Source organism: Nyctibius grandis, chromosome 2 (genome assembly GCF_013368605.1).
Source record: "Nyctibius grandis isolate bNycGra1 chromosome 2, bNycGra1.pri, whole genome shotgun sequence".
NCBI classification, from domain to species: domain Eukaryota; kingdom Metazoa; phylum Chordata; class Aves; order Nyctibiiformes; family Nyctibiidae; genus Nyctibius; species Nyctibius grandis.
In genome coordinates, this window is record NC_090659.1 from 95,809,596 (window position 1) to 95,953,774 (window position 144,179).

The following is a 144,179-nucleotide window of genomic DNA, read 5'->3' on the forward strand; positions in this document are numbered from 1 at the left end:
GCGTGAGCCTGTGTGCTCGGTGGGCAGGAAGCCTCTGGGGACCGCTCTCATCCCTGCGCCCATCCTGTCTCCCTCCAGGTGAGGAGCCCGGCTGCTGGGCACCCTGACAGCGGCTGGTGACAGCTCAGTATTACAATGCGCTGTACAGGAACAGCGGCAAAGATGTACGTGTGCCCTGAGTGAAGGCTCCGACGCCAGACAAAATCAAGCAGGTAACGACATTGGTCCGGTGAAAGTAAGGCAAAAGTCAGCTGGTCAGCTGGTAAGAATCATGGCTTATACGTACGCCTTTCTTGGAGGATGAGGTGAGCAATTCCAGCAGGATAGTACCGTATTTGTAAGTGTGCTTGTCAGCGTGTTGAGAGCATATTTGAACACCAAAATTTTTACAGTGCACAAAGAACTGCCCCAAGGAAATGAAGATCTGGGCTCCAATATTTAGAAGTATAATTGTGCTTGGTAATGAAGGGTTAATTCAGCTTCTGCCTTTTGTGAATGTGCATTTCTTTCACTGGGGAGGCCAAGTATTTAGGACCCTCCCACACTGGAAGCAAAATTATGCTCAGCATGCCTAAACATGTTTGTTGCTCACAGGGTTTTAACTTTATTTCCTTGAACGGTAGCAGCAGAGACATTTTGTCTGGGAACCGTGTTAGAAGAACAGGAAAATGACCGGTTCCATCCATTTCACAAATGCAGGTGTATTTGGAGGTCCTGCTGAAAGAAAGTGGTGGTCATTGACTTGTTTTGTTCTCTAGCTCAGAGCTTCATTTACAAAATACAACTGTCTCTCATTAGCCCTGCAAAGTAGATCTACTGGCTGCAAACAAGTATGTTTCAGAAAGGCTCCCTGATACCATCAAATTTGTGGGAGAGAGGGGAACTCTCTCCTGTTGTTACAGCATGTAATACAACACGACTAATCAGTTCTCAGAAAAATAATTCCTCTTCTCTCTGCTAGTAAAAACCACTGGGACTCGCTTCTCCTCTGCCATAAGCTTTGTGGAGGCATTTACACCTGTGAAAACCAATGAAAAAAGTAGCTATTAAATATGCTGGAATGGATTTAGTAACGTCTACATGCAGCTTGCACAGAAGTAAATGATGGTGCAGGACTGGAAAATCAAGGTTTGTTTATTGAAAGCAGTCCTTCCACTCCCAGGGTCAAGCCTGTGGTTTGGAAGACGATACAGACAAGGTCTCAGATGAAAAACAGGTTGTGCTTGTACTTTTGAAATTTCATTATAATGTGTTCTTGTGAGGATTAACATTCGGTAGGAAGTCTTCTGTTTTATACAGTTAATCTGACACTTGCCAAGTCATAGAAGAAATTGTATATGAAAATTAATTTTGTTCCTCGTTGTTCTATTTACTTTGGAGGTCACTTCTCCTTTACGCAATATAAGGAAAACCCACTGGAGCAGAGCTTTGATCTATAGGCAATCACAAACCCCATTAAAACTGACAGGCACGCTGGCTGTGCTTTGTTCAGGAAGGAGCAATTAAGTTCTTTTATGGCGTAAGATAGCTAAAAACTAGAAACCGCTGCCCACGGCAGAGGGCTACATGGCCAAGTGCTAAGATGAGCTAACTCGTATGAGCAAGCACTAATTTGGGGAAAGTCAGAGAGATTTCTCTAGGGACTGTTTGCGAACGCGGCAGCAAGAGCACAGATTGGTTGCAGCTGTGTTTGCCTGCGTGCATGTCCAGGACCGGAAACACCATGCAAGAGCCAGCAGACAGTGGGAGAAGCAATGGTGCATGGCCCTGAGAAAAAGCCAAGGGACAGCTTCTTCTGGGCAAGCATCCTGGCTAGAGCAGCAAACTTGGATTGCTGTACAGCGCTCCCTCCCATTTGCTTCCTCTGCATGCAAGGAAATGGGACGTGGCTGTACATTCCTTGTAAATAAATAGGATTATGCTAAGGAGATAACTGAATTCATCATTGATTTCCATCGTCCCCCACGGAAAAATCTGGCAAAGTGTTAAATATTAGTTAACTGTGTGGGTCGAAGTTCTGTATCTAAAACTACAGAGCTTTTCAGTACTGCTAAAATAGTCATCAGAGACCCTACAGATATCAAGGCAGTCTCTGAAATTCGGACCTCAAAACAGCAGTTGATCACTTCAGTCGCTGACGATCCTGCATGGATTTTTAATCCCTGGTATTTCTACAATGCATATTAAAAGTAGCTTTTATGGAACAATAACAAGAAACTGCTTTCTCTGATCCCTTGTTTGGAGTATTTAATATAGTCCAGATGTATCTGTTGAAAGGAAATGTAGTCAGATACGATATAGTTGTAAAACATTTATATATGAGTAAGGTGGTTGATACACGGAGCTGTTTTGAATAGTTTCTTTATTTGTGTTATCTTATAGTGTCTTCTTATCAAGCTGCTATTGGCATCACAGCTCTTGCAGATTTATTTCTGCATTTAGGTCCCCACAGTGACTACATCGTACATCTCAGGTTGTCTCTCTCCATTTGAGGGTATGCTCACACCAGCACAGCTGAATAAAGCAGCTTGCTTCAAGAAGTCACTGTCCCGATGCTGGAGCATTCTCTGTGTGTGCTCTGACACCTCTGCAATGGGACGTGAAGCCTTAACCTCCTTCAGTGGGAAGTAAAAGGCAGAGTTGCAGCCAAGGATAAGACTGGAAAATGCCCTCAACTCACCTCTTTTCCTTGGTGTTTCACCCCAGGAGACAATTACAATCTGACAGGTCTTTGGTAGCGTGGCTTCAGGGAAGACTTACTGATGGGGAATACAAACCTGGGGGGGGGGGGGAAAAAGCTGCTTTTAACTCCAGCTACATTTATCAATCAGTTTTGTGTTAATACATCTTCTCCTGTACAGCACAGGGGGTGCCTGGGGCCCGGAATGAGCAGCTGGTGTGGCCGAAGGGCAAGGCTGTGTTACTTTTGGCAGCAGTGCCGGCCATAGCTGGCTGGAAGCATTTGTGAGATTATGGCCTGTGGGGCACTTCTGGTTTATGCTGACATGTGTGCAGGCTGCCACCGAAATAGCCCCTCTTGCTGGTTCATCCTGGCGTTGGTGTTTGTTCGGCTGCGGCATCAGCTGGCTGCCAAACTGATCCTGCTGAAAACTTTTTTTTTTTTTTTTAAACTGGATTAGCTTTCAGCTCTGTTGGCAAGCGGATCTAGCCTAACATGTGGCCGCATGAGTGTCGGAGCCAGTGGAGAGGAGGCATCAGGAAAGCATGACTAAGGGAAGAGAAAAGGATGGAATTATCTCTTTTGCCAGTAGCACAGTCTCAGCTTGGCTTAACCCCCCATGAATGTACCTCTCAGGGTAAAATTACCTGTTACAGCTTGAGTCACTTCAATGGCTTGCTTCCACAGAAAGAGGAAAATCTCATTCCTCTTTTCCTCACTCCTCTGATGTTAGACCTGATGATTGTCTAATCTTGCACTGAACTGGTTTAGCTTGTTGAATCAGCAGAAAACTAACCCAGGCAAAGGCAAGGGAATAGCGTTCTGCTGGCTTAGCGGGTTGAATTAGCTCGGTAAAGCATCTGCCGAGGGTGGCAGAGCTGCTACAGGTGAGGAGGGCAGTAGCAGCCAGCTCTGAGGTCGCTAACTAAACCACAACATACAGCTTCAGTCTCAGAAATCTCCTGTCATAATGCTTAATAGAAGAGACACCATCTGGGTTCTCTGTATAGTTTAAAGATGACAACAGGCGCTATCACAGAATCACAAACTGGTTGGGGTTGGAAGGGACCTCTGGACATCATCTAGTCCAACCCCCTGCCAAAGCAGGTTCCCCTAGAGCATGTTGCACAGGGTCACGTCCAGGTGGGTTTTGAATATCTCCAGAGAAGGAGACTCCACAGCCTCCCTGGGCAGCCTGGTCCAGTGCTCTGGCACCCTCAAAGAAGTTTTTCATCATATCCAGATGGAGCTTCCTGTGTTTAAGTTTGTGCCCGTTGCCCCTTGTCCTGTCACTGGGCACCACTGAGAAGAGTCTGGCCCCATCCTCTTGATACCTGCCTCTAAGGTACTTGTAAGTATTGATAAGATCCCCCCTCAGTCTTCTCCAGACTAAACAGACCCAGCTCCCTCAGCCTCTCCTCATAGGAGAGATGCTCCAGTCCTCTATTCATGTTTGTAGCCCTCCGCTGGACTCTCTCCATTAGTTCCTTGTCTTTCTTGAGCTGGGGGACCCAGAACTGGACACAGTACTCCAGGTGTGGCCTCACTAGGGCGGTGTAGAGGGAGAGGGGAACCTCCCTCGAGCTGCTGGCCACACTCTTCCTAATGCACCCCAGGATACCATTGGCCTTCTTGGCCACAAGGGCACATTGTTGGCTCATGGTGAACTTGTTGTCCACCAGAACTCCCAGGTCCTTTCTCCACAGAGCTGCTTTCCAGCAGGTCAACCCCTAACCTGTAGTGGTGTGTGGGGTTATTCCTTCCTAGGTGCAGGACCTTTGTTGAACTTCATGAGGTTCCTCTCCACCCAGCTCTCTAGCCTGTCCAGGTCTCCAGGTTGAATGGCAGCACAGCCTTCTGGTGTATCAGCCACTCCTCCCAGTTTTGTATCATCAACAAAATTGGTGAGGGTACACTCTGTCCCTTTGTCCAGGTCATTGATGAATAAGTTGAACAATACTGGACCCAGTACTGACCCCTGGGGAACACTGCTAGCTACAGGCCTCCAACTAGACTCAGCACCGCTGATCACAACCCTCTGAGCTCTGCCATTCAGCCAGTTCTCAATCCATCTCACTGTCCACTCATCTAACCCACACCTCGTGAGCTTTCCTATGAGGATGTTATGGGAGACAGTGTCAAAAGCCTTGCTGAAGTCAAGATAGACAACATCCACTGCTCTCCCCTCATCTACCCAGGCACTCATGCCATCACAGAAGGCCATCAGATTGGTCAAGCATGATTTCCCCTTGGTGGATCCATGTTGACTACTCCTGATAACCTTCTTTTCCTCCACATGCTTAGAGATGACATCCAGAATGAGCTGTTCCATCACCTTTCCAGGGATGGAGGTAAGGCTGACTGTTCTGTAGTTTCCTGGGTCTTCCTTCTTGTCCTTTCTGAAGATTGGAGTGACATTGGCCTTCCTCCAGTCCTCAGGCACTTCTCCTGTTCTCCATGACCTTTCAGAGTTGTTGGGAGAGTGGCTGGGCAATAGCATCTGCCAGCTCCCTCAGCACTCATGGGTGCATCCCATCAGGGCTCATAGATTTGTGGGTGTCCAGTTTGTCTAAATGACCTCTAACTTGTTCCTCCTCGACCAAGGGAAAGTCTTCCTTTCTCTAGACTTTCTCTCGTACCTCCAGGGTCTGGGATTCCTGAGGGCCAGCCTTAGCAGTAAAGACTGAAGCAAAGGCGGCATTCAGTAACTCCGCCTTCTCTGTATCCTCTGTCACCAGGGCACCCTTCTCATTCAGCAGCAGGCCCACATTTTCCCTAGTTTTCCTTTTGCTACTGAGGTACTTGAAGAAGCCCTTCTTGTTGTCCTTGACATCCCTTGCCAGATTTAATTCCAAGTGGGCCTTAGCCTTCCTCGTCACATCCCTGCATACTCTGATAATGTTCCTATATTCCTCCTAAGTGGCCTGTCCCATTTTCCACATTCTGTAAACTTCCTTCTTCTGTTTGAGCTATCCCTTTGTCTTACAACAAACATGGTGTTCGTCTCATAAAGCTCAAGTTGCCACTATTTTATAATTCCTTCGAAACTCCTACCCCTGTATTTTGAACCCTCCCATGGGTGACATTTATCCTAACACTTCCCTTCAAGCTGAGCCTCTCCTTCGAGACGAGATTTTCCTTGGGTTTGTTTCCTTATTAGATGGGGAAATATTGCCCCAGATCTACTAATGCTCTTTTCCATCAGCCAGAACTTTTCTCTGAAGCTTCAACAAATGGTCTCTGGTGCTGCTTCAGGAAGGCACCCTGTGCTCTCGGATGTGGGAATGCAAGCTCATAAGCAAACTGCTATTGAAAAACCTCTATAAACAACAAAGTGTTTACAAAACACTTATAGAATCATAGAATCGTAGAATCATTTAGGTTGGAAAAGACCCTTAAGATCATCAAGTCCAACTGCTAACCTAACACTGCCAAGTCCACCACTAAACCATGTCCCTAAGCACCACATCTACTTGTCTTTTAAATACCTCCAGGGATGGTGACTCCACCACTTCCCTAGGCAGCCTGTTCCAGTGCTTGACAACCCTTTCGGTGAAGAAATTTTTCCTCATATCCAATCTAAACCTCCCCTGGTGCAACTTGAGGCCATTTATATAGATAGATAGTATAGAAAGATGGACTTATGTGTGTGCAAAATGGTTGTGTGCAACTACATCAATCAGAGAGAAAGCCCAAAGTGTATTTGATCACACTCAGGACAGCCATGGTACACTTAAGTACCAGTGGTGACAGGGCATTGTCTCTACGCACCTAGCACAGAAATCCCGTGCTGTTTTCACCCAGAAGTGAAAGCTTTCACCTTTGGCAGAAATAAGCCCAGGTAAGGAGGATCAAGAACATTTTGAGATGGTCCTATTGAAGAGGAGATATCCCGGGCGAGGAGGCGTCCACTCTTATGCCCATACAGCTCCTTTTTCATTTATAAGGAGACAGAGTAAGACCATCCCAAAGAATTAATGGAGAATAAAATGTACTCTAAAAATATATCAGGAAAAAAGTTATACGAGAAATATATGAACTTATAATGAGTGAGGAATCTAAAATGCCATGTTGTTGTTACTATCTTTAACCATAAAATTAAAGAGAAGATTAGTAGAACCAGGAAATTCTTGATATAAAAATGGCTGTTGGGAAAGCAAAGACAAGGGGTACTGGGAAAACATAAATGCGCAACATTGGGATATCACTTGAACACAATTTGAGTAGCTGAGGAATGGATTAAGCCATCACTTCTCAGAAACTACCTGGAATTACTTGTTTTTAATAAACTGAAAAGAAGTTGCTGGACAATTAAGAAGAAACAAGCAGGCCACTGAAGTGCACCTAAAGGTCTTGGTTGCTTTTGTGCAGCAACGCTACCTTCTGGGACCATATAGTGGATGAAATGCCCAAGTGTGTGAGGACTTTGAACTATAGACCGGTCAGCCTCACCTCCATCCCTGGAAAGGTAATGGAACAACTTGTCCTTGGTGCTGTCTCTAGGCACATCAAGGATAGGGGGATCATTAGGGGCACTCAACATGGCTTCACCAAGGGGAAGTCATGCTCAACCAACTTGATAGCCTTTTATGAGGACGTAACCCGGTGGATAGATGATGGTAAAGCTGTGGATGTGGTCTATCTCGATTTCAGTAAAGCGTTTGACACGGTCTCCCACAGCATCCTCGCAGCTAAACTGAGGAAGTGTGGTCTGGATGATCGGATAGTGAGGTGGATTGTGAACTTGCTGAAGGAAAGAAGCCAGAGAGTGGTGGTCAATGGGACAGAGTCCAGTTGGAGGCCTGTATCTAGTGGAGTCCCTCTAGGGTCAGTACTGGGACTAGTACTATTCAATATATTCATTAATGACTTGGATGAGGGAATAGAGTGCACTGTCAGCAAGTTCGCTGATGACACAAAACTGGGAGGAGTGGCTGATGTGCCGGAAGGCTGCGCAGCCATTCAGAGAGACCTGGACAGGCTGGAGAGTTGGGTGGGGAGAAATTTAATGAAATATAACAAGGGCAAGTGTAGAGTCCTGCATCTGGGCAAGAACAACCCCATGTATAAGTTGGGGACAGACCTGTTGGAGAGCAGCATAGGGGAAAGGGACCTGGGGGTCCTAGTGGACAGCAGGATGACCATGAGCCAGCAGTGTGCCCTTGTGGCCAAGAAGGCCAATGGCATCCTGGGGTGGATTAGAAGGGGTGTGGTCAGCAGGTCAAGAGAGGTTCTCCTCCCCCTCTACTCTGCCCTGGTGAGGCCGCATCTGGAATATTGTGTCCAGTTCTGGGCCCCTCAGTTCAAGAAGGACAGGGAACTGCTAGAGAGAGTCCAGAGCAGAGCCACGAAGATGATTAAGGGAGTGGAACATCTCCCTTATGAGGAGAGGCTGAGGGAGCTGGGTCTCTTTAGCTTGGAGAAGAGGAGACTGAGGGGTGACCTCATTAATGTTTATAAATATGTAAAGGGCAAGTGTCATGAGGATGGAGCCAGGCTCTTCTCAGTGACAACCCTTGACAGGACAAGGGGCAATGGGTGCAAGCTGGAACACAGGAGGTTCCACATAAATATGAGGAAAAACTTCTTTACGGTGAGGGTGACCGAACACTGGAACAGGCTGCCCAGAGAGGTTGTGGAGTCTCCTTCTCTGGAGACATTCAAAACCCGCCTGGACGCGTTCCTGTGTGACATGATCCAGGTAATCCTGCTCCGGCAGGGGGATTGGACTAGATGATCTTTTGAGGTCCCTTCCAATCCCTAACATTCTGTGATTCTGTGATTCTGTGACTGCGAGGAGGATTTTTGAAAATACTTGTCCTTGGTCAAACTGTTCCTATTGAGTCCAGCTGAGAGGGCAGGACAGCTCGGATGGAGGCAGAAAGAGGGAAGGCGAGGAAGAGGAGAGCTCTTCCTCTTCTGGCTGCAGTAAATTGGGGAACCACAGTCTCTGTGTGTTATTGAATGGCTTTTAAAATCCGGATTTCTAAATAACTGGAAGAAAGATGTCAGGTGTGTGAGGGAGCTTTGTTTGACAGAAATACTGTCTAGCCTGTGACATTACTTGTGTGGGTGGGTAGTCCTGAACGTCAATAGTTTCCCCTGTGCTGATGAGTGACTGCAGTGGATGAGTGAAGCGTAGGGGAGTGACAGGGATGCAGGAGGCAGAGTATGTGCGTTTTGGAAGAGCTTTCACAAAGTCTAACACGAAAGTAAGTTCAGTTTGACTTCGATGTGAGAGCTGTTGTGTTGACTGCGAACTAAGAGAAGGACTGCAAAAAAAAGATACAAATAACAAAGGTTCTCCACAGTCTCAGCACTTGCAGCCCCAGTTTGACAGTCCTGTAACTAGAGGGTCCTCCCAGGCGGATGCAGGATCCCTCCTGCTCTGTCTCCCTGGTACTAGTCGGTGTTATTGTGGGAGACCTGCGTAGGTTTGACAGGCCACGTTACTCTCCAACAGATTCACCAGTTGGAAATGGTACAGACAGTGCATTAAAGCAAAAAGGAACGCGTCTCCATCCTTTTACGAAGCACATAAGGATATCTGGCTAAAATGATGGTACTTTTTAAAATAAGCGCTTTCAGGAGGTGGAAGATGCTCAGCGGGATTGCCACCCAGCAGCACTCCTTGTTACGCTGCGCAACACGCGCCTGTGAGCTGCAGTCTGAAGTCTAGTTTAGCAGAGTTGATAAACGACAGAAACCCGTAAATACCTCAGCGGAGGCACAGGCGGCCTGCTTTGGGCTGCAGACCTCGGCCACCGCCTTAGACAAGCGGCATCCACCGCCTGGCTGCGAGGCCGCCCGTCCCGCTCCCCTGGCAGCCTCGGGGGCTTCCCTTGCCGCTCACAGACAAGCGGGGGAGGAAGAGCCGCAGCAGCTCCTGCCCCGGGGCCGGATCGGCGGCCGCCGGCCAAGGTGGGTGGGCGCACCCCGTCCGGGCCGGCAGGCAGCAGCTCCCGGCCCATCGCTTCTGCGGGCCGGGGCCGGGGGCCTGCCCACCGTTCCTGGGCCGAGCGGCGGCGGCGGGGCGCGGCGAGGAGGGGCGTGCGGCCGGCGGATGGCGGCCCTCGGCATCGCCCGCTGCCGCTGACCGCGCCGCCGCGGCTCGCCGAGGTGAGGGGGGGGGGGCGCCGGGCCGAGCCGGGCGGCGGGGGGGCGGGAGTGGGGGCCGGCGGCCTGGGGCGCGGAGGGGGGCGGCGGCTGGGACCAGCGGCGGGCGCGGCGCTCTGTGGGCGGCCGAGACAGCCCGCTCCCTCCGCCTGCCCCCGGCCTCTCCGCGAGCCCCGGCCCGGGATGGTGAGTAGCGGGGGCAGGCGACGGCGCGGGCCGCACCGGGGGTGCCGGCGGCACGAGGGGCGGGCCCGGCTGGGCGAGGGAAGGCCGCGGCATTGTGAGGTGGCGGGGTGCTCCCGCCGCCGTGGGGACGCTGCGGCCGCGGCCGCTGCCGTTGGTTTCGTTCGCAGCCTGCCTCCCGCATAAGCCCCGCTGCCAGTGTATTCTTTGCGGGGCTCAGGGTGACTCGGAGGGCCGCCCTGCCCCGAGCAGCGGTGCCTGACGGAGCGGCTGCGATCCCCGGGGAGGCCATGGCCGGCGGCTGGGGAGCGCGGCCGGGCCTGGCCGGAACGCCATCGTTTAGGTGGGTGTCGGGGATCCCTCCCGGGCAGGAGAGGGCTTGTAATCAGAAGCAGTGCGGGAACTCCTGCCTGGACAGAGGGACGAGGAGGTGAGCGCAGCAGCGCTGGCGCTGCCCCTGCCTCCTGCGCTCGGCGGACTGTCCAAGTGTGCCAATGAAATGGCGCTCCTGGGGCTGTGACAGCGCTGAACCAGAACTGCCCGTTTCTCCAGGCCTTTCTAGCTTTCTGAAGGCTGAACGTGTTGGATCTGGCTGGTACTCCCGGGAAAAAACTTTGGCCACGAAATAACAGGTTTAAAGCATGGCCACTTCCCTCAGTTCTTTTTGGCCGCCTGGATACCTGCTGCACCTGGAGGTCAATCGTTCCATGTTAAAATGTCTAGACTGACTCTCTATTAGGTTGTGGTTCCTCTCGATGGGGTGAGCAGAGTTAAGATCGTTGCTGCTGGAAGGAGGAGCTCCCATCTCCCTTCCTCCTGCCTTATCTGTGCAGGACCCTTTTTTGGACTGATTCAACACACCTGTCTGACAGAAAGCTGGTGAAATTGCTCGTGGGAGGTCCTGACAGGGACCAGGGCCCTTGAGAAGGAAGGGCGATGAGACGTCTCCTGACTAGCTCAACTGCTTGTGAAATGCAGCCTGGCTCGGTCAAGTTTTATTTAGAATATTTGCACGCTGTTGCAGGAAACTTGCAATTCAAGAGCTATCGTTTGAAGTTTGGTGAAATTTTCGTTTTGCTTTCAGCCTGCTGCTGGCTGATAAACCCAACTTCTGTGCTGAGAAGCAGGCTAGATGAATTTCTCTCTGTAGCTTGGGAAAAAGCGACTGTGGTTGTTTTTTGCGTTTCTAGTTTGATTTGTTTTGCTCTTCTTCCTAATGATAAAACTGTGCAAGTTGCTCTTTCTGATGGATGTCATCTGCTGGGTTTGTACCCGGAGAGTTTATGTAGCTCAGGGGAAGGAAGAAACCGCTGTGACTTTTGGTCCGTTCACTACGAATGCGGAATTCTGGGGCCATTGAGACCAGGCTCAGAAGTTACCCAGAGAGGTTCCCAGTGGAGAAGTTCAAATGTTGCCATAGTTCCTCACACAAATACCAAGTTGCTAATACAAAGGGATGTTTCAGTCCCCAGGCAACTTACTCTCTGAAGTTAATGTCCTAAAGAAGACAGAAGTTCAGCTGCCCAACCAGTCATGCAAGTTTTCAGTATTTTTGGTTTGGTGTTACTGGTGGTGTTGTAAGAGGGGAAAAAAAAAAAAGCTCATAGACTTGCCCATTTCGTTTTTTAAAATCCTAAGTTTTAATGATGTCATGTAATGGTTTTGAAATTCAGTTATATTTATAAAGCATAATTATTTAATTGGATAAGTGGGGTTGGAATGCACCAGGACAGTTTTATTTGGATCACAAAACCGTTTTGTATATGTTTTTTGTATTTTTAGGAACAGGAAAGTCTTCGATGTTTGTCCTGCAATTTTGATGGAACGTGTCGTAGTAAGCATTTTCTGCAGTGGTTTGCAGTCCTCACTGTCAGGCGTGCAAAGCTGCTTTTCCAGCTCCCTAACTCAGAAGTAAAATCCTCCCTGGTAAAGGAGATGGACCAGAGCAAATATTTTCTGCACTGTGAATTTCTGTTTACTAAAAGATGGAGAACTGTCTTTTTGGTTTTGTAGTTATTATCCTCTTAACACATGAGCAAAACTGATCTTTGTGCTGCTGCTGTGGCTAAAAGCTGCGAGTACAAGTTGGAAAGAAAGAGCTATTTATAAACAGGAAGACTCAGAAGCATGGGAGCAAAATCATCCTCTTCCTGTCATCCAATTCTTTTAGCAGTAGGAAGAGGACGGAAGAGAAACCTTGGTTGTTCCAGCTTTGAGAGGCGCTTCAAAATTACTTTCTTCTCACAGAAAATGAAGTTTCTGAATGGGATATGTGGTCTTATAGGAAACCTTAGGTGGTAAATGGAGTCATTAGACAGTTTCTCTGGGGCTTTGTCCCTAATTGTAATGGTGGCTGCCTTCTGCCTGATGACCTTAGTCCGGGGGATGAGTAGAAAAGCTGGCAACTTTTTTAAACTCTTCTTACCAAACAAGCGGGGGAAATACCCCTCCTTCTCATCACTGGCGAAGCATGGGAGGTTTGCTTGTACCTCTCCAGAATGGCTCTTTTACTGTGAGGTCTCACTGGGACTGATCGGTCCTCTTGTGAAAGAAACTGGGAATTGTCCCTGCCGTTCTTCCCTGTAGTTATCTTTGCTTTGGTATTGATTTTATTGCTCTTCTTTGTCCTGTGCAGCACGGATGTTCTCTTGCAGCTCTGCTCTTGGCTCCCATGTTTGCCGCTTTGTATCTCTGAGGGGACAGGAACCTTAGTAATAACATCAAAACTAATTAAAAATGACCATTCATATGCCTTGCTGTCACAGGACTACTTTGATGCTCCTTTTTGTGAAACATCTTTTAATTTATAAAAGGGACTTTATTACATATATGTATGAATACATACTGTATAATATGGAAGGAATTTATACAAGGGAAGCATCTTTCTAATTATAGCTCAAAGCTTAAATGTTTGAGAGTTTTGGCTAATACCCATTTTGGTCTTTATTAGCTATTTGTTTTCTTAGAGCATGCTGTAGATTATAAGGTGTCTGCATCTGAAAATTTGGCTTTGGTTAGAGGCACTGCGAGGGTAGTGGGCTGGGTCCCTTCACTGAGACTTTCCAGTACCAAGGAGTACATGATAAATCCTCTTTCTGTAGGTCTTGTCCACAAAAAGAAATTGCTGAGGCATGAATGCTGTGAGAATGGAATTGGAAACAGAGATTGCAAATGAGTAAAAATCATTAACAGTTTTGTTTCATGATGAATTATAAAGCGTTATAGGTAGTTGTTCTTTGAAGTATTTTAACTTTATGCTGAGTAGCTCAATGATAACACATTCGCTTAGTTATTTAAAAATATTGCAGGAGCAAGAGAAAATCTAACTTTTTAAGTGAGCAGCGACTCCTCTTTGTGCAGGTAGAGCAAAAAGCCACATCACATATTCTGTAGCTGAAGAAATTCTGAAGCTGTGCTTTTTCAGTCACCTTTAATATTGCCTTCTTACAGTAGTGGTGTGTCCTGGTTTGGACTAGGACAGACTTTTCAGTAAAGTTTCTTTTAAGTGACTGTATTTTCTGAAGTTGACTACACGGGCTTGTTGCTGTGGAAACCAGGGTCCCTGCTGGGTCTCTTTGTTCCACAAGGAAAAGGACTGTAAAAGTGTCCCACCTGTGGGGAGGAGCAGACAGGACAGGTGACCCAAACCTGACCAATGGGGTATTCCATCCCACCCACGTCATACTCAGTTTAAAGCTGAGGGACCACGAGGGTCGCGCTCTCTTCCCCCATGGCCGACATCCTGGGGGGATCCTGCCCGCGGTCCTGCCTTCACTCCTGAACCCAGTTCCCGCCTGCTGCTGCGTCTGGTTCAGGAGTCCCCAGCGCCTGCCCTGCAGCATCAGTGGTGACATGGTCGTCATCGGGGGGAGCTCAGTAACGGTTTTGTATATAGTTCATTGTTTATTATGCTCTTTCTTTTCATTGTTCTTGTTTATTAAAACTCTTTTATCTTTCCAACCCGTAAGTCTTTCTCCCTTTTCTCTTTTCCTTTCCCCTCTGGGGAAGGAAAGGGTCAATAGAGAGCATCTGTCCTCCACTTAATAGCCTGCCCAGCCCTAAACGGTGACACGGTGCATGAGGTTTGAAACTGTAAGCTTTGGATGAGTTGAGCAAGCAGAGAGTAATCCAATCTTAGCAGGGCATATCGGCTGGGTATCTTTTGTGAAAATCCAGTTTCTGGGTATTGTATCAGTGAGGAAAGATGTAAGTCTTGAACTGTTATTATGTGTACATGAGTTATTTTCATTCAGAGTCCTTGCTGGGTTTGGCAAGCCTTCTTTTCCAGCATTTCTAGCTGAGACTCCCAAAATGGTTCTGCCTGGACACTGACCCGCCCTTGTGCCTGCCATCTGGTGGCCAGATACCACAGCTAACTGGACGGGCTGCAAGAACCCAGCTGAGGCTCTCTCTTAAGGACACTGGGGGAAAAAAGTAGATCCTTTTCTCACTGAGGCGTGTCTCAGATGGAGATCGGTTTTTGCATGGTTTCCGTGGAGGAGAAATAAATTTTATAAATTCTGTTACCATCTTTCTTCTCTTTCCTAGGATATGATGGAGCTCCTCGAGGAAGACCTCACCTGTCCCATTTGCTGTACCCTGTTTGATGATCCTCGTGTCCTGCCCTGTTCACACAATTTCTGCAGAAAGTGTCTGGAAGGAATTCTTGAGGGAAATGTGCGGAATGTGCTTTGGAGGCCATCCCCTTTCAAGTGCCCCACGTGCAGGAAGGAAACTCCCGTTGCTGGAGTCAACAGCTTGCAAGTCAACTATTCCCTGAAAGGTATCGTGGAGAAGTATAACAAAATCAAAGTAACTCCGAAAATGCCTGTGTGCAAAGTGCACAGCGGGCAACCTCTTAACATTTTTTGCCGGACAGACATGCAGCTGATCTGTGGGGTTTGTGCCACCCGTGGTGACCATACAAAGCATGTTTTCTGTTCTATAGAAGAAGCTTATTCCCAGGAGAAGCGAGCTTTTGAAACCCTGTTTCAGGGCTTTGAAACTTGGCGTTGTGGAGATGCCCTCTCACGGCTGGATACCTTAGAAACCAGTAAGAGGAAAGCTCTGCAGATGCTGACCAAAGATTCTGACAAGGTGAAAGAGTTCTTTGAGAAGCTGCAGCACACACTGGAGCAGAAACGAAATGAGATTCTCTCTGACTTTGAGACCATGAAGCTTGCAGTGATGCAGGCCTACGATCCGGAAATCAATAAACTGAACACAATTCTGCAAGAGCAACGGATGGCTTTTAACATCGCAGAGGCCTTCAAAGATGTGTCTGAACCCATTATATTTCTTCAACAGATGCAGGAGTTCAGGGAAAAAATCAAGGTACTCAAAGAAACGCCTTTACCTTGTTCCAGTGTGGATGTCAGCCCTACAATGAAGAGCTTCGATACCAGCCAGTGGAATGCAATAAAACTAGTTGATGTGGACAAACTTTCCTTGCCTCAGGAAAACAACACTCTTAAGTTCAAGATTCCGCGTAGATTTGTAGTGACCTCTCTTATTTTCTTGCTTATTGTTGCTGTCACCAGAATGCCCTTTGTGGAGTCAGTCGTTGACAATCTCCAGTGCTGGAAATCTCATCTCTTTACAATTAGCTTGTCCTATTTGGCAGATACAGTGGAGATAGCAGACCATGCAGTCTTTTACTGGGAACAGATGACAGATGGAGCTTCACTTCTAAGAGAAAAGTGTAAAAACTATACATTAGTTGTACTGGATAATGTTGCGCAGTTTGTGTGCAAATATAAACTGTTGTGAAGCCCCTACTGAAATGTAAGAACTAAGAGGGATCTGGTAAAGAAAACAGAGAACTTCTTAAAATTAATTGGGTTTTTGAGACTTCCAGTGAAACCATTCAAAGATTCAAAATGTTTCCAAAACATACTGTTCACAGTTTGAGCACTGATAAACTGGAAGATTAAATGGATCTTTGAAAAACACATTTCAGTGGTGATCATTTTTCTTACCAAAATATAGGGCCAAACTCTATACTTAGTTTAATATTAATGTAATTGCAGAATAAGATGTGTCCTTCCTAAAAGGTCACAGTTAAACAGGTTTTTTTCTAACTGGGAGGTGGTTTGGAAAGAGGAAGAACAGTTGTGATGGAGAAGAGCACTGTACTGAGAGGCGTGTTGAGGACTGCCCTTCCACTGCAAAATACAGAGTCCATCATTCACGTTCTGGAACCACTTTCTATCTGAGGATGTTACTTCTCACTTGAAAGAGATACATGTATTTTTTTTGTAATTATCTTGTGCATTCAGATTACTGTAGATACTGGTTATTGTTTACATGTTCTATACAAAAATGTATCTTCAGGGCAAGCATAAATTCTAGGGGTAAAGAGAAATCATTTGAGGTTGGTAAGAGAAGAACAAGCTGCAAGGTAATACGTACTTTGCAGACAGTACTTTTTTTGCAGTTCGCTTTTCCAGCATCAAATTGTTGGGGTATCTGAGCTGTCTTGTTAGATCCATGTTTCTCTGAAGCCACACTTTCTTAAAAAGTGGCCTTAATGTAAACAGTTCAGTGCAGTGCAAGGCACGCACGGGGCAGCCACAGGAAGGCAGCTTGCGCTCTAGCCCTGCAGAGGTGGCAGGTAGAGCAGTTTCTCTCTGCTCCTTCTCTGTCTCTCCAGATCGTAATTCCAAAAGCCGTGAAAAATGATGGGATGATTCCTTGGAACAGAGTGTGTAACGTGACAGGAGTATGAATGTTGTTGGTGTTTGGAAGTGCTTTAGCACTGGAACATATCACAGAATCACAGAATGTTAGGGATTGGAAGGGACTCTTCTGCTGTTACTGTATTTTCGTGTACCTTGTTTCAGGAGTGAATTGAATTTTCTGAGTGTATTGACGTGACCGTAGGATAACAGTGATTTAAAGTGAAATGTAAGCTTCAGTTCTCTGAAGTGCCCTTCTTTAAGAGCATAAGATACTGAAATATATTGCTTGAAGTTCATCTAACCTCTTTTTGCAGTGGTCCTATGAATAGCAATATATAGAATGAAAACATTTAGTTGACAGTTCTGGGAAACAAAGGTAATGTGTCCCATACTTTGGGGATATTCATTGGCCTCTCTCAAGGTTTAATAAGTTGTGATGGTTAATTCACTGTCTTCCAGTAGTCCTTGCAAGCTGTTAATTTCAAAAGTAAAACATTAAATTCCAAGAATCAAAGTTTCCAAGCAACCAAACCCTGCAAACAAAACTATTGTACATGATATTTACATCTTTGTTGCCTGGAAATCCTGTCGCTGCTCCACACCTCGCTCCAAACACTTGCTAAAAGCACTGAATGGTTCTTGCAGCTGCAGATGGCTTGCAGTTTGGGAAAGATCAGGTCACAAACACGTAGATCAGAGAGTGACAGTTCTTGAGTGGCTGAGATAGCGATGAGTAATCGAGAGGTGGTCGTTCTGAGCGTGGGAGGTGTGAGATTTGTAACCCGGGCTTCTACCTTGCAGCAGTTCCCCGAGTCCAGGCTGGCACGGATGTTGAACAATGATGACCAGGAATTTAAACTGGTGAATGGAGAGCTTTTTGTGGACAGAGATGGGACTTTGTTTAGTTACATCATGGACTTCTTGAGGACTCTCCAGGTCTCCTTGCCTGCTGATTTCTCGGACTATCAGAGACTGCAGAGAGAAGCAGAATTCTATGAGCTCTACCCTCTGGCTGACCTCCTGAGCCAGGAACACTTGCTGAAGCCGAGGCAGGAGATGTTGGAAGTGCGTTTCTCTCTCCAAGAGATGCAGGCCTTTTTCCGGATCTTTGGTTCCTGCAGTACCACTGTTGAGACACTAGCTGAACAGATCACTGTGTTTACAGGGCAGCAGTCAGGACAGAGCTGGAACAGCCCCTTTCCTTCTCAGAAACCACTTGTTGCACTTCCTTTGGAAAGACCTTCTCATCACGATATGGTTTTTCAGTGTGGTACTGACTACTCTGCTGGTGACCAGTTTGTGGCCAGGTACCCTCCCTAGTGTGAATTCTCATTACGGAAATGTCTTCGTGACTTCTAGTTCATGAAGTACACGCTACGTGCTAGCAAATCTCATTTTAAAGAAACTATCGGACAGCTGTCTGAGAGAAGAGAGATATGTTTCTTTCTTTCTGCTAGTTTAACGTCATCTTTTTCTAGTTCTGAAATACCCAGTTTAATTTCCGTTACGCTGATTTGCCTGTTCTTCAGCTTCCTAAAATACTGTTCTTGGTGCTTGTTTTTGAGTTCTGTTGGGCCTTTCTCTGCCCTTTCCTCCTCGCTCCCTCTCCCAGGCTTTAGAATTTCACGGCATCAGTGACCTTCTAGAAGACTTGAAAAACACAGAGTAAAATGAAGCAAAGGAAACAAAATAAATAAGGAGTGGACTACTGGAGAAGCCTAAAATCTCCACTAGCTCATGGTCCAGAAGACTTTCTTATGGAAAAGAAGGAAAAAAGAATTTCTAAACAGGGTTGAAAACACCAGTAGAGCTAAGATTACAATTCAGGGACTGGAAAGCTCTTGTAGAGCCTTTTACTGGGGGAAGGGAGAAGGGGTAGATTATTAACTATATGCTACACAGTGTGTTTTCTTTGAATTCAGAGCCAGGTTCTGTTTTTATTAAGATTACTGTATACCAGTGATTTTTGTGATAGCAGTATCGTATTCTAATGACAACTTACATTTTTTAAACAAGCTTTTGCTGGATTTCTCTATTGTATGGAGACATGTTCTTACTGTATAAGAAAATGTAATCTAATTTGCCCTCTGTGGCTGTTAGAACATCTGGAATTTTATGGAAATTTCATTGAAATAGTTCCAAAAGGGTTATTCTTTCTGAATATATGAATCAACACAGCAGGCCTTTGATTATTTAAAAAAAAAATCAGTAAAGTTTATCTTTCTTCTAGCTTTCTTTAGCTAAGCAAGTAGAAGAAAAACTACTTTGCATTTGCAAAGCAACATACATTTATGTGCCAAACCTTACTTTTATAATGTTTTACTGATTTTAATGGACTAACAATTGAGAAGGTTATGGCAACAGTACCTGAAGGGGGCCTACAGGAAAGCGGGAGGGGGACTTTTTACAAGGGCAAGTAGTGACAGGATGAGGGGGAACGGTTTTAAACTGAAAGAGGGTAGATTGAGATTAGATATTAGGAAGAAATTCTTTCCTGTGAGGGTGGTGAGACACTGGCACAGGTTGCCCAGAGAAGCTGTGGATGCCCCCTCCCTGGCAGTGTTCAAGGCCAGGTTGGATGGGGCTTTGAGCAACCTGGTCTAGTGGACGGTGTCCCTACCCATGGCAGGGGGGTTGGAACTAGATGGTCTTTAAGGTCCCTTCCAACCCAAACCGTTCTATGAATCTAACTTAAATAGTGGGAAAAATATTCCTGATTATTTCCTTTTTTTCTTCAGACTTGGTAAAATTTTCCTTTGCAGATCAATAGAAAAGCTGATCTTGATTACTGAAACAAGTGAAGTTTGATTATGTTGCCTGCTGAATTTCTGTCGACTTAGTCTTTGTGGTGACATGGACTCTTTCACCTTTTTTTGTGCTTTCCATGAATGTTTGGTGTACTTTCTGTGAACTGTGGGACAGTTTCACCCTGGTCAGCTTATGTATTTTGTAATAGTATTTTTACCTGGCTTCTGTTCCTTGAAATGTCTGGATAGATTCTGAAAGTGTACTTTATATCAAGTAAAATCATTTGAGACGATGTGAAAATGATTTTTATACTTGTTACCACAAGACCTGTTGTACAAGGTAACTTTGCAATAAATGTCACTGTTTGTAGGAGAGATCCTGTGTAAGGAAAAGTGATGCTGTTGGGCTGAATGTGGCTTCACTGTCCTTTCCATCACGTACTCTTACCTGAAGGACAGTTGCAGCACTGTATAAAGCACGCCATTCACCTCTCCTCCATGAAATGAAACGAGATAGAATCATGGAATCGGGATGGAGCCTATGATCACAGTTATTTCTTAAGAAAGTAAGGTTTGGTGTGGGGGTGAAAGAGAAGTGCTTCCTCTCTACCATGTAACTGGACGAGCTGAGAATTGCTGTTCTTATAACAAGGGAAAGAGTTAAATTGTCCTCAAAGGAGGAAAAAAATATCCAGAGCCTGTAAACCTGTGCAAATGTGCTGACTTGCACCACCCGAGGACCTGGTTTGTTTTAAAAAAAATTTGATTCCATCCTTCAAGAAGTAATTGAAGTGTGTTGTAACTGCTTTTTTCTTATTTTAGGTATGTTTCCATAAAGCCTGATAATAGGAAGCTGATTAACGGTACGAATGTGCTAGGCCTGCTGCTTGACACTCTACTCAAAGATGGATTTCGCCTCTTAAGCACCAGGACAGTCTCCAGTGAAGAAAAAATTGAATGCTACAGTTTTGAAAGGATGAAGAGGCCAGCAGGCCTTACCGTCACAGTGCACCAAACCCCGGGGACCTCTGGGGTAGCACAGGCAAAGAGAAGCCAAGTGCAGAAAGGGAAATAAAGCCTTTTCCTTTTTGGAGGTGGAAGAGGGGTGTGTCAGCACTGGTGGCCTTTTTTTGTCGGGTTGTTTGAAACTGCAACTATTGAGGGAAGTAACAAACAAACAACTTTTTTTTTTCCAGTATTTGGAAAAAAAAATTGCTTTCCTGCCTTTTACTGCTCCACCCTCTTCCACTCTAAATAAAAAGAGCCACAGATTCAATATTGGTTTTGTGGACCAGATTCCAGCATTTTCAAGGGTTGTTTTTGTTTTTCTCTGTGGCTAGAATTTATATTAGGACTTGCAAAAAATCAGCCATTCCTTCTTGAAAATGGTTTTTATGTTCTATGCTAATCTGTAAGTAGATTTTAAATTCATGATAATAACATGAAGAAATAACAGTTTGACACAACTGTCGTCCCAACAGTTTGGAGAAGTGGCTGGAGGAGGAATTCAAACCTCCACGTAACGGAAACATCCCAAGTTGTATTGCTGTATGGCTCCAGCCATGATAACGTGGCTTTGTGAAGCCGCCACCAGTGTCCATGAAATAACGTGTTACTGTCTCTTGCAGAATGCTCCTCTGTCCTCTCCTCCCACTCCAAAAGCATTTAGCTGCTCTCCAGTGCTGAGAGTTAAACGAGAAGGTCTTTGTGAACAAAGGGTCAGTTAATTTTTAGAACTTTAACTATAAAAAGAATGAAAATGTGATAAACAGTCCTTCAGATGGAAGAGTTAGTACAATTTTAAACAAAACAGTACAAAGGATTTCTTAACGCTTTTTAAGTGCAAAACATATTTGGGAGGAAGGCTTGGCAGAAGTGGCTTTAGAAGCCTTGGGAACATTAGCCCTGCACAAGGCTTTGTACAGATGCCAAAATTAGCTCACGTATCAGGAGAGGTAAGTTAATGAGACCATGTAAATTAAGAATCTTTTGTCCTCCCTTCAAGGCAGGGAAAGAAGATAGCAATAACTTCAAATAACATTATTTGAATCTGACTTTAGTTGTTGATAAGACACCATCTTTCTGAAGTTACAAACAGCCAAGTAAGACTTGTTTGGGCTTTCTTGGCTGCCTAATTAGATCTGGCTTTTCATTCACTTTAAAATGGGAATTTATTACTTTGCAGCAACTTAAAAATGGGGGTGGGTGGCAGGAATCACCCTTCTGTTTCTTGCCCTTAGGAGTTTCAATGAAATGGATCTTCCCAGACTGCTGGTGCCACTATCGGACATCTCTTTTCTTTTGCCACCGCTGTAGTGCATTTTAGCTTGACAAAACTTGAGAAGTTCAGTGGCAACACTGAGGTCCTCTTTGCTTGTTCTAGAGCTTTCTGGGTTGAGAATAATGTGATCATGGGACTACATCTCCTAAGCTGACTACAGGTTTTATAATGTAGTAAATGCTGAGGAATGTAAGAGTGGATGCTTTCAGTTCAAACAGGATTTTTTGGTCAATAATGTCAATATGTTGATATTCGTCTTGACATAAGACATTTTTTACAGTGAGAACCATCATTCACTGGAACAACCCAGGGATGTGGTGGAGTCCCCATCACTGGAGGTTTTCAAGATCCAATTGGACAGGGTGCTGGATAATCTTACCTGGGCTCCCTTTCCCACGAAAGGTTGGAGCAGATGATCTTTCAAGGTCCCTTCCAGCCTGGGCTGTTCTATGATTCTGTGAAGACTATCTATCTCTGAAGGTCCACGTCAGAAGGCCTATTATCATGGTGGGCTTTGAGGTTAGAGTGCTGATGGCAACATTCAGGTGACACAGCAGATAGATAGGCTGTGTCGGATGACTGTCCCAACACATTGCTGTACTACAAAGACAACGCTACTTGTTTTCTAAGTTCATTTTGAGTCCATGTCCTGACTTCCCAGAAAAGTTCCCATTCCTCAAATTGGGATAAAACTGAAACCAATAATGATGAATATTGAGTGAGTCAGTGACTGTGAATATATTTTCTTTCTTATTTTAGTCACTTTTTCCTCCTTTATAGTTGGATTTCATCCTGTATTTCTCTATTGAAGACTATCAAGGGCTTTATCAGTACAGTCTTGTGGGGCCTGTTGGGATATCCCGACAGGACAGAGGCACCACACTTTTTCCATCCCTCTGTTCTTGCACCATGATGACTTCCTTTCATAGTAATTTATTTCATTTTTGAGCTTTTAAGTAACTTTTTGCCTGCTTCTTTACATACTGGGAAGTTCTCTTATGTCCTTCTTATGTCTTTTGGGGATATGTCATTTGTTTACCACCTGAATTGTCCAGGAATCTGCTACCAGGGAGGAGAGACTCTGACTAGAAACACCTTCCTGTTCTTTGGGTATTGATTTCAATATGACAATTCATGAGGGGTTTTGTTCTTTTAGGAAGTGCAGCCACTGCATTCTTATCGGTTCTACAGTCAGTGCTCATAGGATTGTCTAACTGATTAAAGATAGAAGTTTAAATAAGGCTATTGCAACTGATACTATGCTTAGACTAAAAAAGACTGATCTCTTAGTGCTGGCCTTAGTACTGGGAAGTTTTTCCCTCTACTAAATAATTCCAAACTATTTTACACTTCCCTCAACAGTTGAATCTCATGAAAATGGTAGAAGACACCACCCTAAGATGCAGTATAGGAGGAATTAATAGCCATAGGGCAAAAGAATGATGCTGGAGTAATTGCATCCTGCCCTGCTTCTACAGGCTTGCAAACAGGGGCAGTAACTTCTGTTCTCACTTTGGAGAAACTTTTCTCCACTTTGGGCTATTCCCCCTTTTTACCTATTTTGGTTAGTTTCCAGTTTTCCAGTGCTCAAAAATAACTCCTTTAATCTGAGCTGAGCAAGGCTGATGTGCTTTTGCCTGTCTCTGGAGGGGAAAATTCTAAGGTATATCCAACACACAATCTGGGTGACACTCGGGTTTGATCCACAGCTGAATTCAGTACCAGAAAGCCGCCACAGTGGCTCAGAAGTCCTGTTTGAGATCACAACAAAGCATTCATAACTTTGAATATTTTCTTTAAAAAAATTTGTTCCCAGATTACTGGAAAGTGTTATTGAATATTCATTGGGAAACAAGCTGGGAGCTATCCAAGGCGGGGAGGGAGACTCATTGCCTCTTACTCCTTTCCTCTGATTTGTGCTGAACCTTTGCCAGGCTTTAACTTTACAAGGTTTATTTTTATTGATTTTCAACAATAAACAGTGTGAGTATCTACAATAAAAGATTTACAGCGCATCACGAGGAAATACAACTCCTTACCAAAAGTTATATTGATCTATTCCCAGATGCTACTGAAACAGCGTATAAAAGCCCAAATCAAGTCCAGTGATGGAGAACTTCCTCTCTCTAGTGACAGACGCGTATGACTGTTACGTCTTCAGAAAACAATAAAAGGGAAGGGAGTGACTCTGCTTCTTTGACCCTATCTTCAACAGCCCAGTTAAATCTGTCAACTCAATGTAATCCGCGTAAATAAAGGATTTGGGAACCAAGGGAACTTCTAGTGCGTCTGAAGATTCCCATTCTTTGAAGCTGCCTCTCCTGCTGCAGTCAGGCCATAATTAGTCACAGAAGGCCTTGTTGTGACTAGTAAATGGATGGACCAACAATGATTTGAATAGTCTGGAACCGGCTGGAGATATGCCTGGGGCCCTGAATATTCTCAAATGGGTGGATGGGATGTAAATCACTAGTCATCGCATAAAATACAAATAAATCTGACTTCTATTAAAAAAAAAAAGGAATGTCAGTTTTCTAGACCATCACGTAGTTCCTGCTGAAATAACCCCCTGAAGTGTGGCCTGATGTGTAAATTTTTCCAAGAATCCTTCCTCCATTTCTACTCTGTTTCCATTCTAATGCAGCAGTTCAATAATTGGTGGCTTCTTTCTGGTCAGAAGGATGATGAATGTAGCCCTAAAGGTTGGAAAGAGTAATGTGTGCAAGCCTACTTTAGAGAATGAATTTAGGGCTTTGCTTTCTAAGCAAGTTTCTGCTACATCAGCCAGCTGAGGGCTTGCTGAAACTGTGAAGCATTAAACGTTGCAACATTGTTCCATCCTGATTCTCCATTGGAAAAAAACAGGCAATAGATTGGAAACATCAAGTCTTGGGTTTTACTAGCACTTTGGAGTCAGGAACTCAATTTTCTTCGAATTTCAAAGGCAGTTTGTAGCTTTCATTGAGGGCCTTCTGAAAAGACTGGTCTATGGTTTTTGTTTTTGTTCCCCAGTGATAACTAAACTGAGTAATAAAATAATTGCTGACATACCGTTTTATTTACAGTGCTGTATTCAACAATAAACAGAAGGCATGCTGATCCTTCTGTCCTTTAATCTTTGCATCTTTTTACCACGCCTTCAGCTCACTCCTCAGGCTGGTCACTGGTGGAACAGAGGAAAAGGCTATGTGATAAGGGCAGGCAGAGATCCACAGAAGAAAGCAAACTCACTTCTTTCCCATTACAGAGAGGGAGTGAAAGGATAAAAATCATCTGGAAGGAGTCACTGCCTTTGTGGAACCAAAGAGACACAACTTATTGTATTGAAGGGAGGACAGTTAACAGAGCTGTCAGAAATTTCAACGCCACCAGACAAGGAAAAGCAGAAGATCTTACAGGGGTGAGTGACAGCTGCTAAGGGAACGTGGAAAAGACACAGGATGACTTAGCTGGGAAACTTAGACGTTCATGTGACTAGAGGGATGTTTTGTTTTTTTTCCAGTGTGTTAGGTAAGTGGATCTGCAAAACGTCTTAAGCAATAGTTTGTACACCTGAAGAACAAAATTTCTTTCTTGGAGGTCATTTCTGCATCTGCACTATGAAGTGAAACATCGCAGGATCCAGACATAAGATGGGCTAATCACATTGATAGCTCACATCTGGAAACAGAAGCTCAGCTTTTGGTGGCCAAATAGACAAACTCCGAAGAGCAGAACACCAGCACTGCTTTGGCAGCGCCGGGGTTATAAGCCTCCTGGATAATTACTGGCTACGTCCTGTCGGTGGCCTTTGTTTCAATTCCAGTTGCAGTATGGCGAGCAATAACCCAATTAGTAAGTTCCTAACTTTCCACAAACTGGAAATGCATTTTCTGGAACAGACTGGTTTACATTATGTTTTCCCCATTTGCAAATCGATACTTAAGCCATATAACTTTCCTTTGCTACTTATGATTGTTCAAAACATTATCTTCTGAAGATGGGTCAGTAAACTGTGGATCCCTGGAACACGTTAATGGCTTAATGATTAATGTGGCCATGTCAAGCATGTAAATGAAAAATGGTAACTGCATGGCCCCTGATGTAACTGAGATCCTTCTCCCATCTTTGGTTAGGCTAACGATGTTTTCTGCTGTTATTCAATATGAGTTTGCTTTGACAACTGAAGTGTGATCGTGCAATCCAGAGTTCACTGGTGTTCATACGCAGTCCCAAAATCTCTGTGGATACATGTGGAAAAGGATGGGCAAAAGATCATCTTTTTGCTAGACTCATCTTTCGTTTCAGAGATTCTCTGTGGAACTTTGGCTAGAAAATGTACTAAAAGGCACAGGGACATGTGTGCAACTGCTCCGTTGGCTGTAGCTTCCCTTATAAGCTGCGCTGTGGCAGTCTCTTGTGCTTAGCTTTTGAAAGCCTGACACGTGCTCTCACTGAACTTCTGAGGTAGGCTTTGAGATCGAACAGAAGAGCTGAACATCACGTCAAGTTGTACAAGGCTAATGGAACATCAGTCTGCTATGGTTTTGGTCATCTGTATTCTGTGGAGGGATTCATACTGACTTCTTTTCTACTCCCAGCCCCAAGATACAGCCATGAGTGGAGGATCTAATGACAGTTCTTAGGAGTTCACATCCGGAGCGTTCAGGATATGAAGATGTGGATTTTCGTTCTTCTGAAACAAGCGGTGACAAGCACACAGATCTTCTACTGGAGGCAATGACTCCTGATACAAAGACCACACAGCTCCATCAGGCGGTGTGGAAAACAATGTGGAAATAATTGTTTTGAAAACTCAGAGTAGGGCATTTTAACCTTGTCACGGTTTAAAGCTGGGCTGGCTATTAAACCTGTGGCAGACGCTCTCTGTTAACCCTCCCCCCCCACCCGAAGGGAAAGGGAAAAGGGAGAGAGACTTATGGGTTGGAAAGTTAAAACAGTTTTAATTAACTATAGTAATGAAAAAAAGAGTATAATAAGAATAATAGAAATAATCAAATATACACAAATATATACAAAACCAAGATCAAGAGCTTGGACATCCTCCTCAGGCAAAGTTGCTCCCCCAGCATGGGCAGAGGGGAAAATGCAGTAGCTCCCCATGCCATCACACCTGCAGGCTTTTAACTGGAAAATTGGCAAAGCTGGTACCAATCAGTGGGAGACAGGAGGGCCCGTCCCTCCTGGGCCCCACCTCCAGGAGGCAGTGGGTTAGTGATAAATAGGAAAGTGAGAATGACATGTATGGGATGGAATACCTCGTTGGTCAATCTTGGGTCACCTGCCCTGTCTGCTCCTCCCTGCAGGTGCGACCCCCCTTCGGCTCTTCACTCATAAGCAGTGAGGAATTTAGCAGTGACCTTGGTTTCTTTAAGACTAATTGGCCTGGTTTGGGCCAAACCAGGACAAACCTGGTGATGAAAAACTGCTAGCTGAAAACATTACTCCATATCTGATCTTTCAGATGTATGTATTCACGGCTCTTGAGATCTGGAACAGCCAAAGCAAACACCATACTGGAATTGAATCATTACCACCTTCTCCCCTCCCTTTTTAAAAGATAAAGTGGGATTTCTTTTCCATAGGAAAATAAGTGGTGTTACTAATGATCTAAGATACCCTCATTAAAATGCCCTGGGACAGAATGGGGTCAATGAGTGACTAAAATAGAATACACAAGCCTGTCTCTGTAGCAGCTGGTAGGCACTAACGTGTTATAAAACCACTTCCGTGGTTGAAAGGAAAAGGTGGAACATCCCAAACGTTCCAGATCAAACAGTCAGACACTGCTACATTGACGAAAGAAGCAGGTGAACTGCTGGCACATAAGGAAGTTGGGTTTTTTTCTCTTTAAGTCTTGTGCTGCTTTGATGGAGGGCATGTAGGTCTGTACGGTTGGAAAGCCTGTGCTCTGTGATGCCCCAGCTTGGGAACAAGAAGTTGTCTTTATAAAGAGGTCTCTGGAAAAGCTGTTATTGCTATAAATGTTCTCTACTGCACCATATCTAAATTAGTCCCTAGATGTCTGTGGCAATTCTTACAATTTTAAATTCATATTTGCAAATATTAATTAATAATACCCTATTTAGCTTGTACAGCTTTGTAGTCTGGGACCCTTGTTTTGGGAAGGTAGCTCTTTCTGCAGCAGAGATAAAACTTCATCTTCTTTTTGCTCTAAGCATCTATTTTTGCTGTTATTGGAGGCAGCTTTCCTTACAGAGAAGGCTGTCCTGAGACAATGTTCTAGTGTGACGACATTTAGTAATGGTTTTGGTATTTGGTAAAACTGTCCTGCTGATTGGATCTTTGAAGCCTTTGTACTCATTGGATGCAGGTCACAAGTCAGGAGCTGCCTTGTGGTGAGAAACAGAGAATGAAACATGGACGCTACTCTGATAGCTGGTGACTGAGCAACAACAGGCTTTCTTTGAAGGCTGAAGTTGAAGGTCTGGATGGCATCTCTAGGACCCTTGGTGTTTAAGAAAAGTTAGTGAGAATATAGAGATGCTGAAGGATGCAGGAAGTTCACATCACTATAAGCTACCCTAGTGTGAACCACACCTGACCTCTCTACCTAGTGTAGAACGTTCAGCTAGAGAGAACCCTACAGAAGAACCTTTCAGTCCTCTTCTGGTTCTGACTGAGCACAGGAATATTTTCTATGGAAATAGTCCTACACGATGCTAGAAACTTCTAGAAAATGATATTTCAGTGCCACCAGAGTAAGAATGGTTGAATCGATACCAAAGGCTGGACATCCACAGAGGCTTATAAGGGATGATTCTGAGCCTGACTTGACAGGAGTGCTTGATTGCTGTCTGCTTTCAGCTGAAGGATCCAAAGGTGATCCAACCTTGTCAAAATTAATTTTGGCGTCATTGTTACCAATAATTTCTGCTCTAGCATGATGGCTGCTGAGGGATCCAAGAACTGCAGACCACATACCATGAAATATCCACAGTAATTTCAACTCTGTGTCATCAGACAGCCTGCTGTTCCCAGGTTTGAGCTATGCTTAACTTCAGAACAATTTATGCGGGAGAAAATCAGGATCTGTTTTGCAAATGTTCTGTTCCTTGTCACCCTCTAATCAAGGACTAGCCATGCTAGGAGACTTGCTGACAGCCCAGGGCAAGAAGTGGGAACAGCAAAAGAGTTCTGGTCTTTCTCAGTGGTTCTGCTCAGGCAAACTAGAACCAGAGGCCAGGTGCCTGTATCACTTGTGACATCTTGAGGCAAGATGTTTTGCTTGCTCAGCCTTCTTAGAAGATTCATATGATGCTCATTCAAGCCAAGTAAAATGTACCTTATGTAGATAGTATTTAATGACACCACTACATTGCACAGTAAGTGAATGCTAGGGAGGTCGTGCTCATTCATGGGGTCTTCCTCCTAGGCTGAAGCAGTTTCTCCAACAGAAAAATACCAGAAATGCTACAATTTCTAAAACTAAACCCAATCTTAACAGCTATTTAACTGTTCATATAAGTATAAATTAGTGAATAATAAAAGACTACCTGGTATATCATTAGCTAATGCAAAGCTCTGTTGGTAGCCACTCGGCTAGAACAAGAGGATGGCAGGATTAACACTGCTCTTGCACAGACACACAGCTACTGATTTCACAGGTGCTGCTGAACAATGTTCTCCCGTACAAGAGTATCAGATGCACAGGTACCAATCGCTGCGTGTGGTGCCCATGTACAAACGCACAAACACACACATGGAGAAGAATTCCAAGTATTCTTAAAGATATTTGAATCCAGAAGGTTTTTTCTATGTAGTACCAAGAGGAGGATGAAAGAAATTGGCAAAGAAGCTCAATATAGATTATTTGGTTTTAATATAGGGGGTGACAGAGAAATTCCTATCCCAAGGCCATGCTTTATGGGGAATTAGAGTAGTTTCCCCAGGCCTAGAGGTCTTAAAGGAAGAGCCTGTTGGCAGCCTGAGAAACTCAAACACTATAAATCACCAGGACCAGATGCTATTTTTACAAGAACTCTGAAATAAATGTGAAAAACTAGAGATACAGTTAAGAATTTGTCAATTACTATTAAAAATATCCACTGTTCTGGGCAACCGCTCATAGCTAAAGAGAAAAAGGTGCAGTTTTAGGGGTAACTGACTGAGGATACTTTCATAGCATAAGGTAGTGCCTTTCTCAGGCTACTTACACTTTATGCCTCAACAAGCATAAAATAATGGGATCACAATATTGCAGCTTTGTTCTAAGCTACTAGAATTGCTTGAACAAAATAAAATTTACAGGTACTCAAAGAGCCTTGAGGAAGTTCTAAAGTTTAATCCTAATTTGGAAATGGAGTAAGTAACCACTTCTCAGAGGAAAAACATGGTAATTTTTCTGTTCAGGGTAAGTTATTTGAATCTTCTTCCACCTAGAACAGGCTCTTATCAGTTCCCCTAACTTGGGAGGCAGATTGTAAATCTTCTGTCACAAAAAAAAAAAAAAAAAAGGGCAAAAAGCCTCTTCAAACATTAAAAAAAAGAAAATAATTGACATTAGAGTGAAGGAGGGAAGAGGTGAATCCCCTTGCTAGTTGTTGAAGAGCCATGAAATTCTTTAACGCTGCTAGTTTCTCCCTCCTTTCCTTCTTCACCAGCTTTAGAGAAAGTAGGAGCATAAAGCAGTTTAAAGCCACCTTTACTAGCGCTCTCTTTAGCAATAAAAACCAGAACTTTGGCATAACAGAGGTCTGTGACGCAATTCACAAATATTCAGTTATCTCAGTGTTCATCTACTAGAAACATAAGGTATTCCTTTAGTGAGCTTTAATGGGTACTTTTATTTATTGTATCCTCATTTTACTGTTGCTTCAGGAAACATCTTAGGAAAAGAATATGGAACTTGCAAGGAACTGCACAGTTAGTCCAATAAAAGCAAATTCCACTACCCTTTGAAATCCTACCTGCAGCTTGCTTTCATCTGCTAACGGTAACAGTTATCACTGCCAACAACCTTTGAACAAAACCATTTTGTGACTTCCATTCTTTTTTGCACAAATCCTTGATTTAACAAGAAAGATGGGGAACATCTGTGGGCAACTTCCAACTGGGCACTTTTTCGGAAGCAGGAGATGTGAACTTGAATCCCCTCAGGCTTCTGAAGAACCTGAAACCCAGGTTTTCTCTTGTTTCTGGAGAGAGTCCCCTCACCTTGAGATTGCTTCAGCCAGTTGCAGCTCTTTAGTCTGTCCCTGTCTTTCCCATTCCCCTTTTCAATCACAGCCCGCATTCTTACCCTCTGTTGTTTTTGCCAACTGTTACAAGATACCTGATTACAATCGATCTTTTAATCTGTACCGAAGGGGAAGGGGAGAAATAAAAAGAGGTCTTAAGCACTTTGGCTTTCTCAGCATCATGTTAGTCTTCTGTTCTGCGTTGTAGTAGAAGACTAAATCTCACATCAGTTTCTCTACTACTGTTACAGCTACGGATTTTTAGCCACAAATCAAATTCTTCAAAAGAAGATGAGCTTTTATAACCTAGGCCATACCTGATGCAGGAAAAGATCATCTCTATATTGTTTATCTCAGAGCAGAAGATCCTATGCGTCTGAGATAGAGTTCTTCCTGGAAAGTGTCCTTGGGTCACCTATTTCCACCAAAAATATCACCTTTTAAGCATGGATACGTCATCAGATTCTAGGAAAAAAGTGCTTGCATACATTCATACGGTATCTACAGCACTCCGTCACCACATGGATATACAGTGACCATTACAAGGCAGATTTTAGGTTCAAACACTTTTTTAAAAAAAGTCAAAATACCTAATATAAGTGTCCTTCAATTTTCCATTATTTTAGACACCTATTTCTTTTGAAGAACAAGGTTTTTGGTCTCTTAACGCATGGGAAAACACAAACGGGAAGTAAGCAGCTAGTTGCACTGGTAGCAACTTAAGCCACATACAAAATAAAATATTAAAGCAAAGCAAACATGAATAAAAAAACCCCCAAGCCTCTTGGTAACACTGAGCGTTGTTACATAGCAGAAGCTCTCGTAGACATGCCTGCAAGACAGTCCCAGTCACTAAATAAGGCTCGAGCCTATGTCTAGCTAGTTCACTGCTAGCTTACAAACTTTTGTGTTTTAAAATCTATTACCTGCATTATCGACAGAAGTTTATCTAAATATTTTGCATTAGCCAGGCTGTAAATGTGACAGCAAACTATGCTAGTCTTAAATTTTCATCACAAGGACAAACTACTGTTCTACATTTTCACTGCAGCTCTTTAAAAATAAGCTTCTATAAAGACATGAAGCAACTGAGTGCAGATCCTCTATTTAACCGCACTTTGACATCTCATACACAAGAGGGATAAAACTTGATTCAAAGGCACTTTTTACAAATGCACACAAATTTTTTTTTCACCCCCATTTTCTCTCTTTGTGATACGGGAATGAAAAAAATATCTTGTTGAGTGCAACGAATGGCTGAATTCAAGCACAATGCATTTCTGGAACCTCCACACCACCACAACCAACAGGGGGCTGTCTGGCTACATGATGTTACCGAATTGCCAGTGAAAGCCTTTTTTCTGACTGTACAACCTACCATCCACGCCCGCTTCCTAAAACTGGCTGTCGCACAGGTCATCTAACAGATTTCATACCTCCGAAACAGTAGAGCTCTTTTTCATCTTTGTCTAATACTACTGGAAATGTCTTATTTTTGTCTCTGAAGTTTCATTATAGATGGATAATATAGTTTATATTTTTATTGATATGTCTGAAAATAACAGATACTGCTTATTGGAAAAAGAGGGAGACACTCCCATTGTGTTGATGACAGGAAAGGTGTGTCACAGTTGTTTCCATATGCAAAGAAGCTACATCTATATGAGCATTCTTGTGTTAGTTTCGTATGTAGATACCAGTCTTCTGTAGAAGGAAAGAGGTAAACCAAGACGTTGTTAGCCCCTTTGATACCGATTTAAAGAGCAGACAGGCAAAGTCTGTCTGTAGGAGTAACAAGGAAGGAAGAGTAAGGCCCTGTCTATTCCTTCCATTGGTTTAAGCAATACAAATTAACTTTAATACTGGACTGCCATTCTCGAGAGCAGAGGGAACTGTTCCTTGGTGCCAGAACTGTTGCTCACAGAGCAAGCACATTCAGCTGGCTGAGCTTACCAAAAACTAACCCAAGGTCATTCAGTGAAACCACCACAGAAATATCAGAGCTAGGCTAATATTGAAGGAAACAGGAAGACTCCATCAGTCCCAAACTTGTCTGGCTTGAGAATCACAGGACTGTAGAACCATAGTCATATATTATTGTTGACTGTTCTAGCTGGTCCAATAATATAATCCCTGAAGCTTTCCTTTGCCTTTATTTCAATAAAATACTAAAAATGTATACATTTGAGACTTTATATTCTATAATTTATGCCTTATATAGTTCAAATTTTATAATACTTAAGTTTTTTTTGAGTATTTTATGAGATTCCAAAATGTTTTACTTTCAAAACCAGTTAAAAGCGTAAAAGCTGCTGACAGAAGGTTCCTTTATAGGTAATAAAGCTACATGCTTGCCCTGCAAAAAACATAGGGAAATGTGAAACTTTCTATCCATGGCTGTCTCCTATGGCTATAAACAGCAGAAGAAAACATTATGGATATATTATTCCCATCTCTCAACAGAAGCTAAGTACGTCAGCCTCTATCTACTCAGCACTGTATACTTAAGATGGAAGATTCAGACTGGATAAATGTTGCTACAATTAATTTGTTAATTTCAGAAATTTTGAACATAGGGTTCAAAATTAAGAGAAGAAATATTGGATAAATTTCATTTGATTTATTAACACAGAGCTGTTATAAATGAATCAAATTTGGAAAAAATATTGAGTTGTTGCACCTGAGAGCCATTAAATAACTTCCAACAGAAATAAACTGTTTAATTTAGAGTGAAAAAGTAATATCCCAGTGATATTAGCCCCCTCACAGCAAGATGAGAATCACTCATGCCATTACATTGTCTCCATTTATTCGTATTTCTGTTTATAGTTAAACATTTTCTTCTGATACACACTTACAATTGCCACCTTATAAAGGAGATTCACATACATCTCAGACATAAGTTTTTCTTCAAATACATTTTAAACTTTTTTTGTTTGTTTTAAATGAAGAATTGCTACTTTGCTTCAAGTTAAGCTACAGTAAAATAGTAGCTCACCACTTCAGATATATTTCTGTCAATCATTTCTTGTGACTTCTATGACAGGAGGTGGTGATGAAGAACATAAAAGGAGTCTAAACATTTCAAATTTCAATCATTACTGCTAGTATTGCTACCTGATTAGGAGAGACTTCCCCCAATACTTAACATGATACCATGCCTAAGGGGAAAGCTGAAACATTTTCATATCTCTATACCTGAATATCAAGTAAAGAACAACTCTCACTCAGTGAAGTGTGCCATATGCAGTACCAAGAAAATTGCTTTTGAAATTTGAAGAACAATGGCCTGTAGAAGTCCTAAATACATAGGTGTAAGTCACTTTACACTTTAAAGATGCACTGTTTACCACGGTACATATGAAATTAAGTGTTACAATTTAACTAGTTCATTCTTTCTGCATCACAGATCTTTACAGGTAAATTTATTGTAAAATATGCTGAAGTTCAAACATGAACATTACTTTTAGTGTATAAAAGATCTGGCAGAATATTGAAGGTGTTACTCATGAAACCACATTCCAAAAATGGGACAAACATGTGTTTAATAATAATAGCTATATATGCAAAATGAATCAGTGACAAGATAGGACACAAATCAGAGTATTTTGGAGTTCACAGGACTGGACGAACACTCCGTGACTCAACAACATGGAAACTCTGTTTCTCTGCTTGAGCTGGTAACAAGATAAGTTGATTGCAGATCTGCATAACACTCACCTCTTCCTCTGACATCAGAATTAATAAATGCCATAGAAAACTCCATGAGGAAATGCATTACTGTAGTACAGCTACTAAACAAAAGTTTTTTTTTAAAGAAACAAAAAAACCAACAGCCCTTCGAGATAAGTGTCTATTACCCCTATTTTAAATGTGACAAGGAGGTGTAGAAACTATAGTAGCATGCAACAGTTTGAGGTACCCTGTTTAAGAAGATGGGAGACTGTCAACAGACATAACATTACATAGGAGTTGTCATTTGAATCAAAATACTAAGAAGCTCAGCTGCAAATGTGAACAGCAAGTGTTTCTGTCAGACATGAGGGTCTTAAGTCAGACACCTCTGAAGTGAGGAATGCAAGCACTACGAAAACAATGGTCTGGTAGCTTGTTTAGCATCATATAAGAATAAAAGCAGAAAAACAAACATCACGTCCAATTCTTAGGAATTCTCATTTGACATAACCATGAAGACACGGTCTCCTCTGCTTTAGTCTTTTGTTCCATTGCCTACAGAATTTTCTACCAAATTCTGCAGCACCTATAGCAGCATCAGGCTTCTTGCTTGCACAGCCCACAAACATCTTCCCTGGCTCAGCACCACACCAGGCCAATCCTATCATTAGATTAAATACTCTGTATGATCACGAAGATTGCTTCATAGCACACTAACACAAGGGGGCAAATGAAGATTGCAGAATCTTAAAGCAGGAGTGTCACGGTTTAAAGCTGGGCCGGCTATTAAACCTGCGGCAGATGCTCTCTGTTATTCCCCCCCCCTCCCCCCAGAGGGGAAGGGAAAGGGAAAAGGGAGAGAGACTTACGGGTTGGAAAGTTAAAACAGTTTTAATAAACTATAATAATGAAAAAGAGTATAATAACAATAATAGAAATAATCAAATATATACAAATATATATATAAAACCAAGATTAAGCTCCCCTGAAGTCAGCCACGTCACCACCGGCACTGCAGGGCAGGCTCCGGGAAGGCCCAGCCTGGGCCTAGCGACGGTCGAGAGCTGGATTCAGGAACGCACGGATCGGCATCGGGGGCAGCAGGAAAACAGACGGCGTCCTCCTTGGACACCGGCCATAGCAGAAAGAGAGCGAGACCCTCGTGATCCCCCCGCTTTATACTGAGAATGACGTGTGTGGGATGGAATACCCTCGTTGGTCAATTTTGGGTCACCTGCCCTGTCCGCTCCCCCCTGCAGCTGCGACCCCCCTTCGGCTCTTCACTCGTAAGCAGTGAGGAATTTAGCAGTGACCTTGGTTTCTCTCAAGAACAAGTACAGCAAGAGCCTTTCTGCACAACATCCCTACCGGTGCCTCAGTGATAACTACAAACTTCGAGCGTTATCAGTCCCGGAAGCAGACACTGTCCACAAAAACATGCGGTTAGTTTCAGAAAGTGCAGTTACTTAGAGGAGACTTAGCTGAAAGTAAAAATCACTGAAAGGAAAATCGGCCTGGTTTAGGCCAAACCAGGACAAGGAGTTATCTAACTTCTTAGTGTTTCATTTTGTGATCTTCATGTTCTTTTTACAGTTGAGTTATTAGGTTGCGTTTTGTTTTTTCCCCCCTCAAAAGCATTTTCCCCCTTGAGTTCCAATTCCCATATTAGTTGAAACATTTTATTTACTTCCACAAAGATGACGAGAGAACTGAAGCATCTTTCACATGAAGAAAGGCTGAGAGAGCTGGGACTCCAGCCTGGAGAAGAAAAAGCTTGTGTGTGTGATCTTATCAAAGTTTATAAATGCCAGCTGATGGTGGTAACGGAGAGTAAAGAAGACATAGCCAGGCTCTTCTCAGATGTGTCCAGTGACAGGACAGGAGGCAACAAGCACAAAATGAAATGTAGGAATTATATCCAAACAGGACAGGTTGCACAGTCTTCATCCTTGAAGATACTCAAAAACTGACTGGACACAACCCTAAAAAAAACCTGGTCTGCCTGACCCTGCTTGGACTAGGATGATCTCCAGAGGTCCCTGCCAACCTCAACTACTCTGTTATTTTGGGATTCCTTTTCAGGACCAAAATTCATAAAGAAGCTGATAGCACAAATAAGGTTGCCCTCTTCTGTGTGCAATACGACAAGGGGGATGAAATTGACAGCAATTTCACAGATGACAGCCAAAAGCTGCTACTTAACAGTCAACATTCTTTTTGGATCTGAAGTGCAGAGCACTCTAGTGAACGTTACGAATGATCTGAGGCATGCAAGCCCCTTTCCCCAAGCCTGACTCATTCTCTTTGCCTCAGGCCAGATCCCTTCTGTCAGCCTGCTGCTTCTTCCAATTTCAAGAAACAAACAAAACTCCCAATTTTTTGCCCAACCTGTCCCAATTCTTCCAACTTTCCAGTTTATCAGATCTGTCCTTCCCCTATCAGTTCTCAGCTCCCACCTTTCAACATTAGATTTTCAGACATGCTCTCACTAGTTGTCTTCACTCCTATATAGCTACTAGTCTCAATTTGTTTTCAAGCAGGCCTCTTCTTTTTTTTTTTCCCTTTTATATGAATTAAGCATCTTTTTCCCATACAGTTCCTAAGCCTAACAGAAAATAAGCACCTGAACTGAAAACAGCAAGACTTCCTTCTTTATATCAGGCACAATCCTTAGGACCCCAGAGCTGCAATGCAGAGGGAGTTCCATTCAGCCACGGGCTATGGCACTGCCCATGCAGGTAAACCTCTGGAAAATACAAATGCTAGTATTATTTAAGGCAACTGTGAACCATGTGAGAAATACGACATTCTTTTCAAAGGTTTTAGGAACTGAATAACTTGAGTAGGCCTTCATAAGCACTTAAAGTAATTTTTTTAATCCAGATGGGAACTTTGGTTCCTCAGTTGAGCTCTGGTTCTGCAAATGCTCAAATTATATTTTTATCACGTCACTAAACTGTTACAAGCTGCTAGGGCCACCAAACAACGCAGTCCAACCTTTCCCCTTCTGCTTCTTCCCACTCCCTGCCATCCCCTGCCTTCTGCCAGTTATAGGGGTTTGCATGGTGAACCAGAAGGAAGCAGTCTGTTTCACTATTCACAGGAAGGCCTGCACTGGCACAATGAAGTAGTCAGGAACAAATGGTTTGGCCACTGGACTTTGACAAAGCCATGCAAATAGACTTACTTGTTGCATGCTCTCAAATCTTTCTGATCAGCTCTTTAGATTCATGTCTACTCATAGAAGTCCTGGAGAAAAAGCCTAGATACATTAAAATACTGGATCTACAAGAGTAACAGGGTGGATGTCCCTCTGGAAGCACCACAGTCTGCAGCTTGCTAACAAAAATCAGTGACCTTTAAAGGGAGGGGAATAGTGGGAAAATAATGTCTTTTTCCTACAGAGTCTGGTCTTCCCAAGCATTTCTAAGTTTTCAAATGGCTGAAATGCTTCTGCAGGTCTTTGGTATTAAGCAGTTACAGATAAGCAATTATAACATAGTGCTACTTAAAGAAGGCTCAGTGAGAAAGCTATCCAACTTTGAGCCAGATAGCATATTTTTTCTGAGTAGTCTACCTTATTTTGGCCATATATCTTAAGAGACCTGTAGTAGGTAAATGTACACACAGAAGTGTTTACTTTATGAAAAGCTGTAGGCTATCTAATACTGCATAGCTTTACTATTGAGAACTGCTCAGGACTGAACTAAATTGGAAATTTTAGCTGTTAGCAATTTCACCAGCTCAAATCCATAGCAGAGGCATACAAGAAAAGCGTGATTTTTAGCAGCACATGCACCAGGCTGAAATTCTGTATGGCCAAATAAAGCACATTTATGAATTATAACTACTTGGATTCATATTCATCTACGTCATGTTTGTACATGTGCAACTGCACCAGTAGCAGGCCTGTGAAGCCTGAAGTAAAAACAAATCCCCAGTGCAGATAAGCTTTTTTCCTCCCTTTAAAACATCTATATGATGCATAAACTTGAATCTGTGAGTGCTTATTTGAAGAAGGCATGTGTATTTTAATGGTAAAATATAACACGGCTAATAAAATGAGATTAGCAAGTGATACTGAGTCATGATAGTGAAGAAAATAAAATCTTAAAAGGAAACACGCTTTCAGATCTTGACTGTATCTAAAATTAGTGACATTTACATAACCATTAGTCTACATTTGACTCACCACACAGTTCTTGCATGCAGCTTTTAAAAGGAAAGGGGCCCAAGTAATTCCCATTCTCACTGCAGTGATTCCAATCATCTCAATGAAAGATTCCCCTGCAAGAGAAACATATTAGTGGAAGATGAGAAAAAAATTACTAAATTCACAGTCAGATACACAGTTTAAACTTCTAAGCATAAAATTGTTACCTGTCTATAGATATAGTGATTTAAGAAATGGAAGTTTTTAATAAGTTTTGTTAAAAATTTTGGAAGACACTTTTGCTTTATGTGCTCACTTTGCTAAAAACATGACAAAACATTTCCCAGTTCCATTCATTAAGTGCTGCAAAAATGAACACACAGTTTTAAGAGTTTTAATAAAGAAATACTGACATTTAAAGTAACAACATTTTTTTTGTAATTTTATATACATAAACACACTTACCAAAGCATTGTTAGACAGGTGTAGCTTGAGATGGCTCCTTTAATAAATTCAGCTTTAATGTAAACCAAAGCATTCAAAGTTATATATACATGTCTATCCTATATTTACCATCAGATACTATGAAGTCCTAAATATTGTTTCTGAATAGATGAAAATACAAACAAAAGCCAAGAAAGTGTTAATAAACAATCAAGATATAAATTATAATAACAAAAAGGCATCAGGAAATACACGAAACATCCTTTTTCATGACTCACATGCAGAAGTGGCTAGCCTTACTTCAGCAGCACAGTTAATACTGGAGATATTTACAGTCTTAACGCCAATATTTACGTGCTGCTAAAGTATGACAGACATCAGCATCATAAGATTGACTAATTCGTAAGTGGTATTTATCTTCTGGGTGATGAAATCCTTGTATTTTTGAGGCAGCACAATATGGTCTGCACCTTTTCAAAACCCACAAACCATTATGTGCTGCTACGTTATGCCAAGGTGTCTACCACACTACAGGGAAATAGAAACATACGCTGAAAGCTGAATGCAGAATTTTCCTGTTGAATGTTAGTTTTCATGTACTGACATCAGCTGTATTAATAAACTACAAAATGTTTATAAAAAATTTGTCCATTGCCAAGCTGACTAGTTACAGTGAAGCTCTAGACTTTATTGTCAACTGTGCATAATACCTTAATGGGACACGAACCAGGAACTGGACAATTGTGTGTCTGGTTAGAGGAACTGAAGATTATGCAGATGTTTACCCCAAAACAAAAAGTCTGAGTTATTTTCTAATCTAACTTTTGGTCATCTGGAAACCTCTCCTGTGAAAAAAAAAAACAACAAACAACTACTTTCTTATATAAGAGAATAAGAGCTAATTTCAAAATAAGCTTCTGTCAAGTATTGTATCAGTCCTCAAGCCGTTTGCACCTCTGCAGGTTACCCTTGCCACAACTTTTGGGCAGATAGATTTACAAGTGCTTCTTAATCCATTTGAGGGAAAAAAAAAAATAGATTAAAAAACCCCAGAACAGATTGTTAGCAAGAACAGTAACTTATCTGTTATTAGGAGCAGGAGTTCATCTACCCCCAGCCTAGAATGACCATGCTACCTTACTTGAAGAGGTAGGCAGGAGACTCGCGAGTTCACATCCCTGCCAGGTATCCTTTTCTTCTGCTAAAGTATGCCAGCATTTTAAATGCTTACAGTACTTTTACTGGTTCCCTAGATAACAGGAATTATGCTTTCTTTAACGTTTTTATACCAAATTATTAAGACAAAAGCTACTTACACAGCACGGACCCAAGCACTCCATTCCACTGTAATGAGCCTTCTAGTCAGTTCATGATAAAACAACTTCTGTAAATTAATAGGACTATCTGTAAGCACAAAAAAGTTTGGCAGGCCACAAAGGGGGAGAGTTTGGTGAGTTTTCCTTTTCTCCCTTCCTATTTTTGCTCCTACAATAATACAGCAGGATGATCTCTGCTAGAAGGGTCTGTTGCTACAAATGTGTCAATTAAAGAGAGATTTGCCAGTGTGAGTTTACAGGTAGCTGCAGCAACACTGAGGTTTTTATATAGCTATCTAAGTACAAATGCTATTTTAGGAACTGTATAAAAGAGCCATTTACAGCGTATTTTATACATGCACAACTATATTTACACTTTTTTCCCCCTCTGTTTGTTTTTTTAAATCGGACAGCTAAAATAGGTGAGCTAGATTATATAGGCACAACTTACCCAGGTGAAGTAAAACCTGAATGCAAAGTCAAAATAAACCTAACTGTAAAGGTATGCTGTGACAGTCAGTCTCCCTTCTGAAGAAACTGTGCTAGGCATAATCCAAGAGAGGAAGAGGTAAAGAAAAATCTCCACCATATATATATATGTGGAAGGCAAAGATAAAGACAGCTGCAAGCAAAAATACTAGCCAGCAGTAAGAGGTTTACTTAAACTTCTCTGGGAAAAGAATATAAAAGATGTTCTCCAGCAAGAGAAAATACTGCTTCTCACTTGTAGATTTACCTTAAAAGAGTGAAAGGAAATTATTTAAATAAGACAGATGCAACATTTAGTACCTTTGGAAGTACATTTCTCATTTGTACATTCAGGCCAAGTTCTTCATTTGCAAACTATGTGTGTTTAACTAGATACTGTTGTTTCAATTGCCTAGTCGTTTTCAGCTTCTGGCTTAAGCATGGAGTTTTTTTCTGTTGCATAAGTAAATCCCTCAAAAACTAAACTACACACACCATGAAACAAAGACTTGGCAGAACCATTATGCTATTTTCCACAGTAAGTATATTAGTAAGAGAACTTGCAGGTAATGCCCCCCAACCACCCAAAACATGAACACAAAACCTTGCATGCATTACAGGATTGGTTTTATGGTTTTGGTTGTGTTTTTTGTTGTGGGTTTTTTTTTTGTTGCTGTTTTTTTTTTTAAACTTTACTACCAAAAATGCCCCAAAACAAACAAACAAACAAAAAAAATCAAACACAACACAACTGTATATTTTCTATGATGCTATTAAAAATATATTTTATCTGTAAGGAGAATAAGCAAGTTTTCACATAAAATTGAAGACATTGTATGTGAGAGAAGGGGTTGAAGAACAGGAAAAGGATGAAAGGAGGAAGACTAAGATAAAAAGTGTACTGATAGCCAAGCCAGAAACCTACTGAAATCCAGGACTGTCTGCACAAAGCTTTGTACCTCTTTGTTTTGGTCATAAAGCTAATATAGTCATGCTATCAAGAGTGCTTCTCCTACCTCTATCCTTGTGTCTTAAGATGGGGGTCTGCGAGTGAGAGAGATGGAGAAGACCTCAATAAAAGCTGGGAATTGTGTATGCAGGCAGTTCCATTAGATCCCCCCAAGCCCCTGAAAGCGAGAGCTCTGCTGAGGAAGATGGAAGAAGGAAGGATTCTGAAGACCCAGAACTGAAATTCCACAGAAGCAGGCTCTCTACACATACACAGAAGTCAGGAATGCTGTTAGAAAAAACAATTAAACTGGTTTGTTTTTTGTTTTGGTTTTTTTTTTTTTTTTAATTAAAAAAAAAAAAAAGTTTTGTGTGGTTTTGCAACTAGGGTGTTCCCAATCAAGGAAGGAGCCTTTCCTTGATTCAGTATTTCTTAGCTGATTTATCAAAGACCAAGCCTAATATAAAATACCATGTTCAGTTTTTATTGGTTTATGGTTAAGAGTTTATGACAACACCAAGCCCAATTCAGTCTCTTTCTGACCTCATGAAAACCAGCTACAAGTGAATTTCTGGCTACTATAACTACTTATAAGCTCCTTAAATGCTACTATAACTACTAATAAGCTCCTTAAATTCTATGTAACATATTGTATCCAAAAAGGTACCACTAGCCAGCAATCTGACAGTTCAGTGATTTGGAGTAAAACATATCAAGGCCTTTCTATCAAATACTGTATTGTCTCAGACACCCAAGAACATGACTTAAGATTAAGATTAAACATTTACCTTATGCTTTTTGCTCATACAACAAAAACACTCTCTTAATATTTCTTGGCCAAAACACCTTCCTCATTGCTAGTGTTATACACCATTTGCACACAACCATATTCCATTGCTCGTGTTCCTTACTCCTTAATGCAAAGCAACACAGATCCACTATGACAGCAAGGCTATTGCTTTGCTGTTCATTGTGACCCTTTCCCAACCTTATTTCAGTTTAAAATTTGATATCTGAAGGCGAAAGACACTGAAAGACTCTTAGTGTTCCACAGTCTAAAGCATTACATTATTTGTTCACCAGTGCTACTCTCCCCCATAGCACTGAGATCAGAAAGCACATCTCCACATCTCAGTTTTCCCGGATTAGCTTCTTAGTTTAAACTAGAAATGAGGCAGGGTTTGCACTCAGATGGCACAGTATCAAGTGGGACAGTTTTGGCAAGTGTATCCTGTTCTGTGCATTCCATGAAGAGAGTAACTTACTCACATGGTAGACAGGACATGTTGCAGTGATAGCTTTTTTGACAACTGCTGGTGAATTTGCAAAGCTCTCCTCCCAGAGCTCACAATTCAGTGCCACTAATACACCATTCAATATGAATAAACACACTGACAGTTCAACTCCTGCTGCAAATACATGATTTTTTTTTTTTTTTTTTTTTTACTAAATTCATCTGGACAAAAGACAGAATTAGAGATAATCTCACTTCACTATTAAGGAATCTAAACACTTCTATTCTCAAACATCAGAATTGTAAGATCTAAAAGTGTATGTAGCTGTATCTTGATAACACAGTTTACTTCTCCCCCCGCCCCCACCAGTTTAAACAATAGTAGTTTCACTTTATTTTTGTCATATGCTTACTCAACACTGTAATATTTATACTGCAAACACACTGGAATTTATAACTCTCGCTCATTCTTAAAACTTACACTTAGAAGTATATTCTTTGACTCTTGCCTTCTGGTTGCTTTTGTTAAGGAACCCTCTTTTCCCCCTAATTCTTAGTGTCAGCAGCCTTTAAAGTGACATGCATATATTTTAAAAAAAGAAGAAAAGATTCAACTGAGATATTTCAAAGTATTACTTTAAAGGTATCAGCGTACTTTTGGCTACTATTGCATTATTATTTGGTTCAGGCATAGCCTATGGTATTCAGTTAATTCACTCAACTCAGGTTACTTTGTTGTCATAGAGGAAGAAGAATTAAGAGAATAAACTATACACCTTAATTGCTATTCTCCTGAAGTAACAGTAAGATTTTGAACTCATATTTAAGACTGCAGGTCTAAAAAACAATCTGTCTCTAAACTAGCAATTCTGTGCTAGGGTTGGTGTTTTGTTTGGTTTTTGTTGTGTTGTTGTTTTTTTTTTTTTTTTTCTTTTTTTTTTAATTAAATGACTAATCCAGTAACAAATTAGCCCCACTTCACCTCAAAAAGGAGCAGTCATTCAGGATCGAGCTTATACACACTCCCTGTGTATAACAGATCTTCCTATACCTTCTACCAAGCAGCTGAATATTTCTGAGACTATTATCAATTTGTGTTAAAAAGTCACAATTAATGCTTTGGATAATTTTCTGAACACGAAGATGAGTATTTGAACAGAGATAACTAGCACCGATCTGCAGTTTTGGTTGTAAATTATAGGTAAGGCCAAGCATACAAACCGACAAAAAAGGGGTTGTCTATTTTTCCCGATCGTGTCAACAATTTTCCCCATATAAAATATTAATAATGAAAGTTAAGCAGATAACTGCTGATTACTGAAATCTACTGTTACTAAATTTGGAGAATCTCTGTCGTGTTCAGCCATCTCTCCAAGGATCGTGAACAAACATATTTAGACTAGCTGGAGAACTACTGCATAAGATAAACACAAAATAACAAAGCCAGCTAAAAATAAAAATCAGGAAGTAAAACCGTTAAGAAATTCAGAAGTATAAAAATACCTGGAAATTTGAAAGTGCAGTTATGGTCTATCAGCATCAAATTCAGTTTTACATCCTTTTTACTTCATCTCAGCACTCCGACCACTGCTTATACTAGCTTGACTCACATATTCGTTTGCATGAGGTGCACTTCCCACACCCCCCCCCCCCCCCCCCCCCCCCACCCATTGCAGTCACGAAAACAGACCAAAGTGAAGGCAGTTACTTGGACCTGCAATATTGATGTTTCTATTGGAGCGATGAATAGCAACCAAAATGCAGGGAATTTATGTGGAAGGCAAGAAATTAAAGGCAGTCAGTTCTGACTTGAACAAGTACAGGATGTCCAAACAGTTTTTATAGCTTGCTAGCTAAAAAAGCAGAACTAAGGGAAGCTGATATAGCACACAAATATTATCAATGTATATTTTAGTATATTATCAGTATATTTCAGTATCAACTCTAGCTTAAAAATAAAATTGAATAAGATTAACTCCTCCCACCTCTTTTCCCAGCTTCTAGAGAGTGTTTTGTCAGATGTTGATGCATTAACTAGACTGCTATATGAAATACTTTACAGGGAACTTGTAAAGTCTAACAAGCTCTGGGTTCTAACAGAGCTTGTAAGAGTTGTATTTCAGAAAAGCTTTCCAGATCCCTCTTGATTGCACTGGTATAGCTTGCACATAAGTTTTAAAAATCTGTCTTCCCTGCACCTTTGGCATGCACACAGGAAGAAAACTGTGTGAACACTTTCAATCTGTACCAGCATTCTTTCTGCTTGAAAGGACACATACAAAATTAAGAAAAATGAAGAAGCTGTTTTTTAAGTTCTACGAAGTTTTATATTTCATTATAGTAGTCATTAAAATGTTTCTCCCCCCCCTAATTTTATCACAAAAAAAAATAATACTCAGTCTAGTGGATCTACCAAAAAGAAAGCTAGGTTTGTCTTAAAATACAACTTCAGTTTCTATATTAGTATTTAAAAAAATTCATAACAACTTTTCAGATTAAAAAAACAAAAACAAAAACAAGATACATTTTTTCAAGTTCTCCAATCACATATCCTTAGTTTATTACACTATTACCTTCAGAAAAGATTATCCTATAGTTACAGTTCAAGTTTACAAAACCTGAAATATATAGAATCACTGCCAGTAAAAGAGAAAACGTAACAATCCTTCTCCAAATAACAATATCCATACAATACAAACCAGCTATATAATGGAAAGTTATTAAGATAGGGAAACAGGTTCTCCTCTTAAATATATTAGATCCTTCAAAAATAAAATATTCAAAACATATCAGCTAACTATTAATTTTCTGTCCTTTCCATTAATTTCTATCTTTCTTAATGAATTTTTTTTTAAAGTTAATAAAATTAAATTCTCAGAAGACTTGCTCATTTAGCCCAGGAAGCAGACACAGGCCTAGTGTAAAATCTTGTGCTCTCCTAAGCTCATACCCAGTCTTTTATGAAAGCAAGCCGTGTAGGTATTGCTGTTTAAAATCTTCTAACTCTATAATGTACAGCAAAGCGTTTCTTGTCCTCAACAGTATACTTAATACTCAAGTAGCATTTTGTAGGAACCCTGGTGGTCTGTGCACAGGATCAGTTTCCAAAGTACTGCTGGTAAAGTGGAAAATACATTAGTCAGTGTTAACCAGACTGCCTTCCTAGTTGCTGTCTTACCTGAAATTGGTAAATAATAATAAATCACAGGAGAGTAATACAGTAATCTATTAAAAAAAAAAATTGGCCTGATATGTAACTAATACTACTTGCAGTACACAAAACCACAAATCCTAAATTTTGATTTTGTTACATCTCAGTATTTTATGGAACTATAATGCCTAAAGACAAAAAACAAGTCCATAGCTCAGAATGCAACCCCACTTGTAAAGGGCTAAATTTGCTGCATGTCTGCTTCCAAAGATTTAGGGTCAGAGTTACAATGCTATAAAATAAGGGTCAAAGCACAAAAAGACCAAGGCCACAGAACAAAGAGCTTTTCGTGTCCTGAAAGAAGTTGCTTTTTGTAAGCCTGCCTTCTGGCTCAGACAGTAAATTTGTCTTTTTCTTGACATCATCCCTACATGACTTCTATAAAATGCCAGACAACTGTATGACTTACAAAAGGTGAGACTGGACTGTTAGAAGAAACCAACTCAACTGTTAAGGGAATCCACTAGTTAACAGCAGAGGAACCCCTCCTAGTAATTGCTATAACTTTTCCAATCCTTAGCTCTATTTCTACAACTTCATTATTTAATTAGTCACTTCAGCAGAAGTTTCAAATGTCCTTAACACCTTTGGGGTGCAGATTCCTAGTCATATTATCTCCTTAAGACTATTGTTTATTCAATGGTAGCCGAGGAAATATGCAGGAGCAGCAACTCAGAAGGTTGTTTTAGTCTTCCCCCCACCCCTCTGTGAAATATTCATAGAAGATATACCATCTAACACACAGATGCATATACTCCCTTTCAAAAATGTTTATGGGTTGGTTCCCCGCTTCCCCATCAGTGAGACCCACTACTCACAGAACTGAGCTAATGCAAAATAAAACGGTGCTTTCTAAGGCTGACACAGATTGCTAAGCAGTGAAGTTCATTTTTCCAGCTAGAAAATTAACTTAACTTAGGATACGTTTTTTCAAAACAACAATAGTTTTGATAAAGTTCCTTTCATTTGGCGACTGCAAAAAAAAGGGGGAAAAAAAGATAAGGATGGTGGGTGCCTCTTATGGCTTTATATTAAGCTAGATTTTCAATATTTCACTAACAAGTTTAAAGTAAAACCATGCTGAATTAACTAGAAGTTAATATACTAAGAAAAAGATTTATAATCCAATACCTAAAGCACACTAGTAGTAAAAAAAAAAAAAAAAAAATTGTACCAAGCCCTATCAAACTGTCTAGTAAATATCCACAAACCAGAAAGACATTAATCTCTGAACAATTAGCATTTGACTCTTTTTTTAAAAAAAATAAAAGGCTAGTTGACAGTATGTTCTTTGAAGAAATACCAGTACCGCAAGAAGTCCCTCTCCATCATAACCCAAACCTAGATGAAAGAATTGGAATTATCACTAAGTTGTGCATCTTTTTTAGCAGGTCTAAAGCATGACATTTTGAAAATCGGATCTTCCTTACTCCAAGTAATTATTTTCCCCTTCAAAACAGATGGCTTCTGCCCTCAAAGTTACTATATTTAATTTTTTTTCAGTCCTACTAACTTACTTAGAAGCTGGAACTGGAGATTCAGATATGTGGAATAAGGTTAAAAAAAAATTAAAAACTTACCTTTTGACTGTGGAGGTCTACAATGGTTTTTGAGTTTCAGTGCCAGCAAAACAGAAGTTTCATGTTTTCAAAAGGAAGCAGATTGCTTTTACTCTGCATTAAGCTATAATATGTCCAATTCCTATTTTAAACATTCAATGTAGGATTTAAGAACATTATTTGTTTTTTCCTTCCTAAAAATTTAATACAATCAAAAAATATCTTATAGGAAAAGCCTAGTGTAACATATGAAAAGCCTACTCCAATCATCCTACACTTTCTGAAGGAAATGAGTACTCCTCATCTCTCAAGAAGCACTGGTGCGAGTATACTGATTTTCCTTGTGGTGAATAGCAGCTCACAAGTTAAGGAACTGATGCAAACTGGCAGATTTCCCCTTCTAATTCTGAGTCATATGCGTCATCTTTTTGTCAAAAGCTGGGAAGAAATAGAGTACTCTTCCAGCCTGCCACACGAAACCACCTGCTTAAAGACAGAACAGACCCATCTTGCAATATTGGTCTGCACATTGCTGGTACTTACACATTTGTTCTTGCTTTGTTCAAATAAACAAAATTCTGAAGATGGCCTTAATGTTAACTTAACGACAGACCTTCTCTTTGATTTAGGGCCAAAAATCAAGCTGGTAAAAGGGAAAAAAAAGGAAACGAGTCATGCTGGCATGAAAATGCTTATTCTTAAACTGGTAGTGTCTTACCTGCAAAAGACTAAGGATTCAGTCCCTTAAAAGCTTACATGTATGCTTGGTTTAAGCACTTGAGTATTCAGCTAGATTTGGTATAAATATTCACATTCTCAAAATCAAAAGTTCAGGTGTGTGATTAAGACCTCTCTATCACTGTACATGATTATCAACTAATTCCTCAATACCCTCCCCCCCAACAAAACCAAAAACCTCCTCTAAACCCCAGAGAATCTAACAACTTCAGTGGGTTAAACTCCACATGTTCCATTTTTTTTTGTGCATTTTGCAAATTAAGAAGTGAGAAAACTATTTTCTTCTTTCACAGATTCATCAAGGTCAGTCATTGTTGAAGTATATACTGTGTGATGACACAATCTCTCTTCCAAAGGCTCCAGCGCCGATTAAGGTTGGGCACATCGTTGCCAGCCGATTACATATTTTCAAATTGCACTGGAGATGCTGATCAGACCTGCAGAAAACAGATGTAAATGTTTACTGTAACAACGCATTGTACTGATTTGTGGCACTGCGAGAGTGATAGTAATAAATATTCTTTATAAAAAAAAACAACTTGAAAGCAGTTAAAGCAAGAATAAGTTTTAGACATTTATATTAAGTTGTGTAAAAGAATACAAAGATAATACTACTTGAAAAACTGGTACAGAGTGTTGGAACAATCATGCCATTTTAATCTTAGATTAGGTTTTTTATATATAAGTACACATAAAATATATAATAATATACAATATATCTGTATATAAAATTAGATAGAGAGACAGGTATAAACATACATACACTTATAAAATGCTCCTGTGTTGAAATTTGTACTGTGGCACAAGGATTTACATGGCTGGGTGCATACATTTCAACATAATGAGAGAATTTGCATTGCTAAAATAAGAATTCTTGAGTGCTTTTCAAGAACCATGACATCACCATTTGCATTACAGGTTATTATTTACAAGCATTTGGGATGTTCTGTAAATCTATAATGAACATTGCAACTGTGAAAACTGAAATTTATTACGCAATGCACTGTTATATAAATTGTTTAAACTGTGCACAATCCACATAGATGATCTCTTCTCAGTTAAATATTAAATATAACATCTGATTGCTCATCTTACTTCAACTAATTTTTTTTTTATTTACATTAGATATATTATTATTTTCCTTGATAAAATTATTGACACACAGTGCCTGTCTGATGCCTTATCATGTTTGTGGTGTGGTTTGGTATTTTTAATAAAATGAATTATTTATACTGTCTTGTTTATTTGGATAACTTTGCAGTATTTTGTAAGAAATTTGTAATAATATATTTTACTCACCGTATATTCCATTTTCCTTGATACTTAACAAAAGGCATTTAAGTTTCAGTGCAGTGTTACCTTACCTCCCAAACCCCAGTAACTTTCAGACCAAGGGTTCAATGTAGCACATGAGAGCAAATTAAAAACAAACAAAAACCACCACTGAATAAGTTATGCCCTTCTGACAGTGGCCAGAATGAGTGAGGTAAAACACTGTGGAAGATGTTTCTTAACTTCTAATTCAGCAAAGCATAGGAACTGGCTTAACTTCAATCAGTGGAGCACTCAAGGATATGAAAAGCGAGTTAAATAAATTATTTAGGAGGGTAATCACAAAGACCAGCTTTTGCCTGGGGGAGACCCTGGGAAAGTCTCATAGGCTCCCTCTTTTTCAACACAGGGCCATGGGCACCCATAACTGTTCTGGGGTAAAAACGCTGCTTTGAATTGCCCTCTAGTGTTAGTCTTCATGAATTCCTACCTCACTGACAAAGTCTGTTCAGGTTTTTACATAATGGAAAGTGGGTCAGCAACATAAGTTATATTAGTCAAAAAATAAAAAAAATTGAACAGAATTTCAAATGATCATTTTCAGGTCAGAAGACTGTGAGGTTGACAAATTAAGTATTTACACAGCAAAAATGCAAGAAGAAATCTGTGTATCTAACCAGCAAAACAAAAAATCAAGGACAATAAATTTAAGAGATAACTTATGAACATTCTTGTAGTTTACATTTCTGTTAGTTTTTTTATGCAGTTTCACAAAACTATCAATTTCTGATACAAACACTTAGTATTCACAGCCAAATTCACTGTAATTACAGTGACATAGCTAGGATCAAAACCTTAATGGAAATTGAAGAGTTGCTGGTGTAAAAACAGAACACAGTCTAGCAGTACTAATACCCTGGAAGGAATTATTCTCTCCCTGCTAATTCAAGAGTCTCCTAGTTACACTCTAGACCTGGATGCAAAACAGGCACCATGCAAATGAAGATCCACATTTTAAACCTGGTAATTCCAGAAAGAACAGTGCAAGCATTTTCCTGTGAGTTTATTTCAAACCATATTTTATCTATTTTTGAATTGATTAGAGAGGCCATGAATTTAGGAATTAAAGAAGTATGGAAAACATATTAGTAACACTTGCATATCATACAGGCTATGGATTTCCACATACATAGCATTAAAGATGAGCGTATCACCCTTCATTTAAAAAAATACTCTGGTTATACAGAACTACAATCCCTAACTAATACTCACTCTGCCTGAGAACTGAAACATGTTGTTAGAGTTAGGTGATAAAACAGACGAAGAAAAATACACATTTGACTGCTGCTTGTGTAACTCCTGTGCTTGGCATTAAAAGCATCATTCTCCCTTCTCCTGAGAACGTGGAAAAAAACCTTTTGGTTTTGGGGAGTGTGGGGACAGAGTAACTAGTACACAACCATTCTTTTGGTAAGGAGTTTTTTGCCTGTGCAAGATACTGATGTAAGTGTGACAGTATCAGCAGAGAACTCTGTTCTGCACTAGACTTTTGAATATATATTTTTATTTAGAGACAGACTTTCTCATAAGAGCCATTACGTTTCACAACAGATGGAGCATCCTCCTTTTCTAATTCTTGATCTTGACTAAAATGTAGACTAGCTTGGAACAGGAAGAAACAAAGTGTTTTCAGAATTAGTAAAGTGATAACACACTTAAGACCACAGTATCTACCCATGCCACCAAGACAAAATTTTGCTCCGAAAGAATAAAGAAATTCTAAAGCAAATGTTTGGATTTATCAGATCCACTGGACCCACTGGAAGTCCTGTCTAAATCTGAAAGTGACTTATATTATGCTATATCTATTTTGAAGTGGAAAATTACCAGTTCAAGTTGAGAAGATCATAATCATGTTCATAATTACACCTTTCAAAATGTTAATGTTAACTTTCATATTAATACTTAAATCAATTTCCTTCTGTAGAGAGAGGGGAATGTAAAAAAAAAAATTACACTTCATATCAACTAAGAAGTGGATGGATAAAATAATGAAAATGTTTGGCCTGAAGGCTTAAAAAAACCCCAACAAAACCCACAAAACAAAAAAAAACCCCTAGGACACTCACAGGAAGTAAAAAGCAAGCTCTTAAAATTTAGTGGGTTAATAGAAAGGTGTAAATATTTTAGAGATACTTGCACATTACTAAGATTTTTAAATACTGCACAAACTGAAAAAATAGATATTGCCAGTGTCTTCTTTTGACTAGATTACCTTAGTAGTACATTTTCCTAAAAAGCACTAATTTTTTAATAATATTGCTGTAAAAATTTAGAATAATGTAACAGAAAAAACTTGTTCTCTGAAAAAAAACCTGCCCCCAACAAACTTGGAAAAAATTTACTGTGAATATCCATATATTTAAAATAAATTCAAAATCAACAAAGCTAGAAACAGTAGTTTATTCTAACACATTACTCAGTTAGTAATTGCATCTTCATACATGGCCTTTTTCATGTTAGTGTGCAAACAGCAGTCTAAAACAAGGTGGATTAACGAGCTGTCAATACAGTAGTTGAACATTTAAGAACTCTGATTACATTTCTCATTCCCCCACCCACAGCTTAAACATATGGGTTTACATAAATTTCTACTTAGGTTTTTGTTGAAATAAATAAATAAATATATGAAATAAAAAATAACAATAAATGGACAATACCTTACTTCCATATATTTGTGCCTGATTGATAGGAATAAGCATTTAAATATCCCAATTAGCATGTTTTAACTATTTTTCCCTAAAGAATTTGTATGTAATTTGTTTTTATTTTCCTATTGCCTTGCAAGATCATTTTATCAACAGACAAGGAAAAATGAGGTGTAAGTACACCAGTCTCAAACACTTCCTATATACATGTTTCATTAAATGCCTAATCTAATAATAGAAGTTAATGTCTATTTAAATCTAATAGTATACAAAACTCCATTTTAAAAAATGTTAGGGCTGGATCTAGTTTAAACTAAAAATCCAGAAAATTCAGTTGTTTCAGATTTCAAAACTTAAACCAGCCATGCCTAAGATATCACAGGATTTCAAACAATGGCTGATTTTACATGTGTTGTAATAGCTAGGCATGGGTTGCATTTATAACTACATATCTCTTTCAGGAAAATTATTTAAGTTGCCTTTGAAAAGCAAGAGAAGTCCTTAAATAAAGCATAGATGAGCTGACAAAGTAATCTGCAACAGTTCTCTCAGATGAGCAATAAGCATGCATTGTCAGCTTTCAAACTATGATTCAGTCAACAAGGTCTGTAGAGCCTCAAGTCTATGCCTATAGTACGAACAGTAAAGTGGCCATGAAAAGTTACACATGAGAAGCACTTCAGCAAAGAAGTCTGTACATTTTTATCTTTTCAGCCTCATTACAATTCGATATTGCAAAACAGTTTACAAAGTCAAGCATACAATTTGCAATAGCCACACCAACGATTTTTAAGGGGCCAGCACTGCAGCCTTTATTTCAGGCTCAACTTCCAACAAAATAAATGGTAGTTTTGCTAAATAAGAACTGCAACAGCAGAGGCTGAGTGAGGAAGATAAAACAAACACACCCCACATCTCTCTTGAAAGTTTCACCTACTCTTTGGGTCATGAAACAGCCATGCTGACTACCAAATACAAAACAGTTTTAGAAAAAAAAAGTTATTATGGGCCAAATTTCAGCATAAAAATGTTCTAGAACCAATCAACACTTAGGAAGTAGATTCTAATGATAACTGACAACTGCAGCACTCCTGAAAGATATTAGAGCTTGTAAATGGGCAAGACTCAATTACTGCATTACTGCAAAACTCTCCTCTTTGGACTTTATAAAAATTATTTAGACTTGTCTCAAAGTTAAAAATACTTCAATATCTTTTATTCGTTAAAGGAAATAAAGCCTCCATCTAATGAGAACATGATTCTGCAAATCCTTATCATGGTAGTGAGTCATTAGGACTACTTGTGTATTTAAGTTTGCAGGATTAGGCCCTAAAGTCCCTTTGATTTACATTTGTGAACCAGAAACCATATTTTTTTGGCTGAATAAGAATCTATGAGAAATACTCTGAACTTGTGTCAGACCCAAGGAACACTCCATCAAACTTTCACCTTTTAAATATGTCACAAGGGAGCCTTAGATACCTTTGCCTTGCAATATAACCCTGATTTTCATTAACAAGAAAGTAATTGCTTTTGTACAGGAAAAAAAGAAAAAGAATGAACAAATTCAAAGAAGTGTTCTGTGAAATCCTTATCTTCCTAAGAGAACTAGAGGAAAAAAGAAAAAAAAAAAGCCAGAAAAGCAGTACATTCAGGGCAGAGTTTCTGGACAGACAGTGAAATATTTATTTGGGAGCATATTAGGCATGTTACCCAAATACTGTTACAGCACTAATAAAAATACTTTCACTGTGATTTTTAATCACAGAAAGAAAGAAAAGATTAAAAATTAAAGAATTACCTACTCACTAATCACAAACTGCAAAGCTTATATGAAGTTATGTTTCACTTCCTATACTTTCTGTATTCAAAGTAATGTTTCTCGACTGGTAATTTTCCATAGGAGGTCTTAACTACCCTAAAATCATAGTATTATATGAAAAATATATTCAGAACATGTCTGCCTCAAATACTTCTATAACAGGAGGTGTGTTACTGCTAAAAGCCAGCAATTCTTCAGTTACACTAGCCATTAGTTACAACAATGAGGAAATATGAAATTTACACCTCCCTGGATTTGCTTGGTATAAATTAGCAGTTACTGGGCTAATCTAAAATTTTGGTTTTTAAAAATTCTCTTATTTTATGGTACAATTACTTCCTACAAAAAAAAAATGTGCTCTTGAAGACAGACAGTTTTGATTAAGGATAAAAACTGGATTCCAGCTGAAAGCTGGAATTGCTAAAGTCACGACATGTTCATAAAATTTGTTGTACTGTAATATATTTTGCTGAAGATAAAGTCTTACAGTTTTTACTACTCAATTTAGTATTTAAACAAATTTACTCAATCCAAGAGCAGTTACTATTTTAATTTCAATTGTTTATGTAAATCGTTAGTTAAGATTATTCATATACAAGTAGACAGGTTATCATTACTTTGAATGGATTTCTCAGTTTCAGCCAAATTAGTACTTTTAGTGTAAAGCAGGACTTGCAATATGAGTGTAGCATAGTCCGTATTAATTATTCTTAAATGTTCACTGGTTTACTATATAATATCTATTTACCAACAAACAGATAAAATAAATAAAATTTCTGACTATTCTGGTACAGGTGGAGGGCTCTGAAGACCATTTTTTCTTGTTTTCTGCTTTTTTGCTTGTCAGGTACCTATTTTATTAATGCCTTTAAAAACAAATTTTGCACAGTACCTTGAAATGCACTCAGCTAGCTCTCTATTCTATTCTTTTAACACACCCTCCCAACAAAAAAAAATAAAGATTTTTAAAATAAACACTATATCATCCATACTTTGTTTTTGGATTAGCAACATTTCAGTTGGAGTAATTCCCAAGACAAGAATATGTGAACAATACTATATGGAGAATTTATATAATTCAAATGATCAAGTCTGCTGCAAACTCAGCTTTTTATACATATTTTTGGCCACTTCATTTCCTTCTGAGCACAGCTTGTGTGAATACTTTTACTTAGTTTTTTATAATTTTACAGAAAGAGTGTAAAGAAGAATTATTTTAACAAATAAAAAAATCTTGAACAAACCCAGCAGAACTGGCCTATTTTGAATAAAATGTCTACATTTTTTAAGATAAAGAACATATGTAATAAGAGAAATTTTAATATAATATATACCATGCTCATGCTCCATCAACCTTCCAGAGACAGTTTTTCATCACAGGAGTAAGCCGTTCTCCAAAATCAGCTCTCTATTGAAAGGTCAAAACCTGCAATAAAAATGTCATGTATTATAACATATTTCCAACACCCACAGTTTCATGGTTGATCCCCAAACATAGATGTAGGTCATCGGCTTGACCCTTGCATTGTCTATGTTACAGGAAATCCTAATTTTAAAAATACTTATTTTTTTTTAACCAAACTGACTTGATTAGGAACACCTGTGATATGCTTCTTTATTATCAGAAGCCTCCTGAAACAAATCAGATTAGCATGTTTCTGCTTTTATTCTTCCAGCAGCATTTTAAGATGAAAGTAAGAGAAAGAAAAAAAAAAAGGGGGGGGGGGAGGGGGTGGTGTGTGTGTTGCTCTCCCTCCCCTCCTGCCCCCATCTCTCCCTCCACCAAGCAAACAGGTAAGTAAAAACTACTTAACAGACGTGTGTTTACTACCATCATATTTCCTAAGATACTGTTAAGTATTTAACTTCTGGTGTTTTTCTTTAAGGAGCTTTATTTTTTTTTTGCTTTTGAAGGCAGTACCATTATTGCCTTTATTAAAATGTAGCCTACAAATATTAGCTACTTTAAAACATATAATGGAAATTTTAGTCATATACTACACTGAGAGATGAAATAAAATTTTAAAACTTAAAAAAAAAAAAAAGCCATGAGAGTAATTAGCCATAATCAGGTAAGAACAAAGTATAACTTGACAGAGGTAGTAACTATAGTCAAATATCTACTGGAGGAAACAATGCATTCACAGAGCCAAATTCTTAAATTTATTTTGACTTTATTTTGACTTTTTCACTGTAGATATCATGACAAGATACACCCTATGCCTAATAAATGATGCCTACATCAGGTCACCTGTTTACAAGTATTTCCATAAATTTGTTCTTTATTCCTTAAGTGTATTCCAGAAAATACTAAAACCCCCCTCACAGCTAAGGAACTATAATAAGCACCCTGCTTTAACAAGAAAAAGGAATTTGTCTTTATTTTCATGTATTTCATGTATTCCACACATCTTCTGTTTCACCTTTTTAAAAAAAGTTTCTGTTCTTAAACAAGAAACACAAAAGTTCTTCTGAAAATCCCCCCCCCAATGCTTATATTGAGATTTAACATACTTAAAGATAATATTGAAACTGGACTTACATAAAACCATTTAAAATGAAATAAGGCTTAAGCTTGTATTTCGATGTGTAATTATCTTTTTCTCAGACCAAATCTTCAAGTGAATTTTAGTTCATGCTAAATAAAACAATTAGTTGCAACTAGATTCAATGTTGAAAAGTTTATTAATAATCTATTTATTGTGGATACACTCATTGCAGCGTCTGAAAACAAACTAAATAGTCACGGGGTGGGGGGGGTTCTATTTCTAACAGTGGTTTCCTTTAGACATTAATAACGATCACTGAAAGTCACTGCTATTTTTCAGTTTTGAGCAATATAGCAATATCATCTTCAGTTTTAGAAGACTTCTCAGGGAAACTTTTAACAAAATAAAAGCTAGATGTACATAATTTACATTTTCTACTGTTGTATGTATGTGGTAATAAATGTGTGCGTGTGTGAGGTCATCCTTATACACTAGCAACTGTTCATTACAGAGATATGGAAAAGTGTTCAGAATTATATCAAGTTATAAAACTTGGTATTCTCTGTAAAGAGAACCTGTTTTGTTTTTAATGATACACTAAAATATTATTAGATGCAAATATTAAAGTAAAAAATTGCCAAACTTTAAGTGTTAGCTGCACTAGGGCTCAAGCTCTGCTACCCTGCTCTAATATTCATGCAAGCCTGCTGGAGTTCACACACAACATACGAAGCTAAGATCAAAACTATTCCTCAGCTGTGGTACTATCAACTGTCTAGTGAACAGATATAGCCCAAAGTTTCTTTATTAAAATTGGAGTGTTTTAAAAACTTACAATAAAGGGTTAAAAAAAATAATCAGTGCAGACATTGCCTTACACCCTATTAAACATGGGCAGAAATTTTTATACCTAGCTCATTCTAACCCTTTCTGAAATTGTCCAGTACTCAAAATTAATATATTTTTCAATAGAGAGATTCCTTTTGAAACCTAACTTATCTAACTTGTTATGTATTAACACATCAGTCACCTAAAAATTCTACGTAACTCCTGCCAATAATGCACAAAACAAAAATAAAATTGCGAAGCAACATTTTCACCGAGTAAAAAAAAGTTACTGGAAATCTGTGGCTATACATCTCCACTCTGTCTGATGTCCCCTTCATATTGGTGTGGCATATGAATTTTTTTTCCTATCTTTAAAATACATTACTAGTTCTATTAAAAAAAATACATGGCTGTGAGAAGAGTCACAGAGGACTGTGTACAAGAGAAATTTGGGCACCCTGTTCAAACAAAATTTTCCAAATATTACTGATAATAGAAAATATCACAATTTTGAGATTGGTTTCCAGTGTTAGATGTTAAGTGTTTAGAACTTGTAGTAATATATATATGTAAAAAAAAAAAAAAATTTTTTAAATATGTGGAGAACACTTATTGGTATACATAAAGTTGTTAAAACTAAAAACAACATTATCATAAAAATATTTTTCTGTTTGTACACAAAACCCTACAATTTCATTCCCTATTTCTTTCACAGACAGTCAAAACTAGCCCAAGATGCACTCTACCTTTGACAGTTTGTAATGAATGTAAGTTACTGGAATGACTTGCGATGGGGCCTTTGGGTGTGGGTGGATGACTGTATCTGCAAAATAGAATACTTGCAGCATACTCGTAGAATATAGTGATAAGCTTCTCAGTTCTCCCCGACATATTCAGCAGTTAATTGCTTCCCAATGCAAATAACAAAACCCAGTAAGGTCCCATAAAAGAAATGCTAACTGTTACGTGGCTACTTTTTATGTAAAGAAAGGTCATGTGCTTGTACATATGTAAAAGTGTTACAGAAAAGCGTTGATACACCTGTTAGGATGGCTTTTGACATTCAAGATGGATGAGATGTGCACCTTCCCTACACTGTTCACAGGCAGGGTGTACACAGACAGGTAGAGTGTATGCAGTTCCAGTAGTACTTCACTACAGAATCTGACTTATTAGTCATTAGGATAATTAAGGAAATAAAGACTAGAATTTAGCAGCAAAATTCCTTCCATGACATTACATTTTGGATGGAATAGTGAGAAGTTCAGAATTCCAGAAGCTAAGCAAAAAAACCCCAACCAAGCAGAAAAAGAACCCCATGACACCCTGTTATCGTATGTAACTGTCTGCCTTTAAAATGTTACTACAATAAGCTTCCTATGTAATACTACCCTAATACATGAAAAAATCACATAGATATACAGTCACGCTTTCAAATTACTGCTATTTCTGAAAATTAAACCACTCAGAGTTACTCCAAGCTTCAGCAGATTTATATCTATAAAATGAAAGGGTACCTCTTGGAAACTTTCAGTACAACCTAGCAGGGAAAAAAAAAAAAAAAAAAAGACAACTGAAGCTTATTCAGATGTTTTTCCTAAGAATCAAGATAAAGAATTAGGCTGAAAAGAAACAAATCTAAAAAAAAAAAAAAAAAAAAAAAAAATTAAAAAATACACACACTATGCTACATGGCATACCTAAGCAATATGCTATTAAGAATAGAACTGTACCTTTCACTTATCTACATAATATAAATATATATGTTTAGATCTTTAAGTTCATTTGATATTTCCTCCGAATGTAACTTTTCCAGGGCCAAGTAATCCCAGTTAATGTTTGACATTTTAACTAAGGTGAAAAATGCAAGCAGTTCTACAAGGGTCTATTTAAACTACATGATTTTTTTCCCCCCAAAATCTCAAAATAAGGAGTACATCAAATATAAGAAAGGAAAACCTACTTAACATGCACTATATATTGATATTAGATTGCTTACTGCTTTCCTTTTAGCCACACCCACCTTTATGTAATTGTAAAATATGGGAATGGTGCAGCTGAGAAATAAAAAAGCTGAAAAGAACAGTTGTTTTATGTAGTCAAATATGTGCTAAGCATAGATTTTAATTAAAATGAAAAACAGGTATAAATTGCATGCTATCGAACATGACTGTCAAACAGTGGGAAAAAATGCATATGCACCTGTACAATACTGAATTATAGAATTTTTTTCTCTAAATTAGCTATGAGTCAGGACAGTTATTTCCTTGAAAGTGAAAGTCAGTGTCTGTGAGTGCACTTCCACTGTTGAATAGTGTAAATCTCTTCAAATCCTGATATTTCGAAGTATACACAGCTACAATGGAACAGCTTTGTGCACATTCCCATACTAACTGTTAAAAACGTTTCTGAAAACACTCTGACAGTAATGATGCAAATCTAAAGAAATAAGTGCTAAATTTCAATAGGATCTTACTAGTATCGCAATTTCAGAGATTAAACTGAATTTTCTAGCTATCGGGGCATAAAGGTATAAATGGCAGTGACAAACGAGGCAGCTATTCCCAGGAAAAAAGGACTGAAAAAGTGTAATTTGTGTATTGGATTAAAAGAATCCAAGGAAACTAAGGGTTCGAGGCAGAAAAACCTCCTTGAACTATTGTATCTCTGCGTTACACAGAAAATACCTTGAATCACAATCCAGTTGCCATGCTGGAAACGCTTAAGTTTTGCATTTCACTTTAAGACTGCACGCTCTCAGCCATGTACACAGAAATCTTTTGTACAGCACTTCTGCACCCCAACTCTTCCCTACGTCCCTCCTACGTTCTTCGGTTAACTCGTTATTTTCGGTGGCGAGGGTGCTAAGCGCAAGGCGGCCGGTTCTGGCTTTGAACGCCGCGGAGGGATGTGCGGGGGGGCGGAGGGGGGGAAGGAGCGGGGAGAGGCTGTGACCCGGTCCAACCTCCCAGCCCCAGCACCGCGTCCCCGCAGGCAACCAGGGGGGGCAGCAGCCGGTCCAGTCTCTGCGGAACGGGCGCCTTAACGGGGGCCCGATGCTGCCTTCGCTGCGCATCCTGCGCGCCCGCCCGCTCGACGGCAGCGCCCGAGCGCCCGCCGATCACACGGCATCGGGGAAAATATCCGTACGCCTTCCTGCCTCCGGGAAAAAATGAAAACAACAACCCAACCAAAAAAAAACCAACCCAAAAACGGTCGGGCGGCCGAAAGTGAAGAGGGAAGTAGGAAGAGGAATTAAAAAGTAACGCTAGAAATTGTAGCTGGGAAGGAGCCCGCCGGCCTGCCAGCGCCCGGGTTACCGCGCTGCTCGGGAGCTGCCGGCCCCGCCGCACGGCGCTATCCCCGCCCGCGCGTCCGCCGGCGAACGGCCGCGGCAGAAAGAGATGTCTTTGGCGTGTGTGTGTATGTGCGCAACTCGGAAAGGCGAGCGCCCACGGCAAACCCAGCCCCGAGGGGGTTAAACGGCGTCGTGGAGGAAAAGGCACCGTGTCACATATTATGCGTGTGCGGCGGGGGGGGGGGGGGGGGGGGTGGCGGGGAATCGCTCGGCAGATAGACTGCGAGAGCGATTTCGGCGCCTATCACAATAAGCACGATCGCGTTTATACAGCTACGAGAGACCGAGAGCTGCTGGCCACCGAGAAATGACATAGAAACAGCCACCAAAAAATAGCTAAGCCAATGACAAATAGCGACCCGGGTGACAGAGACAGAATTTTGTAGGCGGAGAAGAGGAGGTGAATGGCCAGCTCTGATCACAGTGTTAGGCTGGGCTATCTATGGGGAGGGTATTTACTCGGTTTTGGGGTGTGTGGGAGGAGAGGAAAAACACCTACAAATAGCTGGCACGATTCAAATGGCCTCGGATTATGTTTTCTCCCCCCTCTAGTTCAGGAAGGAAACTCGCGTTTTAACGCTAAGGGGGGGGGAATAGCCCTGTGCAATACGCGATGAAGAGCACTTTGGTCCTTCGTTAATACCCAAAGGGACAGAGATGATAAATGTGATAGCATGTGGCAGCATAACCGTCACCCAGGTTTCTGCTAAAGGCGGCTCCGATATCGTGACACGGGAAATTAAGCGCTTAAATGGGAGGTGGAGAAAGCGCTTAAACGGAGAAGTTAATCTGCTAACATGGAAAAGAAACAAGCGAAGGAGAAAAGCTAAGGTTGTCCTCTTATTTGGGGGGGCGATGGGGGGGGGAGAGGGGAGGGGGAAGAGAAAGAGCGAAGGGGCATTAATCCGGGTTACGAAAACACGGGGAGAGACGAAGGAGGAGACGGGGGGGGGGGGGGGGGGGGAAGGAGGGGGAGCGAGAAGGGGAGATGTGCATGTAAGTGGGGAAGTCATCCCGGCTGCCGCTGCAGAGCTGGGAAGCGGGAGCGGCCGCGTCCCGAGCGCTGCCCCGAAATTTCCACGGCGGAGAGAGAGGCGGAGGAGAAGGCGGGAGGGAGGGATCCGCGGGGGGATGGGGGTGGTAAGGAGCGGGGGGGGGGCGGGGGGCGATCAGAGGAGAGCCTGTCATGTCATGTCACGGGAGAGCGGGGCGCACACCGGGGCCGCGGCGCGACCCTCCGCTCCGGCTGTCCCGCGCCTCCCGCCCGCCCCGAGCTCCCCCCGCCCGCCTCCGCGCCGCTCTCCCCCGGGGCGGGCCGTCGGGGGTGGGGAGCGGGGCTCCCGGGATCCCCTGCCTGGGCGAGATGCTGCCCGCCGCCACCGCCCCGGGGAAGCGGGGTTACCTGCCGGAGGAGGCAGCCGCTCCCGCCCGCTCCCACCCTCTGAGGCTGAGGGAAACGAGTGACAGATCCGCCCAGAAGCCAGCGGCGAGACCTGCCACCGCCTCCGGGAGCCTCCCGCCCGCTGCCCGCCGGGCTCCTGAGGCGACTTTTCCCGGCGGTGGGCAGCGATAGGGTACAGGTTGCCCCTGTTTCCCGAAGACGGGCTTCCCCCGCCCGCCCAGTTCCCTCTGCCCCAGCCGCGCCCGGTCCCTCTGGCTCTTACCGCCTATGCCGGTGGCGGCACCCGCTCCGAAGCACGGCGGTGGTAGCGGCGGCGAGGGGGAGAGGAAGGGGGGGGAGGGGAAGGCGGAGGGGGGGCGAGGTGACTTTTGGCGGCAGCCGGCGCGGCGGCGGGCGGCCCCGCGAGCCGCGGTTCCCCCGCGGCAGCGATGCGATCGGGCATCACTCGAAAATGGCGCCGAAAGAGCAGGGCTCTTCATTCAAATTCGTTAGAGCCAGCCCCGCTGCCCTGGGGCATGCCGGGAAGGGAGGGGGGCGCGCGCGGGGAGGGCGAGCGCCGCTCGGGCTGAGGCAGCGCTACGGACACGGCGCTCGCTGTCAATGCCGCCCCTCCCCCTCCCACCCCCCCCCGCTCTCAGACAGCGCGCGCTCCACGCCCTCCCCGCTAGCGCGCGCTCCCGCGCTACCAACCCAACCGCCACTGATGGGGAGGGGGGAGGAGGAGGAGGAGGAGGGGGGGGGGGGAGAGAGAAATGTCACCCGGAGTCCCGGCCCGGGGGGGAGAGGTGGCGCGTTAGAGATGTGTGTGTGGGGGAGAGAGAGGGGGAGCGAGACCGCCGCCGGCCCCGCGGACTTGACAAGGTAAAGGCGCCGGGAGCGGGGGGGCGCAGCGCGTTTTGGGAAGGTAGGGAGAGGCACCGGCGGGGGGGGGGGGTGCGCCGGAGGACCTGAGGAAAATAGGAAGAGCGCCTTACACACCCCCCCCACCGCCTCCGAGGACCCCCGCGGCTCCCGCAGCGCTCAGGTTGCAGCTCTGCCCCCGCCCCAGCCGCGCACCCCGCCGAAGCCGGAGGGTTTGAAGCGCTCGGCGCTTGCCCACCCCGCGGGCCCGATCCCGCCCTGGTAGCCGCCGCTCCCCCCTCCCCCTCCCGCCGCCTCACGCGCTCCGCCGCACCGGCTCCGCGGCAGCGGCCCGGCTCCCGCCCGCCGCGGCGGCAGCGGCCCGGCGACCCCCCACCCCCCCCCGCCCCAAAACCACCACCCCGCCCCCGCCCGGGCTTGCGAACTGCCTGTGGCGGAGCGAAGCTGAGCGGTGCTGTGTGGGCGCATCTCGGGGCAGATTGGGCCCGGGAGTGCCGTACACTGGTCATTTGAAAAAAAATAGCTCTCCGAGGAACTTGACGGAGCGAGGTTCAACTCGGAGAGCGCTCCCGCCTCGGCCGCTCGCAAATGCTCAGGGGAAAAACGTCAACTTTCATTTTCACGGCGCGCTCCCCCGCGCCCTGCCCCTCCGCCCTGATCGCAAGGTACCTGATGGCTGGGTCCGCGCTCCTCTCCCCGCTTCACAGACGGGGAAGCCGAGATGGAGGTTGCGAGCTGCGGAGCGGCAGGGAGGGAAGGCGGGCGGCAGTGCTGCCCGAACCTCTGCTCTGCACTTGACTTCTGACTGCTGAAGGGACCTTCCCTGTGAGCTCTGCTCGGGCCGTGCGGACCCCTGCCTTTGCAGAGAGACGCGGCGCATCGCTGCGAGCGGCTCCTCGGGATTTTTTACTTCTGTGTGGTGTGTTGGGGTTTTTTTTTAATGATACACTTTTAAAAGGGGAAAGGCAAGCAGCGAAAAGCAGAGGCCTCGGACCTGCAGGCTCTTGTTCCCATGACTTTGGGGAAGATTTTCAAAAGTACATAACGAGAGTTTGGGAGCTCTGTTCGCACTGACTTTCAGAATCTTCCCTTCACGTCTGCGAGCTAGTCCTCTTAAACTCAGCTGGGCTACTTGCAGACGAACGTTGGCAGGCTCGGGGCCTAATGCTTCTCATGATTCCACTGCTCCCTTCTAGAGCTGCATTGACAAAAATATAAGCAGAACAAGTTTTGAAGGGAGAGGTAATTTCTCTTTTTTTTTGTTGTTTTTTAAACAACTGACAGTTGAAAACAGCAAGCTTTTGGGCTCAAAAAGCTTAGACCATCGTGGCTGCGAAAACTACTCGTGCTCAGAAAATACGTAATTCTGGAGCTCCTTAGTGAAACAGTAGTGCGAGGCAACATGTAAGTAATCACATAGCTAATATTATGCATTTATATTATATTTTCCTCAAATTTGAAGTTTGGTGTTGCTAAAGAAAGATTCCTAATTTTTTAAAACAAGTTCTCAATGAAAATTAGCCAGATGAAAAAACTTAAGTTCGTAAAACCTTTCTGTTAAAAAGGAGGAAATACAAAGGATTTGCAGTGTATTTGCATTTTTGCTCATATTTTATTGAAATTACTGTGAGTGAAATTTTCAAAAAGTGTGCCTTTCAACTGAAAAGAATGACAGTATATATTTTCTAATTTTTTTTCTGAAGGTTATGTGCCTCTGAAAAGAAGACTTTGCAGTAGAAATAGCAAGGAAAACAGCAAAGAAAAATATAAAATTATGATGTTGCTCATAGCACTTGTCTGTACTTAGATTATGCATAGTTTTGCCCTAAAATAATTCTAGTTGTTATTTTTCACCCATTTTTCCAACCCTAATATAAGAATAAGATATAGAAGACAGTATGTCATTCTGTTTAACAGGACATGGTATTCTCTTATATGAATCATGCTATTGTCCTTTCAGGTGTCATTCCTAGGGTTTCATTAAGATTTTTAATGAAAGTGAAATTTTGACATCACAGAATATCTAATACTTGCTCTCAGATTCCATACTTAATGCACATAGGTCCTGATCCTGCACAGACTAAAATGTATGTTAATATGTGTAAGCACACTGAGTAGCTCTTTTCATTATTATGCTCTTGTATTTCAGACTTAAGAAGCTAATAGTGATATTACACAATCATTATTCTCAGTATTACTTAGGACTGCACGAAACATAAATCTAATGTAATAGTCTTGATTTACATCTTCCATTCATATCTCTTAAATAATGCGCAATTATAATAATTTAAGGATTAGAATGGGTAAATATTTAACCGAGTATCAGAACAAGTGAGAGAGGCAATTGTTGTAGTCTAAAAATCCATGTAATACGAGGTGGGTATTGCATTCTCTGTCTGTAGCATCTGGGAGAGGATCATCAGTTTGTTTCCTCAGTGACTAGTATAGCCAAAGAGTTCCAGTAGGGACACAGCTGAGGACAGAAGGGGGAGAAAGGGATTTGAGCCTCACCAAAACTGATGTCTATTCTTTAGATCAAATTTCCATTCCAAACAACTTGGACTCGTTGGAATGGTGGAAGTCTTATCTGGTGTGATAGCAAATATGAGGTTAAGCTGCAGTTTCTATAATGGACTCCCTTCGTCATACAGGAGTGCTCATTACAGTACTCATTACAGCACTACCTGAACACCTTCTAGTAGTGCCTGTCCTCTGTTATAGAATCTTCTCCTCAGAGAGTGTCATTACATTGTCAGAGAATCTCCTCATACAGTAATAAGTGACATAACCAGCATTTGTCATATTGTCTGTTCTCTTGTTGCCAGGGGAAGGAGCATGTGCAGTTGAACGTTTTCAGTTTATTTTATCTGTCTTTTCTTCCATATACCTGTTATGTATTTATGTTAGCGAGGCAAGGTCAAAGTAATGTGTTTTGTTCTTCAAGCAAAATGCAGTTAGGTTTCTGACGGCCCTTAGCTCCTAGGCACATTCATTCCATAGATTTGCACCAGCCCCAAGAAAGTTCTGTCTCTAGAAATGATAGCTTTTTCCCCCTTGTTGCACCAGTTCTCTTATGTCATAAGAGGGAAACTGTTGACAACTGGATCCCGTCTAGAGACCTAGTAGGCATTTCTTTAGGAATCCTGCACTTAGGCCCTGGAGGATCTTAAGACCCTGAATTTATAATTTAAAATCCTAGAAAAAATCAGCATAGAGTGGAAGAGAGGGACTTATAATAACCCACATTGCTGAGATATACTGAATTGCCTAGGTCCAGTACAGAGGTAGCAAAACCAAAGCAAGGTACTTATCTGCTAAAATGGCACAGAAGCTCATAGCTAGTCAGGGATGATTAGAAAGCTGGAGGCTGTCTTCTGACTCAGGCACACATTACTTTACAAATTACCTTGCTACGTGTTTCTAAGATTTATTTTACAGCTATGAGGATTAGAGGAATTTGTTGTAATGAAAACTGGCATTGTGTCATTACTGTGTAACTTTTTAGTTAGATTCTTTGGCTTGCCTGGGTACTTGCGTGTTATTCCATTACCTTCATCTGGTCCAGTTCCTTGGTAAGTTAGACCAGTTGGAGGGCACCAAGATACACCCACATATAGTAATTATAATAAACTTTTGAATAATTGCACATCTATCTATTACTTTGGTATTCTGTGTTTGTATGGCATATGGACATACAGCCAGTAGGAATTCCAAAATTTTTTCTATTTATTTTTCTAAGTTGAACCCTGCCTTGCCCCGATGGCCGCCCAGCCTTCTAGATCCCTGTTATAGATTCATCTAAACATCCCTGTAAATTTGACATCAGTTGAAGTTTAAAGTTTCAGTTTAATAGCGTCGTAACTGTAGTTGGACGTCCTCTTTCATGTATGAGTTTTTTACTTCCTTCTGTAGCCATTCAGTCTCTGATCTACCCTGACAAATACAGGATTTGGAATTCATTACTTTTGCAATTTCAGTCTGCTAGCAATGATAGAGGTTGTAATCTAGAAAGGACTGAAGTGGACAGCATTTATTATTGTACAGTGAAAACAGAGTTCTGAATTTGCCAGTATAGACCTGATCTAAGGATGTTTCTGTAGGCAGTAAAGACTGCAAGAAGTATGTGCTGGCTTAGGACTTGCATCTACTTTATTAGATTTCCTATAAACTTCCAGATGAAAAAACCACTAGCATTTCTTTTTTACTGTACACTACCTCCTGATTTTTCAGTAGCCAACTTTCAACTTAATTTTTTTTCAGCCTCTAAAATGCTCAACGTAGCGTAAAGACTAATGGCATAGTCGAAAGGTTGGATTTACTGTATTTCTTTCAGATCTTATAATATTGACTCTAACGTAGCTATAGGCTTGACTCATAATAATGAACCTATCCCTGAGGATTTAAAAAAAGATTTGTTATTACACTTAGGTCCTGTGGTAAAGTTTTGCTAAAATGGCCTCACTGTAACTTCTAAATGTTTTAATATTTTTGTGGATTTAATGATTGTGAAAAGTGCTGGCTTGGTATCTGTGAAAACTGAAGCCCATTCTTTATTCAGGTATTAATTACAGCAGAGCAGTTGCCAAGTGATCTTCTCCACAGCACCCATGAACTTCAGCCTTGAACTGACGAGGACACATCAAATGGTGAGAAAATAGTGTGGTTGTCGTGACTATTAAGTTATTGAGAGGATGCGCTATTATTTTTTTCTTTCTAGCATTGATTCCGTTATTTAATAGGTATTGGAAGTTAGTTTTTTGTAGGGTAATTGCTGGGACCATAACCTAATTTCTCCCCCTCCTCCAGTATTTCAGCTGTTAATTTCTTAAGCTTTGCTATCTTCTTATCTGTCCTTGACTTTTCAAAAATAATTGTTAGTGATACATTGAATTCATTAGCTAATTTCTTTATTACTTGCTTTAGCCTTAGTCCTGTGCATGTGCTTAACTCTGTGCACGAGTAGTTTTATCAGTAGCACTGCTTAGAGGAGTGAAGTTCAGATATGTGGAATTGTTTGAAAGATTGAAGCTTAAACATTGCAGATACGTATGCCTGCATTTAAATGAAATGCTACTGAAATGAATGTAGGAGTGACGGATCTGGAAGTGCTTTAGCTAGTACTAATTTGTTTGCTTTTGTGCTGTTCAATTTATTTCTTTTAAGACAGCTTGATGCAAGTTGTTCATTTGCTTCTCTAGTTTCCCAATTTCTGTGAAATTTTGAAATCTGAGCTTCAAAACATTTTTAAAATTGTAGTAATACTCATAATTCTCCTAAGAAGAACAAAACATTATTTTATTTAACCATTTTATGAAAATGTGACTGACTCTCCAGAGGAACTAATTCTATCTCTAACTCACTGCCTTAATCAGGTCTTTAATCTTAGAGTTGTGCCCTACCTTCATTAAGTAATAATTCTTATATGTATGGATCTATTAAGCATACGTCTTAAAAACAGGGAGTTTCGTTTTTTCAGCTATAGATAAAAGATGGAATATTGGTAGCAGGGGGTTGTGTGTGTAAGAAAATAGTTGTTGGGTGTTGATATTGGCTTCCTTGTCATTTAGATAGGTGACAGCTTAAAATAATGGTGCACAGAATGATCCATAGTTTAGGAGACAGATCAAAATGATCAGAAGTTCACAGGATGCTGAGAGATGCCCCAGACCTTTTTTGGTATCTCAAAAAGTGGCTCAATTTCTGTTTTCCTTTAGTAACTGTATTGTTACCTATTGTTACCCTACTGGCGGCTTATGATTTCCACATTTTCTCCTGTCTCTATGGTTGTTACCATAATACGGAATACGGGATATTAAACCTCTCCCAGGTATTTACCAAATTGGGTTTGGAAGTGCAAGTGTGTTTAAATAGGCAGGAGAGATGGTGAGCCCTTTATACCAGTAACTGGACTACACCCTGTGTTAAGAATTACTTTAGTGCTGTTATCAACCACTGAACTAATTTAACCTTTGCAAGGGTTATTTATCACTTCGTGTATTAAAAATAAGATTTAGTACTTAAGCCAGAAAGAAGCAGTAGTTTTCAGGGAGAGTGCATTGAGATATAACCCAGAGGTCATTTATTTTTAATACAGGTTCAACAGCCTGTTTCTTTTTTCTTAGCCACTTTATTTTTAGTTTTCTTTTTAAGACCTGATTCTTGAATTAACTTTAAGCACTTAATTATTTACATTCTGCTTCATCAAACAATTAATCTTGTACTTAAGTCACAATACTAGCATGAGTTTGAACCCACGTTAGTCCCTTGCGCCTTGTACTTGACTTTGCCTATCTGATAACCAATAGGCTGGATCCAGCCTAGCACCAAAGCGTGAGTCTGCATGTTAGCAGGGTAAGGAGCTGGGGCTCAAGATTTGAATGCGTGCTTGATACTACAGACATAGTGAATGATTACAAGATGATTTCAATTTATTTTCAAATTTAAGCACTTCTTTAGTTGTTTAGTTGAGCAGAGTTTAGATACTCCATATGCTTAAAATTAAACGGTTCAAGTTAAGTGGCTTAAAGTTTTCCTAAAGCATTTTTGGAATTGATGTAATTCTTTTACTTCAATAGACGAAGAGATAGGCCAATCTCGAGCAGTTTTGAAAAGCCCGTTCCCAATGGATTGCTAAGAAGATAATTTTGTTTCTTTTATTCCATCCCCTTTTTGGTTAAATCACTGGCAGTTCCCTGACTCTTCTTACACCCATTGTTTCCTGCTAACCTTTCCTCTAATGTCCAGTTTTCTATTAACTTTTCCACACTGACTATTCTTTGTCTCTCTTCTTTTTACTGGAGTTTTGGAGAGGTCATTATACTTTTTCAGTTTCTTTCCTTCTTTCATCAGTTCCTGGAATCCAGCAACAAATATAACCCTCTGATTTCAACTATACCATTTTGTTGAGAAACACACAAGTCAAAATTTAGTGCTAGATCAATAGAAAGGGTAAGCAGAGCACTGTGGATGCCATTTATAAAAAAGGGAACTGGGACTTGTGTAATATTAAAAATTATTCCCTAAATTCGGATATCAGGATCTAGATCCAGGCCGTAGGATCAGGATTTTAAGGTGATTCTTTAAAAATCACTATGCTTATTCTAAGAAAAAAAAAAAAACACCAACCAGAAACCCCACAAAATAAAAGTCCAGGTATACTGAATAGATCCATTAGACTTAATGACACCATTCTTTTATTGAGCTATATGTCACTGAACTTGTCTTAAGCTTTAGGAGAAACAGCATGGAATTGGAAGAGCAGCAGGGATCTCCATGAAGGGCAGTCAACTACAGTCTCAGTAAGTTCAAAAAATATATATAAAATTTTATTTCTGTTAAATTTTCACCTTTATGAGGCAACATATATTTAGGGCCCTGTTCACAGTGGCAAAACAAAGCCAGTTTTATTGAAACAGTCTCTACATTCTCTGGATTCATTTATGCTATCACCACGTAAAAATCTGTGTTCTGTTATAGGTGAGTTTGTGGTGTAACTCCTGAATGAAAACAATAAGCGACATAAAATTCACTAGTTATTTTCACAGTGATTATGCTACAGTGTTTTCATGCCCAGTTTCTGAACAAAATAAGATATATAGGATTGTGTTGTCTCCTAATAACTTTTGAATCCACCGCTTAATTTCAGCTGCATTTGATATAGAGATAGAGGTCACAAAGTCAAGTTTCTACAATTTGAGTGAAACTTAGCATCTGGGAGTAGAGAAAGGACTCAAACAGGGCCCCCCGGGGTAGAAAAAGCTGCAGCATGGTCTCAGAAATTTTCTGTTCTGTTTAACCTGTTGACTTGCCAGTCAGCATGCTTGGTTGGTCTGCCAGTCAATGCATGTGTAGCTCAGACCTAGCCACAGTGTGAGCTGTCTCTTGTACTCCTAGAAGTCAGAAGCTGGTGTTTTCTGCAGGAATTTAGGGAAATCTGTTTAGAAGGGAATGGGAACCCAGCCAGGGTAGTGTCAGCCTGGGATTACTGCACAAGTGTGTTGGTGGCACGTACAAGCATGCTGATAGGTAACTAGACTTCGTTACTTCTGCTAGTCATAAAAAAACCCTTGTTTTTACTAGGGCCTTCTAGTCTCACAAACCACTTGTGAATCATTCCATTTTATGGTAGTTTCTATACCTGGATTAGATGCATGTTTTTCCTGTCCATGTCAGAGAAGGAAACTGTTGAGATAGCTTCAGTATTTCATTTCTTTGATTGTTTGGATGCCAGCTCTGAGCTATTCCTTTGGCTGTCAAAATTGTAAAACTGTGTTTTCAGCTCTCCCCAGAAACTGACTGTAATTTAGACTGCAGCTATATGTCCCTGACCCATCCCACAACGTACACTCTTGGAGCAGTGCAGGAAACATGCATTGTATTCCAATTAACTTCCTTTGTGAAGAAAGATGTGGAGCTAGGCACAGGGACAGAAAACAATATTAGGATCTGGCTGCATCAAGTTACCACATTGCATTGCAACTTGGGAAATGCTAAATCTGTAGCTGCATGATTATGGGCACCATGATTGTCCTGAAAGGTATGGTCTGTCCATTCTTCTCGGTCAGTGAGAAATGGGCAGATTATACTTACTAGAGGTACTGGTTCACTGACTTTGCAGGCTCAGGTAGGCAGCACTAACTTGGCAGATGTCTGATACTTTTAAATTTTCTGTGTATTGTTAGACATGGATCAACATATCTTAAAATAATTTTTGAACAGAACTTAGCACTGTTCTTTAGAAACAGTTGAATTTCTCAGAATAACAGAAGCCTAAGAGCCATGCATATGAAAGAAAATTTAAAAGTAGTAACATGAGTAGAAACACTTCCAATTCAATATTGTAAGACAACTGCCTTGAAATTTGTCATAAAGTCTGAAATGTGTGTTTTAAATTTTTTTGTTTGTCCTCCTGCCCATTTGAAAACCATCAACCTGGCAGCAAGGAATGAAAAACTGTGATACTCTTCTCCATTTTCTGCTTATTTTCATGCCCGTTGTTTCATGAAATCAGAGCCAGTTAGAGAACAAATGGTCATGGAAAGAAAAAAGTCTGCATTCCATTTATATGGAACTTTTCGTTCTTCTGTTAGATTCTCAAATCCTTTCATTTGGTCGTAGCTTTTTTAAGAAAAATACCATTGTTTCCCTAATGCTGTCTGTGTTAAATGAATGAAGAAATGTCTTCTGCACGTTTCTAGGATCTAGTGGTTCTTCTTATAACCTTTGTCACCGATATTCTTGCATAGTGTCACCAGTTAAATATTATTCCACGGAACCTATCGCTAACCTGTTTTTAAATGGTTTATAATGTATAAAACCATTGTAACTTACAATATTTTCATTTTAAAGGTCAACATAGATGTGTTTTTAATAAGAACAGTAAGGTCAAATTATGAATGTTAAGTTTTGTGTGAACAGCAAAGTGGTGGTATATTCTTGTTTAACATTATGTTGTGTACTTTCTGTGTTTTAAATGGTGTTCACTAAGAGCTTAAGCTTAGCAAATAATTACTTATAGTTGATTTTTATAAGGGTTTTTTATTTTAAAAAGCTGACCCTTTTTAGTCTAAAAATGACTAATACTAAACTACCTTTTATCATGTATTTTTGAAGACCTTGGATGCTGCTATATGCGGTCAGATACTTTCACGATCATGAAGGCCTCAATAAATTTACAAGCGTATGCTGTGTCTCCAAAATGGGTGTTGTGGGACAGATTTTAAGAAGGCTTGAGCACTAAAAAGTGATTTGCATTATAGACCAAAGAAACTAGTATAATTAATTTCTAGAAAATAATAATTAAAAATTTATATTTCAAATACATATCAGTAAAAGCTCCCATAATGTGCTGTCACTACATGTAAAATCCATAAACAATTTTAAGCCAACATTCTTTAAAGAAGGAGCTAAAAATTCCTATAAATAATATGCAACTTAAAGATGTATGGGACTCCTTTATTATGTCCTAAGTGCTGTAATAAAACAGGCTATCAGTAGGTTTTGCTGCATGTTACTAATTTTATTTTTTTTATCCTGATATTTTTGCAGGTCTGTGGAGGAATAGGTCCTGTTCTCGCTGTTGTTACTCCCACATAGGCGGACTCTGTAACTGATTATGCGTGGGTAGGGCCCTATTGAAATTAAGGAGATTCTGCAATAGTGCAGGGTTCTATTTGTGAAAGTCTGTTGCAAGATCAGGACCCTACTGTGACTCCTTACTGTGAATTCTGTCAGTGTATCATTGATTGTGCTGGAACCTGCCTTTTGGGATAATGTAAGTCCTGCTTTTCCCCCAGATGTACTTTAGACATGAAATAATCATAAAACATTTCTAATTAGAAAATTAATATCATTTACATGCATTCTTTTAATTATGTTTTTTTGGCAGTACCAAATAATATATTCCTCAAAACTTCTTAATGGCACTGAGGCTTTGTGGATAGTTGGTCACATGATGAGAAAATTCAGCTGTAAGTACATTGAAATGATTGAATTTTTCAATAGTTAGTCTTTACTGATGTTGACAAACTAATAATGATAAAAAGGTGAATCAAGAGGTTTGACTTATGTCAATTGACTTCAGTTCTTTTTATAAAATATATACAATATATCCATTAAGGATTTCATTATTCTTGGGTAATTCGCCATGTGAACCTGGAGTCCTCCCGTACTGCTATTAGGTAGAGAGTTTTAATTTGTTTGTTTTCTTTATTTTCAGAATAGTGTGTCTCTGACTTGCTCTGTATTTTCATCCATAAACTTTTTGAAATTTATAGATCTTCAAAAATTGTTTATACCACCAATATTTGTTTAGATACTGCAAACAGATTTACTAACATAATTGTCTTGCTGAGTTGAACATTGAAATGTTAATAAATATAAACTTATACTTGTGTCAATGTAACTTGGTTAAATTAAACTGAACTGAGCTGGCATTATGAGTGAATTTGATCATGCATACTGATTAACTATAGTCTTAGGCAGGAGCTACATATTTTATTGCACCTAAGTACTTTATGCTTAATCAAGAATAGTTACCCATATCATATGTCAGTGGATTCACCCAAAATAACTATAAATATCTATGCTTGGGTTAAGGAGGAAGTTCTTTTCCTGTAGCTATGGGTACTGTCATTGCTATGACTCCTATTTTTATATCCAAATGAGCAAAAACTACATGTAGGTGTTTTCCCTGTATCACAAAAGGGGTATTATAAACTCCATGCCCTTTTTTATGATGCCGTATTTCCTTTCTGGTATTCAAATACAAGAATGTTTTCAATGGTGTCTTAGTATCTGAAAAATGGAAGAACTGGAAATGTTATTGAATTTGTAAATAATTATTAAGGGGCTGTAAAGGTCTAGAGGAGTTGCATGTAAGGACAATTAGAGATTCTTTCCCATGGAGCAAGGACACAGATAATAATTGGTGAGTAAAGATTAAGGAGGACAGGATTATTTTTTTTGCTTGGCACAAGAGCACCATGAAACGAAAGTAATTTGAAGAAAGAGCAAGACCAAAGAAGAAATCATAAACTCAGATCAAAAGCAGACTAGAGAGTCCAGTTTAATAAAAAAACAACAAAAAAAAACCAAACCAAAACAAAACCAAAAAGCAAAAAATGGATGGCAAAAATACGCCTGAAAGGAGAACTAAGCTACAATTAGAGAACTTAGAACTTACTAAGCTAAGATACAATTAGTGCTAAGCAGAAGCCATAATTTCTTGTTCGAACACAGAACTTAATGATTTTGAAATGTATATCTTCAACAGAGCTCAAAACACAATTTCATTGTGTTCGTTACAAGATGGAAATTTTCAAAGTTCTAGTTTAAAAACCTAACAGTGATTATTTTGCGATTTTGCAATATAAAATGAAATTGAGATTTTTCAATATGAAATTAAATCAAGATTTGAGAACATTGGATGTTTCATTTTGCATAAAAAAATCTCGATGAGCATATTTTGTTTTTAAAATGTTTAGACCTAATGGTTTACCGTTTTCACCTTTTAATACTGTTGGCCATATTTATTCTTACTTGCACTAAGTTGGGTAAAAGAAAGAAAAGGAGATGGAGATCAGGTGGTTGCAAAAAAAAACCCAGACATGGCCCTCAAGCTGTGCCTGCCCCGAACCAGATCAAAAGGAGTGCCTCAGAATAGATCTAGTTTCAGAGGAGAAAAGGGAGGAAAGTGGCATCCTAGCGAGTGGGGTATGAGGAATGCCCTGGATGTTTCATATGTATCCAATTTTTTCTCTCATCACCACTGAGAGGCAGATCACCTAGGTGTGACTGCTGCTGCCTCCTGAGATGGCAACTTCCCAGTACTTTGAGGGACATGATAACGTCGGGGCACAGCTCTGTTCTGCCTGTGGTAGTGCTGCTACAAATATTATTTGGAAGAAAAGGAACTCTGAATTGTCTTTTGCTGTAATCTCACTGCTGCTAACCGCCATTGTTGAGCACCTGATCTCATTGTTTCTTTGAGTTAACCCATGCTGTGATGCCGTAAATGACTGAAACTAGGAGAACAGCAAGAAAGTAGTTATCAAGAGAAGGAGCTGATGTTGTGGAATGTAGAGAGTGGGCATTTGCTACACAGCTACACATTGTGTGGGCTTGGGAATACTTCAAGAGCTGGAAATACCAAACTACAGCAACAGAGAGTAAGTTTCCTTTAATGGCAAACCGAGGTGATAGCCCTGGTTCTGTGCTCTAAGAAGGAAGACCAAAGGAACATCCTGAACATTCAGCGTGTTGTTGTAACTTTAAGTTGTGAGATCTTTTCTCTGCTGCTGTTTGCACTTGGCTTGTATCATGACTGTTCTGTCTTCAAACTGGATGTACCATGTTTTTGTTTACATTGAATGAGGCACCGATCATATTATACCATCACAAACATTGTTTTTGTTCAACCCTTGAAAGTCGAAACATGGTAGCATAGGTAGCTGTAATAAGTTAGTAATAAATGTGACATGAAAGAATTTTCTCATTTCACAGTATTTATAGGAAAAACAATGTTTTGTGTGTTTCATATGCCTCCTCCCATCTTCTTTTCCACTCCTAAGCAGATCTAATGCATGAAAATTTTCTTCAGTAATGCCCTCAGTTCTTTATATCCAGTTACAACTATTGGTCTTTTGTTAGTAATTTTTTTCATATTTAGGATGAAGCCCTCACAAAACCTCTCTGCATCCTCTATGAATGACACCATCATGCTGTCGTTTGTTTTAAGTTACCAAATCTAGGCTAAATCTTGAGTTTTGGGAATCTTTTTCCAACCCTTTAAGGATGGTATTTCTTCTCTGTCAGACAATTATGTTTTGCATCCAGGTTATCCATGGATCACGTCTTTATTAGAAAATCTTTTTCTTTTGCCTTGACAAATGCAGTCTTGCCATTCTTATTATCTAGTCAAAGTGCTACTCTACGGTAAATATCAGTTTCCAAACTTGCTCCTTTGGTATTTTCAAATTCTTCCTTCAGTTTAAAGCAATAAAGATAAGTTATCTGTCTTTATTTTCAAGGCCTATCAAGACTCCTTCTACCTTATACCTCTCCTTCAGTATCAAGAGGTTGACTCTGGTTTTGATGAACATATGATGCCAGCTTCCATCATTTGGTCGTTAAATTTTCAGACCACACTGGATATATTCTTCTCATCTGCCTCTCTTGTACTGGTTGACTTCTTCATAAACAGAACTGTTCATTATCTTCCTTTAAATATCTTCTTAAAAGTTTTATGTACTGTGACGCTTAAAACAATCCAACTAGACAACAGTTATATTGCAGGTATATTAATGCCAGCGCTTATCACGGTAGTACTGTGTCATTGCATTTGTACTCTGCCATCTTTTTTTCTGTTGTCTCTTTATGTAGAGTTCAAGCACATCTACTTTTTGTTGTGTGTTTATTCATGCCCCAGCATAATGAGAAGTGGTCCAGGATGAGACCTCCCAAGATTTATGGTAATACAAATAAATAATAATGAATACCCACTGGATACTGCAGTGTAGCTGTTGGATACTGCAGTGTAGCTGTTGGATTCTTCTGTGCCTACTGTCACATCTTACACAGAATCACAGAATCACAGAATGTTAGGGACTGGAAGGGACCTCGAAAGATCATCTAGTCCAATCCCCCTGCCGGAGCAGGATTACCTAGACCATATCACACAGGAACGCGTCCAGGCAGGTTTTGAATGTCTCCAGAGAAGGAGACTCCACAACCTCTCTGGGCAGCCTGTTCCAGTGTTCAGTTACCCTCACCGTAAAGAAGTTTTTCCTCATATTTAAGTGGAACCTCCTGTGTTCCAGCTTGCACCCATTGCCCCTTGTCCTGTCAATGGATGTCACTGAGAAGAGCCTGGCTCCATCCTCATGACACTTGCCCTTTCCATATTTATAAACATTAATGAGGTCACCCCTCAGTCTCCTCTTCTCTAAGCTAAAGAGACCCAACTCCCTCAGCCTCTCCTCATAAGGGAGATGTTCCACCCCCTTAATCATCTTCATGGCTCTGCGCTGGACTCTCTCTAGCAGTTCCCTGTCTTTCTTGAACTGAGGGGCCCAGAACTGGACACAATATTCCAGATGCGGCCTCACCAGGGCAGAGCAGAGTGGGAGAAGAACCTCTCTTGACCTGCTAACCACACCCCTTCTAATCCACCCCAGGATGCCATTGGCCTTCTTGGACACCAGGGCACACTGCTGGGCTCATGGTCATCCTGCTGTCCACTAGGACCCCCAGGTCCCTTTCCCCTATGCTGCTCTCCAACAGGTCTGCCCCCAACTTGTACTGGTACATGGGGTTGTTCTTGCCCAGATGCAGGACTCTACACTTGCCCTTGTTATATTTCATTAAATTTCTCCCCGCCCAACTCTCCAGCCTGTCTAGGTCTCTCTGAATGGCTGCGCAGCCTTACTTAATGCAGAAAGAAGATCTTACTTAATGCAGAAAGAAGATGCTCCAACTAGAGGGCTCACAAACGGGAAGGAAGAAGTGAGCTGCAGCCAACAGATAAAATGCTAGCCCCGGAGGCCTTGTCAAATGTAAAATCCAAGTCAATAGCTACTGGCATTGTGTCCTGAAAGCATCCCTCTCTTCTCTTGTCCACAGCAGTAAGAACAGACTCTCCCTTCTCATAGAAGGAAGTAAATGCAAATATTACAAAGTTCTGCAGTGTGCGCAAAAGGTTAAAGGACTTCTTATGCTTCCATAGCATCCTTCTGATCCTTAGTGCGTTCCCTTCCTGACACAGCATCTCTTGGTACAGAAATTTTGAATAACCACAAGCAGTTTTTCCAACCGTACTGTTGGTCAGTCCTTTTTCAAATGCCATCTGATCTCTGTTGAGAAGGAACCTACACTAGTTTTGATGTGGTATCTTGGTCCATTGCTATCTCGTAGTGCGCTGTTTCCATTGTGCCTTGAAGGTAATGATTCTTCAGAAGAGTGGTAAGCAAGAATTCCCCAGGTATGTCACCCTCTTTCTGGAAGTGGGTCTGCATGCATCCCTTTTCTTTCTTTCAAAGGCACACTGAAATGTCAGTGTTATACAGATACAATAGAATGTTTAGTGCCTAGCAGGTACAGAGATGGTAGATTGGACTATGCAGACAAATGGCACTGTATATACCAAAGAAAATATAGTCAAATAAGTTAAGTTTATCAGAATAAACCACAAAACATAATTACAAATGGTTCTATATCTGAACAGGAGAAGTCTAGCAAGAGCTCTGGACTAGTTGATAGGATGGAGACAGTGACTGTGAAATACTGTGGGAGACTGGAGAGGCTATAAAACCTGAAAGCTTGATCATAACAAGAGTTCTCAGTTATCTATACATAGACTGGATAAACTTAACATTTGGCCATCATGCACAGGCTGTATTTTTAGGTATCATCAAGAACTACCTTTTGAGCAAACCAGCTAGAGAATCCAGAAGAGGGGGGACAGCCCTTGGTTTAGTCTAGATTAGCACACAAGAAGTGACTATAGAAGAGCCATTCAGTAGCGATATCTCGTATCATACTCAAGTTTCTCATAGTCCAGTATTGTTTAAAAAAGAATTGCATACAAATGAAGATACAGTTTAAATAAATATTAAAAGAGACACGAGGACTTTGCTTTCTGATTCTAACCCAGTTGAATAAGAATTGTCCAACACAACTGAACAGAAAAGGAAGCTACTAGAAATAAATAAAAGTTTTTCAAAAAGTGAAATCCAAGCAAGCGAAGCAGAAAAGAGCACAATTCTGGCAAGTTAAATGTAGACCTATTATAAGGCAGAACAAAAAGATTTTGAAACGCAACAGGCTAAAATCCTAAAAGGCAAAATCCATTTTTTTTAAGTGTAAATTTTGCTAGTAGGGAGGTGAGTTCAACAGATAGTTGTGGATAAAGAGAATATTTAAAGACAAAGCCATCGCAGAAAGAAATAAATGAACTCTTTGCATTGGCAAGGTTTATTACAGGGAGATTAGGGACATCCCCACGTAAAAGTTGTTCTTTATAGGGAATATTTCAGATTTGAAATATCGATAAAAGATTTTTTAGCAAATTGATTGAATAAACATTAACCAGTTGCCAGATAGCATGTTGTTCATTCAGTAGTCCTAGAGAAATTCAGAAATGAAATTGGTGAGCCATGAACTGTGTTGTATAATCTATCACTTAAATTAGCCTTGATAACAGAGCAATGGAAAGTAACAAATGTGACACTAGTTTTACAAAGGGCTCTAGGGATCATCATGGACTATTGGACTAATAAGGCTGACTACCATGACAGACAAAATGCCAGTAAATGTGATAAAGAATATAATTAATAGGAACATGGATAGGTGTAATAGGCAGACATCATCTTGGCTTTTGTACAAGGTAGTTTTGTCTTAGAGCTTTGCTTGTTATTTGAAGGAGTCAACAGATACACAGGAAAGGGAGACCCTAAAGTTTTAAGAAAGCTCTATAACCAAAGACTGTTAACAAAATGAAGTATTGTGTTACTTAAAATTCTTTGTGGGTTAGTAAAGGGTTACAAGATAAGGAACAGTATAGCAACTAATGGGCAGTTTCAACAATGCCACCTCACAAAGATTTGTACTGGCAGCTTTACTGGTCCACCTGTTCCTAAATGGTCTGGAGAAGGGCAGTGATAAAGATTGCAGATGGTAAAAGAAAAATATTCAGTTGGAGTCAGACCTAATGTTGACCCTGAAGAGTTGCAGAAGGATTTCACAGCAGGACCTGTGGTGATTCAGGAGCCATGACTGTCACAGAGGCCAGATATTGTTGACCCTGCTGTTTGGCCGTATCTATCAGCAGAGAGAGGCAGTGGCTGTTGGATTACAGCAGCCATCACCCCGTAAACTATGAGCTCAGCAGGCTGTGACCAGTCCTGCCACTCAGGAAGGCAGGGACTTGTAGCTGTTCTTTCTAACCACAGCAGGGGCTGCAAGTTGAAGAGAAGATTCTTCCTCCCTATTTCTCAGAGTTTCAGAGCCCTGATGAGCTTAAAGTATAGGTTGTGATCCTGGAGTTCCTGCCTGTCACAGGGGTGGAATATCACCATTAAAGTGTTAGGTACTATCTTGCTGCTGTGAGAAGCCAGGGCTCTCAAGCCATCTTGCTGGTGTTTGCATGGATTTTTAGCAGCTCCTGCTAATTTCCTAGAATAATTCGGGATGGAGCTGATGCTAGCAAAAAGTGGCAAAATGGTATTTGAAACAGTGTAGTGGCACTGGCATGCTGGTCAATTTTGAGCATTGATGAGAACTGTATGTGATATAGAAAAGGACGACTAAGAGGTATGGCATAGCTCTTCTGCAGGGACAGTAAATGGATCAGGATTCCTCAGTTTGGAAGAATGTTGACTGAGGAGTAGGTAATGTGAGAAAGGTCTCTCAAACCATGAATACATGGAAGTGTTTAATAGGGGACTATAACTCCCTGTTTCTTATAATAGAAGAACAAGGGGCCTTTGGTCACTGTTTTGTTTAATTTAGATGATCTTTAAAATGGCAAAAGGCTGCTTAGCACCAGTTTTATCTGCCATAGTTTTGTGGATACATCTTTTCAAGTGTACAAATCCCAGCTCTTTACTGGTCTTGAAAACTCCACTTGTCCTGAACCAGCTGTGGCCAAAATCCAACTAGTGCCAGAATTACAGCTTTTCTGTAAATAAGTTTGTAGTCCTCATTGATTGATGATAAATTTAAAAACATGAATCAAATGTAAACTGGCCCTGTTTTCCTAAATCTGCAGATATTTTTTATCCTTCTCTTCTGTTTGTTCCTTTAACTGGCAGTAGCAATGTTATGGATGGGCAGATCAGTTTTACTTCTGTTGTTTACAAACCTGTGGGCAATGGAGAATGCCAGTTTGCTGCTACCTCAGAAAGCTAAAGGCAGTAGCAGGCCCTAAAATTAAACCCAGGGGAAATCAGATGAAGCAGCAGAAATGTTTCACACATCAACCAGAAGGTCTGGAGGGAGGGATGGAGTAGAAGACATCATTGTACCTTTGAACAGCTGGAATGGTTTCCAAGCTGTGGTCCAAAAAACCCCTGGTGGACTACAAGGCTATGGTAAGTTGAACAGCTGTTTGGCTAAACCATAGTTAACAGTGTTTTAAATAGTGTTTCCAATTAAAAGTTTGATCAGATGGGTGTGTGGTGGTTTTTGAAAAAAGTTAACGGATGATAACGATCTGTTGTTCCAAAAATATGGGAACCACTGTTCTGGAGTGTATGAAACGGTAGAGAGCACTCCCTACTTTCTCAGCTTTGGCTAGGTTGCATGCCTCTCCACCAGAAGCAACAGCGAGAGGTTCCCAGAAAGGAGCCAGGAAGAGCAGTCTGGTAGCATTAGACTTTCTGTCCCCCCACACCCTCCCCAGTAACAGAATTGTGGAGTTCTTAATCATTGTGTTGCCCTTGAGTATCACTAAAAGTCTTCACTACCCCTATATATATTTTCATATATATATATTCATATATACTCATGAGCAGTAGATTTGATTTTCTGAGAAGCAAGTATAATTTTTCAAGTCTTGGGCCCCCATCAGACAAAGATTAAACTTGTCAGCTCCACTAGATTAAAATATGTATCTGTCTTTGAATTAATACCTGGTTTCTCATTGCCAGAAAACAGAATTTCAATTTTTTCTATTCTGTCATTATAACAGACGTAAACTTTCCTTACAAGTGTTAACATGTCTTATTACAATATCTGTTTATTACTTTTAATAAAATCCCAATTCTATTTGACCAACTTCTTTTAACTTATGTCAGCTCCCTGAATGGTAGTTTTTACATTGTAAAAATCATCTTTGTCCTCATATCAGGTCTGTTATTACTTTTTTTTTTTCCTACTGAAAATTTTCGAGAATCATAAAGTATTTGTATTATCAGTGCTTTTAGTTGCCCTTGACGTAGGTTACTTCCCATTGTCCTGAGTACCATACAAGCACATCCATAGGTAATTTATAGAGATGTCTTTTCCAACATACTGCACATCTTTATGTTAGGAATTATGGTGATGTCGAATCTGAGAAATGCCAAATTACAAGCCTTATTCAAGTGGTACAAATACGTTCATCCTGAAGAAATCAGTTGTCTAATCTAAAGTTACTGTAGTGTATTTTATGAAATGTAAACAAAAGACTGGAAACAAACATTATTGGCAATAGTGTTTTAAAAGGAACTAAAGAAACTTGACAGGCAAGCATGCTCTGTGTAACCTTTGTTCCATATTTCTTACTTGTGTGTTTTGATACATATAGGGAAAATGAGGGGGTTGTGCATGTTTTTATATTATCTTGCTAAATACCTGTTGCTAACTTATACAATTCTGAAGTTATCTTTGCTCAGTTTAAGCTATTAGCTGAATATGAGATTGAGGGGAATCTTTGCCTTGTATCAGAAAGGAACATGTAAGGGAGGAGAGAGTGACTTCTGCTGTAGTGTGGAAAAAGGTTATTTCCTGGTGTCATCTGTGAGTGACAGGAGAGAGGGATTCATGAGTCTAGGCAAGGCGTATGGGTACAGAAGCAGTGATGGGGTGTATGGGTAAGACTGGGGATGAGTGTATGTGAATGAAGAATTTGGAATAGGGATCGGAACAAGGTTTCTGTAAGAGTTGGAGAGATCACAGTTGGATAAATATATTGGGGTCAGTTGGAAGTCACTTTATCACAGAACGTGGCTACAGCTCTCTATCTGAATCTAGATCACTCCATGCTTGCCCTAGCTACGCCCTTCCCTGTGTCTTCTGGAACCCCAGCTTCTTCTCCAGTTCCTGCACATGACCCTTTTAAGTGGAAAACCTACTTTCCTACATACTTCAGGAACAGTTACACCCAAAGGTACAAATGGTCCCACAAATCCCTCCTATCTATAGCTTCTCTTCTGTCTCACTACACTTTCTTCTGCCTCCTGGGGTTCTGTGCTGCAGGTGCAGACAGGCAAATGAATCATAGAATATAATCATAGAATCATTTAGGTTGGAAAAGACCCTTAAGATCATCAAATCCAACCATTAAGCTAACACTGCCAAGTCCACCCCTAAACCACGTCCCTAAGCACCATATCTACACGTCTTTTAAATACCTCCAGGGATGATGACTCCACCACTTCCCTGGGCAGCCTGTTCCAGTGCTTGACAACCCTTTTGGTGAAGAAATTTTTCCTGATATCCAATCTAAACCTCCCCTGGTGCAACTTGAGGCTCTTTCCTCTTGTCCTGTCATTTGTTACTTGGGCAAAGAGACCGACACGTGCCTCGCTACAACCTCCTTCCAGGTACTTGTATACAGCAATAAGGTCTCCCCTCAGCCTCCTTTTCTCCAGGCTAAACAGACCCAGTTCCCTCAGCCGCTCCTCATAAGACTTGTGCTCTAGACCCTTCACCAGCTTCGTTGCCCTTCTTTGGACTCATTCCAGCACCTGAATGTCTTTTTTGTAGTGAGGGGCCCAAAACTGAGGTGTGGCCTCACCAGTGCCAAGTACAAAGGGACTCAAATGACATGCTGTGGAAGTGCTGGGTGCGAAATACCACTTTCCAACGCACAATTTGCATCTTCTCCAAGTGGGACATGTCCCATCATTTGAAATCTGCTGATCATAGATTAATTCCTTTGTTCTTTTTCCCCTCTTCATGTAGTACTCATTAGAATGTGATTTTTTTTTCCCACATGATGAATTATTATTTTTTAGATAGTGTTTTTCTTACTAAACAGCAGAAAAAAATCTCAGATTGCTAAAGCCTGGTCCCTTTGATTTGCATTTTTCTGTGATCTATGACCTTCCTAAAAATAAATAAATTAATTAATCCAGCAGATCATTGCACCAACTGGTGCTAAGTTGAAGCTTACTGACAGGATGGTTGCTCTTCTTAATTATTTTGCAAATCCCTTAAAAGTTGTTCAAAAAGACTAAAGAATCTGTAGAAAGATAGAAAGCCGGTGTCTTAGGGCATCCCCCTAAATGCAAGGGTTTTTTTAAATGCAGGGGTTTTCTTTGGCACAGATCTTTTCATAAATCTTAAACTTTTATTTAAAAGTTTTCCTTCTTAATATATGATTGCATACTTATGTCTATGACTAAACTAGCCAGAAGCATAGTTTCTGTAAAAGTTTCAAATTCAATAATTAATTAATAAGCCTTTCGGCACCTGAGAATACGAATAGGTTAGGTAGCAAGATCACCGCAACAATAATAAAATAAAGCAGACTCTATTTTTTTGTTAGAGTGTGCATTTTAATGGAAAACCGTTTTGGTGTTTCTTTCTTGGGCAGATTTTTATACTGGATATAGAGATCACTCTCTTAGTCAGTCAATGGTGGTCCCTAAAAATTGGCTCTACTCTTCTTGCTTGTCATATGTCATTTTATCTTTAAAGCCTGCAGGAGTTCATGATTACTGAGAGGTAACACCTTGAAGCTTTGGCACTGTCCTCTACAAAGTAACTTATACTGAGCTGACTTTCTGTTATCATGTCAGTGAAACATCAAATGTTGATACTATGTGTGAAACAACAGTTAATATAATGGCTATTAAGTTGCTTGAAAAAAATCTTGTAAAGATGGATTTTGTGTTTAGAAGAGCCGGCATCTAAAAATGTATTTCATGGATACAGGTAATAAATGTTGTTAATGAATTGCTGCGGGAGAAAAAAATATTTACATTTGTGTACAATATGCTAGTCTTAACTAGCTATTTTTATCTCCCTCTAAATATCTTCTCATAAGCTGGTTATAAAGTATTTAAAGACATGAATCATTTCATTTGTTGAAGCATTCAGTGAATCATTTAAAATGGGTACTAAAGGAGAAAAGTAGACGTGCACTTCTCATAACAGCTAAGCATAAAAATAAGGTATCAGACATAATAATATGGTTCCATATCATTAAAAATCGTTGTTATGTTTTGCTGTATAAGCAGAGCTCTTCACAGAATGGTGATCTCATTCTAAGATTACAGTTATCTAAATAGATTTGCATTTCTAAACTTTGTTCTGGTGATTTTATATCTTTGTTGGAAATGAGAGAACTCAAACACTTAAATTTTAAGTCATTGATCTTCAGCCATGCTAAAAGCTTTCAGGACTTGGTATTTCAACCCAGGACTGGATCCACAGCCCTTTTAAATTTTGGAATTTCAGAAATTGTGCAGGTGAGTAGGGAAAAACAAATGTGAAAGGAAGAAACTGAAATGGAGAGGACGAAAGTATTTTCCTTTACAGAGGGAAAGGAAAGATGAAAAACAATGTAATGAGCACAGGAGAAATAATAGGGTGAAAAGGGAGGAGTCAGGTAAGTATTTACACTGAGGTTTTGTATTTAGTGCTCAGACATGTTATGCTTTATGCTTGCATGGAAAACAGATTGAGACTTTAGCTTTCTGACTAACTGCTGTGCTGAGCTGTACTTTAGTCTATGTGCGTTTTTGCTTTAGCACAGTTGCTTCTAAGGAAGGCTTTAAATTGACTTTCAGACCCAACCTGAATCACAAAATGCATTATCCTACTAGAAAATTGTGACTGCCCCATGTTCTGTCTTCCTAAGTTAGCTCTTTGAAACAACACTATTAGACATCAAAAAATCAAAGCCAGTTTTTTATATATATTTCTGTTGTTAATTCTAGTCATTAGCATTTGGGGCAGGGCACAGGCAGGCAATAACACTTAAGAGTGGCAAAATTTGTTTGCAAAACCTAATTGTATTAATGCTGAAACTGAAAAATCGAAACTGCTAATTAATCATTACTCAACAGGACTAGGCAAAGTCAATTAATTCATAACCAAATGTAGCTGTAGAACAATGGATTACTTACATTTGCTTTCATTACAGGTTAGACATCAGTGTGTGGATTTCATCCATAAGCTGTAATAAAATAAAAGAAATTAGGAAACTGGCAAAAAAAGTTTAATTCCTTAATTTGTTCATTTATGTGCTAAATTACTGCATGATTCCCATGAGTATATATGGTATTAGAGCAGAGGAAATGTTTAAGGAAATGATGTACTTTTTACACTGAGCAATTAACTAATATTTAATATAGTGACTGTAACTGGTCTTCATGGATTACCATGCTAAAAACTTGTTTATTTTTAAATACAGAGATGCAGAGCTCCCGTTTTGTTATATTCACTTGGTGGTATGCATAAAACACCTTAACTGTCCACCTGAGCAACACTTTAGTGTAACTGAGCCCTGAGCTGATGGACAGTGGAGTAGCATCTGCTCTAAAACTGCCCCATTGCTGACAGGGGACAGAAAGAGTGAAAATGGGTATAGCAAGGAGAGGCCTTATGGTGCCAATTCACAAATAATTTTTGAGTGGTAACATCTACTTTTTGGAAGGTAGTGTATTAATTTCTGCTGATAGAGAGAGAGAGGTCTGCATAAGAATTACGGTATAAATTGCTGTGCGAGAGGCTTCCCTTTCCTGCGCAGTGTCTGCATCACTGGGCAGCAGTTTTTAAGAGCACCCAGTGAAGGTATGAATATTGAAAAACTGACATAGCTGTACTCTTTATGTTCATTCTAAAAGGAAAATGAAATTAAATGCAGATACAATTTTAGAAGTTCTAAATAAGAGACTTCATGCTGTGTTTTATAATTAGCGCTTACTGTTAGTTGTTTTGCTTTAGTGTTACACTGTTTTGTCTTACACGACTGTAGAATTGTTTAGATCATATAAATTCTTCAGTGCAAAATCACATTTCAGGTGGACCATATTTAGATTTTAAAGATGTCTTTTTGATTGCATTGTAACTGACAACTCTGTGTTGTCCTCAGGTAATAGGCAGTATCAGGATGATTGTATTCTGAAATAGTCATTAATGGAAGACTATTGTATGCGTAGGTCTCCAATGAGGTGTGAATTGCACTGTCCCAGGATTATGTCTCTCAGACTTTCTGTACTAGCGATAAAGTGCAGATTGCGAACTGTCCCTTTGGTGTATATTCCAGCCCCCAGATCAGTGCCCAGGAGGAAAGCTCCCTTTTCCATTCTCTTCTCTGGTTATTTATGGTTTGGTACTGCAGTTCTGTAAGAGCAGAGCCTTGTTTTTGCATCTGGGCTGGCAAGCTGGTGAAGGTGATATAAGAAGGTTGTCCCCATAGACCTGCTCCACACTGAAGCTTGCTACACAGACACTGGGCTATACACCGCATTTAAAACCAGCCCTTCACCCATGACTCTTGTATTTAATCACAGTTCATTTAAAATAACCATTATCATGTAAGTATACATGACCATGACATAGGATTTCAGCATTTTTTCACAACAGTATTTACTTTATTTAGTAACAAATTACTGAAATATCAGCAGTGCCATTTTAAGTATCAGTTAAATGTGATATTTCCTGAATCAGGTCTTAATGTTGGGAATATAGAATCCCAGTGATGTCAAACTTTGATTTTTACATACAGCAGATAAACTTCAAGCCCCAGTAGTACATAATTAGTCCTAATAGAAAAGCAAACTTTCTTTTATTTGGGTCAGACTTCATTTTTGTGCTCAATGTAGTAAACACAAGTAATGTTCAGTAATAAAAAAATATTATGCAGCACAAACCTATTACATGTCCTGGGCAGATCAAAGTCATTAGTAAATTTTCTTTGTTCAGAGTAAAGGAAGTTGAAAACATGCTGTTTCTCATATTATTTTAATGCAAATATAGTTGTCCATAAGTATTCAACTTAAAGATATGCAGCTAGGTTCATAAATACCTAGTGAGCTTCACAAAATCAATTACATTTCAAATATGTGATTCAGAGTCTAACCTTAGGATGGGATGAATCGCCCTCTGGAGGTGCCCGTTTCAGTCTACTGACTTCACAGGAATCCTGCTTTGAACTGACTAGCTCAAACTAAAAGTTAAGTGAGTGGCCTGTCACCTTAAGAGAGGAATAACTGAGCATTTCATACCATACTAGGTCTTTTCTGTAGACCTCTCTCTTTTTAATAATGGCTGCCTTATTCCTCACCTTTTCTGTCAGCGTTCTTATTGTACTGTTTCTAAAATGAATAAGCACAATGTTACTGTTGCTATTTCCTGTGTATTTGTTTTTTCCTGTCCTTTTTGATCTTCTTATCTTATCTTTCCCTGTTTTTTTTTTTTCTGTTTCCTGACCCTTTTTAGCTTTCTGAAGGTTTTCACTCGCTACTTCTCTGACCATTCTACCTTCCATGTTGGGAGTATTGTCCTAACTTCTGATGTGGAAGATTGCTGACCCTTTCCTTTGCTGCTGATACCAGTGTTTTCTGTGAGAGATAGTACTGTAGTGAAGACATAGAAAAAGAAGAATATGGTGCTCATGAATTTTTTGTGGTTTTGACTAGTCAAGAAGTATTGTTCTCCTGCCTTCATATAAAATGTGCTGGTTTTCTAATGTGCATGTAATTTAAAGATGTTTGTAGAAATGTAAAATCAAATGTGAAGAATATAAAATCCATATTAAAGACATTCAAATTTAATAAAATATAGCATCAGTCTTTATTTTAAAAACTGAGTCCTATATGGCTCACTTACAAAAAGTGGGGTAGATTTAAAAAGTTGTGTACTGGTAAAGTCTAACTTATTAAAAGGTGAAATTATTTTCTTTCTCCCTGTGGTAATATTTTCTTGATTTATACCTATTAAAGACCTCTCCTTCTCTTGAGTTCTCTGTCTTCTCCCTTGTTTTGTTCCTTTTGTTAACCTAAGTTTCCTGTTCCTTTCTGCACTGGACTCTCCTAACTCTTTTGGTTCAATACCGATCCATTTTTCTCCCATGTATGCATCCATTTGTCTAAAATACTGCCTTAAGCATGATCATATATATTCAAGAATATATTTACTTATAAACACTGGATGGATCTGCTATTTTAGGACTTCTAGTAAACCACATAAGAAACTGAATTAGTGACAGCATTTTAAGTTTTTTATTACACTTGTGCCTTCATAGGATCAAAGTACCTTGCCTCCTACATCAATGGAATAATAATTATGGACAGAGCTAAACATTCCTGTAAAAAATATGGACTTACGGTACTTGTTCAATATAGAAATGCTAACTTAAAAAGAGCATCTGAATGAAAGCGAACATGCTGCTTTCATAAATGGTATGGCAGAAGTTTTCAGATTTTATTTGCAGATGAAGAGAAATACTAATGGAAAAAGTTCTTTGTATTGATAGTAATATAAGCAGTTAAAGTTGAAAAAAAAAAGAAGACAACTGAAAGATGTACATCCATAAAATCAGGAGAATTTTTGCAAATCATGCTTTGTTATAGCAGAAATATTAAATAAAAGTTGATGTTTTCTGAGGGGTAGATACCTACGTATTTTATTATCTATACTAAATGTTCTTTAGATATTTGAATTCTTTGCATTGCAATAAAAGGAATGCCAAGTACATGATAAAACATAAATAGCGAAGTTCAGAACTTTTTGGTTTAGATGCGTAAAATGTGATTCTGAAGCCTCTTCTGATACTTACTGTAATTTGCAATAACAGTAATAATAGCAGCTTACTAGAAAATGGTTGAAGGTGTGGCTGAGAATGTAATTTGTGGTGCCTAAAAGTTTTTAACTAGTGTAGTTATAAGCAGGACTTTGCATAATTTTGAGCGCATTAAAAAAACACCTTCTTTGCCAGATTCGTTTACTAAGCATGAGGATGACATTACAGACAAGGATTAGAAAGCAGAAGAAATTTGGAATCTCTAAAACAGTTACATTGATGATGAGTTTTTGTGTTGTACAGTAGTAGCAGTAAGGTTTTGTTAGAATGAATCATCTGCAACTAATTTTGTAAAAATGAACCATATGAAAATTATCCATAGAAAAAGAAAGAAAGAATATTAAAAACTATGTAAAACCTGTTAGGATTTTCTGGGGTATACGCTCAAATGGTATAAATTGGCATGCATAAAGTTGTCACCACTGCTTACTGAAGATTTGTCCTTTCTATTAACTATATAATACAATACAGATCCTGAAATAGTCCCTTACTTAATACTTGCATTCATTTTACAGTAGAATATTTATGGAATAAGGTCTTACTCATCATGAGAAATAATACAATACTAACAATGGCATAGTATTGTTAGAAGGAAGTACATAAAACTGACTTGAATTAGCATAGCTTTAGAAAATGGCTTTGGTTTTGAGAGTACTGTATTGATACCACTTGTTAAGTTACAAATCGATTGCTTGTCTAATAGTACTACTAATCTAAAATTTAGAGTTGTAGTTTGAAGGTAAAATTACTTTTATACTGAAGTTTATGTATTTATGATTTGCATTTTTTGGGTGATAATGTCTCAGTTAGAAAAAACCATTTAAAATGTCTATCTTTTCAATATATGAAAAACAGTGAGGAAAGCATAGCTGGAAATACTAACAAAACAGGAAAGATTTTTCAGCAAATGAGTAAGTGTAACCATAGGGAAACACTTGCAAGAGGAGAATAAAGTTGAGTGAATATTGCTACATTGCAATGTGAAAACATACTTCATCTATCATGAAAAATTAGGTCCTTCTGTTCATAAACACAGCTTAGGTACATGTGGTCTTGAGAGGTGCAGTACCACTGCAAATTCCGCGAAATGTTCTTTGATCGCATTACAGACAAGTCTGGCTAAGACATAAATAGAATATAACTATCTGTTGCAATATAAGGAAGATAAGGTGAGGGAAGCATAATTTATAAGACAACCACCCTGAATTGCAGATCCTGCAATTCACATGGCTGGCAGATACAGAAATAATTTCACAAATGAAAATGGAAGATGCAAAATCCATGAAGACTGTGTTGCAGGTTTGTCTCATTTGACTTTCTCTAGGATTATGAGGATGTCTACGATTATGATATATATACACACATATTAAATATATGTATATTATACATACATATTTTGCTATGTATATGAAAGTAAATGTGTGAAAATCTGTAAAAGAGGAATTTGATTTACATGCAAGAAATATTTCAAAATAGGCTACAGGAGGATGTTTTTGTGTAGTACTTAAGACAACTGGAAGAAGTAATGAGAGTTAATTCAGTCCTGGATCTGATAGTGATCAGGAAAAAAAAAGAATCTAGATCTAAAATGAAGACCTTATGAATGTACAATAGTTCTGGTTTAATAAAGAGACCAGAAAAAGAGTAAACATATTGTAAAAATCACTGACAGAAATGTAAAGAGTTTGGAGAGTAATAGCAGAAAGCTGGTTCAGCAATAACATTGCAATAGAATAAGAGCAAGATTCCACTATAAATAAATATTTAGTGAAGTATAAAGTAGAGAAAAGAAAACAGAACTGGAAATGGGAACTTAAAGCTTGCCATCATGCAAAGATAAAATAAAACAGAAAGAAAGCTCGGACCATGTGATGCTATCTGAGAAAGCCTAATTATCCACTTATTTAGTATAGTTTTGCTAATATAATCTGAAAATATGTGAAACTTTTAAAGAAACACTAGAAAGCAGATTTTTTTCAAATTTCTTCAACTTTTAATTTTTCTTTGTTTCCAATAGACTAATACTGAATAAAAGGAAATCTGAGACCACTGTCTACAAGTCAGATCATTTGTTTGAAAAGATAGTTGAAGAGACAGCAAACAAAATGGTAATTGCAAATATAGAAAAGTATCTGAAAATATGAAGGAGTCCAGATTCTGTACCCCTGTTCTGCCCACTGGAGGTAGCACAAGGTAGCCAAGATCCATTCCTACTCGCAGGCTGAGAATTCGCCTGCCGTGGGGAAGTCACGGTCAGCCTAATGCTGGTCTATCCCTTTCCCATGCCAGCAGCTCTCATCCTTCGCACAGGTTTGGTAGTGGGAGCATAAGAAGGTATGCCTACTCTCTACCAATTTTCAGCTGCATTTAATTTCTTAGGTGACATCTGTACTAGAAAACAAAATGGACCACAGCCCAGTCAAGAGTTGGTAGCAAATTACAGCTCACATTCGCATGGCTAACCCAGCTGCTTTCCTGAAGCAGGGTGGCCTCGTTCATACTGCCTACTAAGAACAGTCCCTAACCCATGCTATTCCCCAAGTCTTGCTGTGTCTTACCTGAGTGCTTGTTGGCCTGGGCCAAAAGCATACCAAAGAGCATGCTAACAGTTAAATGGCATGGATTCGTTGGAATGAGTCCAGAGGAGGGCCATGAAGATGATCAGAGGGCTGGAGCACCTCTCCTATGAAGACAGGCTGAGAGAGTTGGGGCTGTTCGGCCTGGAGAAGAGAAGGCTCCGGGGAGACCTTCTAGCAGCCTTCCAGTACCTGAAGGGGGCCTACAGGAAAGCTGGAGAGGGACTTTTTACAAGGGCAAGTAGTGATAGGACAAGGGGGAACGGTTTTAAACTGAAAGAGGGTAGATTTAGATTAGATATTAGGAAGAAATTGTTGACTGTGAGGGTGGTGAGACACTGGCACAGGTTGCCCAGAGAAGCTGTGGGTGCCCCCTCCCTGGCAGTGTTTAAGGCCAGGTTGGATGGGGCTCTGAGCAACGTGGTCTAGTGGAAAGGTGTCCCTGCTCATGGCAGGGGGGTTGGAACTAGATGATCTTTAAGGTCCCTTCCAACCCAAACCATTCTATGATTCTATGATTCTATGATAATCATATGGTAGAGCCCAAGTGTGTGCCTGCGCTCTGTTTAGCTCAGTAACACAGATGTAGTAACCTTATGAACTACATCCAGTTGGCAATAATTACAACTGTACTAGCCTGCTCTAAATTAAAATTGCAGTGGCATGAAAACCAATAATCTACAGGTATCTTTCAGACTACTGTTTCTTGAACAGAAACGTCAATGAATGTATGAATTTGGATGTAATGTGTGACTTAATTAAAGGGAAAGAAAGAGTAGAAAATCTGAAAAATCGGTAAAGTTAGAGGAGGACAATAAAAGGCAAAACTGTACTTATCTGATGTGGAAGTATTTTTAAATGGAAACTGGAAAGGCAGTTAGATTAGTGAATATTCTTTTCAAAATAAGCAAGGTTACAATAAAGAAGTCACTATATGACCATTTGGGTAAATAAATTTAGTTCATCATTAAAAAGCAGTTTGGGTCCCACCTATGTGGACCTCCTTGTAAGATAAAAGCCTGAAATATAATGCATTTGCTTATAGAATCATAGAATCATAGAATGGTTTAGGTTGGAAGGGACCTTAAAGATCATCTAGTTCCAATCCTCTTGCCACAGGCAGGGACACCTTTCCACTAGACCAGATTGCTCAAAGCCCCATCCAATCTGGCCTTAAACACTGGTGTTTTATTCTGAGACTTTTGAGAAGGACTTGATGCTGAAGTGGGCACACTTCAATATAAAATAGTGACCTCATCATGCACATGATGGGATAAGTGCTTTACTGAATATTTATACAGATTTCAAAATGGGATATGCAATAATATCTTGGGATTAACATAATCTCTGTATTACTTGGACAGTTTTCCTGTATGTGATGTAATTACTATTAGGTTCCAGGTCATATTTTGACCTAGTGAGGTCACCAGTTATTTTCATGATCATTTCTAATTTTACAGGTTGTAGAAAACTGTGTGCAGGATGCACAAAAAGGGGAAATAAAATTATGTTCATAGGCTGCTTTGTGACCTGGTATTAACTGCTTAAGTCTGAAGACAGAAAATAAAAAGGGAAGGGAAAATGTGGCAAGTCAGACAGTGTTGGAACATAATGCGTTAGCATTCAGTTGAATATTGTCTTTTAAGTTACTCAGAGGTAAAGACAGGAAATAAACTTCTCAAATAAAAACTATGTGCAGATTCCGAAAGGGGGTCAGCTCCTCTGGTGAGTGCTGGGGACACAAAGGACATAAATGGCAGGAGGCCAATGGTGTCCTGGGGTGTATTAGAAGGGGTGTGGTTAGCAGGTCAAGAGAGGTTCTCCTCCCCCTCTGCTCTGCCCTGGTGAGGCCGCATCTGGAATATTGTGTCCAGTTCTGGGCCCCTCAGTTCAAGAAGGACAGGGAACTGCTAGAGAGAGTCCAGCGCAGAGCCACGAAGATGATTAAGGGAGTGGAACATCTCCCTTATGAGGAGAGGCTGAGGGAGCTTGGTTGATGAGGGCTGGGTCACAGGAGGTTCCACTTAAATATGAGGAAAAACTTCTTTACGGTGAGGGTGACCGAACACTGGAACAGGCTGCCCAGAGAGGTTGTGGAGTCTCCTTCTCTGGAGACATTCAAAACCCGCCTGGACGCGTTCCTGTGTGATATGGTCTAGGCAATCCTGCCCCGGCAGGGGGATTGGACTAGATGATCTTTCGAGGTCCCTTCCAATCCCTAACATTCTGTGATTCTGTGATTCTGTGGAGCTGGGTCTCTTTAGCTTAGAGAAGAGGAGACTGAGGGGTGACCTCATTAATGTTTATAAATATGGAAAGGGCAAGTGTCATGAGGATGGAGCCAGGCTCTTCTCAGTGACATCCATTGACAGGACAAGGGGCAATGGGTGCAAGCCGGAACACAGGAGGTTCCACTTAAATATGAGGAAAAACTTCTTTACGGTGAGGGTGACTGAACACTGGAACAGGCTGCCCAGAGAGGTTGTGGAGTCTCCTTCTCTGGAGACATTCAAAACCTGCCTGGACGCGTTCCTGTGTGGTATGATCTAGGTAATCCTGCTCCGGCAGGGGGATTGGACTAGATGATCTTTCGAGGTCCCTTCCAGTCCCTAACATTCTGTGATTCTGTGTAATGAAATAAATAAATTAGGCAAAATTTTAGGATGCTATAGATGAAAGGAAAATGGCCAGAAGTTTAGAAGGAAGGTTGGGAGTAGGTGTTTGGAAACAATTCTTAATAGGAAATGATTCTTAATGGAACACTGGGAAGCAAATAGACCATCATAACAACTATTCAGCAATAAATTTGCCTGTAGATTAAGTATTTGGAGAAGCAGCCTTGCAGAAATGCAGGCAGTTTTTCTGGTGGAACTAACTGGCTATTCTGGCTTTACTGTATTGCCATGAACCATATGTGCAACACAGTGGGGAACTATGTTGGGAAATATCACTTCTGTAGTATGAATGTACAATTCTGTACCTTTGGCTTGCTTTGGCTTCAGCAGAGTTATGTTCTTGCAAATAATAGAAATTACTTTTAAGAAAGTGGGAGAATATCAATGAAAAATGTAAGAAAGTAGCATTATATACACACAGACGGAGAAAAGCATAAAGCAAGTGTGTCACATGTTACATACCTAGCTGAAAAAAGTGTTCTTTCTTATAATGACGTTGTAATTTTGAAATGCAAATGCATTATATAAAATTATAATACTATGATTAGTATTAGCATAGTTTTAGATAGTAGTTAGCATAGTTTTAGAAAATTACATGAAACAAACAAACAACATATTTGAAGTTGTCCACTTCTCTCTGAATACGTTACATACTCTAAACCTAATGTCTGTACTGCCAGAACTGGTAGTTCCTCTTTTGAGGAAAAAAGTAATTTTAAGACTTCTCTGAAAAGAGATTCTCAAAAATATTATGACAGATAGTGCAGGTATGACTGTCTGAAACTGCTGCTTTCTTCATTGCGAATACATTCTGTGCCCATCAGTCCTGCTTAAATAACCACTTGTTGGGGGCTTGCCTCTCTATGTTTCCCGAGGAGGTGGGGGACATCATAGTTTTTAGGAGCTGCTGGAAGCTAAGTTGGAGTATGGCAAGGAGGAGATGACATCAGAATTTTGGCTGAAGGGCAGAGGGATTGTAAAAAGGTTTTTCTGGAGATGGGGAATGGGTGGCTCTGAGCAGGAGTGTGATGCTGCTGGGAGCCCTTAAGCCTATTTACTCATTTAGTATATTGAGGGCACACCTAGGTGTCATGGGATTTGGATGTTTTGCAGATGGGTAGATTAACTAGATTACAAAGAACAACTACTAAATTTCAGGAATTCATTATGAAAGTACCCTATGAATAAACTATATGAATATTAAAAAGCAAAACCAAACCGTAGAAACCACTTCTTAGAAGAACTTTCATATGTGACTGTGGTATAGTTGCATAGTCTGTGCAAGTGAAGTAGAGCAAAGAAGCAGAAAATCTGTGCTAGATGTCATAAAACGCTGCCCAGTTTTTCACTTTTTTTTTCCACCCTTCTTTCCAAGGAAATAATTTGGAGATTCCTGGGATAAACTATCTCTGGTTAAAAAAAGCAAAGAGACTGGATTCTCTAAAGGCAGGCATCTGGAAATCAACGTGAAGACTGACAGCCATTGCAGCATTTAGAGCACTACTTTGAGCTGTTATTATCTTACATCCTTTGTTTTACTTTTCTTGGTCCAGAATATTTCTGCTTTATTCAGACAAAACTCATTGAAAACAATGCAAAACGTGACATGCTTTTATGACTAACTAATAATTGTGTAATCGTCAAAAAGAAACTCCATAGTATACTTCAATTAGCAACATCCTTCTACCTCCATTTGAGCAGATGTTATCTATTTTGAGACAATAGAGACAGATACAGGCTTGGAGTCAAATCTTCCTTCTATTATACTTGATGCTCAAAGAAAATTAGATTTAAGTCTGCCTATCCATCCATCTATCTGTCTGCTTATTTACTAAGAACATTATAATTGTTTTAGCTGTTAAATGTGAAAATAAAAGTCATAGTATTACTAAGTAGAAGGTATACAAAATCCTTGTTTTATCAAGTTCTTTAAAGGAAAGGAAAAAATAAGAACAAGTGAATTATTCTACATTCAAAGAAAATTAAGTGTCATTACTGCTTTCCAAAAAAAGTTACTGAAGAGATGGACAGATGTGTTTTGTTTCTAGAGTCTGTGGGGCCTACTGCTCTAGAATACCACAAAATTCCAAAAAACATTGATACTACCTAGTTTTACAGATGAAGAAAATCGAAGACAGCTCAAAATGGCCAGAATAAAATTCAGTGAATAAAGTTGTTCTATCTCTGTGTTAAAATAAAGTCTGGAAAAGGAAAATTATTTCGATTTCCAGGTAAAGGTGAATCCATAGGAGAGCACATGAGTGAAAAGGTTTTTTGGAAAGCAAGATTTATAAGGCATGTTTCAAAAGAATTGTATTTGTTTCATCCAGAGAAGAGAAGACTGGGGAAAATAATGTGATGGCTGAAGATTATTGTGAAGAAGATGCTCATCAATTGTCTTTTGTACCCAGTTGCAGAAGGACAAGAAAAAATTATCTTAATTTACAGTGAAGAAGAACAGGCTACATATTTGGAAAATCCTTCTAAGTATAAGGACAGTTAAAGACTGGAACCAGGCTATCTGGCAATGCTGGAGCATCTTCTTCACTGGCAATTTAGAACAGATTAGACAAAAAGTTTCTGTCATCACAATGCTCTTACATCTATCTTCTTTCAAAATTGTTGGCTCCACTCAATAAATAATCTGGAATATTAAGAAGTAATTTGAAAAACAAATCCAGAATGTGGAGATGAAATTGGATAGTCTGAACACATGATAAATCATCAAAAATGCAGGTATCATTTTTTTTGTCAACAGACATATCCTTGTATTTTGTATGCCTTTCTATATTTTAATTTTCACTTGTTTTAATTTTAAAGTTCATATACATATAATTTCTATTTACAGATTGTCAGTAAGGATAAAGCATTTTACCTGTTCATGCAAGCAGTGCTATTACTTTGCTTAGACTACTCAATCCTCTGGGCAGGAAGCTGGTTTCAGCATTGTCAATACCCTTTTTTCCTTGGCTTCTAATTCTATCTAGCACATGCTCTTCAGGTATGTACAGCTTTATAGAGATGACGGGAAATATTCTGCATTCAAAACACATGTAGTTTCTTTTAAGTCACATATAGATAACTATAGAGTTTATTATTTGACAGAATATCAGAAAAAGTCTGATTCCTAAACAAAACCAGAACTTTGATAATGAATTTTACTTTCTGTGGTTAACAGCCTATTTTTAGTGTGATAAGTAAAGCCTGTTAGTAATAAAAATGAAACCTAGTATCTATGCTGTGATAATGGAACCCTAAAGTGAAATTAGTTAGTGATATGAGAAAGTATCACTTGTATTTCTGCTCCAAACCTCAAGATATTTTATTTTCCTGTACTCAAAAACAACATTAAAGAATATGTATGGTTCATGTTACCAACATTCATGGCCTTGATTATAATGTGAATCATTCGTGTATATGCTTTTGTTAGAGCATAAAATAAGTAACATAAGAGAGCAAGGATACTGAAGGAATGAAGATCATTTGCTTATTCAGAATACTGAGAGAATTCAGTCTATTCAGAATACTGGCCAGCATGTCTGTTCTTTCTAAGAAATTCAATTTGAAGGATGATAAGAAAACCATTTATTAATGTGATAATCTGTTAGCTGCTTAAGGACTTAGGTGTTCATATCAAACAATAATTAAAGTCTTCAAATTAAAGTGTTTATCTTCTAGTGGTTTTTCTCGTATTGGGTCTGCGACAAGAAAGGCTGTGAACATTTGCAAATGGACATTTTATTGTATCTTCTTCCCTCAACCTGTGTTGGAAACGTTTCCATTTTTAGCAGTAGCTGTATTAAAAATGTGAATAGTGTACAGAGAATCAAGTGGCTTTCACGCAGTTAACCTCCCAGAGAGGAAGATCTAAGTAAGAGAAGTAGCACCCCTGCACTTCTGTAGTTCGCTTTGTCTTGTCATCTTGATATAGAACCAAGAGGTTCCAGTATAACTTTTCTGTTTAATACTGAACTTGAATCGTCTAGTTTTACCTGGCTTTGGTTTATGTTTTTTTTTCAATTAGGAGACATCTACTTATGCTATTTGAGAATTAACTTAGAAAGAGACCACCAGAGTCTTAAAACCTTTATAATACAAGCCAATCTGGAGAAAGATTGCTGTCAGCTTGAATAGAATTATTCAAGAATAGGAATCACATACCACTGCACCTTTATTTTAATACAGTTTATATAGAAGAAAAACAGTATAGGTCAGAGAAGCTTTTGGAGAAACATATCTAGCAAATAACTTTAGAATGTTTAACTCACACTTTTTTACAAAGATAGGAAAACATAATTTCTGGATGGAATTGAAATACTGCTTTAAAAAGGCCTCTGAAATTTGAGTGACTTGACTTCTCATGAAAGTCAAAGAAGTAGCTTATGATTGAAGAATTTTCATTCAGAGAGAATAATGGTTCTAGGTTGTGAGATGCCTTAATGAATTGAAGAAATTGAGAAAAATGAAAAAACGACTAAGGCTCCTTTTACTTACAATTGAAATCTAAGGTTGTCTGGTTTTACTTGTCAGAACTTGCTTTTCAACATGTATATTAATTTAAATTTTTTCTAATTGAACATTCACATTTATATTTATAGTTTGAAGTTATAAAATGCAAACTATATTTTCAGCTTTCCCATTTAATATTTTATTGAACAGTTTAAAAATAATTTTTGCTGACTAAAGAAAATATTTACTTAACCAGAGGGGATTTATTATGCTGAGAAATTTAGTTTTCCTGCATATCTTCAGAGGCCCAATGCAGCTACTACTGAAATCAACCCCCAGTAAGGTGCCTGTGTCTATTTTGGATAGTATGATACTCAGAAAAATATAGAGCTAATAATATAGAAGGATCTAACCCCCGTTTTCAAAGGTGACAATGAATTTATCATTTAATAAATTTGAGAATATTACTTACAGATTAAATAAGGACATTCAGAAACAGTAAGAATAATTAAAGGATAGTTAGGAAGAAAAAGAATATATGCAGTTTGATTAAGCGAGGTAAACAACCATATACAAAGAAACCGGAATGATATAATATTTATTTAAGTTGGCAGGAGAATGTATAATTGGAGGTAGAATTGGGAAAACATGGTGTGCAGTTATTCTGAGTTATTCTGTTTTAGCAGATTTAGTAACGTTTTAAAGTGATGGTAATCCTCTTATTTAACATAACTGCAACTGGACTGACAAAGTAGTAGAAACTGTACTTCAGAGAGACAACCCTATGGTTGGGTATAGGTTGGAAAGTGTAAGTGTTAGCATTTAAGAGTGTGGAAGTTTTTGGCCAATTTTGAGAAATAAATAAGAAAATGTCAGAATTAAGAAAATATTTACTCTGGAGTACTAGAAAGTGTATTTGTATGTAGCTTTGGGCTCCCCAGACTAATATTGTGATGTACAGTAACAGTATAAAGAAATAGTTGCTTTCTTAATGCAGTTTGTGCGTGTGTTGATTTGTATAGCCCAGTTTTCCATCTAACTTGGCCAAAGCACAGACAGTTATTTTAATTGCCCAATTGTTATAAAGAGCATGAATAACTCATCTGGGATGCTTTTGGCTGCTTCTTTGAGTGGTTGTGTAGATGGGTTTCATTGCTGGTGTGTATGTGCCCCATAAGCGCAAGGACAAATTATTTGGACAAGCAGACTACTACTTGAAGCACCCTCATGTCCACTGTCTTCAGGGCATTAAATAGAGACGTGAGTGAAAACATTCATGATTTCATTATTTCTGTCATACCACAAAATGGAAATAATGCAGTATATTTACCGTGTGATTCGTTTAACTTTATATGTAATAGTATAATCAATTTCATGCAGTAAATTAAGTTTCCTTATGACCATTAGCAAAATATAGTTTGAGTTAACATACTAGACAGATCTCTGTATATATGGATAAAGGAGTCGTATGTTATTGGGGTTTAAGATTTTCCCTAGTGTAATTCTTCAGAGAGCAACATGTCCCATAGTAACATTTCCTTTTTCCAAGAGGAAACATACAGCAGGGGAGGGAGAAGACTTCCCTTGAACAGAAATCAATTTCTAAATTCCACAAGTAAGTCTATAGTTATGATTTAAGACAGTGACTCTTATTCAGCATCCTAAAAGCTGTGATTCTGAACTTCTGGGACACATCCATTACCAGGGTTCACTTGTATTGGCAGACAAGTCTGATGGAGGCAAGAGAAGCGTGATTCCTGGCACAAGTTGCTGCCCATGCATGTAGCGAGGGATAAAAGATTCATCAGCAATATGGCATGTCTTTGATTCATGTATTTTAAAGTCCAGGGCCTGAAAAGATCTATTTTATTACTTGCATACTCCCTGCAGGGACCCTGATAGTGCCTGGCTTTGTGTTGAGTGCCTTACGTATTTACAGCCCTGATAGCAGCGATTGTCTTTGTATTTTCAGTACCGTGTTGTACATAGTGCCGAGTGACTTGTTGGTCTTGTGGCTTTTCTCTCTCTTGCTCTCTAACAAGCTATCCGGCTTATTAGTAAAAATAAACACCAGAAATAGATTCCCTTATACGACTGGTTGCAGAAGCAAATGTACCATTACAAATCAGTGACAGAGCCTTCTGTACCTACTTCACAGAAAGGGTGAGGGGGCTAGCAGTTCAGTGTCAACTATCAGTGCCTCAGCACTTTCATTTGCTATTTCAAATTCAGACTGGAGTAGTATCCATAACCTCCTAACCAATCACTAATCCTCAGGGATTTTGAACTGCCAGCCTGCAAGATGTCTATAGGGGTCTACATAGCAGAGAAAAGACATTATATTCCTCATAGAACACTGGACTACATTACAGAGTGCTACCCTTCAGCCTTTCTTGTGAGCCAAGCAGGAATTTTCTGTTGGTTTTGTGTTCCCCCCTCCCTCCTCCCAGAAAAAGTGGTCATCACAGAATCACAGAATTGTCTTGGTTGGAAAGGACCTTTAAGATCATTGAGTCCAACCATTAACCTAACACTACCAAATCAACCACTAAACAATATCCCTAAGCACCACATCTACATGTCTTTTAAATACCTCCAGGGATGGTGACTCCACCATTTCCCTGGGCAGCCTGTTCCACGTCTTGACAACCCTTTTGGTGAAGAAATTTTTCCTGATATCCCATCTAAACCTCCCCTGGTGCAACTTGAGGGCGTTTTCTCTCATCCTATCACTTGTTACTTGGGAGAAGAGGCCGACACCCGCCTCGCTACGACCTCCTTCCAGGTACTTGTATACAGCAATAAGGTCTTCCCTCAGCCTCCTTTTCTCCAGACTAAACAACCCCAGTTCCCTCAGCCACTCCTCATAAGACTTGTGCTCTAGACCCTTCACCAGCTTCGTTGCCCTTCTTTGGACTCTCTCCAGCACCTCAGTGTCTTTCTTGTAGTGAGGGGCCCAAAACTGAACACAGTATTTGAGGTGTGGCCTCACCAGTGCCAAGTACAGGGGGACAATCACTTCCCTAGTCCTGCTGGCCACACTGTTTCTGAGATAAGCCAGGATGCTGTTGGCCTTCTTGGCCACCTGGGCACACTGCTGGCTCATATTTAGCTGGCCATCGATCAACACCCCCAGGTCCTTTTCCGCCAGGCAGCTTTCCAGCCACTCTTCCCCAAGCCTGTAGTGGTGCATGGGGTTGTTGTGCCCCAAGTGCAGGACCCAACACTAAGCCTTGTTGAACCTCATACCGTTGGCCTCAGCTCATTGATCCAACCTGTCGAGATCCCTTTGAAGAGCCTTCCTACCCTCAAGCAGATCAACACTCCCACCCAACTTGGTGTCATCGGCGAACTTACTGAGGGTGCACTCGATGCCCTCATCCAGATCATTGATAAAGATATTGAACAGAACTGGCCCCAATCCTGATCCCTGGCGAACACCACTTGTGACCGGCCGCCAACTGGGTTTAACTCCATTCGCCACAACTGTTTGGGCCCAGCCATCCAGCCAGTTTTTTACCCAGCAAAGCGTACACCCTTCCAAGCCATGAGCAGTCAGTTTTTCCAGGAGAATGGTGTGGGAGACTGTGTCAAAGGCTTTACTAAAGTCCAGGTAGACAATATCCACAGTCTTTTCCTCATCCAGTAAGCAGGTCACCTTGTCATAGAAGGAGATCAGGTTAGTCAAGCAGGACCTGCCTTTCATAAACCCATGTTGACTGGGCCTGATCGCCTGGTTGTCCTGCACGTACCCCATGATAGCACTCAAGATGATCTGCTCCATAATCTTCCCTGGACCGAGGTCAGACTGACAGGCCTGTAGTTCCCCAGATCCTCCTTCCGGCCCTTCTTGTAAATGGGCGTCACATTTGCTAATTTCCAGCCCCCTGGGACCTCCCCGGTTAGCCAGGACTGCTAATAAATGATGGAAAGTGGCTGGGTGAGCACTTCTGCCAGCTCCCTCAGTACCTTTGGGTGGATCCCATCCAGCCCCATAGACTTATGTGTGTCTAAGTGGCATAGCAGGTCTCTAACCATTTCCCCATGGATTATGGGGGCTTCACTCTGCTCCCCATCCCTGTCCTCCAGCTCAGGGGGCTGGGTACCCGGAGAACAACTTGTCTTACTACTAAAGACTGTGGCAAAGAAGGCATTAAGCACCTCAGCCTTTTCCTCATCCTTTGTCACATCATCACAGCCTGTCTCAGAAGATAAAGGACTAAAGTGTAGTACCACAACAGATGATTGATTTAGTTCACACAGATCTAAAACTATACAATCAATAGTTCTGCATCTTACAAAACCAGCAACCTTCATTTGAAACACTGGGTTATGGTTTTCCTGTTATACATCATGTTATCAAGAGCTTTTTACTTCCCAGAGGAGGGATCCTAGGCAGTAACAGGTCAATTAAATCAGCTTCTAGGTCATCTTTTAAGATCAGTGAAAACATCTCAGCATTTATAGTCTCTCACAAAACATTCTGTACTTTATCTACGTTGTGCACAAAGTTGACTGAAACCACAGCCTTGCAACTACCTGGTACATGCTGCAACAAGATGTCTATGGTACACAAAGTCCTCTCCCCATTAAACTTTGAACAAACGGTGCTCAGTACAGTGTTGTCTTCATACCTTAATGTACCAAGGGTCTGGGTGATAGACAGGTCTATTCAGAGACAGGGCTTTGCTCACATTCAAAACCTCTGCAATGCTCAGGGGATGCTTTGTCTCCATATAAATATCTCAGAGTCAGCTCTGCCTTGAACCAAAAATACATTTGGTTTTGTTTTTCAGGGACTTAACCAAACAAGTGCCAATACTCAATGTGGTAATTAGTTTTATGTTTTATCAACAAGCCAGTGAGAGGCAAGACCATCTTCAAGAACTTTTATGTGACACATGGCTCTGAATTAAGCCAGTCAGAACCAGTCAACATTTGGGGTCAGAGTTGGTAACGTCAGACACTCTGAGCCTTCCTAACCTTTAGCATATCTAACCATTGTAGCAGGGAGTCAACAGCAATGACCTGTCTTCCAGAGTTACCTTTTTCAAATGGGGACTCCTAAATGTGTGCTTGTACATAAGAGACACAAATAGGTGTCCCGTTCTAACTAGAGGGATGCTGAGAGTTCCTGAAAAAATGTTTTATTTACCTGTTTAATAACATGGGGTTTGTATACCTTTTTTTTTTTCTACCTTTCTTTGTGTCTTGTGAAACTTTCAGTACAGTCTTTTTACCTGCTTAGCCAAACATACTCCTCCGAAATAATAATCAGATCCTGCAGCCAAACCCAGTATGATTATAGCTGATAGACTGGGCGTTGCCGAGGTGAAATCTGCTGACAGAAACTATTTTGCAACAGCACAGGTCATTTTGTGTCAAATAGAGTCACTTTAACTAGAGTTACTCACAAAGCTAAATGAAAAGACTTTCTGTTTGAGTATCCTGGCATCATCGGTCTCCCTTAACCTCTTCTACTTCAATAGTATGGGACTGTTTAATAGCTTTGACACTGACTGGCGTTTACATAATTTCTCTAAAAGTGCATTTTTCTGCAATAGCTACTTATCTTCTTCTGTACAGGGATACAATATACCTTAGCTTGTAGTCAGATTTCTGAAAGGCCTTTGTTTATATTTTTACCTAAGAATGGAGACCTGTCTTACCTATCTGTATAATTTTTTAGTAATAGAAACTGGGCTTTCCTGTCTGCTTGAGAAATATTCCTGTGCCTTGTAAAACACATAGCAGTGAAAATGGGAGTATACTGCACGGGTTATGAATCTCCTAGTGAAATAATATGAAACTCTCACAAGCTTTTGCTGTTTTAATTATGATGTTAACTGTGCCCACTTAAGGTCTACTGCCAAACTCTAGAAACCATGCCCTCCTCCTTTAGAGGAAGCTTGAACTGCTTTATCTTCAGTTTTCTACTTCAGTTTTTAGATAAAGTTTACACTGATTCCTTGAGCTTTAGTTCTTAGCAAGTACTTTTCTTAGAATGGGGCTGATTTCTGTGGATTGGCATATTTTCTTCTCTTCATTTCCACTCCTTACTATTCTTTTAGATTCTGCTTGCAGAAAGAGCAGCAGGGTTTTAAGAGCACAATATGCATAACTGCATCTTTTCCTCTAATACATCTTCCCTAACAGTGGGAAAGAATGGCTCTCTCAGAATGTGCTCATCTAAGCTTCCAGTTCCCCAGGATCTTGGAAGGACTTCTGTGCAATAGCAGCTTCAGCATCTGCCACAGATAGCAGGCAAACTGGTGGTTGATTGGCAGAGCTAAGAAGAGAGAGATTTCCAGCACAGGGGCAATGGACTCTTCTTCAGAGACTTTAATTACAGCACCCCTCTAACACTTCTTCAAAACAACAATAAATGTTTTTAAATCACACATGAAAAGGATGGACAGGGATCAACTTTTCGCCTTCTCTATCAATAAAATGAGGGTGCATCGGATGAACCTGGCAGTAGGCAGGTTCAAAGCAAATAATACAATAAATTATATTTTTTATATGTTCATGGGTAATATACTCATGACATTCTTTGGCTAAAGACAGTATGTATGAAAGACGTTGACATGGATCTAAGGAGAGACTGCACAAGACCTTGGAAGAAAGATCTAGTAAAGGTCACTGACTAGACAAACCACATCAGGCTCAGGAAACCCCCGGAGCTAAAACAAAGTTGGATGCTGCAACCTAGGGGCATCATAAAATGTGCCTGTCCTGGTCCTGCTGTTCTCTGAGAGAGTACTTGGGTAAGAATTAGCCTGTGTCTGCTGTTGGAGATAGGTAAATGGGCCAAGTGTAAGCCTCGCCTGAACCAGTCTGACCTCTTTTGTATTCTTAAAATAAGGTTTATTTATTAACCTTGGCCTACTCACAGTCTTTGCAAAAATGAAACAAATACTTTTAGGACCTTCTCCTCTTTAAATTCAACCAACTACAGCCAACCTTAAGCAGTCATTGTCGTTCCTTTTACTGCACTGTCAGCTTTGCTAACTACATAGTCTGTGGTATTTCAAAGATTTTATGACACATGTTAATGAAATGCTTCTACCTCACCTCTTCTTCCTCACTCAATCATGCCCTAAACACAACTTTATTCATCTTTATCTCTTTGGAAACTTGTTGGTACCGTTGTAATATTAAGCAGTGACTTTTCTCGTTCCTTATGCTGGCCTTCAGATTCTCTCTACTACAGAGAGGAAATCTTTGAGCCCGCCAAAGAAAAGAGCAAAAAATTAATAGAAAATCCATGGGATAGTGTTGTTTCCATCACAGTAATCTGGAAGGAGGAATTTTGTTCTGATCCCTGCTAAGTGAATAAATCAAATTCACAGATCTGTAGTGCCAAATCTGTAAGTCATGTTCCAAAATTCAGCAAGCCAGGATCACAGCCTTTGGACATTCTCAGAAATAACTTTCCTTCTTTTCCTTTCAGCTTGGAGAGTTGTCCTGATATTAGGTTTATCCTCCTAAGTCACTTAGCAAGGACAAGGAAATTCAATGGGCAGCCTCTGTATTTAGCAGAGATTAAGGTGGTCGATGCTTATGTTCAGTTCCCTGGTTAGCTTAAAGTCCTTCCAATTTTCAGTAGATAGGCATAGGTGAATGCAGCTAGAGCTGGAGGAGGAGAGGAATAGGAATGGATGGAGTAACAGGAGAGGATTTAGACCCCTTCATAGCATCCTTTCACCCTCTGCCTCCTGCTGCTGGTAAATCTGCACCTGAACAGCCAGTGCTTTAAAAAAAAACAAAACAAAACAGCCTCTCCTGTTTGGCTTTTTACTTTTAACACCTCAGGTGTTGAGCAAATGAAGGCAAACCTCTGTGCCAGGGCTCTGACTCTTTAACTTTGAATGTACGCCAGCAGGCACAGTAGGAACCCATTCTGTTTTGAACATACTATAGCATAAATGGCCGATAAATCAGAAAGGAAGGAATCCGCATTTTCTATTACTTGTGTGGCCTCCTGGAATGATTGATGTGTTTTTAATGAGTTCTGTATGTACGCTTTATTTAAATTAAATGTTTCTTTTTTAACAAGACCACTTAAAACTAAGTATGGAAGTAGGGCAGCCAGTATTAAGGTTAATTTTACTATAGTATTTTAAAATAACACAATAAAAATACTATGCAACACATTTTTTGATGCCAAAGTTTTAAAGAATGTCAAACCACTGAAGGGGTGGAAGTCAGTGGCAGAGCAGTTGGAACTATAACCTACAGAATGCTGAACCTGCTTCTGATAGCTTTTTTTTTCTCTTTTAATGTACTCATCTACTTTATATTAGTGACTAGTATGTTCAAAATTGAAGAATCTACTGGGAGATAAAAAGTAGGCAATTTAATTTTTTCTCATCAGGTCCATGAATGAAAACTGTAAGAGAATGAGATGTACTAGTTCTAAAGTCTTGAAGGTCATGCTGACCAGAAACAATCACTTAAGTTCACCAACTAACAGTGATTAGACCTTGTTGAATAGATCAGTTTTCAGTGCAGTATGTTCTGATTTTTTTTTCTTAAGTGTTATGTACATCTATGGCTATTTAATTTAACTGATAAAAAATGAAGTGCTCTTTTGCTACATTTTAATTGAATTCTATTTTCCATCTACACACAGTTTACAAATTGTAATTGGAAGACTGAATCATGTGGTAAAGAAAAGCCATTAAATTTTCTACCATAAAATGTAAAAATTAAGAATTAGAGGTTAGTTATATAGATGATAAATAAAAATTCTACAGGAGTGAAATAACAATCTGGATAGCAAAAAGAATCAAATTTTGTAAAGAGTTGAATAAGGGCCTTTAAAATGAAAAAAAAAGCAAATGTAAAACCAGACCAAAATAGGCTGCATAAGACAAGGTCTTTCTCTTTTCTGTTTTAAGAGGTAGCTAGAACTGATAATTTACCTCAAGAGACACAAACCAATCTACCCAGTCTGCTGATAACATACACTTGTAGTTCTGGGTCCTAAACAAACACAATATGGGCCTTGCAAGTGCTTTAGAAAGCCCTGGTTAATAATCAGTTGTCCAGGAGTCCCCTCTGACCTGTGCGGGCCCTCCTTCGTCTTGGAACAAAACCCCAGCAGCTGTTGCCTACAGGAGCCATCATGGTGCAGTAGCTGCACCCCTCGCCGCTGCCTCCGCCTCCCTCGGCTTTCTCGCCACGTGTAGCAAGAGAAACCTGCTTCTGCAACTTAACGTTCAGAGCAAATTAAAGAAAGTTGGGCAGATGAGTTACTGAGACCGGCCTCAGAGTAAGGTAGAAGGCGATGACCTAGGGTTAGATGACCCTGACTATCAAGAGTGTTGCCTTGACAAATAGTAATTGCTTGACAATTGCTCTAGGCTTGGAAAACTTATGTTATCATGTTCATGCTGTATCCACTGATAGAGATTGTTTTCATTACACATACGGGATATTTCTGACTCCACTGAACCTACTGATGTGTGAAAACATAGATAAGTTCAAACTAGAGGTCTCAAACTTGAAAGTCTGAAACTTGACATTCTCTCCTTTGTTCGAGTTATTCCTTTTAGCTGGTGGATGTCTGTCTTTAACTCAAGAATCAGTCTATGTCCAGCATCTCAGTGGTCTTTGAAATGCTTTTTTTTTTTGAATGGTGTTTTTGTTAGAGCTGGAGGAGTTTCAATGACAGAATATCTCAGTTTTGTGCTTTGTGAATGCTATTGTATTAATTCTCTCCTTGTATAGGTTTCAGAGTTAAGGCTGTTGGACACGTTAAAGAGCAGTCCACACTCACAGCTCAGTATTTAAGGCATATGCAGACGTTCAACATTGATTACATATTTTATACACTGTAAGAATTTTTTTTGTCTGTACTGTAACAGAACTTCCTTTTGAACTAATGTCTACAGTTACTGTTTCCTCTCCTTTCGGCAGAAGTTTTAGTGATAATATAAGCATGAGCCTCTTTCAGTTGAAAAAGATTTTATTTTCTTTGAATCAAAGTATTCCTTTTTCTGAAAAGCTGCCGAGTCGCTCCCTGAAATAATCTTATCTTTTTATGTTTTTCCTTAGACCTTAACACGTGTCTGCTTAAGTATCAAAAAACTTCTCTGTGCAAGAAAGACTGTAGAGAGACATAAAAGATGATAGGAAAATTTTTGGGGGGATATAGATTGCTAAAATAAAAATAAAGAAAGGGAAGGCAGCATGCGATGCATAGCACTCTTAGGGGCTCAAGTGGTTAGGGAGGTGTCTGCTTGCTGTATTAAAGAAAAGGCGGCAGGAGTCTGTCTGGGGTCAGTACATGGTCACTCGTGACCTCAGGAGCATAGAGAGGTAGAATCCTTGTGACATGATTTGCAAGAGAATGTGTAGGCTTTGCTTCATTCATTTACACAGTGTCAGAAAGTAAATAGGATACTGCTTTCTTATTTGATAAAGTCTTCAGTCATCCAACTGAAGTCATCTTCCATTAAACTTATTTTCTTATCTTTCCCTCCATTTTCATGTGCCTCTTGCACGTTTCCTGCAGGCTCTCCCTCTAGAATGATGAATCTTATGCATGAGAAAAGGACAGTTTTGCTACTACTTATAAATTTGTTGTCATATGACACAACCTGTCATTATTTTAATTCTTGCTTTCAAATGAAATGTCTGCCAGTCTCTATGTTGAAACAGTGTATTATTAACAACAATGATAGTAATACCTAGATGTAATATACAGCTTTTCATCTATAGATCTCAACCTTTTTTTAAGCCTGGAAAGAGATTTTGTTCCTTTTAAAACTCACAGAGCTCAGGTAGAAGTGACTGAGGCAAGATTAAACAGCATTTATACCTTCTCACTGTTGGGCCGCTTGACAGATGATACCATAATGATACAGCTCTTCCAGCCTCCAAGTGCCACTGACTCACAGCCCGGCATCTATGCAGTGCTTTGTGCAGACTCTCCCACTGCACCCAAAACTTCCCCTATTCCAACAGGAGGAGGCTTATGGCTTCCTTCCACAATTCCTCCAGAAGGATCCTTCCCTGGGTGAGAGATGAGGCTTTTATTGCCCTTTCCCAGTCAGGTTATATGCCTTGGGACATCCTGTAAGCATTATTTTGTCTCTTAGATTCAGTGAGAGGTAGGACAGTTTTAATTGTCCCTATCTTACAATCGAAAAGCCTTCAGTGAAATTCTGAGTTGGGGACAGGATAATGGCCCTCGTTTGAACTCCCGTTCCAAACCCTGGCCAAAACACTGTCCGTCTTCCACTTTGATATAGATTTAACATCATCTGTGTGATTTAACTTGAAGTGTCTTGTAGCAATCTGCGCTCAGATGGTGAGATGAAAGAGAGCGCAATTATATGCCTTAATGTGTTAATCCATCCAGTTTATTTAAGCGTGTTCAGGAAATTATGCTAAGTCACTTAATTTCTTTTTTTTCATTTATTTACAGGTCTACTTTACCTGTAGTGCTGAGCTATTGTGATTGGTTTTTATGACTTGCGTCAAGTGTGAAGCTTTCAAAACCATGTGTCAAAGGTAAGTTAGTTCAGTAGTATTCTTATTTGTATACGTTCCTAAATATATCATATGTTTACAGGGGAAGTTTTCATCACTTAATTGAAGGCTCAGCTCTGTTGATAAGTCACAGTCCTGAGTAAAGGATGTTGTGAAGCAGTACATGCTCTTGCAGGGAGCTCTGAGAGTGGTTTTCTCCCGGTGCTCTCCAATATACTGAGGAAGTGTGCGTACTGCACCAGCTTTTAAAATAGTGCAACCTGATCCTTTCTTTACAGCTCATAGGGTGGGGGTGGGAAGCGAAGGTGAAAGAATAGTAGCCCAGATCCTCCTTCCCGTTTTGGGTCTGGTTTTCTCTGTTGAGTGAAGACAGCATTAATTGTGCATGACCATTATGAGAAAGGACCCTTTGCTCTCACCCTTCACAGTTCTTGTGACATAGGCCAGGTTTAATCTAGTCCGTGTTAGGAGAAACTAAGTACACTTACAGGGTTATAATGAGCTTCCCCCTCATTTTCATTTTCCCTCACTGGTATGTAAATCATTGCTTGTAGGGGATAAAAATCTGTAGGAGTTACGAAACTGAAGTGATTGCACTAATGCGGAGCTCCTTCTAGTTAGTCTGCAGTGTTTATTGCGCTGTTTAGTGTTGTAAACGAACTGCGAATCAGAAGAGACAATCTTTCTCTAACCAACTAATGAAAGTAAAATTGACAAACTGAAGTAAATTACTAAACAGATCTTTACAAACAAGGACAGATAATGTGCAAGTCAGGAAATTAGTTTGTTTGAGTTTCACTTGTGGGTAGGGATCAAAAAGTTATCCAGATATAGTAGTTCATAGATTTAACTGGGAAAGACTACCAAAATTAATATTTAGTCAGGAGCTGTGACAGCCAATCAGTACACTGTCATACAGTGGAATCTTTGTGAAATTTATTATTTTATAAGAAAGGATGTTCATGCACGTACTACATTCAGCCAGAAACAAGGATACTAAGAGTCCTGAAAAAGTACAGTGGTTTTGATATTCTCTTTTGCCAGCTAGTGTTGCCTAGTTTTTAGCATATTTATTTTTTATTTCTTCGTTCTCTCTAAAGGGCATATTTCTCATCTGATGAACTACTACTGATTTCCTGATTTCCATTCATCTTTTACAAAAAAATTTTTTTGTAGCTGTAATCCATGCTGAGAGCACTTTTTTAGTCTGTGCTAGGTGTGTCTTGTGTACACATTATGTACACATGTTAAAATAATGCCCCTGATTAGCTAATATCATCTATATGTGTGTAGTATTCAGAATGTTAATCGTACATGTAGAAAATATTCATGAAATCTACTACAGTACTCTAAAATGTTCTGAAAAATATATTACTTTTTCTGAAGCATGAATGCCAAACTTGAAAACTGTTCTATTAGACAACCATCAATGTAGCTAGAGGGTAAGACCCAGAATGCAGAAGTAGGTTCAAGAGAAGGAACTGGGGAAAACAATACTTCTCATTTCCAGATACTAGAAATGAAACCTGCATAAAGATTTCTCCAAGAATGCTATCAGTCTTCAGTTAGAAGAGTGGTGCCATCACTGGCTAGCTGCTGGAAGGAAGAGAGAGTTTTCTTTTCTTTCCCACTTTCCATAAAACACCAGTTACTATAAAAGGATAGCTGGAGCTCTGCTGCTTTCTTCCTGTGCCTCAGGCTTCATTTTTTAAAACTTTTTTTCTCCCCCTGTATCTTACTCATTGTGAATAACTACTGCATTTTCCTGCTGTTAATAGTTTTGTCATATGGCTGCAGCAAAAAATTGACATTTTGGGTAACTTAAGAGGTGGGTACAGGCTTCTAAAAAGCTGTAACTGGACTTGCAGTCTGGTTAGTTATGCATGGCTGCTGCTTGTTAAAGTGCTACTGTGCAAAAGCTGAAACACTGGGAACTGCCTGCTTGCAGAACCAGGAAGACTGTGCTGTCTGTACCAGTCAAATTTCCAAATGTAAGTTAGTAACACCCTTTACAAGTGAAAAGATAGAAATGTGTTTAGAGTTTTAAACGAAAGCTGTAGAAATTCATAGCATAGGCCTTTATGGTCTCCGGAGAAAGCTGCTGTTATAATTAGGAATTACGAGGCTGCATTTTTAAAAGAACTGGGGGGTGAAGTACAGAATTACATTAAAAAAGATTAAAAAGTATCAGACACCAAATGGTACAGTCAGAGTGGTTGCAGATACGACACTACAGCAGAAGTTGACTGATAAACTTTTTCAAGTGTGAAAAGAGAATGGAACGGTCATTCAGATAATCATATGCTAAATTACTCATTTATGTAATTCAGGTAATCAAAAGAAAAGCAGACTTGGATAAATTAATAATAAACAAGCCTTATTTTTATAAAACAAACAAAATATTATCTTGATCTTGCAGACCTAAAAAGCCTGTATATTGTAATATAAAATTAAGTAAAAACTACATACTGTATATATTAAAATACAGGTTTCAACCTCTCAGCAAGTTAACACAATTTCACTTTTCTTTGTACTCTGGTAACCCAACTCTAGTCTCCAATGCTTTTTGATAGTTAAACCAGAAGGAGCTATTAATGTGAGGAGATATGTATGTGTGTGTGCATATATATACATGTACCTCCTTCCTTAATGGATTAAGACATACATGTAATACAGAGAAAGTATGCTCGTATTTTATTTGCTGAACACCAGTACCTGTGGGATATTGAGCTGACATTTGTTTATCATCTCTGGGAGCGTGACAGATCTGCAGAACAACTAATACTAATCCCAAGGCCAGAATTTGAGAGTGAAGTGGGTTTGAAATACACAGAAACTTAGCTCACGGTGATGGGAGTTGGCTGCAGTTTCTGTGCCTCAGTCTCTAAGCCACATCCCTACCCCAGCTGCTTTTCCAATCCATCTAATAGACCTACCCACCTTTTGTTTTCAGAAAACGGACAGCGCTGGGGTTTGCTTTGTACTGTTGACACTTTTCTTGCTTTCTGTGACAAGCTCCAGAGCCGCAGAAGTAGCCTGGCAGCAGCACTCGAGCTCCAAGTGCAGCAGAACCAGGGAGCCCTCCAGGAGCCGGTGACAGCTCTCGGTCAGTGGCCAGCCCATTGCTTGTAGAAGTTAGCATGCTTAAGTTGACATTGATCCCTCAAGGGACTAGCTCCCAGCTAAACAAAACTGGAGCACAGGGCTAGCCAAGCATAGATTCTCTGTGACCCTGTGTCAGGACCTGTGATCCTGTTGTAAAAGCCAGCGATGTTACCTCCTTGCCCTCTGAGTCTACCAGGGAATTCCCAAGTAAATGGGGGGGGGGGGGGGGGGGGAGTTATTTACATCTACTTGAGTCTCTGTCTCAATCTTTTGTTTTGTTTTGGGGGTTTTTTTTGTAAAAACAAGAGATGATGGAATACTTTAAAAAAGGCATATTTGTTCCCTTATGAAGGCTTACTACAACAAAGCAAGAATAATTTGCCCCATTAATTATAGATAATGGAAAATGTGTAAGTATCTACGTGGTTAAAGAAGTGAGCGTACTGTCATTGATGGTATCACGACTGTTATGTAGAGCCTGGAAAGGCAGTTGCATTTGGATTTTACTGGTAGGTTTGAATATTTAGAAGCCAGGAGACCTGAAGTCTAACTCTTAAATATACTGAGGGTAGAAATGCTCATCTGCTTGTGCAGAGGAAATAGAGCAAAGATACACCACAGCAGAGAAAGCTAGCAGGACAAAGGAGATACTATTGACTCATTCCAGACTGCCGACTTAGCAGCTCAACTTTGTTTCCTTTTAACTTTTGTAACAGTAGGAGCTCAAAGCTCCTCAGTCTATTTTCTGCACAAATAGAAACACCCAGACTTCAAAAAGTAATACACTTTGAAGAAACCCAAACCATTAACACATTAAAAACCGTGCATACTACTAAACAGGGCTTCACGGTTACTTGAATTTTGCATTGAGTAAATGAGGGTGTTTTAGTAATAATTTTATGCTGCCGCATTCTGGGAAACAATTCTCGACAAGTATCAGTTTGTAAAGCACTTTTTGTTGTTTTTAGTGTATATACGGACTTACTGACTTTGCAGTGGGTAAGTACTACTTCAATATTGTCACAGACTGAGTACCCCCCCCCCGACTTTTTTCCCCCCAGTAGCATATGGCAACAAGTTTCTAACCCTGTAACATCCCACTTGTAGCACTGGGGAAAGCGTACAGCGTGTGACATTTAGATTTTGTCCTCGGTGCTTAAATCTATTTCCCATTAAAAAAAAAAAAAGAAAATCAGCTTTTTATTGTCCACTCTGGACAATGAAGTGTTCAAGGCCACCGCTATGACAGCTTCTATGCTAACCTCTTCCCTGTACCAGACCCTGTCAGGAACGTGTTCCCCCCGCAGAAAAACGTCATAAAACGTCATAAACGCAAATTTATCGGCATCATGTAAACCACCCTCATAGCGGAGCGTGTAAGTTGGATTTAACTTCTGAAGTATTTAAGTTTTGGGCTCGGCGTGGAGCGAGGAGGGGGGGAAGGAAAGGCGGGCGGGGCGCCCGTGTTCTGCCTTGGCGTCGGGGGGCCGCGCCCCCCCCCCCGTTGGCATGGCGGGCTGTCACTCAGGCGACGTCACAATACGCCTGTGTGAGCGCTGTAAACACTCGGGCGGGCGTGTGTGTGTGTGAGTTACGCGGGGGCGCGCCTCCCCCCCCCCCCCCCCACGCCGTTCGGGGGGGGGGGGGAGCCGTGGTGGGGGGGGGAGGCGCGCCCCCGCTTATTTCCCTACGCGCATGGTAGCGGCACGAAAGGTAGCATCACTGGAGAGGGGGATGATGTAATTCTCCCTCCGGCCAGTAACTGCCTGCGCTTCCACCGATCCGACTGGCAAAGGGGGGCGGGGGGGGGGGGTTATTTTACGCGTGATCGTATCAGTATCTCCTGACCGAGCACCCCCCCCCGCCTTTAAAACCCCGCTCCGCTCATCCTTCCCCTCCCGGAGCGCGGAGGAGGGAGGAAGGGGTAGGGGGCGGCGGGGAGAGGAGAGGGAGGGGGGAGCCCCGCGTCGTGTGTGCAGGGTAAACACGCCGGTGAGCGCCGCGCCGAGCGGTAAACAAGTCTAAGGTGCCCTGCGCCGCACGGCAACTTGCTGCGGGCGGGGTGTCCGTCCCCGTGCCGTGTCCCCCCCCCGCGCGCACACACACGCACGCACACACACACACTTCCCCCTAACAAAAGCCCGTTTAATATCAGCGTCAGCTTTTGTTCGGCGAGCAGTGGCAACCGTCCCCTCTCCCCGATCACCTTATTTCACCGGTTTCCCCCACACCTCCCCCCAAATCCGCAGGTCCCTCCCCCCCCCGCTCCGTCCCCCGTGCACTAAGCGCCTCCAAACCCGTCCCCGGACCGCCTGGTCGCTCCTGCCCGCTCTCCGGGGCAGCAGGCAGGTAGGCGAGCAGGCAGCTCCCCCCCTCCCGCCTTCCCTCCCCGTAGAAAAGGCAGCAGCTAAAAGGCACTTACTGTCAGAAGAGGAGCGGGGGGGAAGCCCTTCCCTCGGTGCAAAAGCAAAATAGCCACTCGCAGGACGTGGCCAGCATAGGAGGCAGCGAGGAAAAAAAAATATAAATAATCTTCCAGTCGCCTGTGTGTGTGTGGGAGGAGGGAGGATTCGCCTTTTAACCGGAGAAAAAAATAAAATCAAAAAATAACCAGCCCCCCCCCCCCCCCGCCCGCCTTTTTTGTGCAGTTTCAGCAAAGCTGCGAGGAAGTTGGTCCTTTTGTTCCACTATTTATAGATTGCGTCAACATTGCGAAAAGGAGAAGGCGGAGCGGTGGCACTTACTCCTCGCCGCGGGGGGGGGGGGGGGGGGGGGGACGATCCGGGGTGGAGGGGCGGGGGGGGGGAGGGGGACAGACACGCACACATAAGCCCGGCGCATACAAGCGACCTCAGCTCTCCCCTCACCCGCCGCTGCAACCGCCCCGAGCACGGGGAGGGGGAACGGGGCGGTGGAGAGAACCGTGCTGCTTCCCCGCCCGGTCGCCGCCGCACAGCACCGCCCCGCGGGCGACGAGGCGAGAAGCGCCGAACCGAGCGGCGGGGCCCCGGGGCTTCTCGCCTCGCCGGTAACCTCCATCCCCCGGTAGAACCTGTTGCGACCCCTCGGTTTGAAAACTCCGAAGGCAGGTGCATACACCGTCCAGCCTCGCGTTTTCTTTCCCAAGGGACCGAAAGGTTGATTTTGGGGAACCGAGGGGGGAAAAAAACCCCCACGTTTTAAGAAACGGGAGTCGTGAAAGTTAGAAGTCTCTTCTCCTCCGCCATCCGAGAAGGATGGGGGGGGGGGGACGGGGAAACCGGGCGCTGCTCTGGCCGAAGGCCAATGTTTCTAAACTGAATGTAAACAAAGAAAACTGCAAACACCAGAGGAGGGCCTTCCACCGCCGCCCAGGCTGGGGAACGTGTTCCGAAACGGGTGCCGAGCTTTGCCCACCCCCCCTCTCGCCGTTTTCCTCCTCGTCCGTGAGCGCCCACCGTCACCCCGGCCACCGCCCTCGGGTGGGTGCCGCGGGACGCGGGGAGCTTTCCGCCGCCGGGGCACCAAGCCTCAAAAAAAAAAAAAAAAAAAAGCGTCTTTTTTTTTTTTTTTTTTTTTTTTTACTTTCAACTCGGTTTGGTTGGTTTGGGGTTTTTTTTGTTTTTTTTTTTTTTTTGGAGAGCGAGGGCTCGCCCTCCCGCCCCGGGAGGCAGAGCCGCCGTGCCCCGGGCGGGCGGAGGCCGGGACCGGGCTTGCCCGAACCTGCCGGGCGCTCCCGGCTCCGGCCTCGGGGCTCCGTGAAAGCTGCTGTTTGTAACACGTTCGGGGAAACATTCACGGGACTCCTGCTCCGTTGGCAAAACCTTCTATGTTTAGACGGGGAAGTCCTCGCTTGCTAGCACCAAGGCCGGCGGGGTGTCCCTGCGGGGTTAGACAGGAGCTGGAGGGAAGGAGGAAGGCGGCGTGCGTGACCGTGACCCCGGTTGTGCCATCGCCCTAAAAACACCCGTGATGGACATGGGGGCGATGCCTGCGCCCAGCAGAAATACAGCTGTCGGACCGGGCGAGGTTTGGAATTTTTTTTTCCCCGCTCCTTGCTTTCGTGAAATCTATGGGCGGATGTTTTTCCCGTCTTAGTTATGCTTCGTGACGACGGATGCCTTCCCGATGATGATTTTCTGGGGGAGAGTGCGAGTCCCTCGGATATCTCCCTCCGCAGCCCACGCCCGGCCCCTGCTTGCTGGGGAGCGGGGAGCGCAGGTAATGGTGGGAGACAGCTCGGGGTGAATAAAATAAAATCCGTTAGTGTGGTTCCTTTCTTGAAGCGTCCCGTGATCCCGGGCTTTCCTCTCCTCCACAACTTCGTGCTCCGCAGCGAGGTCTCTGTCCCACTTCGCTGCTCTTGCGATGGAACACGACGCTTGCTCATCCTCCGTGGGGACTGCGGCTACTCTTGTCCTGCTCTGCTGCGGTTAAAAAAGTAAAAAAAAAAAAAAGAAAGAAAGAAAATAATAAAGAAGGGGAAAAAAAAAGGAAATAACGAAAATTACCTAGTTCGAAGACGGACAGTGTTCAGCGCTGCTCAAAAGACGGATCGTCTTTTGCGTACGAAACCCGTGGCAAAAGTGAACTCTTTTAATAGCCCTTTAACTAACGGTGCAAAAATTGACTGGTGGTGGAAAGTAGTAAATAGCGGTAATAAAGAATAGACCCAAACTATGAACTATGAATAAGCCTTCCTGGAAAGAACTGAGAACGGAACAGAGAGTAGGCAGGCAATTCGCTTGCTCTGAAAATTTAGAAGAAAATGGGAGTGTGACGCGCTGGCACATTTTTTTTTTTAAAGACTCCTCTAAGACAAAAGATTAAAAAAAAAAAATACAGTACCGTGGTGATGGAAATGGGCGAGGGAAGATAAAAGCGAGAGGTGAAACGGGCATGCCCGCCCCGCACGCCGCCCGCCCCGCCGCAGCCTGGGCGCTGGGGGCCAGGCGCTGACCTCTGGCACAAGCCACGGCGTTCGGGAATGGCGCAACAGCACTTTGGAAGTCCCTAAAGAAAAGCTGAGCTGTTCGAACTGAGGTAACTGAAGGAAACTCGTTATGACCTACATCGCCTTTCTGAGGCAGCAGCCGCAGCCCCGGCCCCGGCGGGTCGCTCCGCGATCCCGCACCCCGCGAGCGGAGCCGCCCCCCTGGCCACCCCCTCCCCCCGCGCCGCCCCCCGGGCTCGCTGCTCTCCGGGTTTACAAATAAACTCGCCTGGATCGAGAAAGTTTCACTTCTGCTGTCAGGGATACCTCCGGGTTTTGGGTTTGTTTCTCTCTCTTTTTTTTTTTTTTTTTTTTTTTTTTGCAGGTTTGCGGCAGAGCAGGGTGCCTGCTTTGGTGGTGGTTTACTGGCTGGTTTGTGAGGGGGAAAGCTATTTTAGGCAGAGGACAAGGTTTTTTTTCCCAAGTTTTTAAAAGCTGTACTTTATTTTCCGAAGGGTTACCGATTGTTTCCTGCACCGGGCAGGAATAGATGCCTTATAGGGAAAAGTTACTAGGTGTTGCACATTGCTTTGCTCTTAAGATAGACAGGGAAACTCTGAAGTTCCTATCAAAAGCTTACCGAACAACTTCCCATATTCTTGTAAGGTAATCTAAAAGTAGTAACGATTAAGCTCCAAATGTCCACGTTCTCAAGACTCACAGTTTAATCCAGTTTGCAGCGAGCTCGGACAGTTACACCGACTTTTTATTAAATGCACAGTCAGCACCAGGGGAAGAACCAAGCATGTTTTAACATCTTGATTAAAGTAATCTGTGCGCGAAGTTAGCGCGTCACCCCAGCCGGGCGAGGAACTGTGGAAAATCAGCCAGTCAGCTTTCTTTTATATTCAATATGACGAAAGAGTCGAGATGAAATGACCTCAAAAAACTCCGCCTTTGGGAAAGAAGCGCTTGCTGGCTCTCCCTTGCCCCCCGCCGCTCCCCCTCAATTCACACTTAGTTACCGACACGCCGTTGACATCAGCAGGCAAAATGAAACGACAAACCCCAGCCCCAAATGCCCGGGTTTTCCGGTCGGGCAGGCGTTTACCGGGTTTTTACGTCGCTCCCAGCGCTGCTTTTGGTATTATTATCATCGCCGTTACCAATATCTTTTTGCAAACTTGTAGGATTTTATTGGCCAACTCACCGGATATCAAAATGGGACGGATAAATCAAATCCAATTTTCTTTATTTTTTAAGAAAAGAAACTTTCCCAGCAGTGGTGGGGAGTTGATTTGATGCCCTTTACTAACAACTTTTAGCAGCTGTGCGTTTCCTGCAGTGGTGATATTTCGGTCTCCTTTCTTAAGAAACCAGCGAAATTTGGAGATAGCGATCGAAAGCAGCTCCCCGTGCCCTTAAGCAGGGAGGGGAGCAGGAAAACGCCGGCTGTGATTTTGGGGGTTGGGGAGGGGTTGTTTTCTCGGTGGGGAAACGGTACTTCTCCAAGCCCGTTTCCCCACCAGATGAGTTTGCAGCGGACACGGAGGGGACGTCCCTGCTCCTCACCGTGGGGATAAGCCACAGTCGCGCAACCACCTCCGGCTCCGGGCTAGGCGGGAGCTGTCAACCATCACCAAATAAAGTCAACGCCTTCGCCTGCCTGATTTTTTTTTTTTTTCCAAAGAACCCCCCCAAATTCCCCCGTGGTGTCACGGAAAGAAAACGGTGGTAACCGCAACTTCAGAGCTCTCCTTGCTCACAAGCCCCAAATGTCAAAGGCAGGGGAGAAGGCATTTGTGCTTAGGAGGGGACCAAAAGAAAAATCAGATCTAGCTGGGGAGGAGAGGGGTGTGAGGGAGGAGGGGGTGAGAAGGGTTTCGTCTGTGCCGGGGCTGACACGGAGCGTCTCAGCGGAGAGGGAGCGACTCCGGCATCCCACTCGCTTCCTCGTCGATTTGCTTTACCGGGATTCTCCGGGAGCCCCGCGGCCCCCCCCGCGCCGCAGCCCCCCGCAGTTGCCGACCTCCCCCTGCCCCTCGCTCGAGCCCCGCGGGGGATCGAGGGCGGGCTGCGGAGCCCCCTCCGTTCCCCCAAATCGCTCGCCGTGCGGTCAAGCCCACAGAATGGGCTCGAAAAGCGAGATTTTGGGAAACCTGTGGAGGGAATGGACGTGATCTGCGCGTCAAAGCGAAGCTGAAGGATCAGCAGCCGCACTTAACAGCAGTCACTTCTGCCGAGATTTTGGGGCTTTTTTTTTCGGTCTAGAAACTTTTTTTTTGATGTATCTAGAGCTGCGTAATTTCGTAATTATTTTTTTCAGACACCGTTGTCTATATCCAGCGTGTGCGACCGGGTTGTTAAAGACTGGGTGATTTTTGCTCATATCAACTGGATCTCTGCAAGATTTAATTAACCCCGTGCGCCTCATCACGTTACTTTTACCGAATAAACTAGCTATCCGAGCAGCCTGCGGTCAGCTCGGTACTGCTCTGTATTGCAGGACTGAAGAGGTACGATGCAATGTATACAAAATGACTGTAGCCTTTCAGGGTGTTACTGAGATTAAGTGAAAGTCTCGGGACGGTAAAACCAAAGAACTGGTAGCTGTCCAAGAACAAAATCGTTATTTTTAATTGAGCCGAGGTGTTGTGTGTTTTTTGTGGTTTTTTTTTTCCTAGCGTAGCTGGAAAGTGTCTTTGTTCTGTATAAATTAGTGGAGGCTTTAAAACGCGCTCGTCACGAATGACTGGCGGGAGGGTATATACAGCAAATAATGAGAACCCTTAGCTGAAGAAATACAGTGACCTGGATTTGGATAGCGTTGTCCCAGCGACGACTTGTCTTTTCCTGTTTTTTTTTTTTCTTTTTCTCTTTTAAAAATTCTTTTCAAACTTTAAATATTTCAGAGCCGTGGCCAGGAGCAGGGGGTGTCACTTCAGAAGTGCCCCCCGTGGCCCCGAGCCGTCGTGGCCGGAGAGGGGCTGCCGGGCACCGGGGCAGGGGGGCACGGGAGCTCTCCCCTCTCCAGCCGCAAATGTGAAATTTCTCTCCCTTTTTCGTTCCCCAGTCCAAAGATTTGGCTGATAATAACTAAATCTCTGCGTGACGGCTCGGTTGCCTGCCAGGCTCAACAGCCAGCTCACCCCCTCGATGTCAGGTTTCTGAGCGTCCTGTTTTCCGACACCTTTTCCTCGGAGATGTTCCAGAGCCCATATTTTTATGTGTCCCCGCCTCTCCCGCCCCAGTGGCACCGGGGCTACCGGTTTTGTCTCTTGTCAAACTTCGCGTAGATTTGGGTGTAAATTCAGGTAGTCTGAGCTCTACAGACGCCTGTGTTATCTTCCTATTTGGCATAATTAAATTAAGCGATTTAAAATCTCGTCGTTAAAAATACCAAATGCAAATACTAGGCATCTTGGGCGTCTGCTGGTACTTTTCTTTCTCCCGGCACATAAGGAGTTATTTAACATACAGAAAGAAGCGAAGAATCACCTCCTGTTAGCAAAAGGTCAAACGGTGCAATTAAGCAAAAAAAGTTCAGAGTCAGGAAAAGCTGGAATATCGCTGTAAAAAAGCAACAGCAACTTTTTTTTTTTTTCAAGTGTAACCACCTTTTGGACTTGAAGTAGCTGTTTCTTCTCGGTTATTTACTCGTCCGGGGAAGCTCCGAGGGGCCCGATTCTGCTCCCAGGGAGGTTACCACTGGCGGGGCCGGATACCGGAGGGGGGTCCGTGTTGGCACTGAAGCCGGTGCCTCCACTCAGCTAGTGGTCGGGCGAAGCGGGGTGGAGAGCCGCTGGCAGCCCGCTGCAGATCCCCTTCCCGGCTTAGTTTTGGCTTCCGGGAAAATGAGTAGTTACTGTAAAATGTTCAAATTGCTCCGATGGAAACTTTTCCGGTGTATTGGAAATACGTAAAGACAGAAACGATAATGACACCACTTCGAAAAGTAACTTCTGACTCCCTGAAAAGCAAGAAAAACTTTCAGGACCTGGTAGTTAATGACAGTCATTTCCATCCCGCCCCGCTGAAACCAAAACTCGTGTGTTTGGGGCAATTTCAGACTTTCCTTTTCGATCACCCTTGGGGAGCGGGGGAGCCCTCCTTTAACCACCGCCTGGCCCGTGGTCCGTGGTACCTCCGAGCCGCCGGCTCCATCGCCCGCGGCTTTCCCCGCGGGGTAGCGGGGTCTCCCCGCGGCTCGTATTCGTTTTTCCCCGCTCCCCCCGTGCCCCCTCGGCCGCCCTGAGCAGGGCAGAGGCACCGGGGACCGCCGGGCGCTGCACCGCCACCGCCACCCGCTGCCACCTGCGCTGCGCTCCCCAGCCGGGACGAGCAGTGCTGCAGCTACTTTCAAGTCATTAGTGCTTCTTAGTTATTTTTTTGTTGTTGTTTCTCTGCACCAGCCTCTTATCTTTTTCTCGCAGACACTCGAGCCAGTGAAACCAGTGGGCGTGCAGGCAGTTGCGGCAGCCCGGAGATCTCGCTTTTCTCCCCCTCTCCTCTAAAAGCTGCAGTTAAAATAATGGCAGCGTGGTGATTTCGTCTCCAGCTGCTGCTGCTGGTCAGTATTTACCACCAGACAGTCATTTATCTCCAGGGTTCAGCTAATTTTTTTTTTCCCGGCAGAAAAATGCAAAAGAAATTTATGTTCGGCCATTTTCTGCGAACTTGACACCCCGAGCTGTGGATTTGGTCGTGCTCGGACTTTCCTGGAGGAGCTGAAGCGTTGCTGGCGTTTCGCTGCGCACGGGAACTCTGCGAACACTACAGCTGGGATGCAAAGCAACTTGTGGGTCCCGTCGGCGGAGCCCCCGGCTCTTTTTCCCATCTGTGTCTCTGTGGCAGTGGCCATGAGCTGTCCTGGGGCACGATCAACCCTTCCCGTGGCCCTGGGACTGTCCCCGAGGGTTGCACGCGCCGAGTCCCTCCGTTTCGTGCCGCCCTAAGGCAACCTGGGGGACTCGTGAGAGGAAGATGGGTACCCGCAGAGGGGCTGTGGCAGTACTGGGACAGTGCTGGTACTGTGCTGGGACAGCCTATGACTCTGCTGGGGAAGTCTGGGACAGTGCTGGGACAGTTTGTGACTGTGCTTGGGTTGTGCTGGGACAGTTGGGGCAGTGCTGGGGCTGTCCTGGGACAGTGCTGGGACGGTTGGGACAGTTCTGGAACAGTCTGGGACTGTCCTGGAACAGTTAAGGATAGTGCTGGGGCATCCTGGGACTGTGCTGGGACCAACCTGGGGCAGGCAGGGGCTGCCCTGACACAGTCTGGGACAGTGCTGGAACAGTTGAGACAGTGCTGGAACAGTCTGGGACTGTCCTGAGACAGTTAGGATAGTGCTGGAACTGTGCTGGGACAGTTAGGGTAGTGCTGGGACGTCCTGGAATGGTGCTGGGACTGTCCTGGCACAATCTGGGACAGCGCTGGGATAATGCTGGAGCAGTTAGGATAGTGCTGGGACAGCCTGGGACTGTCCTGGGACAATTAGGATAGTGCTGGGACATCCTGGGACAGTGCTGGGACAGCTGGGGCAGTGCTGGGACATCCTGGGACAGTGCTGGGACAGCTGGGGCAGTGCTGGGCAGGCTGGGAGAGGGCAGCGCTAGGAAGAGCGGGCAGCCGAGCCGGGCCCGGGGGAGGCAGGGGAGGGCAGGGAGGCACCTGGGGCAGGGCCGCGGGGGGCTGAGCCTCGGCCTCGGTTTCCCCCGCTCCTAGCGAGGGCGCACCGGGGACAGCCGCTGCCCCGGCCCCGGCCCCGGCCCCGGCCCCGGCCCCGGCCCCGGCTCGCCTCTCCCTGCGGGCGGCCGCTGCGCAGGGTGGGTGCGGGGAAGGGCCGGCCTGCGGGCTTTCCGCCCAGCGCTCCTCGCCGCCAGCCGCCGCCTCTCTCCTTGCTCTCCGGTAACACGGGGCTGCCGTGCTGTCGTGCTGCGGCGTGTCAAGAAGCGTCCGCATCCCGCATCTCTTCCGCCTGAATATCAGCACCGAGCCCAGAGCTCGAAAAGACGGCTGATAACATCAACCCCTTCTGGCTTCCCCACAGCTGCACCCAATACACCTTGTGGTTTCCTCCCTCCTTTGGGGTTTTGTTTTCTCCCCTCCTGGAGACACCGGGCCGCCCCCACCCGCTCCGCGCCGCCGGCTCCGGCCTGCCCGTGCGGGTCACCCGGAGCGGCACCGCCGGCGCTTCCCCCTCCAGCCCGGTGGGGACCCGAAATGCTCCCGCTAACAGACCTCGTTCTGCCCGTTCCTTCGTGGTGGCAGAATCGGGCCCGTTAGCTGGAAACTAAAGGGCAAAAGACAAAAAAGAACAAAGTGCCATAAACTTTTTTTTTTAATGATTTTTTAAAAGTGGAGTTATGGTTGCATCTCAGCCGTGGCCTTTCAGAGCTCCCAAGCAAGCTGAAAGCTGCTGGCATAACATGTATCTGTGAGTGTGGGACAACAGTTCCAGGAGAATAACTTAGACTTTATACAATAAGTTATATCAATGATATCAATACTCATCTATTGAAACTGAAAATTATTTGCACTCTGAAGTGCCAGTGGCTCTGAAAAGATGTTTTCCTTCATTACTTTTGCTTAGAGATGTAAAGTGCAGTTTTTTCTTGGCCATGTGCATTTAGCAGACGTGTTTTGTACAATCCCACAGGAGAACTTTAATCGCCGGTGAAATTTTGTTTGACTTGGCAATGTAACAGTGGGGATTTGACTCATCAAGATGTAAATTAAGAGTAAATAGAGGAAAAAATGTTTCTCTGCATACATCTGAATGTATATTTCCTCATTTTAATAGATTAATTAATATTACTTCTCAATCATAAATTAATAAGTGCTCTAGAGGGAATTCAGGGAAGAGTAACAAAAATGATTAGTGTACTAAAGGGCTAATGTATGGAGAAACTTGGTTCAATATCTGTAATGTACATCTGCATAGAGAGAAATTAAAGTAGTTTGGGTAATGAAATGTGTGTGTTTGTGGCTGGGGAGATTTGCAATGTGCAAATGTAATCGTACTGCTCCTGCTGAAGTGCTCGCTCGTACTAGCAGTGCTCAGTGCTTAAGCACGATCCGAGTTTCCAGCCTAGAATTCAAACTGGTTTTGAGTTGTTGCTTCGAGGTATGCAAACTCTAGAGGGAAATGAGATTTCAGAAGCTTCACATGCCTGGCCTGTTCTAGCACCTAACTCTGTGTGACTTAATGTGCAACTACGTACTTGTCACTCTCCTGAGAGTCCAGATTTTCTCACGTATTTCACTGCAGATTGAAGCACGTGATTTGGGACTTTGTATCCTACCTTAGAGGCTAGGTCCCTGAAGTCTGGATGTGGTAGCATCTAGCTTATAGGTACTGTACCAGTTATGTCTCTTTTTCCTTATATCGCAGTTGTTCTTCCCCACAAGGACACAAAACAGTGTCGGGGAAAACATCTGAAGAAGAATGTGTCCTCAGGATTAGCATTTCTTCACTTTATTAGGTATTTTTTTTTTTAATCAGCTGTTACACCCTGTTCTTGGTTGTATGTTGCCTACTTGGCTTATAAGCTTACTTGGGTGTGATCATTTTGGGGGAGTCCAGAAACCATCTAACTCATTATAGCAATTCTGTATACTGACTTAGTGATGATGGAGAGTTGTAGCATGCTTATAGAATGTGATAGTCATGTCATAACCACGATGGCCTAAGGATGTAAGCAAGACAGATAAAAATCATAACATGTTATATGAAAAGGAAGTCTTGTTAGTTATTAAAAGCATGTCAGTGTAAAATGATAGTCAGAAAGTATTTGCTCATCACAAAATAGTTACCTCATTTTAGTAAATGCAGCTTGGTTTTTATTACAGCTCAAGTGAGTGGCTCAACTATGTGTGACACTACAAAAACTGCAAGTTATCACAATCAACACATCTTTGTATAGACCCTTGCTTTCCACATGTAACACACAACCATTTCTAGTACACATCGGCTGCATCTGATACAGATTTCAGGAAACAGACCAGCAACATCTAATTCACTGTCTAGAAGTATGTTTAGTTCAGAAACTTTGGCAAAGCTTTCCCCATGAGACTCTCATCCATCTGAGAGCATCTTGAATTATTTGGTGCTTGGGTAGCTCAGATGGGACCGTAGGCCTGGATCCTCAAATGTCATCTGGGATCCTTGGGCATCTGACTCCTGTTTAAGTATTTCTTGTAGTGTAGTAAGGAGGTGAGTATCTGAGTAGCTTTAGATTTTGAGCATAATTTTTTTTCTTAGGCATTATATCGAAGATCTCATTGCACCTGTAAATGTATATTTACAGGAAAGTAACCCTAGACAAGAATATCTTGCTTCTAATGAAGGGATTTCAGCTGTTCTGATCTAGTGTCCTGCACTGCACTGTTAGAGAACTGAGCTCTATTTTGTAATTGACAGGAGGTGAGAGTACTGTAGAAGTAAATCTCAGCTCCTGAGAACAGGAGAGAAGCATCAGTCTGTAGAAAAGGTACCTAGAGCCTCCAAGGTTAATCCCATACAACTGCATTTCAAAGGAAAAAGAAGAAATCTCAGAAACAGTGGAAGAAAGTATGGGAGGGGGAAAGTGGAAAGAAGTGGGATGGGAGGGCACAGCAAGAATGAGAAGAGGGAGGCATGTGTCTGAGATACAGATGACACAGGGTCATATATAAATCAATATATAACTGGGCAACTTACATGATGCTCTCAAAACTCATATTGTAAATAATATGACAATAAAAACAATCGTAGTTGAGGGATATTCTCGTGAGTATGGGTAGGTGGAGGTTTTGTGCTCATCTTCAGTAGCAACTAGTTTCAGCTGCACTAGAACCATTCACTAACGCAGTGCCACTCAGAAGGACTTATCTGAGAGCAGTTACTATGTCTTTATAATAATTTTGAGGAAGAAATGACTTTTCATTGTTGTCATAATTAAAATATTTATTTTCATTGCATTTATTAATTTATTTCTAAATTTGGATGGCTACTGCAGGAGCAGGTACAGTATATAACATACGTCTGACTGACTGGCCTATCTCAACATCCCAGGAAAAACAGCTGCTTGCCCATTTCATGCCAAGTTTGAGTGAAGAAATGGGCCTTGTGTGGTCTCCCAAACCTCAACAGATTTTGGGTCAATCAAGGACTTCCTATCAGGCAGGAAGCAATCTGCACATAACAACGAATGCCTTCCCAGAAGCTCTCACTGAGGACTTACAGTTCATAGTACTCTTCCCGAATTTGTTTTATCATGCAGAAGGCAATTATGTGGAAATAGTTTAAAATATATAGGTTGTTGATATCACATGGGTATGCACGCTAATTGTATCGTCTGATTGAAGGTTAATTAGCAGAATTAGGTTTTTTAACAGTAGCTCTGAACATTCTCTTGCCAGAATTGTTGCCCTCGAAGAGCTTTCTAGAATACATATGTGTACTTGCCACCTTACTACACAAGCTGTGTACTGGGCAAGTTTGTGATTGTCTCCACTCCTTCCTTTTGGAGCCCTCAATCTCCAAGGAAGGAAAATAAGCATGTCATGTGAAAAACCCCTAAAGTTTGTACTTGATATTTTAACTTTCCTTTGCAAGGGAGCTGCTGCATTTGCACGTGTGGGAATCTGGTGAGCCATACAATCTTAGGCTGAGGATTTCTATTCACTGGGGATTAGCTGAACTGTTTTCCTAAATCAGCCACCAGATCTGGATTCCAAATTAACAAAGTGGTTCTGAGCAATAATGTAGACTATAGGTTGCAGCTTTGCAAATTTATTCAATGAAAGCATTATAAAAGCAGGCTGTCTAACTGCCTTAGCTTTAGTGCAGTGAACTCTGAGAACTAGTGGACTTACTGAATTTATAACAAGCAGAAAGCTCAGGTTCATTCAGCTCCAAGGACGCTGAATGAGAAATGCTGGTCTTTACACAATTACTCTAAACGCAACTACTTACTACAAAACGTTTAGAAGATGCAGAATGACTGTATCCTAGAAATCAGTGTTAGAAGGGACGTCAGAGATCATTGAACCTCTCTCTATGCCCTGATGACCTGCTATCCCTCTGTCTTTTCCATTTCTCTAGCCTCTTCCTAAAGACATTCAGGGATGGAGATTTCACCCACCCCACATGCAATCTATGCCAGTGTTTAACCATCCTTCACACTGGAAGTCTTTTCTTGGCGTGTTTTCTATAGTCATCTGTAGACTAAACTGTGCCAGTTCTTTTGCTTTTTCTTCATAGGTGTCATATTTTTTTTGACCTCTGACAATTCTTATCTCTCTTTTCTGAACTCTGTCCAATTTTTTTTTCCGTATCTCAAACTAGTCTCAGTATTCCAGCTAAGAGCTTGCTGCTGCTGAGGGAGCAGACAACTCAAGTCTCCTAAAGGCTCTCTTACTCTTTTTGTGTCCTACTATGGGGTTTGCTTTTCTTTTTTATTGCAGCAGCGCAGTTGATGATATCCTGGCTGTGCTCCCCTAGCTCCTTTCTATGGGTCTGCTGTCTTATCAATTCTTGCCTAGCCTGTATTTGTGCAGTGTGAAAGTGCAGGACTTTGCATAGGTCCTTATCGATTTGCCATCTATTTTTAAGACTATTTCTCCACTTTGTGAAGATAATCTGAATTTCAGTCCTATCTTCCAGTGAGCTGGCAGCCTCTATTAGCATGGGATTATCTGCAGTGATGAATAAGCACATTTTATCTTCCCTCATTCAGGTTGTTAATGGAAATATTGAGAAGCCCCAAATTTAGCACAGACTCCTGGGGGATCCCACTCTATACATCCTTCCATTTCAATAACTAACCATTGATAAATGCTTCTAGTGAATGACTTCCCAGCCAGTTTGTACTCATCCTGTACTAGTTTCCTCTAATCTGTGTTTCTCTGTTTTAGGTAGAAGAATAATACATGTCAGTGTCAAAAACAGTAAAGATATGACACCTCCTGCTTCTCCCATCTGTTATCCCGTTGCAGAAGGAAACTAGATTAGTATGTCACCACCTAGTCTTATCCAGAAAAGACTATATACACTTAATTCAAGCCTTTATGAGGCCTGGAGTAGCAGTTCCCAAACTATGGCCTCAAGTGAAGGCACTGTGGATGAGGGGAGGCACCAACCTGACTGAAATCAAACCGGAGCAGCGAGGCTCACAAGCTGAAGTACATCTGTCAGGGTTAATGTGGTGTCACAGTCTGGGCAGTGGGGCTGCTAGAGCAATCATCTGATGTGAGACACTGCCCTAGAGCCTTTTTCCATCCGTCTTTTCTACAGGTGCGTATGGTGTCTTGAGACACTAGTGTTTGAGCCAAGTGGCATTCAGATGCTGTTTGTAGCAAAAGAAAAAGAAAACAGTTGGATCTCTGGAACACACCGAAAGAAAAAGAAACTATTAAAATATGACTTTCGGTCAGATATGTAATGAAAATGCACAGAAGATGTCCTGCAGAGGGACAGGGAAAATACAATGTGCAGCCAGAGATCTGAAACCTACAGTCATTAACTTGATCATCCTTAGCAGGGCAAGCCAAGATGAAAAAAATATGAGGGAAAACCTAATGCACATTAATATAATTTATCTTTAGAGGTGTACAGCATACACCATGTCACATCACACTTCTTTATAGTCAGAAGAGAGAAGTACGTACTTGGAATGTACAATTCATCTAGTCTGTTTTAGAGAGGGGTTGCAGCCATAAATACCCCTTTGTGTAGAGCATGATCTGACATGTCGGATGTAGACATCTGTATTTTATATGTCTACTTTTAAGTTATGCAGTTTTTGCATTTTGTGTCAGGTGCATAACAGATCACTTCTGGTCTCTTAATTCTTATGCAAAGAGGAGCAATATCTCCACATTGGGAATGCCCTGTTAATTTGAATTTTAGGAAAGCTTGATATCAGCAGGGTGCTATTTAAATGTACAATATCTAAATGCCTCAAATTATAACCGAAAATATAAGCATAAGCTTCTAATCTACTGGATTTCCCACTTCTCTCGTAACTGCCATCATTCTTCTTGTTGCCTGGTTAAGAACTGCATTTTTAGATGGAGCCTCTCCTAGCCCTGGAAAAATCTTAAGAAAGAGGAAGGCTTTATGGCTTGCATTAGGGAGTTCCTGTTAAGAAACTGCCACTGTAACAGAGCACAAAAAACTCTTACCTGTGAGACTTGAAAGTTAATCTCAATAGATTTCTAATGCTGATTTACTAAATAGTATTAAACACCTGTGCAGATACTTATTCAGAGTGTAAATCCAATATCATATAGTTCACTTCACTTGGTTGACCCAGATTAATTTTCTCAAAGTGCCTTGTCTAGACAAATGCTGAGCATGTCTTTGACCTGATAACAGAGTCTGTGCTACAGTATCTGTGGATCCAGGTGGTGAGCGTCACTGATGGAGTTCCAGAAGATAGTGCCTGTCCCAGAGCCACTGGCTTCTACCTTGCTACTTGAGGGGTTACAGAAACCAAAAATGGCATGGGAATTTTATTGTAATCTGATAGATCTGATGACCTTGTTAATTTATAAGGTCACAAATATTAAAGTCTGGTAGCATGTGTGACTGCTTTTTTACGCTTGGCGTGTAAAAGCCCAACATGCTGAACAACAATTTTGAAGGGGGTTTTCCCAAGGCACAGAGAAGAGCCATCATATGTATGCAACTATAGCAGTATGCAAAGCATGAGGCACACCGTTTATGCTAGACTTTTTCCCCAGAGTTCTGTGATGCAGATAAGAATGTCCTGAAACTGAATTGGGAAATTCAATTCTAAAACTTGGTAAAAACTCTTAAGAAATAGATAACAGTAACATGATAATTCATTGCAGAAAGGAAGCAGCATAGGCAGGTGAAGCCCACACAGATGCAAATGAACGCTTGGCTTTAAAATGTTAATTGCCGTGTTTATATTTCTCCTCCTCCCAAACATTGCTTCGCTGGAAGGCTCTGTAGTATTGCCACAGGACCCCACGGAAGGGGTGGATATATGCTTGGGCCATTTAGAACAAATTACAAAGTATTTTTTCAACCCTGGGCACAAAGTCATTGAAATATAATGCCAGAAAATTGCCTTAATTCAGGGCAAATGATTGGCATGGTTTCTGAGAAGGTACATCGTTTTAACAGTTATGTTAGAAGATTATGAAGTTGCGGTTTTCATGGTGATCCCCCAACCCATCTGTTCTGAAAAGGTCAAAGAATGAGATTATACTTCTGGGTCTGTGTTAAAATTATTCTTCAGGGAAGTCACTGAAGAAAATGAAAGTGATCTCTACATATGACAGAGATAATATTGCTGCATTCTTTCAAGTTTTCTTTGGTATCTTTGTTTCAGGGAGTTTACAGGCAACTTAAAAAGATACAGAAATACTGCATGAAATTGCATGAACAGTTTTATATCACTTTGCTACGTAATATATTTACTATGCTAAGTAATTGATGTAGCTGTAAATGCAAGTGTGATTTTTATACATTTAAATGATGAAATTGCTCAGTTTGTATTTACAGATTCAACAATAACGTAGTTATGCACTTTTTAAAATTTGCAAGTGGAACACCGCCCACCCCTGATAAATAAGACAGGAAGACAAACAACATGGAGAAGGCTAAGGTACTCATCTTTTTTTTGGCTCAGTTTTCAATGGTAATCTCCCTTCCCACATTTCTCAAGCCCCTGAACTTCAGGGCAGGGACTGGGAGAGCAAAGTCCCTCCCAGTGTAAGAGAAGATCAGGTTCGAGACCACCTAAGGAACCTGAACATATGTAAGTCTATGGGACCTGACGAGATCCATCCCAGAGTTCTGAGGGAAATGGCTGATGTAGTTGCCAAGCCATTCTCCATGATATTTGAAAAGTGATGGCAGTCAGGTGAAGTCCCCAGTGACTGGAAAAAGGAAAACATCACACCCATTTTTAAAAAGGTTAAAAAGGAGGCTGCTAGGAACTACCGACCAGTCAGCCTCGCCTCCAGCCCTTTAAGATCATGGAGTGAATCCTCCTGGAAGATATGTCAAAACACATGGAAGGCAGGGAGATGATTAGAGATAGCCAACATGGCTTCACCAAGGGCAAATCATGGCCTTGTGCGATGGAGTGACTGCATCAGTGGACAAGGGAGGAGCTATGGATGTCATCTGCTTGGGCTTTTATAAGTCCTTTGATAGAATCCCCTACAACATCCTTCTCTCTAAATTGGAGAGAGATGGGTTTGATGGATGGACTGTTAGATGGATACGGAATTGGCTGGATTGCCACGTCCAGACAGTTACAGTCAATACTCAATGTCCGAGTGGAAACCAGCCATAAGTGGTGTCCTTCAAGGGTCTGTACTGGGACCAATACTATTTATTGTGTTTATTAATGACATAGTGGGATTGAGTGCACCCTCAGAAAGTCTGCAGATGACAGCAAGCTGATTGGTGCAGTTCATTTACTGGAGGGAATGGATGCCATCCATAGGGGCCTTGACAGGCTTGAGGAGTGGGCCCATGCGAACCGCATGAAGTTCAACAAGGCCAAGTGCAAGGTCCTACACATAGGTTGGGGCAATCCCCAATATCAATACAGCCTGGGGCATGAATGGATTAAGAGCAGCCCAGCAGAGAAGGACTTTGGGATACTTGTTGATGAAAAATTGGACATGAGCCGGCAACGTGTGCTTGCAGCCCAGAAATCCAGTCATGTCCTGGGCTGTATAAAAAGAAGTGTGGCCAGCAGGTCGAGGGAGGTGATTCTCCCCCTCTACTCTGGTCTCATGAGACCTCGCCTGGAGTACTGCGTTCAGCTCTGGAGTCCCCAGTACAAGACAGACATAGACTTGTTGGAGCAGGTCCAGAGAAGGGATGTGAAAATGATTAGAGGGCTGGAACACCTCTGCTATGAAGAAAGACTGAGAGAGTTGGCATTGTCCAGTCTGGAGAAGAGAAGGCTCTGGGAAGACCTTATTGTGGCCTTTCAATATACAAAGTGGGCTTGTAAGAAAGATGGAGAGAGGCTGTAGTGACAAGGACAAGGGGCAGTGGTTTTAAACTGAAAGAGGCTAGGTTTAGATTGGACATATAAGGAAGAAATTTTTTATGATGAGGGTAGTGAGACACTGCCACAGGTTACCCAGAGAAGTTGTGGATGCCCCCTCCCTGGAAGTGTTCAAGGTCAGGTTGGATGAGGTTTTGAGCAACCTGATCTCGTAAAAGAAGTCCCTGCCCATGGCAGGGGGATTGGACTAGATGGTCTTTAAAGGTCCCTTCCAACCCAAACTGTTCTATGATCCTATGTTTTATTTTTAAAATGTGGATATTTAAAAGAGATTTTTTTTTGTCTTAAGAATATGTCAATATTACTGGCCGGTGCTATTTAAAAGAATGAGATAAGTCAGGGTGTCCTAGTTCTGGATATGCCACACTGTTGTAGTCAAAGGCAAGTAATATTTTGATTCTGTATCTCTAAAGTGGGTTGTTATCACAGAATTATAGAAAGCAGTGCTAGAGCAGATCTGAGGTCATCTACTCCTTCCCTCTGATCAAGGCAGAATTAAATATACCTATCTTTTCCATAACAGACATTTGACTAACCTGCTTTCCAAGACCTCCAAGAATGGAGATTTAGAACCTCTCACGGTGGTTCACTCCAGTGTTTAATCGTTTTAGAAAACTCTCCTTTTTGACATGTGCAAGTTACATGTACAAGCCTGAATCTCTTTTGCTGCAAGTTAAGCCCATCGCTACCTCTTCTGGATCTTGACTTGAAATGGCTTGAGAATAACTTATTTTTCTTGACCTCCAGCCATTCTTGCAGCTTTACTTTTATTTTCCATCTTTCCTGATGTGTGGTGCCCAAAACTGGATGCAATGTAACCTGTGCCAAACAGAATGGAAGGATTCCTTCATATGCCTTGTCAGGTGTACATCCCATTATATAATAGCTGCTTTTTTTTCATAACCAAATGACACTGTTGATTAATCTTCAGTTTATTCATTTTTTTTCTCAGAACTGCTTCTTAGCCTATCATCCCCCATCCTTCATGTGCTGCCTAAGTGTAGAGCTTTATTCTTGTCTCTATTGTTTTCGACCACTTCTCCATTTTGTTAAGATCATTTAGTTCATTACTAAGCTAGTCTGGAATATTCACCTGTCTGCCAGTGAGAGTTGTGAGGCCTGGGAGAGATTTTAGATGCTTACCTTTGGGGTAAATGTAGGTGTCAACATGTGAGTTGGGAGTCTAAATGCCCTTTGTAGTCAAATTAGTCAATACAATCAATGAAGCTTAGAGACAATTCATCTCACTCTTATGTAGGCATCTGCATTTGGTCAGCTGAACAATCATTCATTGTACCCTTCATCATTAATTTATATTAATTCAGTGTAAACATATCAAAGGAGGTCTCTAGACCTGCTCTAGCTTGGAAGACAGTATGAAATAACATAATAAAGCTCTCTGAGAAAGACATTGCAGCAATTTTATAGCCTATGCAGTAGGAACTGGAAGTAGGAGCCCCAATTACGCCTTTCTTTCTCATCTCTTTGTGCACATGGAACAGCTCTGCCTCTCACCTGCCTACTCCTAGTTTTTAATTATGAAAATATTATGGAGGAATCTTGTTACAAAGCAAGATAAAAAGCTTATTTTTCTTTGAGTCTGTTAAATCACAGAACATATACTTTCTCTGTACAGGACTCCATCCAAGGGTGAAAAGCAGCCCCAAACTCTGCAAATCTCTACCTTTTGGTTCCTTGGCAAAGAAGTTGATCAGCCTTAGTGCTTGCTTGGATATATTAGTTAGGGATAGTTTGTTACTACTGTACTTCATCGTTGCAATATTTTTTGTTATGGTAGGTGTTTCTCTGTTTTTGTTGGCAAATAAATAAAATAGTAGTCAATATATGTGCACTTTCTTCTAATGGTCAACTTTGTGAAATTCCCAGCCTTTAAGCCATATGTGAAAGAAGTATGACATGGTGGCCATAATCTATGCTCTGCTTTTGAGAAATAGGCCACATTGCTTCCAAATATGCAGTTTGGCATTCATTGTGAATGCCCAGAGAAGACTTGGGAGTCAAAATTGTTAGTCTTTGTAACGTGGAAGACTGTGATGACAATATCACCTCCTAGGTGCATCTGTGCCATAAGGCACCAATGTTTTCGTCTTCTGAAATGCAGATGTCTAGGGTGTGAATATTCTAATCTAAATGTAGATGTCTGCAATATGGATGTTTGTATCTAAGCACGTCACCTTAGATGACATTTATGGTTAATGGAGAGGAGTAGATAATTCTGGGGAATTATTAATCTGACCTGTTATTGACATTTCCCTTATGATGAGAAGAACCACATGTTAGAAGTGTCTGTTTCTCTCCTCCTGTTAGTGTCCCGATAATGAGAGGGCTGAGGCCACCCACTGTCATCAGCGGCACCCAAGACCAGTGTTTCCGGAAGACCAGTACTGTAGCACCAGTCAGCTGTCACTGAGGCCCACAGGGAAAGGGAGGACAGCTCTTAGCTGGCCTTCCAGTCACCCTCATTGATACCAAACAAGAAAAAGACACAAAACACTGAGGTCAACTGAGCCAGTGCATTGCACTTGCCACTGCAACAGGCAGTGGAGATTGAACTCTCAGAAGTAAAAGCATAACTGATTTTAGTTTTTAGATCTTCAGTATCTTTCCAGTCAGTGTTAAAACTGTCATTTTCAAGGAACATAATGTCCCAATATTTTTGCCTGATACTAGATCTCCTTCTGCCCCAGGTGGTTTTGATCTTCTCAGATGCTGTCTCTAGACTAGATTCACTCTAGAAGTGCAAAAAACCATATTTCTAGGGAGAAAGTCCTCTCCTTGGCTTTCCATTTGGCTACAGGACGTATTTTTCATCATAGGTTGCAGTGAGGAGCTACAATCCAGCCAATCCTTCTGGTGTCTTTGTTGTCAGAAAAAAAGATCTATCAAAGCCCATTTAGTGGGAACTTCAACCAGACACTTATGAGTGCTGATTTTTTGTTATTTTCTCATTATGTTGTTCCTAGGTTTCTAAAGGTCTTGACATACATTCTCTACCAATAAGAAAAAATCCCTCCTCATGAGATTTAAGCATGTTGCTTTTATCTTTAATGGAGCCATGTTTGAGCATCTGTCATCATGTTCACTAAATCATCTGTCAATGAAATCCACATTTTTAGTAGCCATTACCTCACCTCAGGGATAAATAAAGTTCTAGCTTTTATGTCTAATCCTCCATATTATTTTCAGGTGGATAGGGTAACACTGAGGCCACATCTTAAATTTATTCTAAAGTTGGTTTCAGATTTCTTATTAATCAGTATATCCACTTACCAATATTTTTTCCCATGACCCAGTTCACTGGTAGAAGGATCAAAATGTTGATCCTTCTTGAACATACTGCCTTAGCCAGACAAAGCTCTTTTGCAAATCTGTGATGCTCTTTGGTCTCAAACAGCCTTTGTTGTTCAGGATCAAATCTAAAAAGATGTAGCATCAACTTCAAACTCATTCGAAATGAGTTAGCAGACTTTATCAGAGCCACATTTGATGTTATCAAATTAGATCCACCAACCCATATCGAGGCGTATACAACTAGAGCACAAGGTACCACCACAGCATGTGCTGGCAGAGTTCCAGTAGCTGAGGGCTGTAGAGACACCACACGATCACTGATACTCACATTTACGAAGCAGTACTCAGTACTCGTGCTGGTAGCACAGAGGCTTGAAGGATGCTGGTTCTTCAGTCTTTGTTCCAACGAATAGATCACATATACTGGTGTGACTGCACTCCTAATGCAACATCCAGAATGAGTTTTGTAGGTGCCAGAACTTCAAGAAAGAAGAGTGGTTGCCTTCATCACTGTAATTCTTCGTTCTTTGTATGTAGCTCCCACAACCAGCTTTTCTGTTCCGTGGGTGCAAGGCTTGTCACGTGCACTGAGAGCCACTGAAGAACAGGGTGGTGATCTGTTTACATGCTTGTGGGAGGAAAAGCAGAGGTGAGCAGGTTATGCACACACCTTGTTGTGGACACATAGCAACATTAGAAACATTTGAATTCTTATGCAGAAGAGACATATCTGTTTAGAGTGGGTTTTACCTGCATAAAGCGTCCCAAAGTATCATAGCTGTTACAAGGTTAGTGACCCTCTGTATTGTTCCTTGTAAAACATTTGATGTGAAACACAGTGCTATATCTTTGCTGGGTATTCTTATTGTTATTATTACTAGCAGCAAAGAACCTATGGTTGCTAACACTATTGCTAAGAGTCATGAGTTTTTTTCATAGGCATTAGACCTCATCAGAAATCAGAAGCAGGATTTGTTTTGTGTGCTGCTAAATTTTCTTTATTAAACCCAGTGATATATCTCAAGATTACATGCCAACCCACAGCAGTCCTTCAGAGTTGTTATTTTAAACTCGTGTCAATGAACAGTTTATTCTGAAGCCTTTCAAACGTGTATGCATATACATTATATACATATATACTCTCTCTCTATATATATGTAGTGACAAAGCAAGTAGTTTAATACATTTTATGGGTCCAGCCTGGAGTTCTGCATACATGAACTTGTGTGTGGTCAAGGAGGCTTGCATATTTTTGAACTCTAAGTTGGCCTAATAAAAGATATCAGACTACAGTGCTTGCTTTGTCAACCCTGTTTTGCTGGTTCAAAATGACTTGCAAGATTAATTCTCAATTTTTAACATAAAAACCAAGAAAAAGAAGTGTTTACTTACTGCAAGGAGTTGATTCCGTGTTAATGACCCTGAAGGAGGCTTGTACACAAGGTACAGATTGTTGCCAATTCGATATATATTCATGTTACAGAATATGAAAATGTGAAGTTATACCATCTAGAGGATTTTGTTTTTATAAGTAGGATTGGTTAAAAAAACCTTTAAGTAATCATACTGTGTGTTTGATGGTGGAAATTAGTATGAATGTTTCTGGCAGTGGAATGATGTGATGTGGTTATGCGTTTCTGTTTTCACTGCCTGCTCAATATTGGCCTTTTACAAATACAGATTACCATGTCGATGGAAGGAATTTACAGCTTTGGCCCCCTTGTCTCACTCTGTGTTACAGCACCTTTTTTGTACTTTATGTTACATATCCTCCCAACTGTATTTTTCTGACAGAAAAAGGAAATGTCTGTGGACTGAGGTCCTGAAAGCGTGTGAGCTTTACTATTTAATTGGATGAAATGAGTATTATTTCCCACTTACCTTGATTTCCTGTGGGGTAAAAATCTTGCTCCTCTGAAATCAGTAGCAAACTTTCTGCTGAGCACGACAGGATGGAGAGTTCCTCAGTGATCCCTTACCAGCTAGTGATCTTGCATACTGGAAGCTCAGAAAAAAACACCCCCTTGATAATGATGATAGTAGAAAGAATACTTTTAAAAAAATCAGGATTTAGAGCTGTCAAATAAAATCCACAAATAAAATCCAAGCTGAATACAAAAGCTATATGCATGATGTTTAATACCATTAGTTTCGGGGCCTCACGGCCCAGATAGTTAGAGCTGCAAGATCCGTTTGTGTTATGTGGGCTGTTACACTACATCCCTTACTTACCTCATCTTGTGGGCAAGGAACTGCTTGCTCTGACTTCATGGAATTGCAGCTGTATTTGTGGAGTGCTCTTGTCCTCCGGCACTCCCTCCCCTGTACATTAACAGGGTTTGAATGCACCGGCATTTTCTCTGTAAGCAAACTTCAAAATTTGTCTTTAATCCTGATGCAACGCATGTTCGGAATTTTTTTCTTTTCCTGGAGTTTAGTTCCAGAGGAAAACATACTTGACTGGTGCTCCCACCAGCCAGCTGCGGTTTATAACAATAATTAACAGTAAGATACTGCAGCAGAAATGGGGAGTAGAGAAATGCAAGCCAGCAGCTTCAGTTATGCGGTTCTGTTCACTTCTACGGATTCCAAAGTGCTTAACAAACAATATTACAGGCAGGACGGGCAGCTCTGCCCATGAGGAAGGTTTCCTAATGCTTCCTGTTATAAGATTCTCTTTTTGTTGTTTTTTTCTTTTTTTTTCAGAGCTTTGATGAACTTAATGTATTTAGACTAAATTTATTTTCATCCAATGTTGGTGTCTAGGTTTTTTTTTTAAATTTTTGAATTGAAACGTGATTGAGTCATTTATAAGAAGAAGGCTAGTAAAAAATTGTTTTTCTGCTTATGTAAAAACAAAATCTGACCCCTGTATTTTAAAAGGTTTTGGAGCAAAGACAAATCTTTCTCTGCCTTTGAATCAGGTATGTGCTTTTTGCCATCCTCATGAAGCCTTTCAGATTTGGTTGACTGTTTCAAGATGTGGAAAAAAACATGGTTACCAAATATTCCACACAGATTTACTAAAGCTTGACAGCAAATATTTGCCGAGATTTCATCTTCTCCGCCTCGCACAGCTCCTTCCTGTTGTCAGACTTTCCATACACCGTCCTCACAGAATGACTGAGCAGTCACTAGCTGGGGGCACCAGAGGCCAAACCAGAGGCAACCCTGTAGTATTGTCCCTGGGCATTACTTTGAGCTGCAGTGATGCTACGCAGTGGAACTGGGAGTAGGGAGCCTATCCCTCCTAAACTGGAATGCAACTCAGGGCTCCCAAATTTTATCGTTTGTGTGCTGTGCACAAGCCTCCAGCATAGTTTCTCTTTGCCACTACCTTGAATGCACGTAGAGAGTTGCACAACCTCAACAAGGCCCTGAGCAACCACATCTAATGTTGAAATTAGTCCTGCTTTGAGCACCACATGACCTCTTGAGGTCCTTCCCAACCTATGTTAGTCCACGGTTCTGTGATTCTTTGCTGTCTGTTTCACTATTAGTCTGTGTGGGCCTGAAGGCACCATCCTAGTTGATGGGTCTCTGTGGTTGTGATGCACATAGTGGAAATAGTCTTTATTAGTTTGTTTTTAAAAACAAGTATGTGCAAAGCACCTCATTAAGATAATATTCAAGCTACATGGACAAGTATCCTAAAATTAAGAATAACAGAATGATCTCTGCAGCCTCAGTATGCTTCCAACATATGTTTGCATTGGAACACTGACTCTAGTTTTGTGATTGCACTGTGTTTTTTCTCATATGGCTTCATCCCTATATCTAGCACGGATCTGCTCTGGAGATGAGGCAGCACTGAGGAGAATTGGTGGATGGTAACTGCAGAACTCTATCTTGCTTAAGAAAGTGCAAGGTATTTGCTGAATGAAACAGGGCGTGGTAGAAAAAGAAAACAAAGTCTTCAGGTTAAGGTAGTTGAATTCTTCTCTGGAGAGCTGGACAGTATCCCTGCCCCTTCTGCAGTGCTCCTGTGTGGTAACAGGCAAACATTTCTCAAGTGGTTATTAATTGCCAAAAGACCCTTTCTGCTTGTGCTAGTAGTACCTGGAACAAGACGATTGTGCAAATGTCATCCATCAATCACAACTCTTTCTTTCGTAATGTCATATATGACGTACCACTTAATAAAGCCTTCTTCAAGTCAGGTTAGGTAATTGTTAGTTCCTTATATCTGTTTATCATCTAATGTTCACCTTCTATTTATATTTACACATTATAATTATTTATAAATGATTATTTGGCAGTGAATTGGGCAAACTATCTCGAAAATCTCTGAAATTCACGGAAATGTTCAGGCAGCATATGAGATTGTTTTTCAAACCTCAGCAGGCTTAATTAATTCCTGCAGTTCATTCATTTGCACTGAAGTCAACTGGAGTTTTACATGTGGAAAGTCTGCGAGATCAAAAATTATGCCCAATGGGCACATAGCTCTATAGAAGAAAATGTCAGCTCCGGACGGTAGTATTTCTGACTTCTCATCGGTTAGACTCTCTCTCCCCCCTCACTTTTTCTCTCTTTCTCAATTAGCTTTTCTTGCATTTTTATGTGAGTGGTTTTGAAAGGGTTCCTGGAAAAAAAACTTGCTGTGTGTACTGTACATGTTTTCATTTACAGATCACTGAAATGGATAGGCAGATAAAAAAATAGATAGGGTTTTCTGAGCTTGTGAAATATGTCGCATAATATAAAACCCTCTTCTAAGTCTATTTCATCAAATGTGTCAAATGATATTTTTGGGATTATGTTTCTGGACTATATTTTCAGCATTTCTTATTGCTGTTCTTGATCTATGCGCCCTTGTTTGACAGTCCCTTAATCTGTCCGATAGAAACTGAATGAATAGCAGCATTTAAAAATATGGCTTCAGGGACTCCTTAGGAGGTTTCTTTGTAAGTGTACATTTACTAGTTCATCAGTAAATTTATTTTATGAGGTGTTTAAACCTCGAGAAAACCAAAAAGCATAATATTAAAGCCTGGTTTACATCTGCTGAAGTCAATGGGAACTTTGCAATTGACTTTAATGGTAGCCTATGTCCTCTAATTATGAAAGTGGCAAGGCTGATACGCTCAAAACCACAAGGAGAGTTTTCTGTTTCATCATATCCTATTCTGTTTGCAGATGCATAAGCAAAATACAATGTGGTTTGTTCTTGAATTAAACAATTCAGTGTTTGGACCTAATCCTGAACCACGTTGCTACTTCAGGTGGTGTTTTGCTTCTCCAGAGATCACGGACTGCTCATTCTCTGTGTGGCTCACGACAGTGACAAGGTAAGAAATCCAGCCAAATTTTCAAAAGGCTTTTGAAAATTACGCTTTTGGTTTTGATCTTACGTTTGACCTATGGTATGAGTAATGGAAGAAGTTGATGAAGCAGTTTTCTTCCTAATTGTCTTGGTTTTGTTCATGTGATCAATTTTGACAAGGTTCCTGGAAATGCACATAATATCTGTAGCTCATATGTACATGTTTTCCCTTAAGGTTCGCCAAAGTGTAGTAGAAAGTTTCCATTACGCTATTGTAATCCCAGGCATCATTTTCGTATCGTGTTAGTGAAAGTGAGTGAGAGTACACCACAACAAAAAAAGACTCCCCGAATTCAGCTTTTTTTCTGTTAGTGTAACAAGAACAGCAGTCTGAACAGGCTGGATCTGGTAAGTAATTTGTAGTAGTAAATAATGCTAGACAAAAATTCCCACAAGCTTCTTGTTGAGTCTGCTTCAGACGTATTACTCATTTGGTGGCTGAAATGCTGGTCTTGCTTCACATTTTTAATGCTTGTGAAAGGTTTAAATATTTTGTTGGTAACGGGCTGGTAGTGCACTGCAGACAAGAGCTGGTCATAACTTTTCGGATGGGGCCATGCTCAGCTGGAAGATGCCACTTGTGCGGGGTGAAAATGCTGTCCCCGGTGGGCATCAGCTCCCTCCTCCCCAGAGGGAGCTGAGCTGAGGGGCTGTTGCCTTGTCCCCACCGCCGCCACCAGACACCCCTCAGGTCTCCGCCGGGCTGATCAGACCACTGGTGTGGCGGTAAATAACGAAGTAGGTAAAGTCACCTCTTAAGGTGGGCAAAAGCTACACCACCAAAATTAGAAGGGAGTAAATTCTGGTGTCGTGCCCCCACCAAGTCTCCCCCTGCCCCCACATAGCCAGCTTCCACCTTGTCCGTGAAGTGAGCTAGCAGCTCTCTGG

The 144,179-nt window shown here is 41.2% G+C and overlaps 2 protein-coding genes and 2 long non-coding RNA genes across 8 annotated transcripts; 3 read left to right on the forward strand and 1 right to left on the reverse strand.

The window, feature by feature from the left end:
• Positions 1-9,718: 9,718 nt before the first annotated feature.
• On the forward strand, positions 9,719-15,932 carry TRIM13 (tripartite motif containing 13). 3 transcript variants are annotated; one of them, XM_068395445.1, is made up of 2 exons: positions 9,719-9,799; positions 14,528-15,932. In XM_068395445.1, exon 2 carries the CDS (start codon positions 14,531-14,533, stop codon positions 15,746-15,748), a length of 1,218 nt encoding a protein of 405 aa, XP_068251546.1. In that variant the 5' UTR covers positions 9,719-9,799; positions 14,528-14,530; the 3' UTR covers positions 15,749-15,932. The 3 variants fall into 3 exon arrangements, with proteins under 3 accessions (XP_068251546.1, XP_068251544.1, XP_068251545.1); XM_068395443.1 differs by lacking the exon at positions 9,719-9,799 and adding an exon at positions 9,872-9,982; XM_068395444.1 differs by lacking the exon at positions 9,719-9,799 and adding an exon at positions 10,085-10,322.
• An 86-nt stretch (positions 15,933-16,018) lies between these two features.
• KCNRG (potassium channel regulator) lies at positions 16,019-20,556 on the forward strand. Its single transcript, XM_068395446.1, has 2 exons — positions 16,019-17,966; positions 20,229-20,556. The coding sequence occupies exons 1-2, from the start codon at positions 17,389-17,391 to the stop codon at positions 20,479-20,481; spliced, it is 831 nt and encodes a 276-aa protein (XP_068251547.1). The 5' UTR covers positions 16,019-17,388; the 3' UTR covers positions 20,482-20,556.
• Positions 20,557-45,450: 24,894 nt separating this feature from the next.
• Positions 45,451-117,391, reverse strand: LOC137675868 (uncharacterized). The gene is made up of 5 exons (XR_011050019.1): positions 117,117-117,391; positions 86,708-86,757; positions 64,044-64,572; positions 55,771-55,862; positions 45,451-49,071 (listed from the first exon to the last, which is right to left on the reverse strand). It is a non-coding gene; the product is annotated as an uncharacterized lncRNA (long non-coding RNA).
• Positions 61,658-89,544, forward strand: LOC137675855 (uncharacterized). Of its 3 annotated transcripts, none has more exons than XR_011050017.1 (7): positions 61,658-61,942; positions 64,659-64,778; positions 67,933-68,020; positions 70,602-70,672; positions 73,422-73,647; positions 73,762-73,843; positions 89,025-89,544. It is a non-coding gene; the product is annotated as an uncharacterized lncRNA (long non-coding RNA). The 3 variants fall into 3 exon arrangements; XR_011050016.1 differs by lacking the exon at positions 61,658-61,942 and adding an exon at positions 63,278-63,374; XR_011050018.1 differs by lacking the exons at positions 61,658-61,942; positions 89,025-89,544 and adding exons at positions 63,278-63,374; positions 76,904-77,314.
• Positions 117,392-144,179: the final 26,788 nt, after the last annotated feature.

Excerpts from the sequence above, each read along its gene's own strand:
- KCNRG (XM_068395446.1), top strand. The coding sequence starts at position 17,389 with ATGAGTAATCGAGAGGTGGTCGTTCTGAGCGTGGGAGGTGTGAGATTT. Across the intron at positions 17,967-20,228 it reads GGTGACCAGTTTGTGGCCAG|GTATGTTTCCATAAAGCCTG; the intron begins GTACCCTCCCTA and ends TTCTTATTTTAG.